General features: G+C 39.5%; 9 protein-coding genes across 15 annotated transcripts; 3 read left to right on the forward strand and 6 right to left on the reverse strand.

Moving 5' to 3' along the window:
- Positions 1-9,444: 9,444 nt before the first annotated feature.
- LOC119557844 (septin-1) lies at positions 9,445-16,491 on the reverse strand. Of its 3 annotated transcripts, none has more exons than XM_037870823.1 (5): positions 16,318-16,491; positions 11,332-11,524; positions 11,007-11,265; positions 10,146-10,511; positions 9,445-10,084 (listed from the first exon to the last, which is right to left on the reverse strand). In XM_037870823.1, the coding sequence occupies exons 2-5, from the start codon at positions 11,426-11,428 to the stop codon at positions 9,829-9,831; spliced, it is 978 nt and encodes a 325-aa protein (XP_037726751.1). In that variant the 5' UTR covers positions 11,429-11,524; positions 16,318-16,491; the 3' UTR covers positions 9,445-9,828. The 3 variants fall into 3 exon arrangements, with proteins under 3 accessions (XP_037726751.1, XP_037726750.1, XP_037726749.1); XM_037870822.1 differs by lacking the exon at positions 16,318-16,491 and adding an exon at positions 12,892-13,036; XM_037870821.1 differs by lacking the exon at positions 16,318-16,491 and adding an exon at positions 11,689-11,742.
- Positions 16,492-24,304: 7,813 nt separating this feature from the next.
- On the reverse strand, positions 24,305-41,981 carry LOC119558183 (zinc finger SWIM domain-containing protein 8). Of its 2 annotated transcripts, none has more exons than XM_037871450.1 (8): positions 40,379-41,981; positions 30,639-30,878; positions 30,424-30,584; positions 30,032-30,342; positions 25,233-29,960; positions 24,824-25,162; positions 24,602-24,751; positions 24,305-24,516 (listed from the first exon to the last, which is right to left on the reverse strand). In XM_037871450.1, exons 1-8 carry the CDS (start codon positions 40,632-40,634, stop codon positions 24,450-24,452), a joined length of 6,252 nt encoding a protein of 2,083 aa, XP_037727378.1. In that variant the 5' UTR covers positions 40,635-41,981; the 3' UTR covers positions 24,305-24,449. The 2 variants fall into 2 exon arrangements, with proteins under 2 accessions (XP_037727378.1, XP_037727377.1); XM_037871449.1 differs by having other exon boundaries at positions 30,639-30,881.
- A 510-nt stretch (positions 41,982-42,491) lies between these two features.
- On the forward strand, positions 42,492-45,168 carry LOC119556261. The gene is made up of 2 exons (XM_037868307.1): positions 42,492-42,578; positions 43,152-45,168. The coding sequence occupies exon 2, from the start codon at positions 43,536-43,538 to the stop codon at positions 44,991-44,993; it is 1,458 nt and encodes a 485-aa protein (XP_037724235.1). The 5' UTR covers positions 42,492-42,578; positions 43,152-43,535; the 3' UTR covers positions 44,994-45,168.
- A 161-nt stretch (positions 45,169-45,329) lies between these two features.
- Positions 45,330-46,941, reverse strand: LOC119556262. The gene is made up of 3 exons (XM_037868308.1): positions 46,748-46,941; positions 46,265-46,696; positions 45,330-46,205 (listed from the first exon to the last, which is right to left on the reverse strand). Exons 1-2 carry the CDS (start codon positions 46,898-46,900, stop codon positions 46,295-46,297), a joined length of 555 nt encoding a protein of 184 aa, XP_037724236.1. The 5' UTR covers positions 46,901-46,941; the 3' UTR covers positions 45,330-46,205; positions 46,265-46,294.
- A 218-nt stretch (positions 46,942-47,159) lies between these two features.
- Positions 47,160-49,044, reverse strand: LOC119556260 (U4/U6.U5 tri-snRNP-associated protein 2). 2 transcript variants are annotated; one of them, XM_037868304.1, is made up of 4 exons: positions 48,914-49,044; positions 48,801-48,854; positions 47,585-48,737; positions 47,160-47,527 (listed from the first exon to the last, which is right to left on the reverse strand). In XM_037868304.1, exons 1-4 carry the CDS (start codon positions 48,933-48,935, stop codon positions 47,272-47,274), a joined length of 1,485 nt encoding a protein of 494 aa, XP_037724232.1. In that variant the 5' UTR covers positions 48,936-49,044; the 3' UTR covers positions 47,160-47,271. The 2 variants fall into 2 exon arrangements, with proteins under 2 accessions (XP_037724232.1, XP_037724234.1); XM_037868306.1 differs by having other exon boundaries at positions 48,801-48,851; positions 48,914-49,008.
- A 2,185-nt stretch (positions 49,045-51,229) lies between these two features.
- On the forward strand, positions 51,230-52,910 carry LOC119557832 (L-xylulose reductase). The gene is made up of 2 exons (XM_037870794.1): positions 51,230-51,624; positions 52,439-52,910. The coding sequence occupies exons 1-2, from the start codon at positions 51,317-51,319 to the stop codon at positions 52,857-52,859; spliced, it is 729 nt and encodes a 242-aa protein (XP_037726722.1). The 5' UTR covers positions 51,230-51,316; the 3' UTR covers positions 52,860-52,910.
- A 311-nt stretch (positions 52,911-53,221) lies between these two features.
- Positions 53,222-66,523, reverse strand: LOC119557830 (platelet binding protein GspB). Of its 2 annotated transcripts, XM_037870790.1 has the most exons (7): positions 66,138-66,523; positions 65,417-65,471; positions 64,697-65,302; positions 63,384-64,635; positions 54,420-59,567; positions 53,768-53,989; positions 53,222-53,706 (listed from the first exon to the last, which is right to left on the reverse strand). In XM_037870790.1, the coding sequence occupies exons 2-7, from the start codon at positions 65,420-65,422 to the stop codon at positions 53,516-53,518; spliced, it is 7,425 nt and encodes a 2,474-aa protein (XP_037726718.1). In that variant the 5' UTR covers positions 65,423-65,471; positions 66,138-66,523; the 3' UTR covers positions 53,222-53,515. The 2 variants fall into 2 exon arrangements, with proteins under 2 accessions (XP_037726718.1, XP_037726717.1); XM_037870789.1 differs by lacking the exon at positions 65,417-65,471.
- LOC119557831 (sulfite oxidase, mitochondrial) lies at positions 61,130-63,332 on the forward strand. 2 transcript variants are annotated; one of them, XM_037870792.1, is made up of 3 exons: positions 61,130-61,201; positions 61,256-62,340; positions 62,401-63,332. In XM_037870792.1, the coding sequence occupies exons 2-3, from the start codon at positions 61,446-61,448 to the stop codon at positions 63,213-63,215; spliced, it is 1,710 nt and encodes a 569-aa protein (XP_037726720.1). In that variant the 5' UTR covers positions 61,130-61,201; positions 61,256-61,445; the 3' UTR covers positions 63,216-63,332. The 2 variants fall into 2 exon arrangements, with proteins under 2 accessions (XP_037726720.1, XP_037726719.1); XM_037870791.1 differs by having other exon boundaries at positions 61,173-62,340.
- Positions 66,524-83,286: 16,763 nt separating the features above from the next.
- LOC119558335 lies at positions 83,287-83,708 on the reverse strand. The gene is made up of 2 exons (XM_037871788.1): positions 83,648-83,708; positions 83,287-83,595 (listed from the first exon to the last, which is right to left on the reverse strand). Exons 1-2 carry the CDS (start codon positions 83,666-83,668, stop codon positions 83,287-83,289), a joined length of 330 nt encoding a protein of 109 aa, XP_037727716.1. The 5' UTR covers positions 83,669-83,708.
- Positions 83,709-144,179: the final 60,471 nt, after the last annotated feature.

Genomic DNA, 144,179 nt, shown 5'->3' on the forward strand with positions numbered 1-144,179 from the left:
TCGTCCGATTTTGATAAAATTAAATTCGAAATTCAGAACTAATTAAAAAATCTTATTTCCAAGCGTAGGAGGTTATATGTTGAAAAACACCGAAGCTATAATTTGTTTCATATTATTTTCCTACCAATTTTCCGATCGTTCCTATGGCAGCTATATGATATAGTCGTCCGATTTCGATAAAATTTAATTCAAAACTCAAAATTATTTAAAAATTGTTATTTTCAAGCTTAGGAGTTTATATGCTAAAAAACACCAAAGATATAATTTTTTTTCATTTTTTTGTCCGATTATTCCTATGGGAGCTATAAGATATAGTTGTCCGATCCGGCTGGTTCCGACTTATATACTACCTGCAAAAGATATAAGACTTTTGGGAAAGTTTCAGCCCGATAGCTTTAAAACTGAGAGACTAGTTTGCGTAGAAACGGACGGACAGACGGACAGACGGACATGGCTAGATCGACTCGTCTAGTCATGCTGATCAAGAATATATATACTTTATGTGGTCGGAAACGTCTCCTTCACTGCGTTGCAAACTTCTGACTGAAATCAATATACCCTCTGCAAGGGTATAAAAAGCATACTATTTGTGCTATTTATATGCCCATGGCTGTATGTATGCCCCAAACTACGCTTGACCCTCCGCATTGTTATACCCTTGCAGAGGGTATATTGATTTCAGTCAGAAGTTTGCAACGCAGTGAAGGAGACGTTTCCGACCCCATAAAGTATATATATTCTTGATCAGCATGACTAGACGAGTCGATCTAGCCATGTCCGTCTGTCCGTCCGTTTCTACGCAAACTAGTCTCTCAGTTTTAAAGCTATCGGGCTGAAACTTTCCCAAAAGTCTTATATCTTTTGCAGGTAGTATATAAGTCGGAACCAGCCGGATCGGACAACTATATCTTATAGCTCCCATAGGAATAATCGGACAAACAAATTTAAAAAAATTATATCTTTGGTGTTTTTTAGCATATAACCTCCTAAGCTTGGAAATAACATTTTTTAATTAGTTTTGAATTTTGAATTAAATTTTATCGAAATCGGACGACTATACCATATAGCTGCCATAGGAACGATCGGAAAATTTTTGGAAAAATAATATGAAACAAATTATAGCTTCAATGTTTTTCAACATATAACCTCCAACGCTTGGAAATAACATTTTTTAATTAGTTCTGAATTTCGAATTTAATTTTATCAAAATCGGACGACTATATCATATAGCTGCCATAGGAACGATCGGAAAATTGGTAGGAAAATAATATGAAACAAATTATAGCTTCGGTGTTTTTCAACATATAACCTCCTACGCTTGGAAATAAGATTTTTTAATTAGTTCTGAATTTCGAATTTAATTTTATCAAAATCGGACGACTATATCATATAGCTGTCATAGGAACGATCGGAAAATTGGTAGGAAAATAATATGAAACAAATTATAGCTTCGGTGTTTTTTGACATATTATCTTATACTATTGGGAATATCATTTTTTGTGTTTTTAAATTTAATAATTATAGCTGCAAGGGTATATAAGCTTCGGCTTGCCGAAGCTAACTTCCTTTCTTGTTTTTTGAATTACTTTTGAACGGGACATCGGATTTTAACAAGTGAGGTGTCATTCAACGCGTATTCTCAGTAAGAATAAAACTAGCTAAACAGCCGGGGGCTTTTATCCCCACCGTATCCAGCAGCTCCAGTTTTCAAAATGTTTACTTTTACACTTTTACCGCGTTTTCTCCCAAACAAATCTATACTTCGAAAGTCTTGGTATGCAATCTTCTTAGTTTTTACGATACCTTTCGATTGGTGTATCACTCGTTACGATCGGACCATAATAGCAGATTCAATTCTGCGGCTATACAAGGGTGGTCAAAAGTATTTTCACAAAAAAAAAGTTAAATATACTCATAATTTGAACTTACATCTTGTTAGCTTTGGCATCAATGGAAAGGTAATTCAAATGCCGTTTGTATGATACAATACATTTCTTAACCCATTCAGTACTTATTGAAAAGGACGAATTTGTGTGAAAATGTCCTTTTTGAACTTTTTTCCTCGACTTGAAAACTTAAATTTTTTGATGCAAAAAGTTTCTTCAAACAATAATAATAGTAACTGCAAAAAGAATTTTTCAAAAATCATTTTGCTTATATTTTTTAAGATTTTTTGAAAATGCTTAGAAACATGCATTTTAGCCATATTTTTCTCTTTTTCATACAAATTTTTTCCGACATTGACACCTTTAAAAAATCATAAAAAATATAAGCAAAATGATTTTTGAAAAATTCTTTTTGCAGTTACTATTATTTTTGTTTAAAGAAACTTTTTGCATCAAAAAATTTAAGTTTTCAAGTCGAGGAAAAAAGTTCAAAAAGGACATTTTCACACAAATTCGTCCTTTTCAATAAGTACTGAATGGGTTAAGAAATGTATTGTATCATTCAAACGGCATTTAAATTACCTTTCCATTGATGCCAAAGTTAACAAGATGTAAGTTCAAATTATGAGTATATTTAACTTTTTTTTTGTGAAAATACTTTTGACCACCCTTGTATATAGTAGTTGTCTTCGCACGCTCTCTTGAGCGCTTCGCCACTACGTGTACTGCCGTCCACAATGATATTTATTCTTGATCAGGATCACTAGCCGAAACGGTCTAGTCATGTCCGTCTGTCCGTCCGTGCGTATGGAACGCTGAGACCTCGGATTCTTGAGCTTCTTGCGCAGCGCAAGTTGGTTTTTTAATAAAAATATTTTAATTTGTTTTAAATATTTTTGAATATTTAAATGAGATTTTCTTTTGATTTTCACTGTTCAACTACATTCCAAAAACGATCCAATTCGGGCCATTCATTTAAAAGTTATAAGCAAATAAATTGTGCAATCTTGGAAACAGACGCTTTGCTACTTGTATATCTCTATGTCCCTCGCACTCCCTGAGTGCTTAGAGTACACTTAGCTGAGTTACGGGTATCTGATAGTCGATGGCATGGACTATAGCGTTCTGTCTTTTTTTTTGTCGACCCGTTTCAGCCAAATATTCTTACTCTACCATCGCGGGCATATTTTATTGAAGCGTAGCAAATGAGAAAATTTTAAAAGATCATAATCATTTTTCGTTACAAAAGTTGATATCAGAACCTCTGTATGTTAAACGTGAGTTCGTCACTTGCTTTTTACCATGCTAAGATATGTTTTTGTTTGATATCTGTTTTTAATTTTTAATTTTGCTGTTATCACATTTTCCACTTAGTGCAAAGGCGATTTCTATAGCCGCAGAATTGAAAGTCTGCTGTGATAATGGTCCGATCGTAACCAGGAATACACCGAAAAGTATCGTAAGTATTGGTATTTTTGGGGAAATACGCGTTGAATCCGGTTAGAAACCATTATTCCGTTAAAAAAATGTTTAACAAACATGATTATAGGGTTCCTAGCTATACACCTTCATATTCCTAAAGGTTTGGAAATTATTGAGCGATAAAATCTGCAGTCTGTTTTAGTTCAGTATAATTGGTACAAAATCCAAGAAAAAATGTTGTGAATTCCAGGGAATTATACTAGCCAAATAGAAGGTACTTTTTATACAGCTGTAAACTTCATATTTTATTAAATTTTATGTTACAGTGTGCCGTTTATAGAATTTCTCAAAGTTTTTCTGGAATTGTAAGATATGCCAAAATTAGAGTAGCCTTGAGGCCTAAATTGTCGTAAATCAGAAAATATATTTGGGTCATTGGGAAGATTTGAGTAAACCGCCTAAGGGTGTTCAAAAAAACTATTTTGTCACTTCTGAGATTTAGAGTTTATAATAAACTGTGTAAAAAAAAAATGTGAGCAACAAAATAACTGAATAAGAGAGCAATTGAACAAGTGAGCAACTGAACAAGGGATTGAGCAAAATGAATGAGTTTATTCACTCACTTAAAAGTGAGCAACACTAATAAGAATATTCTCACTATTAAATCAATTATCTTACTGGTTGTATTACTTTAGTCTAATGTTAATGAACTCTAAAAAAGGGGCGTCCCACGACCAAGACCAATTTCCCGAACACATAAATATAAGACGGAATTATTCTATATTCAGCCAAGAGTCAAACAATGATAAGACTTATCGCACAAACCGCGGAAACTGAGGAGAAAAATGGGGGCGGGTGAAAAGACCACAACGATAAGCGACAGCCAGCCCACGAGATATTTTTTTAGGCGATACTCTATAAGTATCTAAACACCATAAGTATGGTTATACGCAAATATTATTGTGGACGTACACGTAGTGACGAAGCGTACAAGAGTTTGCGAAGGCGACTACTATCGTAGTACATACATACAGTAGTATGACAAAGAGAAAAATATGTCTTAAAAGCAAATTTCTAAACATTTTCAAAAAATCATACAAAATATAAGCAAAACAATTTTTGAAAAATTCTTTTTGCTGTTACTTTAGTTTTGTTTAAAAATTAAAAAATGTTTCTTTTCAAGTCTAGGAAAAAAGTTACATTCGGCACGCTGCAATTCAATTTGCCTGTGCTTAGCTGTACGATTTTGACAAAGCGTGTCGATGGAAAAAATTTAGAATGTGTATGTATTTACTAGATCGTATAATACATTTCCGTCACAAAAGTTGTTATCAGAACTTTTGTTTGTTGAAGGTGCGATCGTCACTTGATTTGTACCTCGTTAAGAGGTTAATTTGATTGATTTTATATAGCAGCAAAATTTAAAATTTGCTACAGTAGTAGGATTAAAAAGTGATACGCCGATCGAAAGGTATTATTAAGGTATAGAGTCACAGACAGATAGTCATGGCTACATCGGCTCGGCTCGTGATCCTGATCAAGAATTTAAATACTTTGTTGAATCAAAAAATCTGCCTTATACATATTTCATACCTTCCGACGAATCGAATATACCCGTTTACTGTACGAGCAACGAGTTTAAAAAAAAAAACTATAGGCGAGTCTCCTGACTATCTGATACCCGTTACTCAGCTAAAGGGAATGTGAGGGGAATTGGTTTTATGCAAACGGCAAAGCGACTGTTTCCGATTTCGTGAACTGGCTCCAACTAGCGCTGAAAACTGTAATTGCTCATTTGGCATGAAGAAAACTATTGACAGTCGAAACAAAATCCCATCCACACCTTAACCAAATATTTAAAAATGTGGGCGCAAGAAAGAGTTTAACGTTATGGGCGTTATACTAAGCGTGGCACTCGGCTAAAACAAACTTGCATTGCTTAGAATCTGTATGCTTAATCCCCATTTTCTAGCTTTTATAGATTCGGAGATCTTAGCGTTCATACAGGGAGACGGACATGGGTGGATCGACTCTGCTAGTGATCCTGATAAATAATATATGTGTATACTGTATAGGATCGAAAACTCTGTTACATACTTTCCAACGAGTATAATATACCCTTATACTCTAGGCGTAAGGGTATACAATTGTAAAATATCTTTTTTTTTAATAAATTGTAAATTCATCTATTACAAATATCTAATTTTTAAAATAATTAAATATTTGTTTATTTTTAATAGAATTTGTATGAATTGAGTTTTACAAAACACTCAGTTCAAACTAATTGCTTGGTTATCAAAAAAAAATTTGTTATTTTTTTTTAATTAAAACAATCACTTACCTAAATTGATTCCAAACAGGTTAGAGATGGGATATTCTGGTCGGGATTGATCCTACCGCTTGAGCACATTGATGAAGGTTTCGTGCGGCACGCGTATGTTGGCGAACATGCGCATCTTTTTCTTGCCCTCGGCCTGCTGTTTGAGTAACTTCATCCGCCGGGTAACATCCCCTCCGTAGAGCTTTGCAGTTACATCCTTCCGATAGGCCTTAATGGTTTCCCGGGCGAGAACCTTGCTGCCCACACAAGCCTGGATTGCGATCTGAACCATCTGCTTTGGTATAAGTTCGCGCAGCTTAAGCACCATCTGCCGGGCCACGGCCGTGGCCTTGGACACATGTACGATGCGGCACAACTCCTCCACGGGCTTGCCGTTTAGGTGAATGTCCAAACGCACCAAATTTGACGGATGATATCCGTGATCCTCGTAGCTGAAACTAGCATAACCGGAACTCAACGACTTTAGCCGATCGTGAAAGTCCAGTATAATCTCGCTTAGCGGCAAGACGTACTTCATTAAAACACGCGTCTCGTCGATGTTCACCGAGCTCTGCTGCAATCCCCGTCGCTCAACACACAGCCCGATCACTTGGCCCACATAGTCCGTGGGCGTGATTATCGTACCCAAAACTAGGGGTTCGTAGTACTCCTTAATGCTGTGTGGTTCCGGAAAAAGAGCTGCATTGGAAATGTCCATAGTGTCGCGTCCCTGCTGCCGAATCATCTTTGGGTTGCTCAACACCAAACGGTATGTGACAGAGGGCGCTGTGATTATAGGCTCGGCACCATGCTCCTGTTCCAGACGTTGACAAAAGACCTCCATGTGCAGAAGTCCGAGGAAGCCCAAACGCCAGCCTTGACCCAAAGCCGGACTGGAGTCAACTTTTACAGTGACCGCCGAGTCATTAAGAATCATCTTATCGATGGCGCTTCGCAGAGCCACATGTTTGGACTGATCTGCGGGGAAAACTCCAGCAAAAACAAGCGGCTGTTGCGGACGATAGCTTCCCGCGGCGCTGGTCGCATGGTTTTTCAGGTGAAGGGTATCGCCAACAATGGACTCCTTACTGTTCCGCATATTGCAGGCAATCAAACCCACTTGACCAGCAGATAGTTCCGGAACTGGACATTCTGCTGGCCTCAAAACGGAAATGCTTTTTACGGGATACACCTTCTTAGTGGTCAGCGATTGGATATCTTGGTTCTGCTCTAGCTTGCCGTTGAGCACATAAATAAGGTTAAGAGCTCCGCGGTATTTGTCGAACCAGCTGTCAAAGATTAAGGCCCGAAAATGGCTATCCCGCTGAACTTGTGGTGGCGGTACGGTTTCTATAACCCGTTCTAACACCTCTGAAACGCCAGTGCCCAGCTTGGCGGACACACGCAGCACCTGGGTGGGATCTATGCCAAACAGCAGCTTTAGGTCCTGGCAAACTTGATCGGGACTAGCATGCTTGATGTCGATCTTATTAAGCACAGGTACTACGGCCAGTTGACGCTGCTTGGCCAGGTGATAATTGGCTACAGTCTGGGCCTGGACACCGTGACAGGCGTCCACCAGGAGGACCACTCCATCACAGGCGGCTAGCGAGCGGGAGACCTTGGAGAAGGACACTAAGGATTAGCATGAATGTGGGCTTGTGGCATGGAACATACCTCATTGGAGAAATCCACGTGACCCGGAGTATCTATGAGGTTAAGTAAATACAGCTGCCCCTTGTGGCGGTGGAAGATCGAAGCGGTCTGGGCCTTGACCGTTATCCCACGCTCCCGCTCCACTTGAAGGCTATCTAATACCTGGGACTGTCCCCCATTGCGGGCAATGGCGCCAGTGAGCTCCAGCAGCCGGTCAGCCAGCGTGCTTTTGCCATGATCGACGTGTGCAATGATGCTGAAGTTCCGGATGCGCTGCACCGGCATACGAGCGAATTCCCGCAGAAGCTCCGCCTGTGAGGGTTCTTCCACTTTGGCCAAGTGCTCCTTAGATTCGGCCTTGACCTGATTCGTGGTGCTCAGGCTGCGGGCGGTGCCATCCCTGGACCTGGTCACTAGCCAGGCGGAGTGCGAGTTGGCCCCCAATCGTTGCACCAGCCAGCGGATGGAAATCTTTCGAAACATAGCGAAATTACATATTTTACCGGCCCGGCTAAAAAATGTTACGCCATGTGCGCCGTGTGACCGTACGATAGGAAAATACCAATACCCAAATATACATACCAAACGAGGAAAACCATGGAGTTTCAGGAGCGCACTCAGGGGGTTTTTGGGTCCAGAATAACAGAATTTGATTGAGTCCTCATATATGTAAACATTTTTACCATTCTTGATCAGCATTACTAGACGAGTCGATAATATAATTTGCGTCCGCCCGTCGGTCCGGTTTGTCTTAGCGAACTAGTTCTCAGTTTTACAACTACCGGTAACTATTAAACAAATTTCGATCGAAAATTATTAGGAACTAAACGACAGAATTTTCTTTGTAATATATTAAAATTTCATGCACCTGCAACAGAAACAAGAAAGGAAGTTAACTTCGGCAAGCCGAAGTTTGTATACCCTTTCAGTTATAATTATTAAATTTAATTCGAAATTCTTAAAAATACAAACAATGATATTCCCAATTGTATAAGATAATATGTCAAAAAACACCGAAGCTATAATTTGTTTCATATTATTTCCCCACCAATTTTCCGATCGTTCCTATGGCAGCTATATGATATAGTCGTCCGATACTGATAAAATTAAATTCGAAATTCAGAACTAATAAAAAAATGTTATTTCCAAGCGTAGGAGGTTATATGTTAAAAAACACCAAAGATATCATTTTTTTTCCGATTATTCCTGTGGGAGCTATAAGATATAGTTGCCCAATCCGACTGGTTCCTTATATTTACTTATATACTACCTGCAAAAAATATAAGACTTTTGGGAAAGTTTCAGCCCGATAGCTTAAAAACTGAGAGACTAGTTTGCGTAGAAACGGACGGATAGACGCACATGGCTAGATCGACTCGTCTAGGGATGCTGATCAAGAATATATATACTTTATGGGGTCGGAAACGACTCCTTCACTGCATTGCAAACTTCTGACTGAAATCATTATACCCTCTGCAAGGGTATGAAAATACATTCGGGTATGTTTCATCCCGAAAGCTTTAAATCTAAGAGACTAGTTTGCGAAGAAATGTACAGACGGACATGGCTATTTCGAGTCGTCTAGTAACGCTGATCAGCGTTGTATATAATTTATACAACAAAATGGTTAAAAAATGTCGAGATTAAATGATTTAAATATTATCAGGCTATATCAGCTTGACTTAACTCGCAAGCCCGCTGCTATACCAAAAAATAAAAGGCATGGTTTAAAAATTGTATAAAAAGCATATATATATGTATATATATATATTTATATATTCATAGGGGATTATATTGGGTTGAAAAAGTTCTCATATACATAATAAAAGAGATTTCACATTTTGGTTTTTAACGAACAGCCTGCAAAACCGAGTTTCCTACAAACCACCATGGGATCCTGGGACCGCCTAGGAAAGGATCACTGCTTGTTTAATCAAATCGTGCTTAGGAATCGGGCGGAGCTGGAGGATAACGACACATGGCCTTCGAGTAAAATCGGAAGAGAAGGCTGATACGCACATATAGTATAATCTAAATAAATCGCTCGTTTTGAGACTACACAGAAGATAAACAGACAAAAATGAATTAACATACAATATAAATCGGATTGGATTCGCTTAGACTAAATGCAGAGTACAATAATAATCCATTGTTTATCGCGTCTAAATACATAGTAGGAATACATTTGTTTTTGTGTGTTTCGCTTGATAGGACTGATATGAAGTGAGTTCGCTGATGGTTGGGTTTTTTGATGGAGCAATTGCATTGCAGACGTTTTGCATACGTGACAGGAGTATGTTGGTTGTGTATATAAATGTAAATGGTGTGTATACCTAAATACTACGAATATATGGAGAATGCGAAATTAATACAGAATATTTAGCGCCCGTCGTTTCACAATTGAGAGTAGAATTAAAGCGCGATCGCAACCAAAATCAGCGTACAAAATATGTGTTGTGTATATGTATGTATACGACTTGTGTGTATAACTATGTATAGATTGCCGCCTCCGCTTAGCGCGTATATATAAAATATACCCGCTGCTCATTGCTGGGCCTGCATACGCGCCTGCATTTGGGCAAGCATCTCCTGCATGCGCCGCAGCTCGGCCTCCTTCTCCTGCAGTATGCGGTCCTTTTCGCCGAGCACGCTGTTGGCCACCACCTGCGAGGTGCTATCCCGATCCCGCTCAGACTTCACGCCGTTCTCCTTTCCCTTGATGCCCTTGGCCAATCGGTCGGAGCGGTAGTTCTCGTAGTGCACCTCCTGCGTCACCTCCTGCAGGTCCTGCATGTGGGTACTGTTGGAAATATGGATAAACTAAACGATGCATATGTAAGTTAAACATTTACTACACTTACATCAGCATCGTGCGCAGCTTGATAAAGTCGCAGTGGTCCGGATTCTCCACCTCGACCACACCCCATGGATATAGGCGACCACGCACCTTCTTTCCCTTGACCTCGAGCAGAGTGTTGGCGCCGCAGACGGCGAAAGGCACAGCTTCCTTCAGTTGCTTCACCTGCTCCTTGTAGTCCTCATCCTCGTCGGAATCACAGTCTGGCAGTGGGTAGATCTTTATGCCGTGGCTCTCGATCTCCTGCATAATGCGGCACTTTAGGCGCAGGATCTCCTTTTTTGTCAGGCAATCGGCCTTGGCGATAACGGGCACAATGTTAACCTTTGAGTGCAGCTTTTTCATAAACTCTACGTCAAGGGGTTTTAGTCTGCAATATACAAAGAGAAAGCATGCATATAATATAATTAATAAGATAAATATAATAGCAGAGATAAAAAGGAAGAATGAAATGAATTCTACTTGGTCAACTTTGTAAGTAAAACTAGTTTACAAAATATTATTGTGAAAATGCCCCAAGTAGAACGATGGTAGTTCCCGCTAAAGTTGGACCCCTCGATCACAAAAACGAAGAACGATTTTGTAATGAATACGTTTTTTTAAAAAGATTTTTTAAGAACATTTTTTTATTCTAACAAATAAGTATTCAAGATATTTTGCATAAGCTATTTAACGTAAACTAATTAAATTTTTAGTTGTACTGACAACATCATTTTCTTAAGGTGAGTCAAGATAAGCCTTTTTGGCGTTCAAAACACAATGCAGGCACAATTGAAATAGCCACAATATATATTGAAAAACTTCATATTTTTAATTTTTATAATAATTATGTACATTTTTAAAACATTTTTAAAGGGGTACTCACCCATGCCCAAAGGGCGATATAAAGTAGAAACAGCAATGAATGCGATTATCCACAATATTGCGTCTGTTGAGGCCACTTTCGTCGCGAAGGAAGCGCTCGTATTGCTCATCGATGTACTCAAGTATTGCACCAAAGCTATTGGAGTTGTCAATGGCATCCCCGAATCCGGGTGTGTCCACCACCGTCAGTCGCAGCTTGACCCCGCGTTCCTCGATCTCCACCGTAGATGCTTCCAGCTTAACCGTCTGCTTTTGTTTCTCTGTGAAATGGGAATTGTCGGTCGTGTTAGTATACAAAACAGAGGCTGAACAAAGGTCATGCCCACCTATAGCATCCGGAATGATGCGCTCGGGGTAGAGATCCGTGAGGAAGAGACTGTTGACCAGTGTGGACTTGCCCAGCCCTGATTCGCCAACCACCATCAGTGTAAACTCGAAGCCCTTTTTCACGGACTTGCGATGAACCTGGTTGGGCAAGTTGGCGAAGCCGACATAGCCGGGGGTCTCGATGCTGGAAAACTTTTGTATAATAAGGAAATCATTAACTTTCTTTTAAAAGTCTAAGACAACAGATGGCTACTTTTAAAAACGCTTATGTGCATTAAGATAAGAAATATGATTCAGGATTTTAATGCAGGATAACAAATATTTAAGTGCAGTGTTTGTATATAGAAAAAAACTACCTGATCGAAGGTTAAATACCCTTTCGGCTTAAACCACATCAGGCGATTAAAATCGTTAAAATACGTTAATTACAGAAGACTTGCATTCGGAAGATTTTTATGTATATATACATATATCCGATTTTTTCCTTTAAAAAATTAAGTCTAAAATCCTAAAGATTGATATACCCCAAAGTAAAATAGAATATGACGAAAGACAACAAAGCTATAATAAGCCGTATTCCAACGATGTGAGCAATAGCAAAGATATTAGAATATTATATAGAGATTATGTTGGTCTTTGGCTATGGGATATATTATATTGTATTGCAACAGAAATACAGATAATAAGAATTTTGCAATTTTACTTTTTTACACCAAATCATCTCGGATTTACATACATTGCAAAAATGAAAGTATAAAGAATGGTTAAAAAAGCTGTATCTGGAACAGCCGATGCTGACTTATTAAATTATTTTTATTGGGGATTGAATATTTATCATTAGTTAATTCCATGGTGACATTAACTATGAACATTGTTTATAGAAATATACATAACAGTTCAGCTAAGTTCTGCATAGTTAGATCGGAATAATTGTATTTTTTTGAACGGAGATAGATTTCTGGTGATGGAAATTCCATAAAGTATAAGCAGTTTCTTACAAGTTTTTAAGAATGTGCACTTAATACTAATTCAAGCCTTAATAATATATAAAATTTAGCAAGGTTTCGTGAAGCAACATTAACATTTTTGGTTTGCTGTGATATGTTTAATGCTAGTCTGGTAGTTAATGTTTTTGGGTCTTAGAAAGCGAATGCTTGGGCTTATTTGCATGCCTATCACGCGCGGTGGAAATTTCTCTTAGGCCCCCATTTCACCGGAGTAAATGGCGATATTATGTGGGTCACAGGCGACCAAGACGGAGAGGAAGAGATCCCGAGCACAAAGGAAGAATGCCGACGCCACCGGCATGTTGTGAATCACTTGACTCCCATTTTTATTTCCAGCCGAGTGGACGAACGGCGTGAGAGGAGGAGCGGCCGATAATCGGACGGGGGAGGAGTGGCAAGCACATCAACAGTGGCGGCGGAATCGGCTTCGTCTGCATCCAAGGCAAATTTGAACCAGAGTGCAGTCTATATACATTGTATCTACACTGGTGGCACACCCACTCTCCGCCGGATTACAATCGTCACTTGAACAAATAAACAGCGGCTACTCACGCCCTTTGTATCGGCCATTTTAACAAAAAAAACACGAAACGAACGAAGAAATCAACGTAATGACAAAATAGCAGCGGAATCAGTGTGACCGCAGTACGCAACTGGAATAACCTGCCGTTAGGGGGACCAGCTTGGCGTTGAACAAAAATACCAGCGATCCAACTAACTTAATATCTTACTTAATTGTATTTCAAACGGGATATTCCCTATACTTTTGAGACGCTAAGCTGCTGCATTTTTGAAAAATAAACAAAAAAACGTAAGCAATAGGAAACAGCTATGATTAGTTGATAAAGTGTTGTTAATGTTAATTTTGTCAATTATTTGTTTGAAAATTAAGGCATGATTCATCAACATCAAAGTTTTTTGATTAAATTTTGTAATTTGCACGATGCAGCTTATCGTTATGTGTGTGCCGACTGCTGTTCTACAATTTGGTGCAAGCTGTTCATATATGCGCAAAAGGCGTGAATGCTTGGACGAAGAACAAAAAAAAAGTTTCTTCTAAAAACCAAACTATTAATTTCTTCAAAGTACTTCCGTCTAGAGCTGGCAAAGCATCGATAGTGACCTATCGATGTTTTCGAGTTGTTTTTTTTTGGAAACCATCGATACTATCGCGATAGTATCGAACTAAACAAATTTTGTAATATATAGGATATTCCATTATGAAAAAGCTAAAACAATACGGGTATTCTTTATAAATTCGATTAAAATGTTAATAAGTTTAAATTTTTAGTTCTTTATGTGTTATTTATATTTCCATTTAATTCTTCATTTGTCAAACTTTATAATACTTAAAGCGAAATAAAAAATTAACGAACTAAATTAAAAGGATAAAGCCTTGTCCGAGCTTTATCCTGCAAGAACAGGAAAGCCTGCTGCTCATCCACCGTCTTAGGCCTGCCAAACTGATCATGTAGGCCCTCAACCAGGCCATTCTTCAGAGGAACAATTAAGGAGCTAGTAACCTTTGAGCTAGACGAGTACTGCGTTGTGACGTAGTCGAATGGTGCCAGAATGGTTTGATTATCTTCCAACGGTTCAATGTCGTCTGCGGTCAGTGGATCAGGTGCTCTTCACAGGCTGAGAACGACGGGCGAAATGAACTCATTTGTGGCTTAAATTCTTTCCAACATTTTAAAAGCACTATTCCATCTGGTGCTTACTTCTTGGATCAGACTGTATGCTTTATCAACCTGAGCTTGCTTGAATTTTTCGAAGGCTACAGTGCTACATTAAAAAATTTTTACAATTCTCTTGCATTTGGTCAAAACATGCTTTATCGACCCTTCGTCCAAGCAATCTTGCACCATTAAGTTGAGGCAGTGAGCAAAGCATGGAAGGTGACGCTTATGTAAAATTTCGCCCGACTTAATCATTGCGCTGGCATTGTCTATGGCGTTTACTTTCGCCTCTAGGTTCCATTTGAAGAGCACAACTCGAACAGATGCTGCTATATTGTCAGCATTGTGATTAAAGGGGTCCATCAGTTTTTCTGTTGACAGAACAGCGGCATTCAGCTCGAAGGAGTCATTAATAAAGTGCACTGTGATTGTGAGGTAGCCATCGTTGGCCCTCGACGTCCAACCACCCATCGTAATGGCACAATGGTCAACTTTGCTTTATTCTGATATTCTTCATGTGGAGGACGAGGATCTAGCAGATTGACAAATAGTTTGCCAGCTCTACTTCCGTCTGTTCCAAACTTTGCTATAAGATTTTTGTTCCGTAATAACTACATATACTTCTAACTAAGCTGTCGAGCCAAACGTGTGCGGTTGAGTCATGTCGATTTTATAATCCACCGGATTGGTATAAGGACTTCCATTAGAATTAAAAGTATAAACAAAAAATGAATCCACCGGCCAACTACTAATCTAACTACTGATTTTCGAATTATATTAGCATAATTTTCATTGTCAAACAAAACGTAAGACAGGGCCCGGAATAAGCAAGCTTCATCACCTGTTATAAGAACAACAGAATGGGGAACCAAATCACCATCCATATTTAAATGCTCTACTTTCATTGTAAGCAGTTGATTTAAAAAATTAATGTTTTAAAATGAGTTATCTATTTAACTTTTTTTTATAAATATATAAGCTTTCAGTTCCTAGACTGTACTTCTGTACTTTTTTTATAAATATATTAAAAAATTACAATTTACACTTCACAACAAAGTGTTAGTCAAGGTTATAAGATACATGAGTATCAAATGTTAATAAAATAAATGATATGCAATCTAAATTTAATATTATTTGGAAATGTTAAGATATTTCAAATATTAAAGTATTCTGCCGATTACAGAACAGGTTGATTTAAGCATAAGTTTTGAAAATTATATTTTTCAAAATGTATAACGCTTAGTTTCACAACGTAACAAACATAAATTTGTATATTTGATCTTTATATCTATTGATAAAGCTTAAGAGTTATTTTCCAAATTCAAGGCCTAATCGGTTTAACGTAACTTATTGTATAGCTTTAATAAACGGTTTACGAGAAGTTACCGTTACAGACGGACCCTGTCTGCGTTTATTATTTCCTTTTGAAGTTTGATATTTAACTAAAGAGGACAGAGCAAGGGCAAATAGGCGGCTTACGCTTTTCGTCGGGTCTGTTTTTAGCGCGGTTTTCAGATAAGCTAAGGAAATACCAGCTGTGGTCAGTGAAGTCCGCGACGCAAATAATTAAAAAATTTAAACTTTCGATGTGTTCGTGCATAAGCGGTGTTAAAACAAAAATTAAAAATGAAAGGAAAACCTCAAAACGCCTGTAGGAGGTCAGTGCATATGACAAAAGACGTCTGATCCAAGCTGTTATAATGGGACTTAACCCACAGAAAGCAATACCATATCAGGACAATCCCGCTGAGTAGTGGAAGTGCTGGAGATAATTCAATTGAGAAGCCCATTGAGAAGGAACTTAAGTTCTAGTCTAAAGAATTTGGTTACGTTGCACTAATATACAAAGGTTTTTTTTCGCAGAACGACTAGTAATACGATCTCTGACGAGCTCTCCGTCAGGATATCGCTGGACTTCACCACCACCATCTACTCAGCAGCTAATGCGGAGCTGGAGATCTCGTTGGATTCTATGGGGAAGTGGAAAATAGGATGCATGAGTTTTTTTTTTTTGTATTTCCTTAGCTCATCTGATTGGGGTTTATCAGCTGGGGCTTAAAATATTTTCCCAAAGGCACATAAAAATAACTGAACTCTATTTGTTGAAAACTGTGGAAGTAACTCGAATTTTAAATTTGCGATCTTAAAGAGGTCCTGGAAGTCCTTTGGAGCCGAATTTCACAAAATCCTTTCTTAGTGCACCTCTGCTCTATAGCACGATTCAAACTCAATTTTGTCCATAATTTGGGGGATCATGACGAAAATCGACTGAAGTTATTCTAAAGTAGTTAGGACTTACATTTACTCCTGTGCCACCATTTTAGAACAAAGTCATATACACACTATGTATGTATTTCTCGTTATTACTCGGAAAAATTTTTAGTCGCCATCTTCTTTTTATACCCTTGCAGAGGGTATATTGATTTAAGTCAGAAGTTTGCAACGCAGTGAAGGAGACGTTTCCGACCCCATAAAGTATATATTTACATGAGTCGTTCTTCGCCCGAATAAAAAATCAGGAGATTTTTTATATTGGTTGGTTATTCTTTATTAGAACGTTGGAAAAAGACTAATTGTATGTTACAGAATTGGTTAGAATGAAACCTCGGTTTGCGTCTTAGAATTTACTGTTAGTGCATTAGGTGACGCAATCGCAAGTGGATGATGCGATCGCCACTTCTTTGTTTATGTTTACATAATTCGGTCTTATTAGATTTTGCGATCTTATTGGATTTTTACGTTTATGGAATTACGTCATTGTTGACATTCGGACTTAATCAATTTTCTTTGTTTGTTTGCATTGCGGGATCTCGAGCTTCCGTATCGTTTTTAATCAAAGCCGAAATTGGCGATTCTGTTTATTTGTGAACGGTTTCGTTCTTTAAACTGGTGGCCGTTGAGAAATCGCATTGCAGACACGTCACTATATATATTCTTGATGAGCATGACTAGATGAGTCGATCTAGCCATGTCCGTCTGTCCGTCCGTTTCTACGCAAACTAGTCTCTCAGTTTTAATGCTATCCGGCTGAAAATTTCCCAAGAGTCTTATATCTTTTGCAGGTAGTATATAAGTCAGAACCAGCCGGATCGGACAACTATATCTTATAGCTCCCATAGGAATAATCGGAAAAAAATTAAAAAAAATTATATCTTTGGTGTTTTTTAGCTTATAACATTTTTTAATTAGTTTTGAGTTTCGAATTAAATTTTATCGAATTCGGACGACTTTATCATATAGCTGCCATAGGAACGATCGGAAAATTGGTGGAAAAATAATATGAAACAAATTATAGCTTCGGTGTTTTTCAACATATAACCTCCCACGCTTGGAAATAACATTTTTTAATTAGTATTGAATTTCGAATTAAATTTTATCAAAATGGGACGACTATATCATATAGATGCCATAGGAACGATCGGAAAATTGGTGGGAAAATAATATGAAACAAATTATAGCTTCGGTGTTTTTTAACACATAACCTCCTTAGCTTGGAAATAACATTTTTTAATTAGGTCTGAATTTCGAATTTAATGTTATCGAAATCGGACGACTATATCATATAGCTGCCATAGGAACGATCGGAAAATTGATGGAAAAATAATATGAAACAAATTATAGCTTCGGTGTTTTTTGACATATTATCTTATACTATTGGGAATATCATTTTTTGTATTTATAAATTTAATAATTATAGCTGCAACGGTATACAAACTTCGGCTTGCCGACGTTAACTTCCTTTCTTGCTTGCTCTCTTTTTCGATTTCGGAGTGTTCGATATTGCTTTCTCGTTCTTACCTTGAGTAATTTTAGGCGCTACTTTCTCTTTTTCAATTTGGGAGAATTTTCAAAGATCGAAAGCCGAAAAAATAAAATTTTTCGTATCAATATTACATTATACCATGGTAAAATGATACGTGAATAAAAACACAAATTTGCAATGCGCACATCAAATTGATCAAACGTATCTTCGTTTGGTGTGGGTGGTGCACAATGTTAATAAGTAGGTGGTGGGCTGATACCACCCCCTACTTACTAACATTGTACATTTGGTTGTTGAAGGGATTACCTTAAGACTTCGCGTGCATTGCGCTAAAGTGGATAGCCTGCTACTTCTGTCCGCTGGTCTCTGATGCAAATAGATACACAGAAACACCTGATTTTTTAATGGCGGTTCTTGGAGTGATTGCTGGAAAAGCGATAATGTGATACCCCTGATTTATTTAGGCAAATTAATAAAACTAAATGTGTTTATGTTTTTTTCTTCTGTTTTGTTTTTTTTTATTTGAGTGTTTTTTTTATTTTTTTCCATTTTATTTTCATTTTTTTTAAAATGTGTTCATTTTACTTTCTCCTTTGCTGTGTATATTTTAATTTTCCTCATTCATTTTTTGTTATTTTCTTTTAATATAGTAGATATATTGCATATTAAATTATTTAATAATAATACGCTGCTCTAACCTTTTTTCCTCTCGCTCCGTCACTAACTCTGTGTGCTGTTCTCGGACCATTTGAAAATTATTGAAATTCGAAAAAAAAACTTCATCAATTTCTTTACATGGTTAAAAATCATTAATATACACTAAATTTTGGTTTATGTTCTGTTCATATATAATTTAGTTCATTAATGGTCATTTTGTTTATTTTATTGTTGTATGTTTGAATATATAAAATAAGCTTTTTTAATTTCCATTCATATTATTCGTTCTGCTCGTCTTTTCGTAATTTAATTATTTATGTATAATTAGTAATTTTTATTTTGTTTTCTGTTTTACAATTTGTTGCTATACTTTAGAGAAGATTTTGTTTTTACTTTCGCTTTTCATTAATTTTTTATTAGCTTGATTTTGGCAGAGTTTCTGTTTTGTGTGTATGTTTGTAAAAAGTTTTTATTTTTACTTAAGAGAACTGTATTTATTTAATTTTGTGTATGTGTTCGAGTTTGATTAAAGCACTTTAGCGTTGCAGTGTGGTGTTGTGTTGTTGGTGTCGAGTGTGTGGCAATGAATTAAAGCTTTGCATTGTTGTGGTGTTGGTTTTCGGCTAGTGTTGGGTAACACGTTTAGATGTTCAATTGATTGCTTATTAAGTTGTTCGATTGTTCACTTATTTTATTTTCCTGCTCACACTGGCTCATTTTCTTATTCGAGTATTGTTCCTTGATCTGTTGTTAAATCAGGTTGCCCTTTCAATATATATTTTTGTAAAGATAGAAGCTAACTAAATGACAAAAAATTTAATCGATTAATGACCTAGAGAGAATAAATTTTTGATCTCATAAGGGGAAGCAACTGAACAAAGCGAACGACATGTGAGCAACTGAACAAACAATAACAACAGTTTTGAATATGCTCATTTGACTTATTGAGGTTAACCACACTGGTTCTTCACTCACTTATGAGCTACCCAACACTAGTTTCCGGGGACGTGGCTGGAGGCTGCGACCGAATATTGGAGTTTGAAATGAAGAAACTAAACAAAATCCGCCAGAGAAGTGTGTTACGTTTTTGCTTGATATTTACAGCGATTGGTAAAGAAAGTCTTTTTCTTTTATAAAATTAGTTGATCAATTAAAAATTTCTCGTCCTCATAATGGGTTTTATTCAAGCTGCATCTCTGTGTATAAATATTTTCTGTTGCTTACATTAATTTCCTATTTTCCGCCTTTCGTATTTATTTTTATTTACTTTCTTGTTAAAAAGAACACTTTTGTAGCGTTTCTACGATTGTTTTTTTGGTTTAATTTTTTATTTCCGATGTCGAATAAAACGCTAAAATACGCAATGTAAATAAGTATTGTATATATATATTTATATGTATGTATATATATATTTTTGTATATATTATTTTTTGCATGTTTCTGTAGGCGTATATATAAATAACGTCGCTTCATTGTATATATATATGTCTATATATATATGCGTGTGTATGTATGTATATATTATATGTTAAACTTTGCGCGTTCTCCATTCGTTTGTTTAAACTTTTTAGCAAGCAATTTATATTGGTATATATTTATTATTTTAGTTTTTACAGTGCAAAAATGTACAAAGAGTCACGAGCACAGAAAAGAGCCAATAAACTAGGACAGAAACTGTGGGATTCTTCTGGATGAAAGCCAGGACATTTCTACCGAGAATCCTATCTTCCTGCCCCCCATTTTACTCCACTTTTGCTCATTTCCCTCTCTCACAACAAGAAAATCATATCTAGTTTTTGTTTCATAAATGATAGAATTTCATAAAGCCTAAGATTGCTACAAAAAAATGCCCTATATTTATGGTGTATATTGTATATAATCTATATATTTTCGAGTGTTCTACATGTAACTGTCTTCATAAGTTTTTAAAGTATGAGGTAATGTTTTATTTCCGACTTAAGATTAAATATTAATTTATGTCCGCGTCAATTTTAATATGTATCTGTAAATATATAAGAGGTGTCTATATATGTAGTGCAGATTCAAACGGGTAGCTGATTTGCAGGTTGATAAAGCCGCACCAAAGGCTGAACAGGTGCTATACAAGGGTATACAGTCCTTATATTATCTTTGGCCGCACCATCCCAATCCTGGTTCAGCTCCTGAATTCATTTCGTGTCCTTGTGGATGTTATTGTGTAGGCTATATACACGCCTGTGTGCGAAGATATTTTTTTTGCATTTGTGTGTGGTATTTTAAATCCTACGACCATATATGTATGTTCAAACGAAAACGAAAAAACTAAATCAAACACGATTTACTTAGCTTAACTTTGCTGAAATGCCGTGAAAGAATAGACAAAATACAATCGAAAGGAAGGACGTGGTGGAATACTATTTTAATTATAGGAATTCTCAAAACTATAATATAATTGTAATAAAAAAGGGAATAAAGTTATCAATTTATTTCATTTATCCTAAAAGTTATTAAAAAAAAAAAAAAATTTTAAGTTGTTGAGTTGATGAAATGATGGTGTAGGTGGTGATTTCTGGATCCGTGTATTTTGGATTTATGGAGTTTTTAAGTTTAGTTTGGAAATATGTTCACTACGCTTGTGTAAAATATGCGCTATATGTGATCTAAAGGCTAATCGGCTACGTTAACATTATGTTCGCATTTATTATTATTTTAAATCGTTTGTTCGTTTTACTTTTCAGTTATTGTTAATGGTCTTCATCTGTCTATCAGTTGCATGCCTATATTTGTAATTTTCACATTTCGTTCTTCGATCGGATTTCTTACTGGGAGTATTGATATTTTACAAATATTAATGGTGAACAAAGCGAGAAGTCTTACGCCTTTACTTCTAAATTTCTTTTCTTTTTTCACGAAAAGTCAACTATAATGTAATTTAAAAACATGTTAAATTTAATTTACAGATTGCATTTGTTTACTATATAAATAGATTAAGTTATGTTCTTTGCTATTTCCTTTGTATAAAATACTGCCTACTAAAAGTTTACAAATTATGCGATTGCTTTCAGAACTCGAATCCGAATCGATCTGGACTCAATGTAATTTCATATACGCATCGGAATCGGTTGTCGGTTTCTATACTCGTAATAATACAAAAACACAAAGAAGTTACAATACTTATATAAGAAATCATCCATATTTACAACCTTTAAGCGGGGACTGAGGCGTTCCAATCCACGGATCCTAAGTCCCAAGAAGCTCAGACCGTCTGCACTCAAGGAATTTGCAGGTGCTTGCAATCGTGTATACCTATTTATCTATTTATAATATTTATGTAACATTACTGAATCCTCAAGAAAGTGGCAGTTGTCATTTATGGTAGAATTCAGTATAGAGTGCGGACGCGTTGGATTGGAATCATTGGGTTGGGTTGCATAGCCGCAAAGAATAATGAAAACACGGAAAATATTAAGAAAAGAAGAGTCAAAATATGTAAATAAAATAAAGTTTAAAACTAAAAGGCTCACTTCGGTAAATAGTTGATCTGAAAAAGAAACCAACAAAAATAAAACCAACAGATTATTTAGTGTGTTTTTGTTCCGTTTTTTTTTTCTCTTTTCGCTGCGTTTTGAAATAAATCCAAAAAACCATATTTATTCAAAACAGCATTAATTGTATATAATAAAAAAAATTATTGTTCATCTTTTTTTTTCGTTTTGTTTTTTTTTTACTTTTGTGTATAAATATAAAGAATTTAATGGTTTAAAATATATGTATGTTTTATATACGTCGATATACAAAGCATAAAAAAAAAGTTAAAAGGTTTTAAAGTAAAAACAAAATTTGTAAAGCAAAAAATATAATTTTTTATGTTTTTTTTTAATTGTAAAAATAGAAACTCCTCTGATACTAAAATTGTCTGCTTCACCAACAAAAACCATTTCTTTAATATTGTTTAATATAAAAAGAGTGTGTGAACATAATGATTTGCGATACCTAAAAATCTGTTCGATTTGTTGTCTTTGCTCTGTTGTTATCATGGGGTAAGACGTAGACAGACAAGTGTATTTTCACGTCAGTCGAAACTGAAGAAATTCTGGCAGTTTGTCTTAAATATTTTCTATCTATAGTTCAGCTGTATAGACCTAGATGTATATTCCTCATATGCAGCTGTATGTGGGTGGTTGTCGTAAACCTTAGTATGACTAAGTAAAACCGTTTTAAAACCTAGATGTTAGTCATTTTTAAATCGATTTTTAAGCCATTCCATTTACACTTTGCCCACGTTTTTTAAACGAGTTTTTTTCATCAGCAATTTATACACAATTAAAAATTAGTACTTCTTTTGAGATCTTTTGCTAGGTAAATATAAAAAACAAACTGCTCGCTGAGAACTTCTACTGCGTCGATTATTCCCGTGTGTGTTGGATATTGTTCGTCAAATAAATTTGAAAATCCTAAAAAATTGCTTAACCACAGGTATTAAATATATATAGGGGTGTACATAGGTATAGAAATCGTTCATCCTTTTTTACTTAAGACTATAAAATATATATATAAACAATGAATAAAATGTCGTAAGCCTAAACTAGAGAAGGTTGGTGTTTTTACGTTTTGCGAAGCTGGTGTTATATGAAAGGAGGTCGAATTACTTTAAATTATATATAGAGATATGGTTTAGGGTTGTAAGCATATATGTATAAGTCCGAGTTTATATAACTGTAGGTGTAAAAGACTATTTGATAGATCGTCTATAAATACGTTAGTTTAACTGAACACATTTCTGAAAAATCAAACAGAGTTTTTCCATCTCCTATGGTTATTGGTTTTGGTATGCGTGGGTGTGTGCGCGTGTGTGGGCGTCGGTTGTTGTTGTTGTTGGCAGATATCTCAGTCTAAAAGTACACACTCACATTCGCACACACCACGCATGAGAAGTGGCCCTTTAATGTATATATATACCTTGATTTATTACGAAAAAAAAAACCCTAAAGAAAACTCAAGTTTAAAAATAAAAACTATGTTTAACATGAACTAAGTGCGGTGGTTCTCGGGATGGGAATGGCTGTGCATATGATTAGAGGAGCATCAGCAGCAACAGCGGTACTACCGTGATCAGCAGCAGCACCAGCAGCCAAAGCCAAACCCAATGGGAATTCTCGTCGGCAGTCGCAACAGGCTGCTGCTGCAGCTGATCCTCCTCCACTTTTTTCGACGCCGCTGCCGCCTTTTTCTTGCGGCCACCAAAGCGACCACCCTGCATCAGGAGCAGCAGGCGCACCAGCTGCTGAAGACCCGTGCCCGTGGGCAGTGCCAGCGACACGTTGTTAAAGTTGTTGATGGTAGTGGCTTAGCGATTGCAGCTGGTACTGATGAGGATGTGGATGCGGATGGGGATGCGGTTGGGGTTGCTGGTGCGGATGCGGCTGCCCTTGTGGTGGTGGGTGCGCATGACCCCGGGCATGGCTATGCATGTGCAACTGCCGCGTGCTGGAATAGTAGTTCGGCATCAGCGAGTGATAAGCGATCGCTGCTGCCGATCGGCCGTTAGTGTTGCTGATGTTGAGCGGCGGTGGGGCACCCAGTAGTGGTGGCCTTCGCTCCATGCGCTCCGATCGTTCGTAGCCGGGTGTCGGTGCTGCTGTAGCTGAAGTTACTAATGCTGTTGCTGATGTGTTGTCGCCAGATGTTGCGGCCACTGTGATTGGTGCTCCTGTTCCTGCTGCTACTGCTGTTAGTCCCGCAGAGCTGATGGCCGGCGTTTCAAGCAAATGATGATGCCTGTGGTGATGGTGGTGATGATGATGGTTGTGCCCGTCATTAATGCCAATGTTGATGTTGCCGACGTTGCCGTTGTTGGCGCCGCTGCTGGTGTTGTTGATGTTATTGTGATTACCAGCGCTGTTGTTGGCGCTGCTAACGCCAGCCGGCGTTGTTGCCTTGCATTCTGCTGTGACCGTTGTCGTTGCAGCCGCCGCCGTCGCCAATGTTGCTGTTGCCACTGCCGTCATCAGATTGCAAGAGTCAAGTCTTTGTCATTTGGAGTTGCTTTGTAGAGCCGCATTGATCTGGGTCCACAGCTCTTTCTTGCACGATTTTGATCTGGGAGAAAACAATTAGTCAGTTTCAAAACGTCCGCGAATGCCTGGAATCCATGCTTTGCAATATATATAGCGTTCTTGCTTACCGCTTGATAGACTGCAGCCAGTCCTTGAATTGGGCGCTACCCTCGGGTGTGATTTGGAAGGCGGCGCGGGCTGCAACAACGATGCTGGCAAACTCCTCATAGTCGCCTTGAGTCAGATGGTAAAGCTTCTGATGGATGCATTGAATATACCTGAAGCAATGGAAACACCCCACCCACATTACATGAAGATCATCATTTTTGAAGATCACCTTGAATACTCACATCTGCTGGCACTTCTGGACGAGCGGTGTGAGCGCAGAGCGCAGGTGCTGCATCACCAGTTGGTGGTTGTTTCTGCCCAGATAATGGGCGGATTCGATGGCCACGTCGTGCAACACGAACGGACTTACGATCGAGTTGACCGCGCAGATGCAGAACTGGTGCAGATACTGGGTGCCTAGCTTCTTGCTGATGCGCAGCAGCCATTTTACATCCTCGCCGTACGGCGGGTTTCGGGCGTACTTTGCTTGCGGCCGGTCATCGTGAACACGTCTCGCTAGCGTTTCCATAGCCAGCATGCCCACGTTGTAGGCGGCCAGCAGATACCGCAGCTGGGTGGATCTACATAATAGGAGACATTGATTAAATAAACACTTTAAGTAGTCATCAAGCGAGAAATATTTGTACTCACGTAAATTGATGAGGCTGTCGCTGTCGCACAGGTGGCTGTGAGGGCGGCGGTTGTTGCTGTTGTTGCGGTTGCGGCGGCGCCTGCTGCATGAAGGGGTACACGGGATGCTGGTGCTGATGCTGGCGCATTGGCATTACGCTCACGCCCACCCCGGGCGGTCCGTTTGGAGGCGGAGGCGGCGGTGGTCCATAATAGCCCTGTGGCGGTCCCATCGGCGGGCCCGGAGGAGCCTGCATCGCCTGGTAGGCCTGCGGTGGCAGCGCCTGAAATGCTCCCGGCAGCGGTGGTTGCTGGAAGCCAGAAGGCGGCTGGCCCGGATGACCCTGCTGACCGGGATGGCCCGGTGGAGCCTGACCCGCCATCTGAACCTGTTGCTGCTGCTGTTGCACCACCTGCTGCTGCTGTTGCACTTGTTGTTGCACAACCTGCTGTTGTTGCTGCGGATTTGGCGGCGGCTGGGGCGGCGCCTGTTGGTAACCACCATAGGCCTGCGGAGGCGGCGGAGGTCCCGCCGAGATATACATTTGCATCTGTCCGGGCGGATAGCTTAGGTTGTGGTGATGAGCGTATAAGCCCTGACAAAAACTGTACGGTGGATACGGCGCTAGTCCGAGGGGAGCCAGCGAGGCGACGCCTACGGGCTGGAACTGGGCCTGCGGATTCTGCACAGAGCCAACTACGGGCGGGGGCACGGCGACAGGGAGACCAGGTCCAGGACCCACTCCTCCTGGCACCCCGGAATTGGCCATACCGAGCTGCTGTTGCTGCTGTACCACCTGCTGTTGTTGCTGCACTGCCTGCTGTTGCTGCTGCACCGCCTGTTGCTGTTGCACTGCCTGCTGCTGCTGCTGGAGCTCATGCTGCTGCTGGGACTCGATCAGGGCGCTCAGACTTACGGCCGAATGGTCCATGGTGTCGTCGTGCGGCTCGTGCTCGCTGTTATTCGGCGTGTTTCGCATGTACAATTCGTACCAATAGCGAGCCACCTGGAACAGCACCTCCGGATAGACACCACCGCCTTTAGCAGCTGTCTCCACGGTAAGACAAGCCCGCTCCAGCATTAGATCGCTCTGCTCCTTGCACTGCAGGATCGCCCGCTGGATCTCGTTCGGATTAAGTGCAGCTGCATGAGGCAGAACAGATAGGGCCAGCTCCGCCGCCGGGTAAACCATATTGCTGTCCCATCCACGAGATGCGCGATCCGCCATACCAGCCGCTTCGGGAGGCGTGAGGTGCGCCTCCCAAGTGTCAATCAGAAAACTAATTGCCGGCGCTCCGATCTCCATCGCTTGCCCCAGGATCCACGAGACGTGCGACGAGTAGGTCCTGGACAACCAATTGGGACTGACGCAGTTGTGCAGACCCAGAGCATACAAGCCCAACTGGAAAGCGCACATGTGAAGAGCACGATGAGGTCCATGGTGATTTTGGCTGGTGCTTGCCTGAGTGAACAGCGATGTGGAACTATTGCCGCCGGCCTTCGTCAGCACATTTTTGGCCAGCTCGAACATGAAGTGGGCACTGGCCTCCGATGGCTGGTTTGGTATCGAAGGGTATGCCCTCTTTCCCTTGTAGCGGCTTTCCTTGCTTCGGCTGCTGCTGGAGCTTCCACCACCACCGCCACCTCCACCACCGTTGCCACCGCCACCGTTTCCTCCTCCACTACCACCACTGGGATTTCCGTTGGGATTTTGACTTCCACTGGCCGTAGTGCTGCTGGAACTAGGTGTCCCCGTGGTTCCTGCGGCATTCGGGGTGGGAACTATACCTTGGCCTCCACCCGACTGGCTGCCACTGCTGGCCATGCTCAAAGCGCACATACTCAGCTCCAGTTCGGCGCTCGTGGAGCTGTGTGGTCGACTGTTTCCTCCTACACTGCCGTAATCCGTTGGAAGAAGCTCACACAGATTGGCTACCGGATTGCAGTTGGAGGAGGCGCATCCAGAGCCACCTCCATAATCGTGCTCCTCCCGGCGCGTTGGCTGATTACTTGGCGTCCTCACTGGTGGATTACTCGAATAGTATGCGGGCAGGAGCGGCGCATTTAGAAGAGTGTGTATGTCCCTGTCCAGCAACTTATCCATTATCTTGGCTATTTTGCGGGGGTCATCCTTGTAATGAGAAAGCAATGTGAGAGCGAGATCCCCACGTTGTCGGCGGGTTCCTTCACACAGCAACGGATGCTCTGCTTCCGAGACATTGGCTTTTAATCCCAGAGCTGCCACTGCAGCATCGAATCCAAGACTCTCATCGCTGTTATGCTTGTACAGCAGTAAACGGGGGCCCGTGCTGACAATGGATTTACCTGCCGCACTAGCTCCACCGCTTGAAGAAGCCACCCCAGGGCCAATCGCAGAGCCACCTGCAGGGCTGAGGGTAACCAGAGCATCGAATATAAAAGTGGCCAGGTTAATCGGCAGCAAAGCCTCCCCTCGTGTCTTAAAGGTTCCACTGCGGAGCTGCTCCGCTCGCTCTCGGATTACCTGAAGCTCCGCCGATCCCAGCGGCAGACGCTTGAGGAGAGCCAGTATGTCCGCCTCCTGGTTGGCCAACTTCACCTCAAGGGGTTTGGTGCTGGCGGGCGGTCGTGGCATCTCCAATGCGAACAGACATATTCGAAAACCAATGTGGTAGTGTTCCGAGTTCTCCGAGAGCACTGTGCATAGGAAAGCGCACTTGGACAGTGTAGCGGAGGCCACGACTGTCAGCTGATGTGAAATGGGATTTACGTTCTGCTTCTTGCCTTTTCTCTTAGGTGCGGGTGGCAGTTCCAGGAGAAGATTGGGAGGATTGGCCAGCATCTGCTCTGCCAGACGTACTGCCAGGATGCAAGCTTCACCGCCGTGACCGTGAGCATGCAGTCCCTCAGCTCTGGCCAACAGTATATCCCAAGCGTCTTCTGTGGGTCGGACATTGGAGAAGACATGCGGTTTGTCGCTGGAGGCCGCTACTGCTGCTGCCAGAGTTCGGGATGTGTGCGCGGATGAGGTGGATGGCTGGTCCACTGAAGCACCCAGTCCCAGAGCTCCCATCCCTCCTGCAGCGCTGGTTACAAGATGAGGTGCAGTGGGCATCACAGGCACCGTTGAGCTGGCGGCCAAAGCGGCTCTAGCTGCTGCTGAAGTGCTGGGCACTGGCGTGAGATCTCCACCAGCTGTTGCTCCCTCTCCTTCCTGTACTGGTTCCCCTAGAGCTGATCCGTTTCCAGCGGCTCCACCCACTCCACTTGCTGATCCACCCACTGTTCCTTGGTTAAACTCGTCGCTACTGCTGCTAAAGGATTCATCCTTGCTCAATCGACGAGGTGTCTGCTGCACTCCGCCTCCAGCTCCAACAGTAGCCTCCTGACCAGCCATCAGCATAGAGGAAGTGGAACTGTTTGAGCTCCCCGAAGCTGTCGAGGCCGATGAAGATGCCGAGGAAGCAGACGAAGTGTCCGATGTGGAGAGGACTTGTTCTACGCCCACTGTGACACCCACTCCTCCTACTGGCACCTCATCCTTGCTCTGCTGCGACACTGCATCAAAGCTGCTCTGCGAGTCCGACTCCGTGAGGGCTGACTTTTGGCCAGGCACAACCGCTTGTCCAGGTGGGCAGTAATTGTGACTGCTACTAGTGTCGCCGCCGAAATCATCGTTTTCACAGAATCCCTCGCTGCTGGCACTCGAACGATTACCATCAGCTGCTACCACTACCTTGACATTTGCCACAGAGGCGCTGACTCCTGCGGAGCCACTTGGGAGCTGCTGCTGTACGGGATTTACTTCGGCGGTCGCTGCTCCAATAGAGTTATTTACTCCTCCACTTATTTGACCAACACCTGCGACACCTCCACCCACATTAACAGAACCCAATCCCGTGGAAAATCTGCCAGATCCTCCGCCAGGCAATGCAGCTGAGCCCTCCAGATCGGTCGGATTTGTATAGAATCGTGACTCCCGAAAGGGTCTGTCCAATCTCTGCTTAAAGGCTCCCGCGTGCATGCCGTGATCGCTGGAGGCACTAAAGTAATTATAGTGCTTGTTGTTCGTCATCAGCGCTTGGGTAGCATTCAGCTGGCCGGGATTGTTGGTCTCGCCCTTCAGGTCTGTATGCTTGAAGCAGGTGAAGGGCGAGTAATAGATGGGATTCGTGTCGTGGGTGTGCGTCACTCCGGGAATCGGGTAACCCTCCCAGTCCAAGTAACATGCCTCGATGGCCGGTTTAAAGCCGATGAAAAGTTCAGTCTCGGACCGCGAGTTCTGCTGGTGCTTGTTAGTGTACGACGACGGCATCATCCGGCTCTTGACCACCCGATCGAGTATCTTCAAGTGCCAGGCCGTGAACTGCGCGTGCAGCATATCCCGCTCATCCGGCGCCAGGCCGGGATTGAGCGCTGCCAACCGCCACAAGGCCACTATCTCGTCGCACAGCGAACTGCAAGCATGCTGCAGGGCCGTGGAATTTGAGTGTGTGTTCGAGTGCTTACCGCCCGAATGGCCGTGTGAGCCCATCATGAGCGCCAACTTCGTCTGGAACCACCAGATCAGTATTTGGTCGCAATACAAGCACTCCTCCGTAATGATCTCCAGCAGACGCACTGCGTTCCGGTCGCAGCGCCTGTACATCTCACGTACGATCGAGAGCAGATTCCACATGCCCTCCGGCTCACGACCGCGCAGCGGTCTTAGCAAAGAACTCCACTCGGCCGCTGCCGGGGGAGCCGAGTTTGTCAGATAGTTCACATCGCTTCGGATGAAATTTACAAAAAATATACATTAGTCATCAAAAGGCGGGAGAAGAAATCAACTAACTCTCACCTAAACACAATCGGGGCGGGCAAACAGAACTTGATGAGGATCCGTTTAATGTTATTATGCAGCGTCTTTTCGTCCAGATACCAGCTGGTCTGGTCGTTGATTGAGGCCCCAGCCGTGGGATCGGGTGCACCGCACACGGTGTTGATCGCCGTGGGTTGGGCGCTGAGCAGCTCGTCTAGGAGCCGCTGGGCTGTCGGAAGGATCTGCTGAGGCAGCTCGCTTATCAGATACTGGGCGAACTTTTGCAGCTGGTCGCGTTGCAGGCGGGTCAGCGACTCGGAAACTGGAGCCCGCAAACAGACTTCCTGTGGCTGCAAGGCGACAGGGAAATTATAAAATTGATTATTTGAACAAGGTTTCTTAGATCCCTATAATTTGTTGGCCATACTTACGCAATGTATGCGATGCAGACAAACGGCGACTACGTGGGAGCACCAGTAGGCCGACGAGGTGCAGGTGCAATTGCAGGAGGAGATGCGTCGACGGTCAAAGGTGACGGCCACATTGAAGTACGCACGCGGCGTCTGACTGACGCTGGCCGACAAATGAAAGCCTGCAATCGGATTAGTTAGCATTATTATTTCCGATAAGAGGCATACAAACTCACCTATTTGCAGCGGATCCTTGACGGCACGCACCCGAAACAACGAGTCACCGCGATTAAACTCGTCCGCAGAGCTGTTGGCCAGGCAAGAATACAACCGGATGTCCTCCTCGTTGTCCGGAAAGCTCCAGAACGCAATGCGCAGCTGCAGCTGCTCTGGCACCGGCGGATACACATGCTCCACGAGCTCAAACGGTATGTAGGAGGCCACACAGCGGGCTGCCAGCTCGGCCAATGTGGAAACTTCTGGAAGAAGGTAAACCAAATATATAGAACATCTGAACTACGTGAAATGCATAGGTATTACTGGGTGGAATTCTTTTAAGGGAGCATCAGCTCTAAAAACGTTAATTTCTAACCCATTTTTTATAGTAAGCATGTTTTTAGTTTTAATCCAGTCCAATCAACTCTTGATTTCAGCGACTTCTGATGAAATATATATGATCTGATATGATATGATCTCCAACAAGATCACTATGAAGTAGATTTGGATTGGCTCAAATTTGCGAACAGGTATTTTTTTAAATTTAGTTTAAAACTTTTTCGCTAGAAACATTTTTTCTTTCCGTTTTGGTAAGTATTTTATTTTGCCCTGAGACCCAAATTGATGGTTGTTTTTCTTCTACGTAAATAGCTTAACATGTAAATGCGGCATTAAGCATACAAATTCGTCACATATTATCTTTCCTATTGAATAAAATATCAACAGATTTGCTGTATGTGGTGTGCAATCTCGATGCAATTGCAAAACATTGATTTAGGTGATTTTTGGAATTTACATGGGTATTGGTAAGGGCAAAATCTCATTTACATTTTTTTAAAAAATGTCATCATTTCAAAATGTGGCACCCTGCTGAAACCAACTTGCGCTGCGCAGGAAGCCCAAGAATCTGCATGCCTATTTCCAACATTCTAGCACTTTTAGTTTCCGAGATCTCAGCGTTCATACGGACAGACCAAAGTCTATAATATACCGTCATTTTTGCAAACAAGGCTCACACGTATAGGAATCTATTTTTAGGGTGTCGTTACTTTGCTTCTCTCTCTCTTTCTCTGTCACTTGCCCGGAATCGCTTCCTTTTACCTGTTACATACTTTCCGACAAATCTAGTATTCCCTATTTACCCTACGAGTAAAGGGTAATGCGATCTAACTTTTACATTTCTCACGCACTGTGTATGAAATACGCGATGATGAAATTGCTACTTAGCATAGGTATATTATTACACAAAGAAAATTTCAGCTTCATTTAATAACTTCAAAATGTTGCTTTTTAACTTCTGTCAGCTGTTTAATATAATCTTTACATTCAAAATTTAAGGTTAGAAATTAGTCCTTTAACTTCAACAAAGGGAATGTCAATGTCAATATTTATTAATTATAGAAGATGCCAACGACTTATTCCATATTTCTACTACCATATTTAAAGACAAACAAAGCGAGGAAAAGCCGCATGCACGCACACAGACACAAAATACGCATGCCATGCATTTCATTAATTAAACAACTTTTTCTAAAGCGGGACGGACAACGACCAACGAAAGAGAGGTCAGCATCGGGGTTTTTGTAAGGGTCATAAATAGACCAATTAGCAAAACCACACCACAATTTTTACGCTTTACACTTTACATTTTCATTAATGTTCATCCATGTTCTTGCTATATAGGAGCATAGGGTCATGACTTGGTAACTAGTAAGGCGGTTGGAACAACGAAATAAAATAAGAATTACTCCAAAACAAAATCTTCGAGTACGTGGACCCCACAAAGGTGTGCGGTTTGTAGGCGTTAATGTGGGCGGGGCAATGTGTTGAAATAAACCTGCGCTACACAAAATTCTCTAGAGTCTACATGGCTAATCCCAAATTTAATTCCTTTAGTTTCCGAAATATCATCGTTGATACGGATGAACAAAAGGACTGAAGAACGAGCATGGCTAGATCGACTCAACTGGAGATCATGATCAATAATATATGTACTTTATAGGGTCGGAAACGAGTCCATGTACCTCTTACATACTTTCCGTTCATAAAAGGGTCATCCCTTTAAATATCCCCAATAATAGGAAAACTCGACGAGATGTGAATATGGCGAGTTAGTCACTAATCCTACAAATGCAAAATAGCGTTTATACTGCGTTAACGGCACGGTCCGTCGTCTTAGTTTTAACAGGATCTTCATCTTCAAATCTTATAGCCTCATCTCAATTTAAATAAATAAATTATGACGGTGTTTGGTTCTCTCTCTTCTTGTCGTGAGAAAAATATATGAGTCTTAGCCACGCAATTTTTCCCTGCGTAAACCAATGTCATTATCTTTGCAACGCAGTTGAGTTGTGAATAAACAGTAATCCACTGAATTGGCATGCAAATAAACAAATGGCAATGGAAAAGGGGACCTGCATTTTAAAGGTCTTATTCCCATTGCCTTTAACGGCCAGAACACAAAAGACAAACAAAAAAAAACCCAAAGCATTTCAAAGAATATCGAGCTTTGTTATTGTATGGTATTTATAATGTTGCTGATGATGCAGCCAAGGTTCAAGTTCGCCCACACAAATTAAACATTCGAGCAGGAGCATAGCCAGATCTAACATATTTCACTTTCAATTCTAATCGTTCAACCTGGACATGATGACTCACATATTTCCCTTTCAATTATAATCGACCAACCAAATCAAACGAATTCGGTTTTTGGTCTTACAGTACAAAATTCCAACTTGTATTACAAGTTAAAAACAATATCTTTAAATAACGGTGTTATAGCCAAGCTCCAGGAGAGCTGGTTGTCCAACATTAAAAATGTAAAAAGGTTGAATTATTTTACTATCTAGTCCCTGAACGAAGGAATTTTTATGTGTAGTGTGTTTTTATGTGCAAAAAAAATAAAAGCTCAAGTTTTTAATAAACTGAAAAATGTAAATTTATTGTGTTAGTATTCTTAGTATACTAAAAAAAATCAATTATTGGCAGTTACAAGTGAATATAATAATTGTCGAGCGAGTAGCTATAATAAAGCCATAATATCAGCACTGGACGACAGAACACTCATTGTTTTGTTTGTTTGCTTGTTTTCTTTCTCTCGTTCGTCGGTTCGTTTGCCCGCTCCCATTCTTCGTGCAACCCCCCTCACCCACTCCCCCGTCTTGCTCAGTCATCGCTTAATTTTCAGACACTTTGGCACCATTTTATTCAGAGTCATTTTCCGCAAGCGTTAACCTATTGCTCATGCCAGCTATTTTTTAGTACACACAGCGCTAGAGGCGGTTTATTGAAACTACATAGATGTAATGTTAAATTTTTAGTAAGTAATTATGTTTTGCAAACATGATTTTTTACCGTGTTGATCTTAAGTCTCTCAAGACCTATCTCAGTAAAACTTGTGTGCATAAAACAGTTGTATTTTGATTTTCAAACTTTCTTTATCCATAACTCCCAGTCTTTTTAATTTTAAATATTTACCCATATCCTTTTGACTGACGGGGACGAGGAAGGCAGATAAAAACAAGAAAGGAAGTTAACTTCGGCAAGCCGAAGTTTGTATACCCTTGCAGTTATAATTATTAAATTTAAAAATAAGATAAGATAAGATAATATGTCAAAAAAACACCGAAGCTATAATTTGTTTCATATTATTTTCCCACCAATTTTTCGATCGTTTCTATGGCAGCTATATGATATAGTCGTCCGATTTTGATCAAATTTAATTCGAAATTCAGAACTAACTTAAAAATGTTATTTCCAAGCGTAGGAGGTTATATGTTAAAAAACACCGAAGCTATAATTTGTTTCATATTATTTTCCCACCATTTTTCCGATCGTTCCTATAGCAGCTATATGATATAGTCGTCCGATTTTGATCAAATTTAATTCGAAATTCAAAACTAATTAAAAAATGTTATTTCCAAGAGTAGGTGATTATATGTTAAAAAACACCAACCATATAATTTTTTTTCGTTTTTTTCCGATTGTTCCTATGGGAGCTATAAGATCTAGTGGTTCGATCCGGCTGGTTCTGACTTATATGTTACCTGCATAAGAAATAAGACTTTTGGAAGAGTTTCAGCCCGATAGCTTTAAAACTGAGAGACTAGTTTGCGTAGAAACGGACGGACAGACGGACATGGCTAGATCGACTCGTCTAGTCATGCTGATCAATAATATATACAAATACTTTATGGGGTCGGAAACGTCTCCTTCACTGCGTTGCAAACTTCTGACTGAAATCATTATACCCTCTGCAAGGGTATAAAATAAAATGCATTCGTCAGATAAAAACTCGGATAAGTCTTCAGGTAAGGGGCTTAGCTGATTCAGAATGACCCCATGAGTCAGATTGATTTGATTGAGGAAGTTTTAATATCTGATCCGTGTATTCGTGTATATGTGGCCAACTTCTGTTTTAGCTGATTCAAGGCTCCTGCTTCCCCAAACTGGTTTCCTCTGTGCTTGAACCGTGCTTGCTCTTGCATTCCCTTTTGCATTTCTTTAACTTTAATTTGTTTTCCATTCCCATATGGGGCACTAGCAAAAATGAAACAATGAAAAGGAGAATATAACACACAAAGCAACATGCTCCAGTTATTTGGGTTGTTGCTGAACGACTCGTCAAAGTTGAGCAAGAGGTGCTGAAGTGCCGAGCTACAGCAAATGCATTCGGCACACCGGTTACTACTACGTACTACCCCAAAACTGCGATTGGAGTTTTCCATATGGCCAAACGTGTCCCAATTTTATGAAAACAATATTTTTAGCTAACTTTATCTAGTGTTGCTCACAAAACAAAGGCTAATTGTTTTATTAAAGCCCCATAGTTTTCTTTGTTCACCTTACAGCTCAAATGTGTTTATGGTTCCTAAATAATATACACACACATTCTATAATATAATAGAATAATGTAAAAAATAGTTTCCAAATTAATTGGATGGACTAATCATAAGTCTATTTTATAAATCAAAACATGATCATATCGAAAAGAAACATGATATGACATTCTTGCTGTGCCCTCATATTTTTGGCATTGGCCGCTGTGTTTTAAACAACTTTAGATTCTTCGACACAAAAAGCTTGCTGAAAACGAATTAAACTGACGCAAAAGAGGGGTCAAAGCATTTCTGCACGTGTGTGCTGCATTTGTAAATGCAGTTGATTTGGCTGCGGAAGTGCATGAAACTGATATATGTATATTGCGAAGAGTGAAAAACGAAATTCAGAGCCCGGGGCTTTTGGCTCAGCTGGTCGCTGTTTTAGTTTCCGTTGGAAATTGACACCGAGGGAGCCTCGACCCACTAATTAGATGATGACATGTGGCAACGCCGACCACTCGAGGCACGCACACATGGCCGCACACCTCTCACGGACACGGAGTTGCATTGTCAGCACTGCAGCGTGACCATTCCACGGTTTCGGCTTAATTGGGGTCATTGCATCGCATCGACGACGTTCTACGTTCATGCGGGGCCCACTCTGCAAATCCACTTGATCTGGGATGTTACTGCCTTCGCATAAGATCCTAATACTAGAGTTGCATTAAGAAATGCTAGAGGTGCACAATCTTTTTCGATAAAAAAAATATTTTTGTTTTGACAGCTAAGCATTATGGATTTTAGTTTATTATAAAAGGTTAGGGGCCACTATCCCCTTTGTTCAGCACATCATATCATTGAAGAATACAGTGGGATCGTGGAATGTTTTAATATTTGACAAGATAGTTAGTATTCAGGGTGTTTATTTTCCAAAGAAAATATTTCCTATACCTCAGAAACTCAAAGTTCTTGAAAAGTCTTTAAGTCTCGAATTACCTGCACCAAAGTATACAACTGTAAATCAAATCAGTGGATTTTCGGCCAAATATAAGAACAAATACTATATCTAGGGATCCGAGGAGCTGCATGGTGTAAGGGAACTAGGGACTCTCGTCCGTGTCGTCTTCTTTATTTTTATTACATCCCCTCGGGCAGGTTGTGATGGTATCCTTGAAAAGGTTCTTTGACACAACAAAGCAAGACTCTAGACGCCTCAGATCGACGTCGATGTCGGCGTCGGCAGCGGCAGCGGTATCGTTTTGTGGCTATATTGTTTTTATTGCGGTTATTATGTCTTTCGAGCATGAAAATGCAGCTGGCTTTGCCTTTACATACACACCCAGCCGCAGGGCTACCACTTTAGCTATTTTCCGGCCAAAAGGTCCGAGAACTAAACTAGCTAAACACTACATGAGTATATTTTACATTATAACATCCTGAATCGTTACCACAGTATATCTAGATGTTTTACTACCAGGTTGCATAAATAAATTGATAAAATTCCCAATGTTAGTTAAAATTATTGAAAGACCAACCTGGGTAGATAGATATAAAGGAACTGCAAAAAGGACAACTAGATGGATATGTATTTTTGTGTAGTCCTTTTTCTCACTGAAAAAATGCTAGACCAAACGAAATCAAACGAATGTAGTGGAATGCGCAAGTGACGAAGGAGAATGAGCGACGAGGACGAACTGCGCAGGCGCTGCCAGATATATCCATTTATTACATAATATGCTGCGACTGCGCACAGGATACCGAAAACAAGTAAAAAAACAACTATTTTTCAGCAGGCCCAAAAACAATGTCCGTCCTACGTACACAAACGTAATATGCCACAAAAAGACAAAGGAGGTGCAAAAACAATGTAAAAGGAACAACGAATGAAAATGAAACGTTGCCAGCTAAAGTCGTGATTTTGACTTTAGCGATAAGAAGAGGACTTCGAGGAAAGGTGAGGATACGAAGTATAGAATTGCAGACATACCAACCACAATTACAGCGTGCTTGTTGTTGCGCTTAAGCGAATTTTACAGAATTTACCAACAGCAAAACGGTCACGCGTATAATTGCAGAATAAACCGTGTGGCAAGGTCTTCTTTTGCTTACTTAATTTAAATAGAGTCATTTGTAGGCGTTTGACGTGGCAACTTTACGTTGGGCTTTAGAACTTCTTTTAAAATTTCAGTTCTAACCAGAATTTTGCGATTTGTGGATGTTAGAGTGGTCGTGGCAAACTTATTTTATGTAACTCAATAGTGATTGACCAAATTAAGGCATTCAAATTATTTTCAGATCTAGCATAAAACTGTGAGTTTCGCGAGTTGTCTCTCGGCTGAAACAAACTTACGTTGGGCATTATACAAGGATCTGCATCGGAGATCCCAGCGCTCAAACGGCCGGACAGACGACCAGACAGACGGAAATATAAATACAATATCTAATTTCAAGTATCCGAGGCTATGGGCGTTGGAAAGTTGCCTATTTATTTAGCTGTTTTCCCGTTTAACTAGCGGCAGTATAGAAAAGTCGAAGAACTATACTATCTTATTAGCCCGTAATAACTGGACTATTACAGCAGATTTTCATTTTGTCTTGTATATATATGAATCGCCTTAGCACCTAGATCTCCTGGATTTATCTATACAAAAGTTGACAACCAAAAGTGTAGGTCCTAATTAGTACTAATCAGGGGACTGTTGGTTTTAAATAGTTCTACCCAAGACTGTAGGTGCCACGGAACTTTGTCCGAATTGATTTTTTACAAAAATAAGGAACGACATAAAAAAGAATCAAAATTCTATCAGCCCTAATCATTGCAATAGAAAATTTATAAAGGAAAATGAAGAGCATTTGATCCCTTTTCTCAGACAGGTGAAACGTAAGAACATGTATGGACTTAATTTTGCCTCTGAAACTGGTACAATTACCGACTGGATAAGCAATCTTTTATGATGGTCTTTATTTAATCGAAGAGCAAATTCAGATATCTTTAATTTTGCCACTTTTCTGCAGTTTCTGGCAGTTGTGTCATTTCAAAGAGTTGAGTTCACGCCGTGCTGCTACCTTTCTACTAGGGCGGCATGTTTTTATTAATTTTTCAATAACTAAATGTTATTTACTTGAAATGTTTGCTACAAATATCTGCATACCGTAACACAAAATTTAGATAACTTTGCCGATTTATGATTTTTTCTAACTGTTAGCTAGTTGGTTTTGTGGATGGGTTTTTACGAGAAGGTTTATAAAATGCTTAGTTTCAAAAATAACCCGAAGTAAATGTACAAATTGTAGTATGTATATATATATATTTTCATTAGTGCTGTCTTTAATCATGTTTTATTGTTGGTAGCATTAGTAAGTGAGTTTATTTTATCAAAACCCCTGTCACAAGTCTCCTCTCACAACGAGAGTTGCTTTTAGGTGTCATATGGGCAAAACTTACATATATTATATACTTTAATTTCGACGACTATTACAGAACCACATTTCAAGTTACTTACTTTATTAAGCTGACAAATGTCTTTATACGATTTATACAATTTTCCGCCCTGGCAGAACCAACGGTACTACGTAAATTTTAATGATTCAGCTTTTAGCTATTTTATTTAAGACAACCGAAAACAAAATGTATAAAGAAAATTGCTAAAAAATTGATTTCTGTTCTTAAGAAAGGTGTACGGTACCCAAATTTGTTTCAGAATACATTCTTCAATACTTTGATAGCCCCTCACGATTATCAATGGCGCCCTAAGAACCTCCCAAAACTGATTGCTTAGCTCCTCAAAAACATAGTCTGGGTATTCCCTAAACTGTTGAATTGCTAGATTGTTGAAAATTCAACAGAAAATATTAGCATTTGGGGTAACGACCCTAAACGGCTTATGGTGAATTTTAAAATAGCTGTGACCAGTTTTCAAATTCTTTTGAAGTAAAAACATGTAATATTTTGTTTTTCATTATAAGATAATGCCCAAAATTAAAAACAAAGAATGAAGAACCGAAAAAATTTTTTTTTATTGATTTTAATAAAATAAGGCGACAACTCTGGTTTTCAGCAATTCAGCAGCTTCGTGGTTGTGGAAGTGTTGAAATTTGAATACCCGTTACTCGTAGAGTAAAACGGTATACTAGATTCGTCAAAAAGTATGTAACAGGTAGAAGGAAGCGTTTCCGACCCTATAAACTATATATATTCTTGATCAGGATCACTAGCCAAGTCGATCTAGCCATGCCTGTCTGTCTGTCCGTCCGTATGAACGCTGTGATCTCGGAAACTAAAAAGCTAAAAATTTGGGACTTTAAAAGATCGTACATATGAACGCGGATATCTCGAAAACTGTCAAAGAAGGAGACTTGGGATCTAAGATTTAGATTCCGTAGCAGCGCAAGTTTGTTACGCGAATATGCCACGCCCACCTAACGCCCACAACCGCCCAAACCTGTGTAGCCCACAATTTTCATACCTATCGATTGACCCAAAAAAAGTTTGCCACGCCTACTCTAACGCCCATAACGCTTAAATCTGTCTGCCGCCCACATAACAATGTATTGAGATCGCAGGTAGGTGGCGCATTACAATCTCGCTTTGCTGATTGCATATCTCCATCCCCCTTTGGTCCCTTTAGCTGAGTAAAGGGTATCTGATAGTCGAGGCACTTAACTATAGCGTTCTTCCTTGTTAAAAATTGAGTTTGTATGGACCAGCTGATAAACAGCTGAACAATTTTAAACAATTAAACAGTTTTAGGGAATACCCTAAATAACAAAATGTGGATGCAAACATAATACCTTAAACAGATCTTGGATATTGCATGTTGCTAGTACTAGACATTAAAAACCTTTAAGGAATACAACGTGTTTTGAACGTGTAATGCCCTGTAGCCTGATTCTACGAACTAAAGCGCGAGCCTAGAAGGTCTTTAAGGGAGGGTACTCACCATAATATCTGCCGCAGGTGGATGTGTTGGCCATGGCCGCTCCACTGCCGCCCGGCGTGCATGAACTGGAGGCACCTGCTCCGAACGCCATCGCCATGCTACCCATACCGCTCAGACCGCTACTGCCTGCACCGCTGCCCGCAGCGGGCTTCTTCCAACCGCGCCAGTTGTTGCACAGCGATTCCGGTTCGGAGCTCCAGCTGCACAGCGAGTCCTCCTCGAAGCGGATGGAGTCGTCGGAGCTGAAGCGGTCCATTTCCTCCGGATTCCATTCATTGGCCGCTGCTCCCGCTCCGTCTCGGCCCGCTCCTCCGCCTCCTGCTCCTTCGGCGCCAGCGCCGACTGCAGCCGCTCCTCCGCCTCCTCCATTGTTGTTGTTACCGCCACCGTTGTTGTTGTTGTTGCGGGCAGCGGCAGCCACAGCTGCCCCGCCTCCAGCGTCACCGCCTCCTCCTCTGTTGTTGTTGCTGCCGTTGCGATTCGCCAGCGTGAGGCTGAGATTGTGTGTGTTTACAGTTGCTCCTTTTTCAGCTGCTCCTGCTCCCCGATTATTTGTTTTTGCTCCGCTTTGTTCGTCTCTCTCGCTTTTCCTCCTCTCTTTTGGATGGATGTATAATGGATCTCTGCCAAACCGAACGCTCAATTTAAAATCGTGTAAAAGGCGAATTTCTTTGAGCGTTCTCCTCTCTCTCTTTGTCTCTCCGCTTCTCACCTCTTTCTGCGTCGCTCTCTATATGCTGGATTTGCTTGCTGTTTAATTAACTTATTTACTGTAGATTTATGCTTAGGGCTTTAGTTTTAACTTTAGATTTGGGAGTTTAAAAACAATTTTTATTTATATGTACAAAATACGTTCAGTGCCGCGGTCTCTGTCGCTGCCTCTGCCCGCGTCGACTGGGACTGCTATTGTTTGTTGTCGTTGTTGTTGCATGTGAACTTTTTCGTATCCCCCACCGAAAGAGAGAGCGAGATGGGGCTGTACGACTGCCAAAATGAGAGGACCAATTTGTAGTTGTGTTGTAGGGGTCTTCTAGTCGTTGTTATTGTTGTTGATGCTCCTCTTGTATTCGCTCCGCTCTTTCCACTCTCTTCGCCGTTAATTATTTTTCACTGCTTTGCTTTGTGGCTCATCTTCGCTTTATCCTTCGCGCTCCCTCCCTCTCCCACACTGCTGCCACTCACTCACTCTCACTCACACAGCACTAGCAGTAACAACAACGGTGCACACAACATCAATATATTGGATATATATCAACACTTTTTCGCCTGCGTATTCGTCTGTGTGTGCATGCGTGCGCTTGTCGATTTTCACTGCCTTCTTTTCTTTGTGTGTATATGCGCTGCGCGATGTGTTTGTCTGCGACTGTGCGTGTGTGTGTATGAGGGAACGAATTGCGTTTAAGGCGAACGTTTATTTAAAATCCTTAATGCTTTGCTGGATTCTGCGACCACCGACAATTAAAACAACCATGCACGCGTCCTCCAAAACGACCGCTCTCGAGTTTGCTGGCCGAGTTACGATTTGTTTCAAGCTACGCACGGTTTTCGGACACTTTTACACGGGCTTTGTTTTTAGCCATCGCGATTATGATTCCCTAAAACCCGATAGCGTTATCGATACACACGTCATGGTCTATCGGCCAGTGTGACCGCGGAACTATCGATAAGTTATACCCTATTAATTTTTTCGAATATATCAAAAAGTCAATCGCTATGTACGCAAAACTAGCGGCACACACATATCGATGATTTTTAGTATTCTAGTACTCAAACCGAAACGCACGATACACCGATCGAAAGGAATTATTATTCTCCTCAAATTGTGATACTACATAAGTCTTTTCAGAAGTCGGTTGATTTGGGAGAAATTAAAGTAAAAGTAACAGAAAGAAAATTTGGAAAATTAGAGCTGGCTTTGATTGTCGTGTCATATTTTTTAATACAGGTTTGTCTCGCTTTAAGCAGTTTGAAGCCTATTACTTAGATCGGCTAAGAGTATCACTAGACGAAAAATTGTTTTTTTTGTAGTGTGACCGAAGTTTTCAAAATTTACCCGCAATCCATGTAGCATGGTCTTACTGTTAAGCAGCTGGGTATGTTTTGTTTACAAGTGAAAAAATGGAACAATTTGCAAAATACAAATCTATTGGTGCACAAAAAACATAAACAAATGAAATGTTCAAAGGATGTTTTAATTGATGTTAGTTAGTAGTTTAAAACTTCCTTCTCGTGTCGCTGATGCTTTGCCATCATCTCCGCGCCACATGCAGTCCAGTTCCGATTCGCAATATGCCAACATGGGCCTTGAGGGAGTGGGAGATGATGGGAACGGCGTTATTCCGCTGGTGCTGCAGGAAGTCGCCCAGCATCCTGGCAATGGTCGGTAATGGCTCCTCCAGCTGTCCCTTAGCGGGCTGCCTCTTTTCTCCTTACCATAGAAGCCGACGTGTCCTCCAGCTCCGCATTAGCTGCCATGTAGCTGGTGGAGGTGGAGTCCGGCGATTGCCCAATGGAGAGCTCGTCGGAGATTGTATTACTGGTGTTTCTACTAAAAAGATACTTATGTTAGTACATCCTAACTAAATTATTTTGGCCAAAACGTACTTTCTTTGCGAGGACACGTCCGGCAAGAAGTCGATGAAGGGATCGAAGTCCCACTTGTCATGATCCTTCCCATCGGCGACACGAGAAGGAAGCTTTAAACTATTAATAAACATTAATAAAAACATCCTTTGAACATTCCATGTATATTTATATTTTTGTGCACCAGCAGATTCGTCTTTTTTAAATCGTCAACAAAACAAATCCAGCTGCTTGTCAGTAGGAAACTTCGGTCACACTTCAAGTGAAACTCTTAGCCGATCTGAGCACTAATGGAGATCAAAGCAATTCTTAGGTAATGGTAATTGAAAACACAATTTAACTTTTTTTTGAGATATGCTGTGTGTGCCACGGCTAAGCGAAGACACCGTCCTGGCTTGACCGTTATCGGAATACTATATTATCGACTTTCTGAAAGCACCGATGACATCGACGTGAGCATCTATGCTTCCCTACTCCCATCTCTAGTCGCTCAGTGTTGGCGCTTTGCAAGATTTACACAATTTGTTTCCTGGCCTTACTGATCTGCTAGAGATTTATTTTGGGCCAGGACAAGATGCCCATTAAGGCGCTGTGCATCGAGCTTCGACCCAACTTGCGCAGCGGAGTGGCCTTCCTGCAATTCGATCAACTGATCTCGCGGAGCCACGAGACGCGCGTCATCATTCGCGATTACAATGTTTACATCAGCGAGAAGACGGAGAAACGGGAGAATGAAAAGGACTCCAGCTCTGATAGCGACTGCGAGGACTCCGCATTGCTGCTTATACAGCACGACCAATTCGGCATGAACATAAACTGCTTGTCCACTTTCCTGGTCAGTGGCAGCCACATAAGTTTTCGCTTTAACTACAACCATATTGATTTGGTCGCCGTGGATGGTGGCGCCGTGGAGGTGCCGCTGGCCCCGCTGCTCCTCTCCTGCCAGGAGAACGAGGCCATTACCATCAACTGTCGTGACTGCCGGGCGGAACTAGTGCCGGGCAAGGGCCATCGCAGGTTGCGAGAGTTTCCCAGCTGCGTGGTGGATCCCAGTGAGTTCTTCTGCCACAACCATGGGACAGAAGGCAAGTCCCAAGCAATAAGTTTGGTGCCCGCCGAAGCAGATCTCTTCTATGGCCTCAACTATGTGGTCATAAGCTTCAGCGAGGAAAATCCAAACATCCTCAATCGCGAGGATCACTTGTACTGCAAGCGTTGTATGCGCTTCTTGGGCCAGACCATGTTCAATGGAGCCGCCGCTCGTCTCTGGGCGGATGCAGTGTGTTGGCTGCCGGCAGGAGCACCAGCTGCTGCTCCAGAGCGCCACTTATTCCAGAGCTCCACGCTGACGCAGCTGGTCAAGCGCTTACTGCATTCGCTGTGGCCACAGCCGCTGCCCCAGCTCTGTTTGAGCACCAGTCGCGCGGTGCTGGTCACCTCGCTGCCCAGCCGAAAGCGACAATACATGTTCCTGCACGTCGTGGAGTCGCAGCTTCGGGTTCTGCGTCGCATCCGCCCAGAATCGAACCGTCTGCGCTGCTACCGCGCCTGCAAGCTGTACTACGGCGTTTTCGGGGGCGATCCGCCGCTGCTGGAGAAGTGGCAGACCCAGCAGTCGCTGCCCCAGATGGATATCTCGCCGGACATGTTTCTGGCACTTCAGCAGCGACTCGACTTCAACGGCAATTTGATTCCACATGCCTGGCGCATCAACTGCGCGGAGGAGCAGCTTCGGCTTTCGTACTTCTTCTATGAGAATGAGGAGCAGCCCGACGGCGTGGCCGCCACCATGAATGTCTTTCTCGAACAGTTAAGCCAGCTGGACAACAAGCAACAGGAGGATCAGTACGAGACGGATGCGGGACATGCCAGCGAGAGCGACGACGAGTACTCGGATACGGACACCGCTTCGGAGGAGGCGGCTGTCCACTCGCTTGGAAAGCGGACGCTCCTGAAACGCTGCCCCACGCCGCCGCGCCCTTGCGACAACATGTCCACCTCGTCATCGTCCGCCTCATGGGAGGATAAGTAGTGTCCCATCCCTTCTCATAATTCCCAGCTTAGCTCGTAAGTCAACCAATCCCTCATTTATTGCTTTCGCTGTTGGATGTACATAAGCGACAGGAACAACCTTACCTAACTTGGAACAAACTTGGTCATCAAGGTTATTCCATTCCATCCAACTTTTGAGGCACAATATGAGTTCAATTTATCCAAAATCCTCTGCTAATGTGTAAACCAAGTTTCCGATCCTTTGCTGTAGTTGTTTGTTGTGCATAGGCGGTAGAATCAATGGTTAACCTGTCTCTAGCAATATTAAGTAATCGGTGAAGGTTGACCCATAAATCCATTTCTTTTAAGTCGGGCATTTTTGTTTTGGGGAGAAACATTTTATTTAATTACTTGACTCGATCGTTTCATACATTTTTGATATAGTTTAACAAATGTTTTGCAACAAGTATTAGCTTGAAAAACAACTTTAAAGTGGTGGACTATGCTTTATAAAGTTGGCACAAAGACAACGATTCTCATGACTGCAAGGCTGAGAAGTAAAAGGCCCGTCTTACAGCTGCGAAACGCCCTGCATGAAAAACTTGTTATTGCCTTTGCTTACACTTTGACTTTCCGAGTAATTTACATTTAAAAAATTCGTAAAGAAAAGAATGCAAGAAGAGTAAAATATTCAATGGGAAATGGAAATATACAATTTTTAAATTTTCAAAGAACTGAAAAATAGGTTTTCCAAAATGTGACTTAGCAAATGAAAACAAATACTACAAAAAAGTGTGAAGAATATATTTGATGTTTTGTATAATTCGAAAAAAGTTTTGACTATGATTAAACTACGCAAATATTTTAAGAACGCTATTATTGTCAAACATTTGTAATTCAGTTTTTAACTACATAGGACAACGAATAGTCGAAAATAGTCTGTGTTTTTGAAGCTCTGATGTAAACTATAAAATATCTAATTATATATGTATAAAGTCAACGGAATGAAAGCAAGGAAGAACAGTACGCGTCGGGACTGTAAGACAGTACTTCAAACCGTCACGACACGCACTGTCTGCACACTCGATAAATGTGATTGAAGACGCTTTGGGTAATCTCAACTTGTGTTTAGTTTTAAGCGAAACTCATGTGTTCATCCAAACAAAGAAGAGGACAGAAGGCTGGCCAGAATCAGGCGACGAAGATCACCTGAAGAGTGAGGGTAAATAAAGTTGGAATCATATATTCATTTCTTGAAGAAAACGATTGTTTTGGTTTCATCTCGGGCTTAGAAATGCAATAGATCGTCACCTGAAACCTGCTCCTCCTGAATGGGGCACTTCACTTGGCTAGGCGGCGCATCTGCTGCGTCTGCTCACTCATGGCTATCTCGGCATTGTCAGCCTGGTTGATCAATGCATCCAACTTGTCCAGCTGCGAGTCCATACGCTTCTGCTTGGCCGCCTTGGCGGCGCTTACCTCGGCGGCCGTGGGCGGTGGCTTGGCAAGCGGCTGATCTTGGACAGGGGGACGCTCTTCCTGGCTGGACATCGCTCCCGATCCCCCCATGCCCGCTGAAAGATCCACCGAGCCCGAGCCGGCTCTAGAAAATATGTTGGTTAAACTGCCACAGGCCGTTTGCTTAAAGCGATTAAGCTTCTGCTGCGTGCTGGACAGGATGCTATTAAGCTCGCCCAGCTTGCCACCAACATTGCCCAGGCCTTCGCCTTGTTGCTCCAGTAGCTGAAGAGTGAGATTCAGTGGAGATTCGCATGGCTAAATGGCCGTACATACCACCGCCTCGGCGGCCTCTTGTTCGGCCAACTCGTGCTCCAATCTCGCCTGGCGCTTCCGCTCGAATTCCTCGGGATCCGGTGGCTGGATACCTAGCAGTTCCGCCCGCTGGCACTCCTGCTCGTAGCTGTTGTTCTCAGGCTGCTCTGACATGCTTCCGACCACTCTGTCACCCAACGACTGACGATGCCATCGATTTTTTGTTGGTCGTGGCCCAAATCGGCCCACTTGGTCATGGAGTGGGCACAACGCATGCGCATGTATGGCTATTATGGGGCACAGCTGACGCTGGGGCTTGCAGATTAAACTTATCCAAGTCTTAAGCTTAAATAAATATTTGATAGGCAATACCTCTGACTTTAAATTAATTTACCAGTACTTGAATTAATCCACTAAAACAAATACACATCTCTCCTTTTTAGGGGCATCTCATAGTCGCTTAACTCGACTAAAGCATATATTACTTTTGGATCATTCAGTTTGTTGATTGAAATACAGCTAGAAGTAACTACCACTCAGGGGGATCACGAGGAGTCTGCACAGCGCTCGTAGATTTGAATGTAGGACTCGGTGAGCGTGATCATCTGGGGCAGGATCTCGGTGACATGCAGATCCTGCATCTCGTACCACTGGCCGTTGGCCTTGTGCAAAATGTGGGCGCGATAGGTGCCCTTCTTGGGATCACCGTCGTGCACAATATTGGCCACCAGATTGTACTTCGTGTCCTTAACATCCTTGTCGCGCTGTCGCATGCCCAGAATGTCGCCAAAGTCTACGTTCCTAAAAATAACGAGAGGTGTAATGCATGACGATGGTACTTGGCTCTGAAACACTCACTTGATCGGGAAATTCACTATGGTGGGGTTCTTCTCCAGGAAGAACGTGTTCTTCGTGAAGCGCTTGATATACAAAATAATGAATTGTGGCAGGCGGGTGATCTCGAATCGCTTCATAAAGTTGTCCTTGTAGGTCTTGTACTCCTTCTCGGCGCTGCCATTAAACTTGCCCAATAGCTGGTAGAGATTCACCTGCGGTATGATATTCTCGCGGAATTCGTCGGTGAACAACGGCGGCGGCGGCAGATCGCAAGTGAGGTAGATGAAATTGGTGTGCTCCACCTGGTCTTTGTACTCCTCGGTAGCCAGCAGTTGCGCCTTCGCCGTATCGTCTAGCTCTACTGGCGGTATTTTGCGCGTATAGATCTGCATCTCTCCCAGAAAGATCTTGTAGAGTATGGAGGAATTGGGCTGTTTGTTGCCTTTGAGTGCGCGGTGCAGGGTATTCAGGAACCAGGACAGGAAGTCGATGGGATCGCCCTGCTCGGTGATCTGAAACCGTTTGCTGGACCACAGCACTACGGCTTGAAGCATCTCGTGTGGCGACACATGTGCCTTAAAGTTGCGCGGATTCCACATCTTGCGCATTAGCTCCCCGAATCGCTGGACTAGCGTGAACATGGAATCCCCAGGTGGCCGCTTGACATGCGCATAGCTCTGCTCCCGCAGAAAGTAATCCCTGAGTGGACCAACGTGGGAGAGGGCATGTAGCACCACGTTGCAGTAGTCGTTGGCCTTGATGTTGTTCAGACCTACAACTCCGGGTAGGTATAGAACTCCGTCAACGGTTCGTGAATGCTTCGGCTGAAGTTGATCCAGTTTACTGATCTCTTGGCGAGTGAACGTTGGATTCAGCACATACTTGATGTCGTCCAGCGAGGAGTCGATAATCTCGTAGTTGTCCGGCAGGCAGTAGAATCGCAGCGTGTGCAGGTTGAGAAACACATGATGTGCCTCTCCCACGGAGTGCGTGTAGGCGTGGGTATTGGTACCACGCCCCTGAAAGTACTTCCCGCACACCAGACACGCATAAACATTGATCCTTGTCAGCGAGATGGAGCACAGCTTCTCGAAATCGAAGTCCAGCAAGTTGCGGTTGATAGTGTCCAAATAGGGGCACACCCTGTACTTCGGATTGAACACGGATGGCGTTTCTATCGATGGGGAACCGTTAGAACCATATTCACATTTTAATAAGCATTTGTCCCCATTCTTACCATCCTCCTCCACGGGGTTTGCCGGCTTCTTCTCCAGCTTCATGCGCTTGGCTGCTAAAATGTCATTTCAGACCTAAAGTTAATCTGTGTACATGTGATAAGTCATGACCTACCTGGGACTTGCGTTTGCGCCATTTATTTTTGCCAAAATACTCAGTAATTCATTTAATTCAAAGGTAAAATTACATTTGTTTTGTGGACTGGTTGTTTGGCTGTGCGCAGTTATCGATAACTAGACAAGTCGATAGGTCGCTTCATTGCAGCGTTGCCAGATGAAAATTTCGCTATGCCATAAAGGATTTGAAAAAAAAATCTTTTCCACATCCTATAATAAAAAGTCAAATATCTGACCTTCTCTGTCTTATAACCATTTCAATATGATCGCAGAATACTGGCTGTGTTTGTCACGGCCGTGTTTGCCATCATTTTCAGATGAAAATATTTTTAAGATATTTTAAGTGCCAAAGTTAAATTTATATATAAAAATAAATAATAATAATATAAATAGTACAATATTGCTCACATTTTTTAAATTTGTTCAAGACAATACGTGATGTTTTGGCATCTACACGCAAAAAAATTTGGTTGGTAAAATTTAACAAAGCAGATAGTTTAGCAACTATTAAAAATTTTACTTTACTATTTAAAATTACTATTTATTACACGAAAGTATGCAACAATAACTTTACAAATTGTGTTTCTTATAATTCCCAACTAGGTCTAGCGTCTCGTACACCTAGAGTCCCAAGCCAAGCTCTAAAAGTTAAGACATTATTTAAAACATATGGGCCGTTCTTTTACAAACCGAACGGATTTGGCAAAAAAAAAATTTCACATTTTTGATTTGCCTGAAACTTTTTCTACGTATACTTTTCGGAAAATAAGTAAACACGTGTATCAGGATTTGGCCGAAAAAGTTACAATAAGTTAGTTACAATTTTTTATTCATGTATTCATTTCATGTATTTTGCATGACAATGCACTCATCTGTTGTTAGATCTTCCTTTTTTTTGGTCATAAACTCATCCCAAAAATTAGCTATAGCTAAGCACTATTCATTACAAGAAAAATCGACTTGTGTTAAAATAATTACATAATAAATGTAGTAAATATATTAAGAAAAAACCTATAAAAACAAATAAAATAAACTTAAATTAAAAATTTAGAATTGGTAAAATAAATACTTATTTGATCTTAATTTAATATAATTCCTTTTTATTTAAAAATTATCAATAGATTGTTAAATAACTCATAAGTACAAACGCCATAAGGTTCTAATGAGAGCGAGCGAGATGGCTGCTGAAAATATCAGAGGGCTTATTACATTAAATTCGATATCTTGAAAACAAAAAATGGCTCCAACCTATAAAAAAACCGATTGTAGGTGACAAATGGGGGCATATTTAAAAATTTAAAAAAAAATTTTTTGTGGGGGCAATAGTTAAACAATTTTTAAAAAATAAAATTTGTTTTTATTTTAAAGAAATTAAAAATTTTGTGTGTTTAAAAAAATGTACTTAAAAAGTAGAGGTTTCAGAGGCTTTTTTGCAAAAAAAAAGAAATGAATCGGATAACTACAGATGGAGATATAGACTTGCAAACAGAGGGTACTTTTTGAAAACTAGCTTTTTTTACAAACTTTAAAAAATTGTAACTAAAAAAATAATTTTTTTTCGGCCAAATCCTGATTCACGTGCTTACTTATTTTCCGAAAAGTATACGTAAAAAAAGTTTCAGGCAAATCAAAAATGACAACTTAAAAAAGGTGTTCGGTTTGTAAAAGAACGGCCCATATATTCTCTAAAGTCTTCAGAATGTTTCCACACTAGCTGTAAGTTACTTTTATAAAGGGCAATTTAAAAATTCCCTTGTTTTATTTTGCCCATAAATTACTAGTGACGTACATGTCAATTATACCAATAGATTTTTTTGTGTGTAAACCTGTTTTAAACAATACCCAAGCTATTAAATATATACTATTTTTTGTTTCATGTTGTTTTTTTTTAGCTTATGTGTTCATTTTATTTTTTTAATAGGGTCTACGCATTAAAGTTTAGAAAATGCATTGGATTGCAAAAGCGTTCCCTTTTAATTCTCCAATCCAATCGTGATAAGGGGCGTTTCAAGATAAATTTTATGCGGAATATCATAAAAACAATCATGAAATCTTATCAATTGTTTTATCAGTGTAAAGTCCGTCATCTTAAGCTTATCGGTGGCTCTATTTATAGCCGGTTTTATATCAGTTCAGGGGACCTCTAAGCCGCGGACCACCCCACTGCCAACCCCTGGGGGAGATCTGTAGCAAATCTGCGATCAAGAAACGACCTTAAACGCCCTAGCCCAGAGAGCCAAAGCTTTCTGGTTTCGGATTCTCCGAAGAAAGCTCTGGCCGGCGATTAATGCCTCCGATAAGGTGTAAACACAATTTTCAGTTTAGTTCTGCCAGCTATCCTCTTACACTCGGGACGGAACTTTCCACGACGCAAAAATATTGACATAAAATAGCAATCAGCATGTGGGCAGATCTCGCGGGCAAGGTAATCTTGGTGACCGGGGCTGGAGCCGGAATTGGCCAGGCCTTGGTCAAACAGCTGGCCTCCGCAGGAGCCACCGTTGTCGCAGTGGCCAGGAAGGCGGAGCAGCTCGAGGAGCTGGTTGCCTTCGATCCGGTACACATCCAGCCCCTCCAGTTGGACCTCAGCGGGTGGCAGGTAGTGCGCGATGGCTTGGCGAATGTGCGTCTGCTGGACGGACTGGTCAACAACGCCGGTGTGGCAGTCATTAAGCCATTCGAGGAGCTCACGGAACAAGATTTCGATATGTAAGTGGGTTGCATCTCGAGATCCCCGCTCGGTCGACATAGAGGAAGCTAAAAGTAGATTTTCACTGTGACATTCCATAAGTTCTCTCAATTGGAAATCTGCTATTAACTTATGTACGTTGGTTAGGACTAGTCTGATCACTCTTCAGAGGTATTTCATTAAAGGTAGAAATATAAAATATAACTCTTATTTTTAAAACGATTATATTTTACTAGAATACTAAATGATCTGTTGAGAAGTAAAATATAGCATAAACAATCCAGAAAAAGAACAATTATCATTTTGAATTTATATTGATATATTTGTATATATACTGTATGCTTATAAAAACCGAAATTTTTGAGGTTTGATATATACGAATGTACAAAAATTGTAATTATATAAAGTAAGTCGTTCAAAACCCAACAGCTATGTTTTTTGTGGATCATTAATCGGATTTAGCTCTCCCTTAGCAAAGAAAAGTTCTTGAAAGATCATGATCACCCAATTAATGTATTATGATAACGAATATAAGGACCAGATAAAGAGAAAGGGTCACTGGAAACTTACTTTTTTTAACCTTTAAAAAAGAAACTCGCCGTATATTTACACTTTACCTAGCTTCCATTATAAATACTTTAGCAAACCTTTAAGTTCTCTTTTGAGATCATATGTAGAAGCTTGATAGAGGTACCTCGGGAACGGCACAACGAACTTTTCTTGGGGCAGAACCAAATATAGAAATGTTAGAAAATTCATACCCTGCTTGGAGTAGGTTTATGTTTTTCGTATTTATGTTTGTGTTTTAAGTTAATTAAGTTAATTATTTTTCAGCCACTTCGATGTGAACATTAAGGCTGTGTTCAATGTCACGCAGTCTCTGCTGCCCCGCCTTAAAGACGGAGCGTCCATCGTCAACGTGTCCTCGATAGCGTCGTCCCGATCCTTTGGCGGGCACACTGCCTACAGTGCCACGAAGGCGGCCCTAGACTCGCTTACAAAATCGCTTGCCTTGGAGTTGGGTCCGCGAAAGATCCGCGTCAACTCCGTCAATCCCACCGTGGTGCTGACCAAAATGGGCGCAGACAACTGGTCGGATCCCGCCAAGAGTGGACCGCTGTTGGCCCACATTCCGCTGAATCGGTTTTGCGAGGTCCAGGAGGTTGTGGACGCCACCGGCTATCTGCTGAGCAGCAAGTCCAGCTTCGTTAACGGCCACCACATCCTCCTCGAGGGAGGATACGCAGTTTCTTAAGATTCTTAGATTTCTGGAACTCGATGAAAATAAATACAACACATACTATAACTGTTCGAGATTCCTTTGCAGATGGTTGACTCAGACTAATGGGACCAAAACGTAACCTTTAACTTATTGAACCGGATTCCGGTTAGTTTTGTTTTAGAGTTGAGTTTGAGAATGAGATTTTCAATCTAAAAAATTTAAGTGGTCGTAAATTGTTATAAGATAAAATGAACATATACATTTGGTCAGATTGATTTGGCAATATAATGATTTTACAATTCCGAATCATTCTTTTTTTTTTAATGAGTCATCAAAAATTGTTGAGCTGATTTACAAGAGCAGTTCTACTGAAGATGGGTTCAAAGGGCTTTTCGAGTATACTTCTTCTAGATTGTATTTATCCAATGTTTTCCTAAAGTAGAATACAAAAATTCGGGGTTGTTATTTACTAGTACATACATCTTATGAAATGTATTTATACACACAAACTTTGCTTAAATCTAAAGATTTGCGCTTAAACCTAGAAACGGAAAAAATATAGATAGATAGATTTACAATTTCTACTCTTTATAATCATCCATTTTCAACGATATTCATTCGTTTTTCCAGGAGCTTTAGTCATTTGTATCCTCGATGTTCGATGGAGATGGATGTGGCTTCCATTCGAGCTAGGCACAGATCTTGCCCTGCTGCTGGCTCTGCAGTTGCTGCTGCTTCTTCTCGCGCTCCCTGCGACGCAGCTTCTTGCGTCGGCGATCGATGACCGTTAGTTCGCCCTTAATGGTGTTGTAGGCCTTGCGCAGATCCTGGATCTGTTTGCGCAGGATCGAGATGCACTCGTCCGAACTAAGCGCAGGATCTGGAGATGAAAGGGGGATGTTAGAAGCACATTAGGACGAAGAACTACGCGATGTACTCACCCAGCTCTACAAGGAAGTTGTATGGACATGGACGAACTCCCGGCGTATTGCCCGCTTGGATTCCCTGCTGCAGGGACGCCTGCTGCTGTTGCAGGAGTTGCTGTTGCTGCTGTGGCTGAGCGTTGCCCTGAGGAAGCATTTGCTGGCGGGCGCTCTGTCGTTGCTGCTGTTGTCCTGCGGTTGGCGCTATGTTATCCGAGTTGTCATCGGTATCGGATCCCGCTGAAAGAGTCAATGGGGCATTTGAACACCGATTAATTAGGTTTAGGCGTACAATATTCAGTTTATTCATTAATTAATATATTGTTAGCTTTTACTATTTTTATACCCGTTACATATAGAGTAAAAGGGTACACTAGATTCGTCGGAAAGTATGTAACAGGTAGTAGAAAGCATTTCGGACCCCATAAAGTGCATATATTCTTGATCAGGATCACTAGCCGAGTCGATCGCTGAGATCTCAGAAACTATAAGAGCTAGAATATTGGGAGTTGGCTTGCAGATTCTTAAGCTTCCTGCGCAGCGCAAGTTTGTTTCAGCAGGGTGCCACGCCCACTCTAACGCCCACAAACAACTATAACACTATAGCCCGTCTTATAAATACTTGCCAACGAATAAAATATACCCATACCCAGGCCGAGGTATTTCTTACCTGTGGTGGTGGTGGCTTTCTGGCTGCGCATCCCAGACACCTGGCGTCGCCTCTTGCCCAGGGATTGGAGTTGAGCCGCCACGGCAGCCGTCGTCTGGGCGCTCATCGGCAGCGGTTTTCGTGTTCGCTTGCGCTTGTTGAGTGTCTCTAAACCGCCTGAGTCCTCGTGTCCGTGCTCTGCACTCTTTTTGGTCTCCTCGCCGCTCTCATCCTGACTAGCCGAGTCCGGCGAACTGTTGGGTGCTGAGGGAATTACCTCTACCGTCTTTGCCAACTGTTGCTGCTGTCCGGCTTGTACTTGTTGCTGCAGCTGTTGCTGGATGGCACCAACAGCTCCGGCTGGCGGTGTATCGGGGGGAAGGGGCGTTATGCCCATAATAGCCAACGCCGAACCCACAGCGGCTGGTAGCTGCTCAGTGCCACCGTAATTGGGGGCCGGACTGCCCGGTATGGTTTCCTCGCAGAGCAAATTTATGGATTCGTTGTGGGGATCGCTGATCAGAGGCGAACTGGCAGCCGGTGCCACAACATTAAACAGTTCCTTACCCACCGCGTGCATTACAAAAGGTCGCGCCACCACTGTGGCACTGCTATTGGGGGCTTCAGCCATCTCCGCATCTAATATGTAGCTGGCGGGGATCTCCGGCGCAGCTTGAAGGACGCTAGCCGGTTGCTGATGCTGCTGGGGGAAATTCGAAATAACAGTGGGTGTTCCGCCGCCGGCTGCTGCTATTACGCTTCCGGCCGAAGGTAATCCTCCTGGCGTCACTGCTCCGCCCGCTGCTGTATAGGCCTTTAGCAGCAAGCCCCCTGTTTCTTTTGGAGCGCTGAGGAACGGGGATATTAGAACAGGAACTGGCGAGCTCGATGTGGAGCCTGGACTGTGGTGGATGGCGGAGGCCACCATGAGGGTCGGAGTGGCTACCACCACAGAGGCGGGGATCTCGGGCAGCACAATGGGAATGCCGAAAGAGGTTATGTTTTTTGCCTGACCCACCTCTTCCTGCTGTTGGAGCTTGGCTAGTGGCGGAGGCCGAGTCACCGCAGCAAGTTTCCCAGCAAAGGAGCTGGCCTCCGTAGGCTTCAGGGGAATGGGAGCCTGTATTCCGGGCAGGGCCTTGGCACTCACTTCCAATTTAACGGGAGCAGAAACCGGGGGCGTAGGCGTGCTGCTGCTGGTGCCCTCCGTTTCGACGGTAATCGCTGTCACCATAGTGGTCGTGGTATTCTGACCCTCGTCTTGCCCAGATCCCGGGCTCTTTTGCTCGCCAGTCGTTGTGGTGGTGGTGTGCTCTTCCGCAATTACATCCTCGATGACCAGACGCTGCTCGGAGTCGGTGCTGTCCATGGACTCGTCCGAGAAACCGGCTCCTGCGGTGGCCGTGGAGTTCGGCGTGTGGGCGGCAGGCGGGGTTCCTGCTGTAGAGCTGGCCAGGGACAGGGCTCCACCCACAGGCGTCTTCCGCTGTTGAATGGCACACTCCAGTTTCTGGATTGTCTCGCTCAACTCGCTGTTCTTCGCCGGAAGCGAGGATTCAAGAATGGACTTGGTTTCCGGACTGCTGGTCGCAGGTCCGGGTCTATAAAGTTCACCCAGTAGTGGACCCGTTTGTATTTTGAGTGGTTCGCTCAGCAACTTAAGAGTATCCAGCTTAATGGCACTGCTGCATAGTTCAAGTTTGGCTGGCGGGGGGTGCACCACTTCCTCACTCCCCGAAATCTTGGCAGCGGCAATGGGTTCTACTTGGGGCTTGCTCTTGTTGTTCTCTACCTCCTCCTTTTTCTGGCTGATAGCCTTCAGCACCTTGTCCGCTATGGAGCTGGGCTTCTGCTCATAGCTTCCGGCATCCAAATCAAAGGGTCCTGCTGCTCCGGCCAGCAAGATTTTTACGTTCTCCAGTTTCTCCAGCTTGTTATCCTTGGACTCACCAGAGCTGTAGCCACTGCCCTCGTTGGATGTGCTTAGCTCGAACACGTTTCTGGTTTCGATGAAGGGACTGCCGACGATATGAGGAGCAGGTGGCTTGTTGGCATTGGTGGCCTGTGGTGGAGTACTCAACTTGGGCGATGCAAGCACTGCATTAGCTCCTATGGGTGGTGTGCTAGGACAGCTCAAAACTGATGTGGGCGTTGGAGTTATTACTGGCGTGACTGGTGCTGGTATCGACCCACTTGATGGCATGGGCGGTGGCCCAGGTGTTGTCGGAGGCTGCAGCGCATCCGTTAGCGCTCGAGTGGTTTCCTGGACAGTCTGTGCCAATTCCTCATTTAGGGCGGTGATGTTAAGATTGAAACTGGGCGACTTCCTCAAGGCATCAAAGGGTGTGGCATGATGAGGATTAAGTTGGCTAGGTGTAGAAGAGGTAGACAGTAGGGCTTGGCCACTCGATGAGGTTGGCGTACTCAAAGAGGATCCTGACACCGTTAGGGCTGCTGTTCCTGACGGCGTGTGTATCTTCACTGGATTGCTAGCCGAAGGAGACACTTGTCCTACAGGCTGTAGCACTTTTAAAGTGGGTGGCGTTAGCTGCTGCGCCTTTTGTTCCACCGGTTGCTGGACTTGGTCTTTGTCTTGCTTGTACATTTTCGGTTTTTCCAGGCCCAATGCTGGCTCTTTCAGTGGCGAACCTCTCTTCTTTAGCTTGGGTGCTGTTAGTCCGGTTAATGCTGTCGTCATTGCATTGTAATTACGCTCGTGTCCAGCGGGAGGCAACTGGTGCTGCTCCAAGCTCTGCAGCATTGCGCTGGTTTTAAGTGCTTGCTTCCTGGCCGCCGAGCTGACCACCACTGCGGCTGAAGTGGAGGCACTTGGTGTTCCGCCAGATCCGGAGACTCCTGTTGTCGGCATCACTGACGTAATTACCGAGGCTCCTGCACCCACCACTGCTCCGACTCCCGTGGCTCCGGCAGCCACAGTTCCGCCCACAGAGGCCATCGGGGAGATGCGCTTCTCGAACTCGAAGGGCTCCGTGTCCTTGAACTCATACACATCCGAGGACAGTAATTTTCGTATGCTGAGTCCCAATCCTGCAGCAGTTCCTCCACTGCTGCTGTATTTTGACTCCTTGGCAGCACCTGATGAGCTGGGTGGCGCGGCCTGGCCTGATTGTGATGCCGTTGGTGTCGCCGTCGGCCCCGGTGTGGTACCACTACTAATCTCCAGCTTGCTCATATCCGGCAGGGAACGAGTGGCAGAACTGGAACTCGCCGCAGATCCGCTGGAACACAAGGAACTGGACGAAGAGGAGGACGACGATGGCGAACATGCTGCTGGCAGTTCCACTTTTAAGCTTGCCACTGGTTCAGCAAACTTCTTTAAGTCCTGACCTGAAAGAGAAGAACTAGAGGCAGTTGCAGCTGCTCCACCAGATTGTTTCTTGACCTGATCTAGCTTTTTGGGCACATGTTGTTCCGAGGACTTCTTGCCACCAATTGTTAAGTGCTTCTCTACAATCACCGATGTGTACTTGGCCGTTGAAGATCCCAGTACGGATGAGCTCGCAGCTTGGGGAGCTGATGCGTTCCCGAATCTAGCTGGTGCTATAAGAGCCGTAGGTTTGATGTCCGCACCCGATAAAAAGGGCTTGCTTTTGGTTTCCTCCTCCTTGGGCTCCATTTTAGGTTCGATTTTGAGGGGTTCTTCTTTGACAGCCACCTCTCTTTTGGACACTGGTTCGTGATGTGACTTTGAGGTAGTGGACATTGACTCTTTCTTGCCTGCTCCTGCTCCCTTTGGTTGTTTGCGGTAGTCGGAGGACTGCGAGTCCTCGTCCACATAGGACTCGGTTTCGGAGGAGAGCTCCGTTGAGCTGCTCTTGGCCGAGGACTCCTGCTTGGGCTCCTTCTTGATGTCTTGCAGGGCTGGTTCAGCAGAAGACTCTTGCTTTGCGATATCCTTTCGGTCTTCGTTGGTCGCAGGGTTCGTTAGCAATTTCGGCTGAAATCCCTTCAGCTCCGATCGAATCTCGCTGAGATCATAGTCGCGTCCCTTGGCGGAAGCGGCGCCACTGCTCATGGCACGATTGCCTCCAGCCCGGGATCCCCGCACAGAGGCAGCCTGTGGTTGCTGCTGCTTGGAGGGAGCGGCTCTTGCCGCCGCCGGCTCCTCTTCATCATCATCCTCTTCCGAGTCATCGCTGGGATGGGGAGCTGGGGCCGTGGAGGAAGCCCTGCTAGCCACCCTCCCTTTTCCGGGCTGCTGTGCCTTTCCCGTTTGGGGTTTCTCTTTGGCACTCTGTCTCTTTGGACGTCGCACTGGCTCATCGGAGTCCGAATCCGATTGGGAAGCCATCGAGGCATCTGAAACGCGACGTGGAGTGGTGGTACCAGGTACAACTCTAGTCGGGCGCTTCTTCATCTGTGGCTGCAGTTGCGTCTGGGAGGCAGCTGGCGACTTAGTGCGAGCGGAATGGGCCACCACCACTGACGAGGGTGTGGTGGAGCGCGGTGGCATGGAGTCGCTGCGTCCCCGTCCCCGCTTCGCTCCTCCCGTCGTCGGGGTCTTGACTGCAGTGGACAGCAGCGAAGGAGTGGAGCTGGCTCCTCCCAGAGATCCTGACTGCGATGGAACTCCAGGTCCAGAGGAATTTCCCGCTGATGGTGGCATTTTGGAGAGCCCATCCTTGCCGGTTTGCAGCTTATCGGCTACTCCCGGCGGCAGAGAGCCTTGCACCGAAAGAGAGCCACCTCCTCCTCCTCCACTGCCACTGTTCGCACTGCTGGTGCTTATGGTTCGAGTTTTTTGCTTGGACCCCTTGGTCAGGTTCTCGGCTATCCTTTCTCTCGGCACCCACTCATCGTAGCGATTGTTCCAGCCCGTGTAGTGGACTAGGTACATCGGCACTCCGCGTTGGACACTGATTTCGATAACCTTGGCCTCGTAAGTGCTGCCATGCGAGCTGGGCGACTTCTTCTCATGGTAGTTAACCTTCAGCTTGTCTCCGATCCCCACCACAAAGTCGCCGGTGTCAATCTTCTCCACGCTAATCTTCTCCTTCTTGCGCTTGCCGCTACCCGGTTGCTTTTCCTCCTTGTCCTTTTCCTTGTCCGCCTGCTTGCTCCGCTGGTGCTTCTCCTTCTTGGTGGACGCCGGTTGGGAGGTGGCAGATGGAGCGGGCGTGCCTGCGCCGGCAGGAGCCGGTGCAGCGACTGGAAAAGAAGAGAGAAATTTATTATTTATCATAAGCTTTGTATATTTTTGATTGACAATTTACATATATTTCAGTTCTTTGTATATTATATATTTTTGGTGAGTTATAGGCTTTTTATATAAAGGTAAATCTCTCGTAATTTAAATGCCAAAATGATCTAGGTAACATGACCTACCGATTGTGAAGCGGTGTATCTCTAAGACAATGAGGTTTAATTATTTATTATTCTGCATTGAACATATTTTTTTTGGTTTTTTGAAAGTTACTAGTTAATTGACTGAGAAACAATGTTATAGTCAGTTTTATAGCTGGGCTGAATTTAATTTATGAGTTTTAATAGCTATATGTATGTATACACTTATTTATTTATGGAACTTAAAATTTGAAATATACAACTCAACCCTCTTAAGTATTTTATCCTCGAACCAATCAATGGTAATTTATTTAATTGTGAGTATTAACATTTTTTAAACATCTTTGTTTAAACAGAAAAGAAAATCCCAAGGAAGTATGCCTTAAAAGACAATACATACATATCTAAACAACATGAAAGCATTATCGTGCGAATATTACTATATCCATATGTAGTAATAGATATTTTAAAATTGAAAAGTATGTATTTTATATAAGCTCCCCCAGTTAGAAAGATATCGCTTCCCTATCCAGTATCAGTTCCGTCTATCGAAGACCAAAGAAGTAAACGAATAACATACATGTGGGTGCAAAGTAAAAAGTATTATTTCTATAATATCTAGACAAATACCAAACATCTTTTCTTCTCTATAAACATTATATCTCGAATTAGAAAGAGAAAGAAGATAGTTTTTTCTCTTATCAAATATCGTATACACATCAATGAACAACAAAGCAACAAGTGCTTTGTTCGAACAGACTTGGGTATTTTAGCGAACCTGGTTCCCTTACTAACTTAAATTTTTAGTTAATTACTCTTCGCCCACTGCTTTTATTGATATCGATACTTGTATCGATACTTTCATGTTTTAATGCAGTGTCGAAGTACTTCGTGCGTGATAAATAAAAAAAAACACGAGATCAAGTCGTAGTTTATATACTCTTACTACTCTACTTTATATCTAGTTATACATATTTTAAAACCTTGTATAATTTTTTGTTTTCGAATCAGTATCTTAGTGTTTGTAACGTTTTTTCGAATGTATAAAATTTTGGATAAGATCAAGTCAAAATCTGAAGATTTTAAAATCTCTTAATTTCAAGCAATTTTGGCCACGTAAGATTTAAGTAAATATATAAAGAAGTGGTACAGAAAGAACCGAATTCCATTTACCCAACTTAATAGTACAGTTAGACGATTTTATCGCCTGGAAAATATTTTACGACTATAATTTTTTAGGTGTTTTTTAACATTTGTTAAAATGTTTACGAATAGTTGCTTCAAAATCGGCTTGGTTTGGTTTGAAAATTTCTTCTCTTGAATGTGTTAATTACAAGTGTTAAATCATACAAAAGTAATTTATTAACTACTAGATATGTGGACTCTCGCCAAAATGATGGTACCTCCCCGCAAGGGTATAAAAACCAACCGAACCAGGGTTGGCTAATGTGCATAATATCGTATGGAGTGTAGTGTGTTCCGTTGTCAACAAGCGTTTGGTAAACACCCGAATTAGCGCTATTCAAGATTGCTTATCAAATAAACCCTCACAGATTTGGGGGCAGAGGCTGCCGGGGCCAATGACGCCACTGGACAAATACGCGACATATCACCAGGAGGCCACATAAATCAATAATAAAACAGATTTACCCCAGCAGCAAGAAGCAGATCGGAGAAGCTTGAGATTGGATTGGACTTATTTCAAACACACAAAGTGTTTTCCCGGTTCTTGGTTACATAATCATGCGCTGGCTGAGGCGCAGCTGGGCGGGATTGCTCTACCAGAGACACCAGCAGCATCACCGGCGGTTCCTGTTGACCACCAATCGGGAGAGCGATGGAGAAAGGGAACAGCAGCAGCACTACAAGTGGAGTTCCCCGGGCAGTAGAGCAGAGCAAGTGCTCTATGCCGGCTTTTGGGCAGGTGGCTTGACCCTGGGCTTCTACTGGTTGACCAACAGGAACCACAATGTGCTGCTCGAGGAGCAGGTTTCAGACGAAGAAGAACAGGAGGCACTGGCTCGACTCTGGCACATGACCCTCAGAGAAGAGCTGCCCACCTACAAGAACGACGTAGTGGAGCAGCACAACTGTCCTGAGAAAGGTATTTGGGTGACCTACGGCCTGGGCGTTTATGATGTCACAGACTTTGTCGAGAATCATCCGGGTGGCGATAAAATCTTGATGGCTGCCGGCAGCGCCATAGATCCCTTTTGGGCCATCTACCAACAGCACAATACGCTGGAGGTCTTAGAGCTTCTAGAAGGCTTTCGCATTGGCAACCTGGAGGGTGAACTGGTGCCCAGTGTTGACGATGAGTTGGGCTCGCCCTGGTCGCAGGAACCGCAGCGCCATGCCCTGCTCAAGCCAGCCTCCAAGAGACCCTTCAACGCAGAACCACCCATTGGCCTGCTGGCCGAGCAGTTTTACACACCCAACGATCTATTCTATGTGCGCAACCACCTACCAGTGCCCGTAATCAGTCCGGAGGACTACGAGTTAGAGATCGAGGGTGGCGAAAAGAAAAAGACCTTGAGTTTGGAGGGGATCAAGGACCTTCCTAAGTATTCGGTGACTGCGGCCATTATGTGCGGTGGCAATCGACGCTCCGAGATGACAAAAGTCAAAGCGGTGAAGGGTGAGTGGTCTGGATAAAATTGTTAACTATTTACTTAAACTCTATTTATTCCTACCCCAGGTCTTTCATGGGGAGCCGGTGCAGTGGGTAATGCCAAATGGTCCGGAGCTCGACTGTGCGACGTTCTGAAGCAGCTGGGTGTGCAGCCGGACGAGACCAAGCACGTGATTTTCGAGGGTGCCGACCTGGATCCCACTTCCCACCCGTACGGAGCATCGATTCCACTGGCCAAGGCTCTGGATCCGCGGGGAGATGTCATCCTGGCCTACGAGATGAACGATGAACCACTGAGCCGAGATCATGGCTACCCCATCCGAGTAATTGTTCCCGGCACAGTGGGCGCCCGCAATGTCAAGTGGCTGACGCGGATTGTGGTGGCAGATCGGGAATCGGACTCACACTGGCAGCAAAACGACTATAAGGGCTTCAGTCCCAGCACGGATTGGGACACGGTAGACTTTAGCAAGTCGGACGCCATCCAGGCCATGCCGGTGACCTCGGCCATCTGTACACCGCAGCCAGGATCCAGGGTCAAAATAGATGACGACGAGGGACATATCGCGGTGAGGGGATACGCGTGGAGCGGAGGCGGTAGGAAGATAGTGCGGGTGGACCTGAGCAACGATGAAGGTTTGAGCTGGCATGTGGCCGAACTGGAGCAGGAGGATATACCCGATGGCAGACACTACGGTTGGTCACTGTGGACCGCTCGTCTGCCCGTTTCTGAGGCCCAAAGGAAGGCTGGGGACGTTGAGATCTGGGCCAAGGCCGTTGACTCAGCTTACAATGTGCAGCCGGAAAAGTTCGAGCACATATGGAATCTGCGTGGCGTTTTGGCCAATGCCTACCACAAGGTCAAAGTGAAGATAGTCTAAGAGGAAGTTTTCTTAAAACTAATGAAATATGGGTAACATAAATGTTTCTGTTCAGAAACATAGGAACTGAAGATTGTCCACATAAAAAATAAAGAATTGAAGAATTCTTAAAACATATTTTGGATACAATTCCATTAAGCCTGGTCCATTTTCTTAGCCTTCACTTACCCGATGGTGAGGCATCACGGCTGCGCTGCAACTCCGCAGAATTGGCCTTGCTGGAGGCGGAGGCACTACTGCCCGAGCTAGTGTTGGTCTCCTTTTCCATGCTGTGTCTAGTGGAAGCGGCAGCCGCAGCCGCTGCCTTTATCTTGGCCAGCGGCAGATCTGATTCGGCGTCTTTGTTGCCAACAGCACTCGGAACGGCTGACGAACCTCCTGAAGTGGCAGATGATGCATTAGCTGGCGTGGAGGGTGCACCCGATGTGGCTGGTGTGACTGTGGATGACCCGGTGGCACCCGTTCCAGCGACTGAGGCAGCCGAAGAGTTTTGGGCTGCTGTGGATTTTTCCTCGTACTTTTCCACCAAGCTCTTGACCTTCCCCTGTTGACTGCTAGCTGCTGAGCCCTTCCTTTGTTTCTTTGGTGGCTCCACCACCACGCTAGACTCGCTGGTGTTGCCGGACTCCTCGGCTGCGGATTGCGATGCGGTGGATACGGCTCTGGCCGGTGTAGAAGATGCTGCCGCGGCTGCTGCACTGCTCGAAGTCGAAGCCACGACGTTTGTCTGATTGGGCTGAGCCAGTTTGCTGATGGTTTCCGTCTTTGTGGTCTCCATGGGCTTCGGGGACGCCACAGAGTTGGCCCTAACCAGGCTCCTGCCCTTGCTGCGGTTGGAGTTGCGCGAGGTCATCAGCATGGAGCAGCCCAGCTTGCGGTGGAAGTCGCCGTACGGCTGCAGGAACTTTTTGTATGCCTGCTTTACCAGATTCATCACACTCACTGTGCAGGGCGTAAAGCCCAGGCGCATGGCAATGAGCTTCCACTGATTTTGCGAGGTGACGCGGTTGTAGCCTCCTCGCTTTTGCACCGCCCGAAAGAGACGATACAGATCCACGTCCCGGCTTTGAATGGAGGGCACCTTGTTCAACGGTGTTCCCCTGTCATCCATGTACTTGTACAACTGGGCCACAAAGCGATCCTTCTCCTCGTGCGGCTCGTCGTCAGAGGAGTCCGAGTCAATCTCGCCCTCGTCATCGCTAGAGATGTTTGAAAGGCCGAACAACGAGTCCCTGTCCCAGTGGGCAGGAAGTATGCTGCTATCCAGGAACTCGAGGGCCGCCTGCACAGCAGGCACATCTTGTTTACTGGCCACTTCGCGGGTGAACTCGGTAGCCTCCTTTTTGGGTACCGTGTAGTAGCGGCCGTCCTTGAACGAGCGCACCAGGTACTCGTCCTTTACTCGAATGCGGACAGTGGCCTGGTAGGGATTCATATATAAACAATCCTTGGTGATAACTCTTAATACCGACTCGACTTACCTGTGCTGTGGGCGCCACCACCAAAGCGGGGAACCACTTCTCTTTGTCTTTCTTCTTGGACTCGGTCTCTACACACACCACCTTTCCGATGTTCTCCTCCTTTTCGTTGACGACCTCCTTGGCATCGCTTTCTTCGTCGTCTTCTGAGCTGTCTTCGTTCAGGTGGCCGCGCCGTCTACCCCTTCGTCCACCCACCACGGGATTGCCAAAGTGCTCTGGATGGGTCAGAGGCAGTTGATCCAGCGTCTCGCTCTCGTTAAAGTGCCGACCACTCTTTAGGCACAGAGCCGTTCGCCTCAGTGTGGTGATGTCTCCATCGTCGAAGACCACCGTGTACTGCGAGCAATCCTGGATCTTGGTGATGGTTGCCTCGACGATTTCCTTGCGATCCGGGTGACGCACCTCCACTACGGCGCTCACGCGCAGTTGTCCCGTCGGGGCCTTAATGGCATCATCGGAGACGATGCCAGAGCCCAGTCCCTGCTTGTAGGCCACCTTTACCTTGATGTTGCGCACCACCTTGCTGACCTTTGCCTCGCAGAAGGCGCCCTTGTACTTGGCACTCACCTCCGTGCCCACGGGCAGCGATGGCGGATCGTCCATTTGCTAAACGACAGAGGAAGGTAGAGATGTATGTTAATTATTCCAGTTTTAGAAGAGGAAGGCACATTTTTGTTAATGTGCTAGAAAGGATGGTAATTTATCCAGTTCATAAATTACCTTCATCTTGTTTCTCTGGTTTCGAAGATATGTTAGCGTAGTGATACGTGAATTGCTTTGGTACATTTTTAATTTTAAGAAAGGAGATGTAAGAAATTAGAAATGTAAAATTTCACAAATTCACAATTGTCAGATAATAGCAGAGGAATTTTAAGAATAGATCCAAAAAATCTGACATTTCTTGTAAGACTGCTTGGATTAGACCAAAGACATTATAAGAAAAGTATCCTAGATTAATAAAAATAAAATAGGCTTCTTGCTTTAAAAGATTGTGACAGAAATATCTACGCGCTAAACAAAAAACCCTATTTCTACAGATTTTTTGTAATTTAAAAAAGGTATATTTACACTTAAAGTTTTTGCTATATTCCTAGTCTCGTTATCTCACTCGTAAATAATAAAATTAAATCAATAATCCACAATAATATCCTATTTTAAATAATAAGTTGGAGGGATCCTATAGTTCGGTGATCATCGTATGGACTACAGTAAAATGAAGGGTTTCAAATAATATATGCAATTATGAACCCAATTTAGATGAGAGTTTCTACGGGAATCTTATACGTGTGTTACTTATAATTCAATGTTTTTCAATATTACTATTTTCTCTATCATAAATGAAAAAGTAGGCTAGAATCTCATATAATTATAACATAATTTGCTATATTTACCAATAATAAATGGAACAATTGACTGTTTTGTTTAGGTTTTGCCTTCTCACCTGCATCTTATTTTCAAAATATCGCTGTTGCAGGGCCAAATGGAAATGTCACTTTCACTTTCTCTTGGTTGACATCCTGTTTAGTTGACGACTAAATCCTTTTAGACCGGGTTTTTGTCCTTTTGTTTATCCACTAAACTGCAGCGATGCTGCTCTTCTTCTTCCTCCGCTTCTGTACCACCCACAAGGTGCAAGTTCCTTTTTCCACGCTGCCTCAGCGCAGGACGCACTACAGATGTTCCCGAAATCTGGTGTCCCCGGTCTCAGTTCCTCGTTGCGCAATGCATTGGCCAGCTGGGTGTCCTGGATATCGCTATATTTCCAATGTAACTCCTTTAGTTTACGTTTTTGGCGCATGAAATTTTCGCTAGAGACGGGTGACTGTCGATTACACTTATCGATGGGAGAGATGGAACAATAAGCCAAGATTTTAAGAAGTATATCGATACACAGGTGAAGTGAGAAAGGCGCCAATTGTAATTGTATTAAGCACTTTAAAGGAATACTCATAGATGGCGCTTTTTAAATTACTGAGCAAAATGCGTTAGATGGCGGCACTTACTTTTGAAATTGCGAAATATGCGTTAGGTGGCGCTACTGAAAAATACATGCATAACTTAGCCAGCTGTAGGAAATTGCGAGAGGTAAAGAAGAATAAGAATAAGAATATTTTCAAAATGTCGCTTATGTTAAATAAGATTCCTGTTAATTTTTTGTTTACATGATTAAATGACGAAATGTTAAATAGGTTTCTTGTTCGTTTTTTGTTCACATGATTAACATGCAACTTTTTTATCAAAAACGATTTTTTCAAAATATTCTTATTCGGCCAGATGCACCCATTTCGGCATTTAAGCCTAGTACTCACATCGACAAAAACCGCGAGCTAACCATAGGAGTGAGCAAGAGGCAAATACGCGGCTAACGCTTTTCGTCGGGTCTGTTTTTCAGCGCGGTACTCAGATGAGCTAAGAAAATACCAGAAAAAATACCAGATTTTCCAAGTGAATTTCGATAAACGCCGTTAGCCGCGGCCCAAAGAATACGAAATTTGATCTTTGGCGGTGTGGAAACTGAAAATTAAAAATGGAAGGAAAACCTTAAAATCGACTGCAGAAGGTCAGTGCAGATGAAATAGGACGTCTAATCCAAGCTGTTGCCCTTTATTGTGGGATTTCACCGACAGAAAGCAATACCACAATAGGGGCAAATACGCAGAATAGTTGAAGTGCTGGTGGAGATCCACTAGAGAATCCCAGTGCGAAGGAACATGCCGAGTGGGATTTCGCTCTCTACATGGACGTCCTCCCGGGCGTGACCTCGTAAATAAAGTAAGACCTGGCCAAAAGAATTTGGTTACGTTGTACTAATAAAAGTATCTTTTTAGCAGAATCATCAGTAATACGATATCCGACGAGCTCTTCATTAGGACTCCGGACACCACCACCACCAGCTACTTGGCCAGCTTAAGAGGAGCTTGAGGACCCGCTGGGTTCTATAGGATGGAAGGAAAATAGGGCGCCCGCTAAGGAACAGTTGGAGTTCCTGCAGCATCAGCGGATCAACCCGTTCCCAATCCGGCTCCCACTTCCTCAAGGTCCAATATGCCTTTTGGGACTCGGAGCTGGACTGCGGTGGGGCGGGAAAGATGGCGAAGCGTCCGTGGGTCGAGAAGAATGCTTTAAACTAATAATTTACATAAATAACAACATTCGTTGAACATTCCATTTATTTTTATTTTAATTTCTTTCTTTTACGTCAAAGCTTTTTTTTAACGCGGTACTCGGAGTGAATTTGGATAAGTGATACAAGAAACTTAAACTTTCGCTGTGTTCGGGGAGAAGCGGAGTGGAAACAAAAATATAAAGACGGAAGGAAAATTCCAAAAACCACACAAAATGTGCCTGCAGGAGCATAGAGTATAAATCTAAATAGGGCGCCATTATCTCTGCCGCTCTCTTTGAAGACCTTGCCAATGATGCCATCCAGGCGAAAACCGAAAATTTCACTACAGTTCGATTGGCATTCCCAAATGTGATCAAATACGTTTCGAGTATTAAGCCTAGTACTCACATCGACGAAAACCGCGAGGTAACCATAGATGTGAGTGAGAGGTAAATACGCGGCTAACGCCTTTCGTCGAGTCTGTTTTTCAGCGCGGTACTCGGATGAGCTAAGGATATACTAGAAAAAATACCAGATTTAGCGAGTGAATTTCTTTTTTTTCTTTGAAGCCTAGTACTCAGATCGGCTAAGAGTTTCACTAGTCGAAAAATCTTATTCTTTGTAGCGTGACCGAAGTATTCAAAGTTCACCCGCAATGCACGTAGCATGGTCTTACTGTCAAGCGGCTGGGTTTGTTGCCAAACGGAAAACAAATCAATTGGAGAAATTTAAAAAGGATGAGTCTGCTGGTAGACAAAGAAAGTAAAATAAAAATAAATGGAATGTTCAACGAATGTTTTTATTTATGTAAATTTTGTAGTTTAAAGCTTCCATAACGTCCCACGAATGCTTCGCAATCTTTCCCGCGCCACCGCAGTCCAGCTCCGAGTCCCAATGAGCATATTGGACCTTGAGGAAGTGTCAGCCGGATTGGGAACGGGGTTGATCTGCTGATGCTGCAGGAAGTCGCACAGCATCCTGGCCATGGCTTCTCCAACTGTTCATTAGCGGGCGCCCTATTTTCCTCCTCCCTATAGAAGCCACCGCGTCCTCCAGCTCCGTTTAAGCTGCCAAGTAGCTGGTGGTGGTGGTGTACGGAGTCCTAATGGAGAGGACTTCGGAGATCATATTACTGGTGGTTCTGCTAAAAAGATCCTTCTATTAGTACAAGGCAACCAAATTACTTTGGCCAGATCTTACTTTCTTTGCGAGGACTCGCTCGGCAGGATGTCCATGTAGAGAGCGAAGTCCCACTCGGCATGTTCCTTTTTTTGGGGCTTTTCTTCCATTAACAATTTTTAAATTCCCCACCGCTTCTGCACGAACACCGCCAAAGATTAAATTTCTTATTCTTTGGGCCGCGGCTAACGGCGTTCATCGAAAATTCACTCTCGAAATCTGGTATTTTTTCTGGTATTTCCTTAGCTCATCTGAGTACCGCGCTGAAAAACAGACCCGACGAAAAGCTTTAGCCGCCTGTTTGCCTCTCGCTCACTCCTATGGTTAGCTCGAAGTTTTCGTCGATGTGAGTACTAGGCTTGAGTATTAAGTTACTTCCAGACCAACCAAAATTTAAGGAAGATTTATTTGGCCGTACAGTACAAAATAAAACGGGTAAGCGCCAACGCCAATGTGTGAAATGAATTTTCAAGACACTGGTTAAAAATTGTTCATAACAAATATAAATGTGAGATGTCGTGTTGTGTGTTTATGAAGATGTATGTGAATTATGATGTGATGTATTAATAAAATGTGATAATATGTTAATCATATGTCAATTTTAGCTGAGCGTATGAACTGTGTTATAGATTTGTAATTTAACCAAAGAACCAATATATATCGTTGTATTTAAGTAAAAGCGGGAAATTTCTTCGGATAGATCCATATTTAGAGCATTTTAGTAATATGTGAGATATGTCTTCAATGGAATTGGAATTGCAGTCGCAAAAGGGATTGTCAAAGACTATTAATTTGTGTAACGTGTATTTCTCGAAAGCATGGCCGTCTAAAATTCTGTTTAGTTGTTTAACTTCGAGACGATTTAAATTCCAGTTTTTGTCTTTGAACCATGGATTTTTATCAACATATGGAAATATTAAGCAATATCCTCTGTTTCTGTCAAGGCAGAAAGCGTTATATTCTTTTTCCCAATCAATCATGATGCGATTATACAAATGTGTGATGGCATAGTTTAGAGTGTATCTCAAGGATACATATAAGCCGTTGATTCTGGCATTTTTGGCTGCGGAAAGGATACTTTGACTGTTTTCTATTTTTTATGGATATCCAACGCAATGCAATTGGATACACAGCTTTCTTCAGTGGTTGCAGCGCACCCAAACTGTCAGTCTGGATGGCTACTTTGATACAATTTTCTGAATTTGCAAAGTCGATGGCTTTCTCCAGGGCTGTTAGCTCGGCAGTTAGCGAAGAACGTTTAGAACTTGCATAAAAACTTTTACTGGACAAACTTCAGTTTGCCAATAATGTCTTAAATTAACTATTGCTAATATTGAGGAATAATAATATTTATGTACCCAAAGGCTCTAGAACTCTAAAGAAGACACCAAAAGAAATTATAGGCCGAAATGTGGGCGACGACTTTTATACTCATTACGGCTTGTCTGACTCGCTTTTCTTTTAAGAAATAATAATGTAAATGTTGATGGCTTGCCTTTATGTAAAAGTTCGTCTAAAAATGTTTGGCCGATATTGTGTAATGTTCCTGGTTATCCAGACATGATGTTGATATGTGTTTACGAGGGATATTCACGGTTAAAATCGCCGACTAATACATAAGTGATTTTATAAATAAAGTAAAGGAACTTGCCGAAACTGTGTTCCAATACAAAAGCAATATATACAGATGCTTCATTATGAATGCTCCAGCCCCATCATTTGATTTAGGAATAAAAGGTCATTGTGGTCATTTTTATTGCACAAACTGCCTTCAAAATGTAGAAATGGTAAGAAATCAAATGTTTTTTAAAAATGTAGATGGACCCTTTTCGTGATAACAACATATGTAGAAGCAGATGTAAACCTGAACACCATAACAGGAAACATTTAACTGTTTTATATAATATGTTTTATATAAATTATAACTACTTTCCATACATATTGTTAAACAAGTTGGATTGGACTATGTGCATGTTCTTCGCCTTGGAGTAGTAAGGACTCTCCTTAAGTCTTGGGTATGAAAAAGAGATGCAGAAGGGGAATACTTTTCTGTAATTCACAAGTCATATCTAGATTCAAGTCGACTCAAAACCTCCTCGTGGTGTTCCTCGGTAATGTTAAACAGCTTGCTTTACTGTTTAACAGCCAATTTGAGCGGCAAATATATTTCCCATAGGGCTGGTTACCCTATGGGAAATTAACATATTGGAACTACAGATTATAATATAAATAGGCCTCGGATACTAGTGGAAAATTCGTTGACGACTCGACCCCCTGTGGATCTCTTTCCAGGGGATGCCCAATATGAACCAAGTGCAGAGGCTACCCCAGTCGGAGTACCATGTACAGTATGTGACCGGTCCTTTACAAGCAAAAGAGGACTTGGTGTACACATGAGATCTCAACACCCAGACGAACTTGATATTCGTCGACGTGTTGATGTCAAGGCAAGATGGTGTGATGAAGAGAAGATGATGATGGCGAGAAAGGAGGTAAAGCTCACGGCACCCTCGGAATAGGAGAAAAAACAAGAAGGCAGCAGTACGCTGTCGGCCAGCGAAACTGGGATAAACATAAAAGAAGGTGCATTAAGTCATTGCTTGAGGAAACTGATGAGTAGGTAATGCCAAACCGAGAATACATGGAACATGGAATTGGAGAGAGATAATGACTCAGTCTAGCCTAAGCTCTTGCGAAAATATAGTGACAACTCCAGTTCACTCGCTTGAGAGGGTATGGTCCGCTATTACACAGCGTGAACTTAGGGCATCAAGAGTCGCATTATCTAGCTTCCGGGGCCTGACGGAATAACTCCAAAATCTGCTAAGGAGGTGCCGTCAGGCATTATGCTTCGCATAATGAACCTAACTCTATGGTGCGGTAAATTACCTCGCTTTATTCGACTGGGTGGAACCATCTTCATCCCGAAGACGGGGACGGCAATGCGACCGCAAGACTTTCGTCCAATATCGGTGCCATCTGTCTTGGTTATACAGCTAAATGCAATATTAGCAACCCGGTTGACCTCATCAGTTTATTTTTCTATTTTCCGCCGATAGTCGACTTAGTCCTGAGGAGTAGCCATAAAAGCTTTAGATCTTGCTACATAGCCAATCTGGATGTAAGCAAGGCATTTGACTCTTTGTCTCATGCATCTATTTATAACACTCTTAAAGCATATGGTGCACCAAAAGACTTCGTCGACTACGTACAAAGTTCGTACGAGGTTGGTGGTACTAGTCTCTGCGGAGAAGGTTGGTGCTCGGAGGAATTCATCCCTGCGAGAGGAGTGAAGCAGGGTGACCCTTTGTCTCCTATTCTATTTAATCTGGTCATTGACCGTTTACTTAGAGCCTTTCCCAACGAAATTGGTACCAAGGTCGGAAATGCCATGACAAACGCGGCCGCGTTTGCAGACGATTCGGTCCTTTTTGCGGAAACTTGAATAGGGCTTCAATTATTGCTTGACAAGACAGTTACCTATCTAGCTACTGTTGGTCTCATCCTTAATGCCGACAAGTGTTTCACTATCGGTTCGAAGGGTCAGCCGAAACAGAAGTGTACTGTGTTAGATCCACATACCTTCTGCGTAGGCTTGAACGGGTGTCCGGCATTGAAGCGAACTAAAGAGTGGAAGTACTAAGGCATCATTTTCAATGCTAACGGGAGAGTGAAATGCAACCCAGCCGAGGACATTGGTCCAAAGTTACAAAGGTTTTCACAAGCTCCCCTAAAACCACAACAGAAGATATTTGCCCTTCGAACCGTCCCTATCCCACAACTCTATCACAAGCTAACCCTTCGGGGTGCGACGATAGGAGTGTTACGAAAATCTGACAAATTAATACGATTTTATGTGAGTAAATGGCTAGATTTACCACCTTATGTGCCGATAGCGTTCGTTTCTGCACCCCCCCCCAACATGTGGGGGACTCGGGATTCCATCAATAAGATGGATGGCTCCGACGCTTCGCCTAAAGCGATTGAGCAACATAAAATTACCTCACTTCGAACAATCCGAAGTAGCCAGCTCTTTCATCGAAGACGAAGAGCGAAGGGCCCGAGTTAGACTACTAGCTGAACAAAATGAATTGTTATCGCGTCCGGCAATGGAAGAGTATTGGGCGAATAGATTGTACATGTCTGTTGATGGTAACGGTCTCCGTGAAGGTTAGCCAACCCACGCGTTTGCTAACAGAAGAGGAATATATAGACGGAATCAAACTGCGAGTAAATGCCCTACCCACGAAGTCTCGTACTACGAGGGGAAGGCACGAATTGGATCGACAGTGTCGTGCAGAAGAGGTCTCGGTATACACATGAGATCTCAACACCCAGACGAACTTGATGATATTCGTCGACGTGTTGATATCAAGGCAAAATGGTGTGAGGAAGAGAAGATGATGATGGCGAGAAAGGAGGTTGAGCTCACGGCAAATTGAATAAGACACATTAACAAGCAACTAGCGGTATATTTCACGAACGGTAAATTTTCGAAGCAATTAAAAAGCTCAGACAAAGGGGCGATTATAAGGAGAAAATCGAGCAGATCAGGGGACAATCTGCTCTCGTCCCAGAAGATGCAAGTCTAACCATACGGCGCCGCCCTAGTAATAGTGAGCAAAACCCCCAAGTATCAACGTCTGAAACATCTCGAATCACACCATCAGAACAGTCGAACAGTGGAATCTTGTTGGCGCTACGCGGGTATAGCCCCGTAGTTTGTCCTTCCAAATGGAGAGCCCAATGGAGACCCAAACTATCATTGATAGGGCGCAGATCGAGGGGAAGGAAACCACTCTCCAATGATTATCCCCTTATCTCCAGGGAATTTTTCCGACACAGGGTGCACGACGTACGCTGACGAGGCCGACACGGCGGTCTCGGAATAGAAGAGAAAGCAGAAGGCAGCAGTACGCTTTCGTCCAGCGAAACTGGGATAAACATAAAGAAAGGTGCATTAAGTCATTGCTTGAGGAAACTGATGAGTCGGTAATGCCAAACCGAGAACACATGGAACCCTATTGGAGGGAGACAATGACTCAGCCTAGCCCAAGCTCTTGCGAAAATATTGAGCTCCAGTGCAATAAGAAAAATGTTGGATTCAACTAAAATAAAGTTAATTTACATTTGTTTTAAGCGTGCTCTTCAAAATATGTCGCCTTTAATTTTAATATAAAAATAACTTTTTGTTCATTTATTTATGTTTCTTTTTGATTTAATTTAGTTTGTATTTTATTATTTTACACAGTCAATAATATCAAAGCAGGTACATATTTTTAAATTCTTTAAATTTGCGTTTTGCTAATAGTTATATGTGTTTTATCTGTCTCTATTCTTATTTTTCTTTCCTTTATTAAAATGATGGATTTAAGTCGAAGAAGATCTTTAAATTTCATTTAAGTTACAGAAAATTTTACAATTTTAAATCTTAAATTAAATTTTAAATATTATATTTTGTTTTTTTACTAAAATATTTAAATTAATTTTTGTAGTAAAATTTTTAATTAAATTTTTGCATTAAAAAACTAAATTTCCGTTTAAAATTTAAATTTAAAATTTTAATTTAATAAAATAATCTACACCGTTAGGTTAAAAAACATAAAGAAAAGCTTGAATGAACGATTCTCGCAATGAATGCCCAACTGAAATTGTTTCCGATTTGAATAACAATGTATCGAGTTATTCCTTTAATAATAATACGGAATCAAATAATGCTTTTCTAGAAAATGAAAAAAAAACAAGTCTGCGTCAAAAGTTATTAGACTGGTATCATAATAATAATGTTACTAGGGATCAACTTAATACACAGTGAAAAATTGTAGAATCGAAAATCCTAGACGGTCGATTCGGCAATCCGAAGTGTAAGACGGGGTCACTATACTCACGTTGGCATTCGGAATAATTTGGAATTTATTAAAAATAAATTGCCAGATAGTTTTATAATTTGGGACACTTTCAAAATGTTCCCAATAGTGATGTATTTTTGATCGGCTCTTATGTTGGCAGTCGAAGCATGCCAATGTAGATGATTATATGGGCGATTTCGTATCTGAACTGCTAAAACTATCTGACAAAAATATCACTTTAAAATGAAGGTCATATATATGCGATGCCCTGGCAAGGGCTTTTATGTGTGGGACTCCAGGGACCATTCGTTCAGTGGTTGCATGAAATTCAATCAAGTTGCAAAAATCTTAATAAAGTAACGGTTTATAGTGAACGATTAGGCTCGCCAATTACAAACGAGCAATTTCGAAGCAGGTTTCTTGCGTCCCACCGCTTGTCCTATTACCAAAACAAGTCACTGATAATAGAAAAACTTCAAATAAATATAATAAATGCTTTTCCGTTGGACCCAATACACTTAAATGATTAGGGGTTGCTAGAAAAATTATAAATTTAATTGTGGACAGAAAAACTAATAATTTCAAAATAAAAAAAGAAGATATAACAAAAATTTCGGACTTCCTTTTAATTATGAAAGATTATCGGTCAGCAGAATTTGAAAAAAAAGTCGAGATCTCTAGAAGAACTGCCACGCTGAGGGCAGTTGAGCACGAGCAATTGCTTTTATATTTGGAAATGGTTGTATTGAAGGATAAAATTTCGGATGATTGCTATTATCACTTCTTGCTTCTAATGTGTGCTTATGGATCACTAAAAAGTTCAAATTATTATTCAACCCTCGAAACTATCAGCGAATTGATAAGATACTTCTTCCAAGACTACCAATATATATCCTAAAGAAACATTAACATAAAATGTTCATATTATGCTTCATTTAACCGATTGCGTTCGACATCTTGGCCATATTAACTCGTTCACGGCATACAAATTTGAAAATTTTCTGCAGCAAGTAAAGCACTGCGTAAAGAAACCTTATAAGATTTTAGAACAAGTAGAAAAGAAAATGTCTGTGTATAATTGTAATGAAAAAACATTTACTGGGGAAAAACTGACAGATTTGGAAATATAATTAAATACACTTTTAGTAATTTTATCTTAACTTTGTTGTGTACAACAAAATATTCTTTTTAAAATTTGTAAATTTGTAAGAAAAAATAATGAAAAAAATAATAATAATATGTTAGCATTCAATTAAAAAATAAAGTGGTATTGACTCCGTTATTACACACTGTAAATTTATTTTAAAATTTACCTCGTGACCTTCCTTTTATTAGTTTTTCAACTTTCGTTTTCGTTTTCATGTCATGCGCTATACGGTTTGGCGGGAGGTGGTTATCTTTCGCGCGGGACTCGCGCGCGCAAAAAATTTTGCAACACCTGGAAGAGGAAGTTCGCGGGATGGGGAGTGAAGTTCGCAAGATGCGGGCTGATCTAGAGGAGTTGAAAGCAGTGAACTCTGCTATACTAGATTCCATTGCCCAGATGTTGACCGTCTGGAAAAAAATGGGACCAGCCGAGCCAATTTTAAAGGCGAAAAAAGGTCATACAAAATGTAAATAGAATTACAGACTCAAAAACTAATACAAAGGGTTAGCCATAAAGTTTTCGCCAGCACTAACATAATTTAAAGACCTGATCGCTGCTTGATAACCCAGTCAGAAAGCCTCGCGCTGGTAGAGCGCCAGGAGCAAAACATGCTTAATTACGAAGCGTGGATGGCGACCCATTAGAGAATGAGGAAAGAGGTGGACTGGTACGCCACCGCGTACCAGAGCCTGTTCCGGGACCCAGTGTTCCCGGCCTTTCCCGTCACCAGGCGGAGGAGCATCCGCCCATGTCTAGCCTTATTCCCGACTGAGGAGCGGAGACATCAGACGGTCGATAGAGAGGCGAAGGAGCCGCTCTTCCCGGGAGAAGGCGCAGTTCGGCGATTTTTGACTCTACGTTTTGTCTTTTCCTGGTTAATAAGATTACAAAACCTAAAACGGTACGAAATTTGAATCGAAAGTCTAAAGATGTCTGAAATAAACAGCCAAATCAACCACTGTGACTTTCAACTTAATGAAGATTTGTTGACTGAGATACGAATCTTTAAGGAAATTTTAAAAGTTTCCAAGGAGTCGCGACGGGAATTCTGTAGTATCTATTACGATACTACAGAAGAGCTGGACATCCCGAAATGGCTTTTGGTGGATTTGGAGAGCAATAACAACATCGGCTCCCATCTCTTTGATATTGAAAACGTGGAAAATCGATTCACCGAGCTGATGATGGAGATAACAAAGTTTCAACACCAAATTGATCTTCTCGATGCGGAAATCGAAAATAATCCGCTGTCACAACTGCTACTGGAAGTTAAGGAGATCATTTTTCGAATAAGGGACTCAATTTCAGACTTAGAATGTCTTAAATTTAATGGTGAGACAGATCAATGTGAGTTGGTCAGCGGTATGTCTCGCGAGGATGATCCTAGCTTATTATTTAATCTTAAAAATTGATATGACGCAATATCATTTAATATTAATAATTGGGAAACTCTATTGGTAAATCTAAAAAAATGTAAAATATATAATGAAAATTATTTGAATGCGATTAATGAATAATCTTCTGAAATAAATAATTTTGAAAATATGCAAATAAGAATTATGTATTATTCTTGGGATATTATCACAAAACAAAATGATATTATATTTCTCTCTGTTGGCTTAATGATTTTTCCTAATTTAATTATAAGAATAAAATTAACTCAAAAACCAGTTTTTGAAATTTGTTAGCATTGATTAAAATGAAAGAGACGGAAATATATTGTTCTTGGACGTTGATGCACTATGGTCAGTACAAACAAGTGGCCCTACGACACCAAGCAAAGCTTGTTACGCGCGGAGCCCATCACCGTTTTGGGCGAGTAAACATAATCGCGGACAAAGAAAAGGACAATGTAACAATAGACAATTAAAAATACAGGTCAATACACGAATAGACAAAATACATCAAGTAAAACTAATTAGTTAATAGGGAGGATAGTATTATTGATTTAAAGATAGGAAGTGAGTCAGTAGTAGATATTAGATGATATAGTCTATTATAATCATTGCAAAGTACTCTAAAAGGTTCATGCATTGCGTAATTAGAGATACAGTGATTTAATACTAAAGGAATATAGTTTCTAGTGAATCTATTTGGCACATTAAAATGCAGGCGACCCAGTAACTCGGGACTCTCTACATCACCATGAATAAGATTTCTAGTAAACGTAATACCAAGCATAGTTCTACGGTTAGCTAACGATGGTAAGTTAATTAGAAGTAGTCTACTAGAGTAGGATGGTAGTATTAGGCTTGTATCCCAGTTAAGTCTCCGTAAGGCAAATATTAAGAAGTTTTTTTGCACAGACTCAATCCGGTCTATATGCACCCCATATTGGGGACTCCAAACAGGAGCGCAGTACTCAAGAATTGGTCGGACTAATGAAATAAACAAGGTCTTTGTGACATAGGGATCATCGAATTCCTTCGACCATTTTTTGATAAATGCAAGCACGCCCCTGGCTTTATTTACCATAGTAGTAATGTGATCGGAAAATTTAAGTCTAGGATCCATGTAGACTCCAAGGTCGTCAGCATGCGTTATCCTATCTAACGCACAACCACTCAAAGTATACGTTGAGTAGTGGGGGCTGACACGAAAAAAGGTCATTAGTTTACACTTAGAACCATTTAAATTCAATTCATTATCCATGCACCATGTTTGAAATGCATTTAGATCCGATTGTAAAGCTAAACTTTGTGCGGGGTCATTATATTGCAGGCACAACTTAACGTCATCTGCGTACATAAGAACCCGTGACTTCGTTAAGACTAATGGAAGGTCATTTATAAATAATGTAAACAGGAGCGGACCAAGATGACTTCCTTGTGGTACACCGGAAGTAACTCGGATTAGGGATGACAAAGAGTTTTTAAAAATGACCTTTTGAGTCCTATCATTCAAATAACTTAAAATCCACCTAAGAAGATCACCTGGAAACCCTAAAAGGTCCAATTTCCGGACTAAAATCGGGTGATTTACAGAATCAAACGCCTTACTAAAATCAGTGTAGACCACATCAGTCTGACGATTCTTTCTAAAACCTCCTATAACAAATGAAGTAAACTCCAAAAGGTTGGTTGTCGTTGACCTACGTTTTATAAATCCGTGTTGACAAGAGGAAATAAGGGACCTACAACTGTGTTGTAAATGAGGCGTAATAATGTTCTCAAAAAGCTTCGGTATTGCTGATAGCTTTTAAATACCTCTGTAATTACATGCGTTCAATTTACTCCCTTTTTTATGAAGCGGGATAACATGTGCATTACAGATACCTTGAAAGTCAGTTCTATGACGTTGTAAACCAGTTATGAATTTACGAGAAAATGTGTCTGAATGGGATGGAGTTGGCAGCCATCTTGTTAAAAATTGGTATTCACCGTCGGGAATCTGTGAAATCAATAAATCAGAAAATCAAACTTAAAATATTATATGGTTCTCCTGGGAATGCAGATGGGAAATTATATTGTAGGTAAATCTGGTCTTTAAGAGTCTGATATCTTTGATTATATTTTGCTAGCTACATGTTATGAGTTAGTGTCTGGGATTTGGAGTGCTCAATAATCCCATTAAATTAAAAGTATACTTGACTGCTTTAAATTTAACACGCAGGCGAGAAAATGTTTATTTTATTTAAGGTATCTTTTCCATGTCTGCACTTATATAAAAACATGACTTGGTAAAAAGGCAAGGACTAACAATTTATTTACATAAACAGTGGCAAATATTATATATGAAATATTATTTAATATATATTATTGAACAAATCAAATAATTTAAAATGTGCTTTATATCTTTGCAGAAGGGAAGGAAAAAAGCGCACTAAAAAAGGCCAATCCGGAACCAAGAGCCGACCCACAGAGCTATTCCGATCAATATAATATGGTCTAAGAACTAGAAAAATAAAAGAAAAATGAAATTGAAATTCTGCTTTATTTATTGGGAAAGCTAACAGATATTTCCTTTTTTAAGATGTATAGGTGTATTCCTGGGAACAGCTTACAGGGGCATTCTAAATTAATCCTTACAGAATTCATTTATTTGATGCATATAGGTGCATTTCTGGGTACCGATTACAGGCGCATTCTGAATTAATGCGTGCCAGAGTGTGTTGAGTTGGTGCATACAGGCGCATTCCAAATATATGCATCTAGATGCATGCAACAGGTACCTTCTTTTTGTCCTGCTCCTGTGTTAAAGTTTTTCCATCGACTAAAAGTTTATAACTGCATCAGTGACATATTAAAATATAAGTGCGTGTATTAATTGGGCTAAATAGTGCAAATATAAGACAATTTCAATTGCTTACGTCGTTTTGTAATTTCGAGCGCCAATTTTAGTTCCTGCTGGTGCTGTTGCTTATTGACACAGGTTTGAGTTCCAATAGATTATTTCTAGAAAGTTATAATTAGCCCATTTGAATGCCCTTATGGTTATTGCCGAGAATAAAAGAGCACAGATCAGTGGAAACGATTGCAGCCTGCCCCACTGCCAAAAATCTAGGCGCCATTTCCCCAGCCTTAAATTGTTTAGGGTTCCAAAAAAGGATCCAAAAATTTTTATGAAATGGGCGGAAAAGAGCCAATTTTCGGAAGACTTTGTTGCGAGCAGTTCATCACTGTTGTTATGCCTAGATCATTCCTCCCCAGATGATATTGAGGTAAAATATCTGAGGAACAATCCCAGATCGAAACCTAATAAAAGATTACAGTTCACAAAGTCACATAAACATTAAGTCTTTAAAAAAAATATATAACTCAAAAAAAGTTGGCTTATAAAAGACAAATAAGAGAGAGGAGAAGGCTGAGGAGGGTCTGGCAGGTCAGCAGAAGCCGGAGCGAAAGGACTGCATTAAACAGGGAATGCATTTATATCAATAGAATGCTTTTACACTTTAGTAAATCGCTGGAAGCTTACCTGGCGTACCTCGAGCCCTGTAGCCCTGAACACAATCTTTGAATAGCCACCAAATACTTCTCCACGAAGTGGCCGCCGGAGTCCCCCAAGGCAACGTACTTAGCCCAATCTTATACTCTGTGTACACCGCGGACATGCCCATTCCCACGGGTAGCCACAACATGACACGCACATACGCGGACGACACGGCGTTCCTAGTCTCTGCGGACTCCATGACACTGGCAGCGCAAGGCCTGCAACAAGCTCTTTCAAATATCGAACCATGGCTAAAAAGATGGAACGTCATCATCAATGCAGAAAAGTCAACGCATATTACCTTCTCCTTGCGACCAGGAATATCCCCATCGGTTATGCTAAACGGTGCAGCCATCCCACAACAGCTTACGGCTACATACCTGGGCCTAACCCTGGATCCCAGATTAACGTGGAAAGAGCACATAGTGGGTAAAACAAAACTCATGAAATCAAAAAACCGACAAATGTGGTGGCTACTCCAACGAAGAATTGTCCATAAAGAACAAACTACTTCCTTACAAAAGCATAATAAAACCTGCGTGGATATATGGTATCGAGATATGGGGCAACACCACTATTAAGAGAGACCTAAAGCTTCCCACAGTGGTTGAAGAGGTGGCAAGACAGCAAAAGGCACCTGGACAAACTGGAAGCCCACGCAAACCCACTTGCATCCAGAGTGCTGGAAGAGCAACCTCGGCGCTTAAAAAGATGGCACCCCACGGACCTGCCCTTCAGGGTCCCCTGATCTTAATGCATAATTAATGATGTAATTACCAAAACTCACACATACACACATTAACCAACCCCACCTATTTTGTTAACTCACACTGAATTTTTTCAAAACATTTAATTTATTGCCCCCTGGGCAGATGTAAATAAAAACGTATCAAATCAAAAAAAAAAACAAAAAAAAAAGCCAAATACTTCAAACGGCCTGTAAATAGAATATCTCCAGTCAAAACAACGACCTGAGTATGGTGTAGCTCTAGCCAGGAGTTGCAACGCCCTTGCAGAACAGTTCTCAGCCCTTCGACTTTTGGGACCCGAAAGACTTGGAAGAAACGATGCAACTCCTGGATGTACCCTGCGCGATGGATTTGAGCAGAAGGAAATAAAAATCAATTCGGGAGAGGAAATGAAGCCATCCAGCAGTGCCACAAGGTTGTGGCCTATACATTATATTTAAGGAGAATGACTGCCGACAGTCAGGCCACGGTACACAAGACAGATGTTATAGCTTCATGAATAGAAATTAAAACAAGGAAGAACGCTATTGTCGAGTGCCTCGACTATCAGATACCCGTTACTCAGCTAAAGGGACCAAAGGGAAATGGAGATAAGCAAGCAGCAAAGCGAGATTGAAATGCGCCACCTACCGGCGGTAGACAGATTTAAGCGTTATGGGCGTTAGGGTGGGCGTGGCATGAAAATTGTGAGCGCCACAGGTTTGGGCGGTTTGTGGGCGTTAGAGTGGGCGTGGCATATTCGCGTAACAAACTTGCGCTGCGCACAAGGCTACGGAATATAAATCTGAGATCCCAATTCTCTATCATTGATAGTTTCCGAGATATCCACGTTCATATTTACGATTTTTTGAAGATTGTGGGCGGTTTGTGGGCGTAAAAGTGGACGTGGCAAACTTTTTTTTAGGTCAATCGGTAGGTATTGATGAGAACAATACATTTCCGCTAATATTGATGAGAACAATACATTTCAGTTAAAATTTTTATTGTCGCATCAAAACTGTAGGAGTCACAGTTTTTGGCGGTTTGTGGGCGTTAGAGTGGGCGTGGCACTCTACTGAAAGAGCGGTCACATTGAAATGATATCGGTAATATACAAAAGTGCTTCCTGGTTCCGCCTGCCTTCTGGTTTTAAATATGTTCCGTAATAGGTAGCAAGTCCTTTTGTGTTTTTTTCCCTGAATTGCGTCATACAATTTTCTTCAGAACATCTTCGACACCTTGCTAGCCATGAAATTTTGTAGGGTTATATTATTTAACTGTTATTAAAAAATAATTTTTTTGGTCCATGCAATTTATTTTTAAGTAGTTTAACTCTGTATGTGTACCTTTCAAAATTATTTTAACACTAAACTCCTTTTTTGGCGAAGGTCGACCTTTGGTAAATTTAGTTCTTGTAACATTTATAAAGGTTAAGCTTTTCGGGAACTATTCTTTTTTGAGAGCGCCCGTGCCGCTCTGGCAGTAATCTGTTTAACTTTAAAAAGTTGGCCATCGACCTCGGCGCAAGTATAGTATTTTGTGCGAACCGGGAAACTGTTTATTCCAGAAAACCCAAAACAGGAAAGGTGCAGAAACCGAGATGGGCTCGATCTGGTAAACAAGTATAGTATTTTGTGCGAACCGGGAAACTATACTTGTTTACCAGATCGAGCCCATCTCGGTTTCTGCACCTTTCCTGTTTTGGGTTTTCTGGAATTTATCTTCGGCTCGCTTGAGCTTGAGCTGTCTTTAAGCTTCTTACAAGTTGTATTACGATTAGCGATTCTGGCGCTCCTTCGAGGCGCGGATATCGGAGCTTCTGGTTCGGGTAATAAAGGCGAGTCTTCAACCACTTCTATAGCCTCCACAATTTCTTCCGGTGGTGGTGACATTGGTCGATCTACAGTCATATTACCAGAGTTTTCATCATTTTCCTCGGACACCAAAGGCTGAAAATTCTATTTAGAAGCGTTAGAAGTCGTAGCACAATATTATTCCATCTATATCTACCGGAATTTGTTCGTCGCTCATTGTGTTTTATAACTTGTTTTCTTATTTGCTTCAGTATATGTTACTCGGCCAAAAAATAAAAGTGAGTGTGATTTATTCGGTTTGAATCTGGCACCTAATTTTCAATGGCTCCTATGTTTAAAAAATTGAGAACTAGTTGGTGAAACCTGTATTAACTTAATACTATTAAGGCTTGTGTTTGATTTTGCTAACTTTTAGTTTACAACCTTTTTATAATCTGTTGGATAAGATTACACTCTTAGAAAAAATAGCGTGTCAAATTTTTTTTTTGGATCAATCGATAGGTATTGACGAGACCAATACATTTCAGTTACAATTTTTTATCTAGCATGAAAATTGTGGGCGCCACAGGCTTAGGCGGTTTGTGGGCGTTAGAGTGGGCGTGGCATATTCGCGTAACAAACTTGCGCTGCGCTCAAGCCTACGGAATCTAAATCTGAAATCCCATTTCTCTATCTTTGATAGTTTCCGAGATATCCACGTTCATATTTACGATTTTTTGAAGTTTGTGGGCGGTTTGTGGGCGTGGCAATTTTTGGTTCAATCGATAGGTATTGATGAGAATAATACATTTCAGTTAAGATTTTTATTCTCGCATCAAAACTGTAGGAGTCACAGTTTTGGGCGGTTTGTGGGCGTTAGAGTGGGCGTGGCACTCTACTGAAACAAACTTGCGCTGCGTAAGAAGCTCAGGAATCTGCACGCCAAATCTTAATAGCCTAGCTCTTATAGTTTCCGAGATCTCAGCGTTCATCCGGACGGACAGACAGACGGACATGGCTAGATCGACGCGGCTAGTGATCCTGATCAAGAATATATATACTTTATGGGGTCGGAAACGCATCCTTCTTCCTGTTACATACTTTCCGACGAATCTAGTATACCCTTTTACTCTACGAGTAACGGGTATAATTATTACCTTTTGGACATAACGTAGATTATTTATTTATTAGTCTTAAAATAACAATCAGTGATTTAAATGCAAAAAACATTAATTAGATTTCATTTTAGATTCGCTGCCGTTGTTGTGGGCGTGCCGTGAATGTAACCCCTTCAATTGAGAACATGCCACGGAAGAGATCCGATTCCGATTGCGCAGATGTAAGCATGTCGAAAGGAGTGGCCATTCACCAATGAAAATACCGTCGCCTTGCCTATCGAAAAATTCCTAAAATCCCAAATTATAGAACTGTAAAGTGAAACCAGATTTTCATTATTCGGTATTTTGTGTACAATAGTCCGATTTCCATTACTCGATAGTTTTGGTATTTTAAGCATGAACAAGTCGAATTCCACGGCATTGTTCGGCTCATTCATTAGAGCCTTAGAAAGAGACAAATATATTTGACATTTACTGGGATTTGCTTGGTTAAAAAGGCATGGCCAGTTTAGCATTTGAACGTTAACTTCAAACTTTATAACTCAAAAAGCTTAAACTAGCTTTTTTAAATGTTCGAAGCTTTTAAAATTAGCTTCTATAAAAAATAAAATTGTGAGCAATTAAGAGTGTATTTGGGGGGTAAATCAGACACTGAACAAATCTTATAGTAGTAGTCATTTCTTTATGAACCATTCGAGTTTTATTACTGAATGCCTTTATTGGTCGCAACGGACTAATTAAGGCTCTAAAATATTACTTTTGTTGTTTTTATTTGTATCCAGCACAAAATTGGCCGCAAGGAGCTGAAATAATCAAGCAAAAGGCGTAATTTAAATTTTTATTCTGGATTTCATTTGTACTGCAGCTAGTGCTAGAGAAGTTTTCAAAACTACATCCATGAAGCAAGCCCAAGTGATCGATGGAAAATTCTGTTAATTTTGGACCCCGGAGCAGAAAAATGCCACTATCATTTTTTTCGATGCCACATTTTTTTTAAGATTTTTAAAAGTAGAAAATTTGACATTTCTGGCTTTTCGAATTTCATCTTTAATTTCGACTCTTAACCACCCAATCAGGCCAGTTTCTGTTTCATTTCAAAGTTAATAGATCAGGGCTAAACTTTGCTATAGATCAATATGATTGGTTAAATAATGCCAGCCAAAAATGCGATAAAATCCGTTGCATTTTTACTTGAAGTTTACATCCTAGCGAATAAATCAAGCCGTATATGCCCAAAATTCTTGGCAAATTTATTTTTTACTGAACCTTGAAAGTTTTGTTTTTTCAACTGTCCTTGGCCGATAGACTCCAAATTTAGTTGTGTCAAAAATAGGTAAATCAGATATTAACAAGAAAGGAAGTTAACTTCGGCAAGCCGAAGTTTGTATACCCTTGCAGCTATAATTATTAAATTTAAAAATACAAAAAATGATATTCCCAATAGAATAATGTAAAAAAACACCGAAGCTATAATTTGTTTCATATTATTTTCCCAACAATTATATGATCTAGTCATCCAATTTTGATAAAATCAAATTCGAAATCCAGAACTAATTAAAAAATGTTATTTCCAAGCGTAGGAGGTTATATGTTAATTAAGAAAGGAAGTTAACTTCGGCAAGCCGAACTTTGTATACCCTTGCAGCTATAATTATTAAATTTAAAAATAAAAAAAATGATGTTCCCAATGGTATAAGATAATATGTCAAAAAACACCGAAGCTATAATTTGTTTCATATTATTTTCCCAGCAATTTTCCGATCATTCCTATGGCAGCTTTATGATATAGTCGTCCGATTTTGATACAATTAAATTCGAAATTCAGAACTAATTAAAAAATGTTATTTCCAAGCGTAGGAGGTTATATGTTGAAAAACACCGAAGCTATAATTTGTTTCATATTATTTTCCCAGCAATTTTCCGATCGTTCCTATGGCAGCTATATGATATAGTCGTCCGATTTTGATAAAATTTAATTTGAAGTTCAGAACTAACTAAAAAATGTTATTTCCAAGCGTAGGAGGTTATATGTTAAGGAACATCGAAGCTATAATTTGTTCCATATTATTTTCCCACCAATTTTACGATCGTTCCTATGGCAGCTATATGATATAGTCGTCCGATTTCGATAAAATTTAATTCGAAATTTAAAATTAATTTAAAAATGTTATTTCCAAGTTTGGAGGTTATATGCTAAAAAACACCAAAGATATAATTTTTTAAATTTTTTTTTTCCGATTATTCCTATGGGAGCTATAAGATATAGTTGTCCGATCCGGCTGGTTCCTACTTATATACTACCTGCAAAAGATATAAGACTTTCGGGAAAGTTTCAGGCCGATAGTTTTAAAACTGAGAGACTAGTTTGCGTAGAAACGGACAGACAGACGGACAGACGAACATGGCTAGATCGACTCGTCTACTGATGCTGATCAAGAATATAAATACTTTATGGGGTCGGAAACGTCTCCTTCACTGCGTTGCAAACTTCTGACTGAAATCATTATACCCTCTGCAAGGGTATAAAAACACCAAAGATATAATTTTTGTACATTTTTTTCCGATTATTCCTATGGGAGCTATAAGATAAAGTTGTCCGATCCGACTGGTTACGACTTATATACTACCTGCAAGAGATATAAGACATTTGGGAAAGTTTCAGCCCGATAGCTTTAAAACTGAGAGACTAATTTGCGTAGAAACATGGCTAGATCGACTCGTCTAGTGATGCTGATCAAGAATATATATACAGGGTGGCTGATGAATTTTGCTACATTAAGAAACTCAAATAATTTTTTTTTCAGTGTATGGAATTCTTTTTTCTTTTATTCATGTTAAAGCTCATTCAACTTTATTAAATAAAGCTTAATTAGTTTTAAAAATAATGGAATTTAAATGCCCCCCTGCTCGTTGATGCATGTGCGGCATCTTACCAAAAAGTTGTTCATTACTGCTTGGAGAGTTGAGACAGGAATAGCTGCAATTGTTTCTCGAATGGATTGCCTTAGTTCATTCAAATTTGTTGGTTTTGCTTTGTAGACTTCCTGTTTGCAATAACCCCACAAGAAAAAGTCAGGTGCAGCAAGGTCAGGCGACCTGGGTGGCCAACGGAATGTGGAGTTTCTGGATATCAGCTTATTGGAAAATTTTCGTCGCAATTCTGTCATAACAGGTTGGGCACCATCTTGCTGAAACCATACAGAGTTGAAAGAAATTATCATTCGGCGTAATTCTGGATAGAAAAACTCTCTCAACATGCTCAAGTAACGGTCTCCAGTAACCGTATTGTGACTAACTTAATATGACGGTAAACCTGCCGCGGCGATTAGTCCACGCACCCTGTGGCGCGGCATATTCGCGGGCACAAAATACCGAAATAATAAAAAAAATCAATAGTCCGCTGCGGCGACAAGTCCATACAAATGGGTACCTTATTCGCGGGCGTAAAAATTGCAATTTTAAAGAAATAAACACAGATAACCGCTGCGGCAATTAATTTGCGATCGGAAAATTATAAAAAAAATTTGAAAATCAAAAAACTAATACAAAATAAAAAGCAATATATAAAAGTTTTCGTGGGTGTGGAAATTTGCTTCAAAGGCTAACGGATGTGGAATGCATTCAAAAAAGCTGCCCAGTGGATTGTGTGGCAACCGTACCTTAATAGGCAAAACGCCAAAACGGACAAATACGGACCACCGCGCCAATAAACACAAGTACACGAAAATAAACAAGAAAGGAAGTTAGCTTCGGCAAGCCGAAGCTTATATACCCTTGCAGCTATAATTATTAAATTTAAAAACACAAAAAATGATATTCCCAATAGTATAAGATAATATGTCAAAAAACACCGAAGCTATAATTTGTTTCATATTATTTTCGTACCAATTTTCCGATCGTTCCTATGGCAGCTATATGATATAGTCGTCCGATTTTGATAAAATTAAATTCGAAATTCAGAACTAATTAAAAAATGTTATTTCCAAGCGTAGGAGGTTATATGTTAAAAAACACCGAAGCTATAATTTGTTTCATATTATTTTCTTACCAATTTTGCGATCGTTCCTATGGCAGCTATATGACATAGTCGTCCGATTTTGATAAAATTTAATTCGAAATTCAGAACTAATTAAAAAATGTTATTTCCAAGCGTTGGAGGTTATATGTTGAAAAACACCGAAGCTATAATTTTTTTCATATTATTTTTCCACAAATTTTCCGATCGTTCCTATGGCAGCTATATGATATAGTCGTCCGATTTCGATAAAATTTAATTCAAAATTCAAAATTATTTAAAAATTGTTATTTCCAAGCTTAGGAGTTTATATGCTAAAAAACACCAAAGATATAATTTTTTTTCATTTTTTTGTCCGATTATTCCTATGGGAGCTATAAGATATAGTTGTCCGATCCGGCTGGTTCCGACTTATATACTACCTGCAAAAGATATAAGACTTTTGGGAAAGTTTCAGCCCGATAGCTTTAAAACTGAGAGACTAGTTTGCGTAGAAACGGACGGACAGACGGACAGACGGACAGACGGACAGACGGACATGGCTAGATCGACTCGTCTAGTGATGCTGATCAAGAATATATATACTTTATGGGGTCGGAAACGTCTCCTTCACTGCGTTGCAAACTTCTGACTGAAATCATTATACCCTCTGCAAGGGTATAAAAAGAAAACACAAATTTAAGATCGCACAACGCCCCAAACAAAAATATCCATACAATTTTTTTGTTGAACCAAAATGAAACAAATACTAATTCCAATTTAATTTTAGAATAATAATCCTGTATGAAATAAAAACGGATCAGCATTGAAGAAACATAAACATACCCAAGGAGGAAAATACTAGGGGTGAGGGGTGATTCCTTAAATATAAAATAAAGAGAGAATAATTTAGAAATTCCAAAAGAAAACTGTTGCTTATTTCCCCACCTCGACCCAGAATAAACATAAAAACTTAAAATTTCAATAAAATAAACGCTCGAAAATATTGACATTAAAAGTGGAGGAAATGAAGGAGGTATTGAACCGTCTTGACTCTACCATTGCGGCCCTAACCACTCAAATGGTGGGCATGAAAGATGAAGTTAGGAAAATAGGGAATAGGTTGAACATTCTAGAAACCGACTTCGAAAAGCGCAACCCGGTAGAGGACATACCGGTACCACTAACGCGTCCGCGTACGGACGGTACGGTACGAACTAAAATAATCTTCAGCCGTACCGGATTTTGTAAAGGAGCTTTTGACTTTCAAGGGTGATTCCGAAAAATACATCTCTTGGATCTATAGGGCCCAATCCATCATTAACGATTACGAGGTCATTTGGGAGAAACCCCTATATAGGTCAGTCCTTATCCAGATTAGACAGAAAATTAGAGGCAACGCCGACATGGCGCTCAATGCCTACAATGTGCAAGATGACGACTGGACAGAGACCAAACGGGTATTGGCATAACACTTCGCCGATAAATGGGATGTCGGTACGCTTGAGTACGAGCTGACTCAAATGACCCAGGGAAACCAAAAACTAGAAGACTTTTACCTTAGGATCAATTACCACGTCTCACTCATAATGAACAAAATAAGAAGCATGAATTACTCTATGGAGATAACCAATGCATTTCTTGCCGGACAAAGGGACAAGGCTCTTAATACCTTTATTAGGGGACTAATAATCCGTAAGCCTGCGGACGTCCACGAAGCGTACTCTATTTACCAAAAGTCTTATTTCTTTTTCAGGTAGTAACGAGCCGGGTCGGACACCTATATCCTTTAGCTCCCATAGGAATGAAAATAAAATATTTTTTTAAAAATGTTTTTTGACATATTAACTTATACTCTTGATAATATTATTGTTTTAATATTTCAGAATTTCGAATAGAATTTAAAACAAATAGGACGACTTTATCACATAGCTGCCATTGGAACGATCGGAAAATTGGTAGGAAAATAATATGAAACAAATTATAGCTTCGGTGTTTTTTAACATATAACCTCCAACGCTTGGAAATAACATTTTTTAATAAGTTCTGAATTCTGAACAATCGTGTAAATCTATTGCTACATTTAACTGCAAGTTTCTGGCACTTAGCAGAACCTTTAAGGTGCAGAAAATCTCTGAGTCTCTTACCACTGGTTGGGGAAGACAACAGAGAGGTCTAACCAATTTTTCCGCAAGGAATCAAAAAGGCTCGAGTGACCAAAAGGAAAGGGAAATCTAGTCATAAGGAAAAAACAACCTTCACGTTTGAGTTTTGTATAAAAACTGACTTTTATTTTTCTTAGTCTTCGCTGACCCAACTAGCATGAAATTCTTAAAATAAACATAGATTTTACTGCAAATAAAAGAAAAAAAGGGCTGAAAAGTGTATTTTATGTTAAGGTTTTAAGTACTAAGGATTTTATACTAACAGTCAAGGTATTTCCTTACGGACTCCATTTGAATTTCCTTCAGAAACTCTACCAACTGCTCGTCAATTTCACTTTCCATCACATTTCACTTTTAACTTCTTGCAATCTATTTATGCGGCACAAACATAACGAAACGCATATGAAATGTGCCAACCGAATGGTTCAGAAAAAGAAGAGCAAAGAAGAAGGGTCTAACGCGTGCTAAATGTCAACCGAAGGATGCTAACGCGTTCAAAAAATATACAAATAAACATTGCAAGTCAAAATGCAACTCACTTTTTGTTTTTTTTAAGACCTTTCCGTTCTTACCCTAAGAACAAAATGGGATTATTTTTTTGAGAACAAATTGAACTTGATTTAAGAACCACGTGCTAAATGTATAATATTCTGTTCTTGTTTTGAGAACAATTTTTATTTAACTAAATTTTAAGAACCAATTCCACTTAATTCAAGCACAATAAGCCCATTATTAACTCAAAAAATGTCGTTTTGTTTTTAAAAACATTTTCAACTCAGATGAGAACGTCAGATTACTCTCTGTGTATATATATAATAAAAATATATATACTTCATGGGGTCGGACCCGCTTCCTTCTAGCTGTTACTTACTTTCCGACGAATCTAGTATACCCTGCTACTCTACGAGTAACGGGTGTAAACATATAAAAATATACTCTTTTACTCTACGAGCCTCTTGGCTTGGATGAATATGCTCCCAGAATGATGTAAATTATGGCTGCTCTTATACCCAATACTCGTAAAGTAAAAGGGTATACTAGATCCGTCGAAAAGTATGTAACAGGTAAAAGGAAGCGCTTCCGACCCCATAAAGTATATACATATATTCTTGATCAGGATCACTAGCCAAGTCGATTTAGCCATGGCCGTCTGTCCGTATGACCGCTGAGATCTCAGGAACTATAAGAGCTAGAGTGCTGATTCTTGGGCTTCCTGCGCAGAGCATGTTTGTTTCAGCAGTGTTCCACGCCCACTCTAAGGCCCACAATCGACCGTAACTCTAAAACCAGTCCAGCACACACCTTTTTTAAGTAATCTTAAAAATGTAAATGAAAGTTTATCAACGCCCATCTACATGCCAAAAATTATGGAAATCGGACCAATCATTAAAAGGTTGTAGCCAAATAGTAATCAAGTTTTTGCAATTCAATCGATATTGCACACCACATGCAGCAAATAAGCTGTTTTAACTAATACGCCACCAAGTCGCTAGAGGCGCTACAGGCTAGTTAGCGCAGTAGGCTAAATGGCGCTATAGAAGAAGAAGATAAGTGGCGCTATAGGATAGGAGTGTTAGTTAAAAAGCAGAGTTGTTTTAGGCGTATCTCCATCCCTCTCGCACTCCCTTAAGCTGAGTAACGGGTATCTAATAATCGAGGCCATCGACATAGCGTTTTCCCTTATTATTATATTATTATATATAATATTTAAAATAATAATAAGGTAAATATATTTTATAAATTAATATACTTGTATGTTTAAGTATTGAGTTATATTCGACACCTATGATGAAATTTGTGGAGAAAAAAAAAATGGGAATAAAATAATTATTTAAAAAAATAAAATTAAATCAAATACTTCAGTGAACTTAATCTTTTTGGCGAACGACCCCGTTTCACTTAATAAATAGTTATGAGGTCGCGATAAATCGCCGTTATCTCTTTATTTATGAAAACTCTTAGGGTCTCCCTTTTGAACCACGCTATTATTTTCCACCCAAGCGTCATTTCGTTTCTATAAATTTTGTGGGCTAACAAAATATTGCTTTGTTTTTCTAATTGAATTTTATAACATTTAAAATATCTCTGCTAACAAAGGCTGCTAAACTATGTGCTAAGCGTGAAGCTGAATGATTATTTACAGCTATTTACGAGACTGAGGACTAAAAATTTGAAAATAATGTGCTTAGATGTTTGTAAAGAAACAACAAAGTGTAATAATGTAACTGTGATTGTAGAATATGTTAGTATCCCTGACAAAGTAGATATTTATACACCTGACGAAATAGAAACAAAATTTGAATATATTTATAGTACTTCTGTCGAGAATAGTGATTCACTGACTTTTTTTGAGCAGTTAAGGCGATGGGCAATAAAAAACAACATTGCCAATAATGTCTTAAATTAACTATTGCTAATATTGAGGAATAATAATATTTATGTACCCAAAGGCTCTAGAACTCTAAGCAAGACACCAAAATAAATTATGGGCCGAAATGGGGGCGACGACTTTTATACTCATTACGGCTTGTCTGACTCGCTTTTCTTTTAATAAATAATAATGTAAATGTTGATGACTTGCCTTTATGTAAAAGTTCGTCTAAAAATGTTTGGCCGATATTGTGTAATGTACCTGGTTATCCAGACATGATGTTGATATGTGTTTACGAGGGATATTCACGGTTAAAATCGCCGACTAATACATAAGTGATTTTATAAATAAAGTAAAGGAACTTGCCGAAACTGGGTTCCAATACAAAAGCAATATATACAGATGCTCCATTATGGATGCTCCAGCCCCATCATTTGATTTAGGAATAAAAGGTCATTGTGGTCATTTTTATTGCACAAACTGCCTTCAAAATGTAGAAATGGTAAAAAATCAAATGTTTTTTAAAAATGTAGATGGACCCTTTTCGTGATAACAACATATGTAGAAGCAGATGTAAACCTGAACACCATAACAGGAATCATTTAACTGTTTTATATAATATGTTTTATATAAATTATAACTACTTTCCATACATATTGTTAAACAAGTTGGATTGGACTATGTGCATGTTCTTCGCCTTGGAGTAGTAAGGACTCTCCTTAAGTCTTGGGTATGAAAAAGAGATGCAGAAGGGGAATACTTTTCTGTAATTCATAAGTCATATCTAGATTCAAGTCGACTCAAAACCTCCTCGTGGTGTTCCTCGGTAATGTTAAACAGCTTGCTTTACTGTTACTGCCAATTTGAGCGGCGAATATATTTCCCATAGGGACGGTTACCCACGGGAAATTAAACATATTGGAACTACAAATAATAATGATAATTGGCCTCGGATACTAGTGGAAAATTCGTTGACGACTCGACCCCTGTGGATCTCTTTCCAGGGGACGCCCAATATGAACCAAGTGCAGAGGCTACCCCAGTCGGAGTACCATCTACAGTATGTGACCGGTCCTTTACAAGCAAAAGAGGACTTGAGGACAAGCAAAAGAGGACACATGAGATCTCAACACCCAGACGAACTTGATATTCGTCGACGTGTTGATATCAAGGCAAGATGGTGTGAGGAAGAGAAGATGATGATGGCGAGAAGGTTGAGCTTATGGCAAATGGAGTTAAACACATAAACAAGCAACTAGCGGTATATTTCATGAACCGCAGCGTCGAAGCAATTAAAAAGCTGAGATAGAGAGGCGATTATAAGGAGAAAATTAAGCAGATAAGGGGGCAATCTGCTCTCGTCCCAGAAGTTGCCAGTCTAACCATACGGCACCGCCCTAGTAATAGTGAGCAAAGACCCCAACGTCTGAAACATCTCCAATCACACCATCAGAACAGTCGAACAGTGGAATCTTGTTGGCGCTACGCGGGTATAGCCCCGTAGTTTGTCCTTCCAAATGGAGAGCCAAAGAACTGCAAACGATCATTGATAGGGCGCAGATCGAGGGGAAGGAAACCACTCTCCAATGTTTATTCGTTTATCTCCAGGGAATTTTTCCGACACAGGGTGCACGACGTACCCTGACGAGGCCGTCACCTCGGCCTCGGAATAGGAGAGAAAGCTGAAGGGAGCAGTACGCTGTCGGCCAGCGAAACTGGGATAAACATAAAGAAAGGTGCATTAAGTCATTGCTTGAGGAAACTGATGAGCCGGTAATGCCAAGCCGAGAATACATGGAACATGGAATTGGAGAGAGATAATGATTCAGCCTAGCCCAAGCTCTTGCGAAAATATAGTGACAACTCCAGTTCACTCGCTTGAGAGGGTATGGTCCGCTATTACACAGCGCGAACTTAGGGCATCAAGAGTCGCATTATCTAGCTTTCGGGGCCTGACGGAATAACTCCAAAATCTGCTAAGGAGGTGCCGTCAGGCATTATGCTTCGCATAATGAACCTAACTCTATGGAGCGGTAAATTACCTCGCTTTATTCGACTGGGCGGAACCATCTTCATCCCGAAAACGGGGACGGCAATGCGACCGCAAGACTTTCGTCCAATATCGGTGCCATCTGTCTTGGTTATACAGCTAAATGCAATATTAGCAACCCGCTTGACCTCGTCAGTTTATTTTCCTTATTTTCCGCCGATAGTCGACTTAGTCCTGAGGAGTAGCCATAAAAGCTTTAGATCTTGCTACATAGCCAATCTGGATGTAAGCAAGGCATTTGACTCTTTGTCTCATGCATCTATTTATAACACCCTTAAAGCATATGGCGCACCAAAAGACTTCGGCGACTACGTACAAAGTTCGTATGAGGTTGGTGGTACTAGTCTCTGCGGAGAAGGTTGGTGCTTAGGGTGACCCTTTGTCTCCTATTCTATTTAATCTGGTCATTGACCGTTTACTTAGAGCCTTTCCCAACGAAATTGGTACCAAGGTCAGAAATGCCATGACAAACGCGGCCGCGTTTGCAGACGATTCGGTCCTTTTTTCGGAAACTTGAATTGGGCTTCAATTATTGCTTGACAAGACAGTTACCTATCTAGCTACTGTTGGTCTCATCCTTAATGCCGACAAGTGTTTCACTATCGGTACGAAGGGTCAGCCGAAACAGAAGTGTACTGTGTTAGATCCACATACCTTCCGTGTAGGCTTGAACGGGTATCCGGCATTGAAGCGAACTAACGAGTGGAAGTACTTAGGCATCATTTTCAATGCTAACGGGAGAGTGAAATGCAACCCAGCCGAGGACATTGGTCCAAAGTTACAAAGGTTTTCACAAGCTCCCCTAAAACCACAACAGAAGATATTTGCCCTTCGAACCGTCCCTATCCCACAACTCTATCACAAGCTAACCCTTCGGGGTGCGACGATAGGAGTGTTACGAAAATCTGACAAATTAATACGATTTTATGTGAGTAAATGGCCAGATTTACCACCTTAAGTGCCGATAGCGTTCGTTCATAAACCCAGTACGCTGTCGTCCAGCGAAACTGGGATAAACATAAAGAAAGGTGTATTAAGTCATTGCTTGAGGAAACTGATGAGTCGGTAATGCCAAACCGAGAATACATGGAATCCTATTGGAGGGAGACAATGACTCAGCCTAGCCCAAGCTATTGCGAAAATATTGAGCTCCAGTTCAATAAGAAAAATGTTGGATTCTTAAAAGTTGTTCTGCTAACTTGATGCAAATAAAATAAAGTTAATTCACATTTGTTTTAAGCGTGCTCTTCAAAATATGTCGCCTTTTATTTTAATATAAGAATAACTTTATGTTCATTTTTTATGTTTCGTTTTGATTTAATTTAATTTGTATTTAATTATTTTACACAGTCAATAATATCAAAGCAGGTACTTATTTTAAAATTCTTTAATTTTGCGCTTGCCTAATAGTTGTATGTGTTTTCTTTTCTCTCCTTTTTTTCTATTTTTCTTTCCATTCTTTTATTAGGGAAATCTAAGAAGATTTTACATTTTCTTTTTATTTACAGAAAATTAAACCAATTTAAATTCTAAATTTAATATACTACTTTACCATGTTTTTATTCAAATATTTGAATTTAATTTAAAAGTAAAATAACCAATTAAATTTTTTCATTAAAAAATTAAGTATCCGTTAAAAATTTTAATTTTTAAAAACTTTAGAAACGAATAAAAAATGAGGGGAATGTCAAAAAGCAATTTACAACGTTTGATGAAAAAACAATAGGAAGAGCTTTTGCGATTGGCCGCTTTAGCTCTACCTGTCAATATAGAAAATGATTCTGACAATGTATACCCCTGAAATTGCTACCGATTTGAATAACAGTGCACCAAGTTATTCCCTTAATAACAATACAGAATTAAACAATGCATTTTTAGAAAATGAAGAAAAACCAAGTCTACGGCAAAAACTATTAGACTGGTACCATAATAATAATGTTACTAGGGATCAACTTGATGCACTGCTAAAAATTTTAGAATCGGAAAACCTAGATGTTCCTTGGTCGGCTAATAGTAAGACCGGGTTACTATACTCACATTGGCATTCGGAATTATTTGGAATTCATTAAAATTAAATTGCCAGAAATAATATTACATGTCAATGTAGACGGATTACCGCTTTTTAAAAGTTCCAATACCAGCTTGTGGCCAATATCGGAACCCTTTCCAAATATTCTCTTATGTTGGCAGTCGAAAGCCTGCCAACGTTGATGATTATATGAGCGATTTCGTATCTGAACTGGTAAAATTGTCTGAGAGTCCTCTCCAAATTTTCGACAAAAATATCACTTTAAAATTAAGGGCCATTATATGTGATTCCCCGGCAAGGCCTTTTATGTGTGACCAATTCGTTCAGTGGTTGCATGAAATGCAATCAAGTTGGAAAACGTATTAATAACGTAACTGTTTATAGCGAAAACTCAGGCTCGCCAATTACACCCACTTGCCCTGTCACCAAAACAAGTCTCTCCTAATAGAAAGACTTCAAATATATTTAATAAATGCCTTTCCGTTGGACCCAATGCACTTAATTGACTTAGGGGTCGCAAGAAAAATTATAAATTTAATTGTAGACAGAAAAACTAATAATTTCAAAATAAAAAAAGAAGACATAACAAAAATTTCTGAGTTCCTTCTTTGGAAGAAAGCTGAGATCTCTAGAAGAACTGCCACGCTGGAAGGCAGTTCAGCACAGACAATTTCTTTTATACAAGTATTTGGGAATGGTTGTATTGAAAGATAAAGTTTCGGATGATTGCTATTATCACTTCTTGCTTTTAATGTGTGCTTATAGATCACTAAATAGTTCAAATTATTATTCAACCCTCGAAACTATCAGCGAATTGATAAGATACTTCGTACAAAACTTTACCAATATATATCCTAAATAAACATTAACATAAAATGTTCATAATATGCTTCATTTAACCGATTGCGTCCGACATCTTGGCCATATTAACTCGTTCACAGCCTACAAATTTGAAAATTTTCTGCAGCAAGTAAAGCACTGCGTAAAGAAACCTTATACGATTTTAGAACAAGTAGAAAAGAACATGTCTGTGTATAATACTAATGAAAAAACATTTACTGGGGAAAAACTGACAGATTTGGAAATATAATTAAATACACTTTTAGTAATTTTATCTTAACTTCTGAGATGCCTTACAACATTTGTTGTGTACAACAAAATATTCATTTTAAAATATGTACATTTTTAAGAAAAAATAGTGCCTGTTTTATTGTTGGGCATATATTTTCCAATTTTGGCAGTTGTTTTGACTCACCAGTTTTAAGTTCATCTTTGGGCATTTTGCTCACTGATGGTAACTGGAACAGTGAGGAAGAATCATTTTCTACTAGTGAGATATCATTTAAATATGTTAGCATTCAATTTAAAAATAAAGTGGTATTGACTCCGTTATCACACACTGTAAATTTATTTTAAAATTTTCCTCGTGGCCTTCCTTTTATTAGTTTTTCAACTTTTCTTTTCGTTTTCGTGTCGTGCGCTATACGGTTTGGTGGGAGGTGGTTTTCTTTCGCGCGGGACTCGCGCGCTAAAAAAATTAAAGGGTATAAGACAATTTTGTGACGATCTCAGAAAAAATTTTGTGTGAAAAAGAGAAAAAGCATATATAAGCATATTCAAAAAATTATGCAAAGAGATTTTTGAACATTTTTTTTTGCTGTTACTATTAGTTCTTTCTTGAGAAACTTTAAGAGTCAAAATTTTGTCTTCTCATGCTTAGGAAAAAAGGAGGACTTTTACGAAAAATTGTCATTTTGAATGAAATAATTTTCTAACATATTTCTTCCATTCTTTGAGAAAACTAAGTTTCCAATTACACTATTTGCAAAGTGTCCCGATGCCCTTGGAAGAGTGAAGGTCTTCGGGGCTGGAAGGTCGGATCCAACACCTGGAAGAGGAAGTTCGCGGGATGGGGAGTGAAGTTCGCAAGATGCGGGCTGATCTAGCGGAGTTGAAAGCAGTGAACTCTGCTATACTAGATTCCATTGCCCAGATGTTGACCATCTGGAAAAAAATGGGACCAGCCGAGCCAATTTTAAAGGCGGAAAAAAGGTCATACAAAATGGAAATAGAATAACAGACTCCAAAACTAATACAAGGGTTAGTCATAAATCTCTCGCCAGCACTAACATAGTTTAAAGATTATATATAACCCAGTCAGAATGCCAGAAGACACCACAACGGAACGAAGAGCGCTCACGACTTCCCTAGCGACATTCGGGAAATGCGCGCTCGCCTGAGCGAGCAAAGGCGCGAGTGGGCGCGAAAGGACAGTCCTACCCGACCGAAGAAAGGGCACGCCAACCGGCGGAAGCGCTGCAGGATGAAGCAGAGCGACAATATTGGGAGGAACTCCCCCTAATAGACGCGCTGAGGACCACTGCGTTCCAGCTCCGGGGGGCTCTCGCGTATCCTCCGGTAAACCTGGATTGGCTTCTCGCGCTGATAGAGCGCCAGGAGCAAAACATGCTTAATTACGAACCATGGATGGGGACCCACCAGAGAATAAGGGAAGAGGCGGACTGGTATGCCACCGTGTACCAGGGCCTGTTCCGGGACCCAGTGTTCCCGGTCCTTCCCGTCACCAGGAGGAGGAGCATCCGCCCAGGTCTGGCCTTATTTCCGACTGAGGAGCGGAGACAGCAGACGGTCGATAGAGAGGCGAAGAAGCCGCTCTTCCCGGGAGAAGGCGCAGCTCGGCGATATTTGATTCTAGGAAATAAAGTACCTGCCTGATTCTACGTTTTGTCTTTTCCTGGTTGATAAGATTACAAAACCTAAAACAGTACAAATTTTAAATCGAAAGTCTAAAGATGTCTGAAATAATCAGCCAAATCAACCACTGCGACTTCCAAATAAATGAAGATTTGTTGACTGAGATACGAATCTTTAGGGAAATTTTAAAAGTTTCCAAGAAGTCGCGACGGGAATTCTGTAGTATCTATTACGATACTATAGAAGAGCTGGACATCCCGAAAAGGCTCTTGGTGGATTTGGAGAGCGATAACAACATCGGCTCCCATCTCTTTGATATTGAAAACGTGGAAAATCGATTCACCGAGCTGATGATGGAGATAACAAAGTTTCAACACCAAATTGATCTTCTCTATGCGGAAATCGAAAATAATCCGGTGTCACGACTGCTTCTGGGAGTTAAGGGTATAATTTTTCGAATAAGGGACTCAATTGATTATATTCTTCTAGCTACATGTAATGGGTTAGTATCTGGGATTCGGGGTGCTCAATAGTCCCATAAAGTGCTAATAGTTTAATAACCTACTGTTAGGAAAAGATCAGAAATATAACGAAAATAATGTAGAGGATGCCATTAAAAAGGGAGGTCAGAACCAGTGTATTCGACTTAGCAGAAATCCGTTCGTTGCTGATAGCTACTTTGACCTAAATAAATAGTTAGCTGATATCTTGGTCTGCGCACATCTGCATATGATAAACGGGTCATAAACCATATGCATCCAGCAGACGGACGTGTCTTCACACCATTTTGTAGATGTAATTACTTATTTAGGCTATTTTCCTGTAATGTGATAATAAACCATGTTGTCCATTTGTATCTAGACTAGACCTAAGTAAATATCCTTGCAACCCCAAATCATTTATATAAACCCGGATCCATGCTCAATAAAATCAGTACGAAAAGAAATCTTGACGTATTCACTTCTCCGCAGCCCAACTTGTTCTGTACTTATTGCGGCGACTATTGCCACTGGTTCTGTACTTGAGGCCAATTTACATATATGTATCCAACGGTGTGAGTCGAGGCACATCATTACAAAATACCTCTTAATCGGATTATATAAAAAAGGTTAAAATGGCACCGAACAGCATTCATCAGTTGTTGACAGGAGAAAGTACTTTAGAGTTGGGGGGTATTGAAAAGGATAATAAAAAGCCGTTTAATCCAGAAACTGAACTAAATAGCCTAGCCATGACAATCACCCGACGCTAACTTTCTATAACTCTTTACAACTTTCACGGAGGTTTTGCCAACTTGCACGGTATCGCCTTAGAAGGGGCATAATTTTAGCTAATTTCTGAATTAATAACAGGCAATTCAAACCCGCAGTTTTCGAGAAATTCAAGTCTTTTCAATTGTGGCTTTTCCCACGAGGTCACACTGTCCAGTCCAGCGAGAAAGCCAATTCAGCTAAGACATTTACCACAAAAAGGTATTTATCGACATATCGCTATATATATTTATATATTTTTATATCAAACCTTCATTGTGATATGTATGCACCCCCTAATTGGTCCTTATTTCCTGATAATTTAAATGTATAATTCAACATATTTCTATGATAAAATGTGCAAGTATATTTTTTGACTTTATTTATTTATTATATTAACCATAACAATTTCTTCTTCAGACAATCACCAATTTTTATCTGGTGAATTCCCAGAAGGACCCGCAACGTCGGCGCCAGCAGGAGCGCTCCGCCGATGGAGAGGAGCCGGCAAGCCGGCGCCGACTTCGTCCTGGTGACCAGAAGTGGGATGGCGATGGCGAGGAGTCGCAACGTCGGTGCCGACACCGTAATCGGCCTGCCGAGAACCAGGAGGACGACGCCAGCGGCGAGCAACGCGCCAGCAGGAACCCGTAGAGCATCAGAGGCAAGCCGCCTACGGCAAGATCAGGCTTCTGAAGGAAGCCGCCGAAAACCAATAAATACAAATACATATATATTTGTAACAATAAAAAAACATACAAAATTTAAAATTCTGTTTGTTCTAATTATTTATTTATATAAAGCTAGCTTAAAGTTATAACTATACGCCAACTAAATATAGAGCTCTAGCAGCTAAGGCCTTCAGCTCGTCTGAGGTGTAGAAAATAATATGATTCTTTTTTTGATTTTTTTAAGAGTTTATTTACTAGTATTTCAAACATTTTACCAATATAATTTAAGCATGTTTTTAATATTGTGTAGAATTTTGAAAAACCTGAAAATAAATTTTTTTGATGAAAAATGGTGCACGACTGTCACAGCTTAAATCTAGCCTCGGCCTGTCTTTTAATGTTTCCCCAAAAGTTTTGTCACTAAAAAATAATTTTAAAAATATATAAAAGAAATTTCGGGAGTCCCAACTTAAAAATTTCAAAATATTACATGAATATTTTTTTGTTCTTTTCATAAATAAAGTTTTAAATGTGACCAAGGCTATAGAAGCCGCTTTAGAGCTAGGACTAATAGGGACGTCAGGCCGATTGTTAGAAAACGAGTACGAAATAATTTTTACGTGTTTACGTAAAAATGGTTGTGTTGCCAATAGTGGCTATTTTAATCAAAAAATTGCTCCCAAAAAATGGCAGAAACGAATTTTCTGTAATTTGAAAAGAGTTTTAGAAATTTTGAATTTAAGAAAAATGTTTTTATTGGAAAATAAATCCGAGAAATCACAAAATAATTTTTCCAGAAGTTAGTATCCCAAATTCCAGTGGCGATAAAGACGGAGTCGAATTAATTATAGATCTTAATATTACTTTAAGTCCTTCTTCCAATTCCATTCCGTTTAACGAAAGTCATATCGAAGCTAAATTAAAATGTCTTCGAAAAACTTGTCGGCTTGGCAACACTAGTTTAAATGTTGATGTGGAAATTATGAATTTAGACCCAAATCGTGTACAATTTTAATAGCTGAAATGCAAATTCAGAATTTTCTGGAAATAGTGTTGAAATGCAGCACAAAGTTTTAAAAAAAAAAAGCATAGAGCACGTGATAAGATAAAATTTATTCTCTGTTAATAATGCGTGTTCAATTAACTTTAAAAGTTTGCCAATAAATAAGGAATCGTTTTGTGCTTATGCATATTGTCAACATCCCGCTAGCAAATTTAACAATGTTTGGGGATCTTTTAATGGAAATGTAAAAATGTTTTTGGAATAGAATCGGATATAGGCATTCCATAAACTTTAAAAAATCTACTCAGTGCAGGGCCGTAAATAGATTTCTTTTCAAAAAAGAAATTAAAGGCAGCTCTGCATTTGAATTTAGAAATAAATTGATAAATTTGGCCAAAACAAACAGGGCGCTAGTGGGTAATGATCAATAAGCATTTGTCCTATTACCGGAATTTTATATCAGAGGAAAACGCAAAAGAGGATTTTAATATAGATCCCTTTAAGAACGCCTTTGATATGAAATATAAGAACTTTTCGCACTTCATTCAGTTTCTATCGACGAAACTGCAAGTGTATTTGTGGAACAAAGAACATATAAGTCTTTTGGTGAACAATATCAAGAAGGATACATTGCATTTAGATGCAAAGGGATGTGTTGTGCAACGAATGAAATATGTGGAGAAAAGAATTCTCCTGTACTCATTGGTTGCACATATACCAGAATATAATGTGGTATATCCAGTGGCGCATGCCATTTTGTCGAATCACTTTACATCCGACATTGTTCGCTTTTTAAGCGACCTAAATAGGTATTGTAAAGCTTATAAGTTAAAGCTGCCAATATGCAAACGCATAATAACGTCGGTTATTATGTTGTTTATTATTCAAGCCATTTTGAATGAATTTAACGATTTAGATATTGTTGCATACAATACTATGTGCTTCCGCATCTTATATGGCGAAAGTGACATATTTCCTAGTGGATGCGTTCAATTTTGCACCAGTCACTATGCCAAAATAATGTGTGCTGATATCGACAGAACCGTTGGATTGGCTAGTATTGAGTGTTAGAAAATGCTTTAGAAATGCTCTTGGTCTGGCATATAATATTATTACAATTAAGGAGTTAGAAGAGTGGTTTTGCAATGTAATACTCATTCTTTTATCTCCATTTGAAAATAATACTGTTATCGAAGCTATATCTAATTTATCAGGTGATAGCTTTTCCAATTTGGATTTGAGCCAGCATGAAGTGTCTGCTAAGCGAAATCTAAAAAGGCGAGGAGATTCATTGCATGCAATTGCAGGTCAGAGTGAATTTAAGAAGAGATTCACGTCTATTATGCTGAATACCAATGAAAAGATATCAGGGCAACCAAAAATGGACCAAGCCAACATATACCATCATCCTAAAATGACAGATGTTATTTTGGAAAAATATTGTAACCGATAGGTAGATAAGTATTGTAAGGAAAATTTAGAATTTGTTAAGTTATCCGAATGCCGCCAAAAAATGTGCTTCTCATTGTCTTGTGAATTGTAGGAGGGCACACTGCGGTAAGATTAAGTTAGTTTGAAATGTATGAGGCTGATTTGAATGGTTCACTGAATAAAACGACCTACGCGTGTGGGGTAGTCGTTAAAAAGGCAACTCCATATGATGCAAGACAACCCTAATAGTGTTTGCTAACTTTTGGACAAATTTAATGGTCATTTTTATTGATCCTAACAATAAAAGTCCCAGCAATGGTCCAATCGAATCATTTTTTAAGACACTGAAGCACAGTGTCATAGAATCAAAGCAAGGATTACAATTAATAAGGTTCATCCGAGAATTATATTCCCTTTCAAATTCTGTAGTTTGGCAAATTAATCTAGCCAATCCAGAATATTCTTCTCCTCTTACTCATGGCAAGGTTTAAAAGGCAAAGCCAAAAAACCCGACCTTAAAGAGGACAGTTCTTAAAGAAATGTCGAAAAAAAACTGTCAACAGTCAAAGAAAGTTGGCAGAAAAAAGGCATTAAGAAACTTAAGATAGGATTATTTTTTTAAAGTGATTTTTCCGGTCTAAATAAGGTTCGGAAAGAACACTTGAAAACCTGTCGGTTAAACGAGTTGAATGGAAATCGTCGTTTTAAGGTGAAATATAACTTTAAAAAGGTTATTATTGAAGTCTTTAATATGTATAATTTTTCAATCAAAGATGCAAGTTTGTATATGCTATCGTGAAAGACTTTGTTCGAGTCTGTACATGGTTTAAGTAGCTCTAGTTTCATATATAATTTTGTAATAAAAGATATATTAACACTGCAGAACAAAAAGTTTTCAGAAAAATAAGCATAGAGCACGTCACATTAATCATTTTAAAGCTTGATGGATAGAAATTAAAATAAATAACTTTTGGACGTAATAAAGAGTATTAATTTATTAGATTTAATATAAAAATCACTGATCTAAATACAATGAGCATTAATTGGCTTTCATTTCAGTTTCGCCGCCGTTGTTGTGAGCGTGCCTCGGGAGCAACCCCTTCAATTGAGAACATGCCACGGGAGAGATCCGATTCCGATTGCACAGATGGAAGCAGGTCGAATGAAGTGGCCATTCACCAATGAAAATACCTTCGCCTTGCATATGTAAAAACTTCTAAAATACCGAATTGTGGGATTATAGGGTGAAGCCATTTTTTTTTTTCGGTATTCAGTATACACTAGTCCGATTTCCATCATTCGATAGTTTTGGTATTTTTTAATAAGTACTGCGTAGGTATTTTTAACATGAACAAGTACTTATACTAAAGCGGCTATTCCACGGCATTGTTCGACTCATTCATTAGAGCCTTAGAAAGAGACAAATACATATGACATTTACTGGGATTTGCTTGGTTAAGAAGGCTAGGTCATATTAGCATTTTAACGTTAACTTCAAACGTTATAATTCAAATAGCTTGAACAAGCTTTTTTAAATGTTCAAAGCTTTTAAAACTTTCGGATAAACTTCCGTTTAGCTCCGACGCCCGATTTTCTTCAAACCAATAGCGGAATCTTGGAAAATAACGGTAAAAACCGTTAAATTTTTGGTTTACTTGCTATTTTTTCCGAAAATATAAGGAAAATCAAAAAATGTTTCAGACAAAATATTTTAAATTCGAGGTGAACATTTAAAAATATTGCAATATCCCGCCATTAGAATGGCGACAGATAGTTTCGATTAATCGATAACTGCATTTTAGGTGATGGACCTTTTTCGACTTTTTATGTTCTTTTTTCCCAATTAGCGATTAAAATTAGGTGCACACATACATACCGAAGATAGTACTATGGCCCGAGAAAGTAAAGCGCCGCAGACAAAAATTTTTTGCTTGCGACATTAGATATGCTGATTATATAATTTTTGTTAATACATTTTATTTCCGTTTTATAATTTGAATTTTATTTTGTTTTCTTACCTTGAGTTTTTAGCTACGACAACTGAAATGCTCTTTGTTGCTCTTGTTGTACCATCACTAAAACAACGAGTGACATCGATATCGACACGTCGATATAACAACAAGCATTCGTGCGATATATCGGGCAAAATGACGCAAGTGTGCTCCAACGGGTTATTATTTTCAAACCTTGAGAAAATGTAATCTTATTTAGCGTTTTTAACGAAAACTATTAGTTGAACAGAAAAATTTTATAAAACATAAATAACTCATTTTTTTAATAGCTTTCATTTCTCCCTGGCAAACTTTTTGATTAAGTTAATATATTATATTAATATATAATATATATATCTAGATACTTACGAAAAACTGTTTTTACCGTTATTTTCCATGATCCCGTTATTTGCGCCATTTTTAACTATTTTTCCCGTAATCAGCACCCCAAATAACGTGGATATCGAAAGTTTGAACGATTCGGGCGTTGGAGCTAAATGGAAGTTCACCCAAATATACATTTATATACCGCGTATAAGTCACTTCTGGACGATAGGAAGACGTGGTACACATTTTACAAAAACAAAAAGGGTCGGGATCGCATAGAAATAACTTCTGAGACACTGAGACAAAATAAAATTAGTGGGGAAAAACAGGTGATAAAAGGGGGTCGGGGTAATTTTCCGTTACCCCTCTTTATACCCTTGCAGAGGGTATATTGATTTCAGTCGGAAGTTTGCAACGCAGTGAAGGAGACGTTTCCGACCCCATAAAGTTTATATATTCTTGATCAGCATGACTAGACTAGTCGATCTAGCCATGTCCGTCTGTCCGTCTGTCCGTACGTTTCTACGCAAACTATTCTCTCAGGTTTTCGCAGCGGCGGTTTGGACGCTGCCGAGACTGCCGCTGCGATGACCGCCGCTGCGGTCTTATACTCTAGTTTTTCTTATATGTTATACGATTCCTTTTGAGGAGTGTGTCTAGGAAAAATGAGCTGAAGAATCACTTTAATGTTCAAGTTGTATAAGACTTATAGGATCACTTTTCAGGGCTGAGAATATACAAAATTGTTTGTGTCTACGATAAAGTTAGACGGGTGTGTATAGAAAATTAGGTAGTGGGATCACTTTAAGGTTTGTGTTTTAAATTTCTTATTGAGAACACTTTTCAGGGTTTATATCTAGAGGTCACCCAATAATATTTATGTATAGGATAAGAAGTTTAGTTTTAAGAATTTCTTAAAACGAAGCATTCTCCGCTACCGTAATTTCCCACTACTACACTGAAAAAGGCAAAAAACGACGATGACCGTCGATACCGTAATTAGTATACCCCCTCACTAAAAAAAAAAAAATTGGTGTCATTGGAAAGCATTTTTCAAGCCCTTTCCAATGGTATAATTTTCTCTGTTCTAAAATAAAAACTGCACATTTTGAACAAAACTCACAAAATTGAAATTTCACACCTTCGCGCACAAGCAGTCATGAGCAAGGACTCGAGGGTAGGGGGTGAGATTCGGGTTCGTGGGTACACACGTTCACTTTCTCCTGCTCATTCTCAGAAGATAACGAGGGGTCACAATATTTGAAATGCAATAAAACGGGAGGGTTCCGTGGAATACCAAACACACTGATTATGGGATGAGTATACGCTTGCAATTAAAAACAAGAAAGGATGTTAGCTTCGGCAAGCCGAAGCTTATATACCCTTGCAGCTATAATTATTAAATTTAAAAACACAAAAAATGATATTCCCAATAGTATAAGATAATATGTCAAAAAACACCGAAGCTATAATTTGTTTCATATTATTTTCCTACCAATTTTCCGATCGTTCCTATGGCAGCTATATGATATAGTCGTCCGATTTTGATAAAATTAAATTCGAAACTCAGAACTAATTAAAAAATGTTATTTCCAAGCGTAGGAGGTTATATGTTAAAAAACACCGAAGCTATAATTTGTTTCATATTATTTTCCTACCAATTTTGCGATCGTTCCTATGGCAGCTATATGACATAGTCGTCCGATTTTGATAAAATTTAATTCGAAATTCAGAACTAATTAAAAAATGTTATTTCCAAGCGTTGGAGGTTATATGTTGAAAAACACCGAAGCTATAATTTTTTTCATATTATTTTTCCACAAATTTTCCGATCGTTCCTATGGCAGCTATATGATATAGTCGTCCGACTTCGATAAAATTTAATTCAAAATTCAAAATTATTTAAAAACTGTTATTTCCAAGCTTAGGAGTTTATATGCTAAAAAACACCAAAGATATAATTTTTTTTCATTTTTTTGTCCGATTATTCCTATGGGAGCTATAAGATATAGTTGTCCGATCCGGCTGGTTCCGACTTATATACTACCTGCAAAAGATATAAGACTTTTGGGAAAGTTTCAGCCCGAAAGCTTTAAAACTGAGAGACTAGTTTGCGTAGAAACGGACGGACAGACGGACAGACGGACAGACGGACAGACGGACAGACGGACATGGCTAGATCGACTCGTCTAGTCATGCTGATCAAGAATATATATACTTTATGGGGTCGGAAACGTCTCCTTCACTGCGTTGCAAACTTCTGACTGAAATCAATATACCCTCTGCAAGGGTATAACAACTCATACAAAATACATTTAAAACCGCCTAAAAAACCTACGCAACCGCTTTTAATAGCTACTCTTAGTTTAAGGCTTAGGAAATTCGAATGTTTGCATCGCGACATCTTATGCCAATGCTGGCCCGACCTTAACTGACCATTTATTCATATCTTGCTTACACAGAGATTGCCTTTCCTTAACCTATGTCAAAGTTGTACACCTTCGATATTTACCTACATCCTAACCCCTCCTACACCACGTTCACCCCCGGTAACTTTTTATCAATACTTGTGTTCGTTTTCCTTCTAATAACCATTCTACTGGGGTATTGGGCTGCTCCTTATATTCGAGAACCAATCGGATTGGTTCTAGGAGTACAACATGCCTGTATGCACTCCCTGTAGATGTCAACCTGTTAAGTGAACATTCTAGACTATAAAAATGACACCACTCAAATTGCTCAGGATCAGTTCTTCAAATGCCTCAGTACTGCATACCTATGGATCTAACCGTAGAATTTGTCGATTCGGAAAACGAGGTTGAAATAATTGAAAACTCGGATCTGGACCTTGTGCAGGTTTCCGAAGCAGAAGATTCGGTTGATCGCATCCTACAAAGCGTATTTCAACCGGTTGCATCGTCGACCCAAAATAGGGACCCAGGATTGGAGTCTCTGGAGTGGAGCCAGTTTCCATTAGGGACTACTACGCAGGCTTTTTTGGAATCCCTTATCACACACGATGAAGGTGAAGATGTATATCAGTGTGCACAGGAATTTCAATTGGACGACGACCTATCCAGGCCAGAAGATGAGGTTTTTCCTAACGACGACCACATCTTTGAAGAACTTATGGGACCTCAACCGCCACCGACTAACCATTATTTAACTTTGCTGGATGATGGAGATGACAGCGCGTTACTAGATGTTTTATTTGATCTAGATTCTTAACTTTTAATTATAAATACACATTACATATGGAAAATAAAGTAAAAACTATTTTTTAAATTGAGATCTTATAATTGTTTTTTATTTATTGGACAATTTTTCTTTGGTTTAAAAATACTTTTTAGCTCTGCGTTGTGAACCAACAGACGATGCATATTAAAGTCGTATCGCAACCAAATTTTCCGTACTTTAGGACAGAAATAACAATAATAAAAGGAAGATTTAGATTTCTGATAGGCGAAGTTGTGTATCTTTAAGGTATGCGCTTTTAGGCCGCTGCGAGTAGTAAAGGATTTTGTTTCTGAGCACAACTCGCAATGATACTTCACCATTTCGATGTTTTTAAAAATAAACTGACTTTTCTATAAAAAATGTATCTTATATAGCATCTGAGAGACAATTTTTATGTTATATACACTAACTTTATTTTAACGCTATTGAAAGATTTATATAAATATAAAAAGAGATAGACATACTGATATGTATTTCTAACTTTATTCTCAAGTATTACATAGTTTGAATAAGTATTTTGATATGTATAATGAAGACATATTGTTATCTCATTTACTCCACATGAATTGATAGAAATATATAGTTTTTGACGAGTATAAAAGACCATGTAATTTCGGGTTAAAGAATTAGTATACAACAGTTAGGTACTAGTGCACAACGAATCCAATCTTACGAGGATCAAAAATGGTATGCATATAAATTAAAAGTAAATACATTATCAACTAATTCTGTTGAATTTGATAGGATTTCTTAGAGACCTTAAATGATGTGAAGCCTGTGATTGGCTACACAAAAATTGAAAATCTATGTATTGGATTTGAGTATAAGATCACTGGGTGTAAGCTGAAAAAGACACCATATGGAACTAAAATAGCTCTGTATTTAACTGACAAGGACGACAAAGATGTTTGGATATTTCTACCTAAAAGTTATGTGAACAAATTTTCTACAAAGACACCATTTAGGAAATTAAATGAGAATGGAATAACTCATATGGTATATAAAGGAAAAGATCTGAACAGATATAGTTGTGCTCAAATTGCATTTTTATCAGTAAATAAGTAAAGTAAATAAAATTCTTCAATATAAAGAGCTGAGTTTTTAAATCCAACAACAGTCTTAAATAGGTCTGAAAAAGAAATAGTTTTCCTTAAAAATGTACGCTCAACAGATTGAACTATTCTTGATGCAATTTGAAGGCATGCTTTTCGAGCAACACCTACAAAGGATGGAGTTCCTAAAAGCTACTTTGGAGGACTTAGAGGAAAAAGAGTTGATCCATTCGAAGTTTGGATTCCATTATAAGCTTTGTCCCTGGAGCGACGATGATGCCTCATCTGGACCAGACACATGTCAGTGTCATATGCTGCCTGCACTGAAAGAGGAAGCCCTTAGTCTAATGATTAAATATTATAAGTTAAACAAACGTATTGCTCCAAAACCATGAATAAAACGAATTAATTTTACTTAAATATATATGTTTTTTATTTTTTAAAATGGTTCTTAAACATTTTTATTATTAATTTATCATTAAATGAATAGTCGTTTTTCTTATATTTTTTTCGTAAAAAAAAATCTAGTGTTTTCTTTTTACTTTTAAAAAGACCGTACAGCATACAATAATGTCCGCAAGTGTTAGAAAAGTATCCCTGTAGTTGTTGCTTATTAAAAAAAAATTTATGAGCGTTAGATTTTAAAAATTTTAAGAATTCTTTTTTCTGGGGATATTGACCGTACGAATCGAAAAATTCTGCTGACCTATGACTATCAAAATAAAATGCAATCCAATGAGTTCCAGGTTGATCTGAAGTGTCGGTATTCGCAATTATTAGTGCGGGATACTTTAAAATAGTTTTTGGTAACCTATCCGAAGGAAAAACTCCTTTAAAAATAGATTTTGTCTTTGGATGCTTAGAAAGAAAATGTTCAATTTGTAAAGTATTCATTTTAAAAGAGCGTACGAATATTTCTATGCTTATCAATATCAATCATTGAATCGTATTCACAGTATACCAAGCAAGTAACTGCTTCAGCAAGTGGTTCCGAAAATCTTCCTTCGATTCTTATAGTACCTTGAGAGATTAAATTTGAAAATATATTTGAATTTGATTGATCCGCAGTTAAGTCAAAGCCTAATATAAAACTGTTTGAATCAAACATTTCCTTGGTAATTTGTAGTCCACGATCGTAATGTTTAATTCCACATGATCTAAAAAGCATATTATAACCTCTTGAGCTTTGAACCTTTTCAGCGTTCGAGTAATCGAACTCCAGAGCCTGGGAAGGAACTTGAACTCCATTAACCAATAGGTTAAAGCGTTGAATTTTAAAATGTTCAAATTGAAATGGGTCTAAGGCTCGGTTTCCTGAGTATGAGCGGTTTTTAACCATACAAAAGGCCAGAAAATTTGGTATTTGACCAATAACTGCGTTGTCTATCGACAGTGTATTGTTTCCTGGATATATTGTAAATGATTTGACTTCAACCTTGCTGAATGGGTACAGAGCATTTTTTGTTTGTAAAACATGATGATGAGCCAATAAAATGCTTGGGTTAACTGTTATATGGTTCATAAAAAGTTGTGCTTCTAGTATCTTTAAATTTGATTCAGTACCAGTTTCCATTAAATAAAACGCTGTTTTTTCAATATTGAAATTAATTCTTAAATCAACATTGTTAACAAGCATTTTGGTTTGATTAAAAGTATCTCCATGAACTTTTCCGAATAACTCAACCTTGTTACTATTTTGAAACGTATTTTTAAGGGTCTCATTCGAGTCCGGATAAACATATTTTCCTGCTGTTATTCTCCCAAAATTTGGAAAATAACCTTGGGAGACCAAGTGACTTTCAGAGGCGTCACTCCCATAGTTTAAAATTGTTTGCAAATACGCTCTATAGTGATAATTATTATCACTTTGCGATACCAGTATATTATTTAAATAAACTGATGAACTTCTAAATATTGAATGTAGAATATTGTTTACAACACCAACAGCATTTCCTTCAATGCTTATACTTTTATTTCTTTTTCCACTTCCACTTTGAAAACGGGTAATTTTATCAATTGCTTTATTTGAAAGATTTTGTAAAGCAATTTTACTTTGTTCTTAAATTATATTACTTAAAGGCTTTCTCCCAAATTCATTGATTACAGCCTTTCCAGTCTCAGCAGCCTGATTTTTTATAGCAGTTATGCCCGAAAGAAAAAGAGGTTTTATGTAATTAAAAAGACCGCTAAAAAAGTTTCCGATTCCTCGTCCTTGTTGCACTATATGCGGAGATATGTAAAGACTTCCGATCTTGCTTAAGCCCCCACCACACTGATTTACATAATAATCCTAATAAGATTTCACCATGATGACTATTTTAGTTATAAATAAATAATATTTGGGTATGCATTATTTATAGTCCTGACCTTCTCCTTCTTCTAAAGTGAAGAGTAACGAAAATCGGAACAGCTGAAGTTTCAAATGGTACCTTATATCCATTGGAATCAGTAATAAGTATTGAGATTTCATTTGGTGACCATATGTCCAAAGGATAATATTCAATATTATTAAATTGAATATTTTGTTCCTTTCCATTATAATGCAATACACGAAGGCATCGCGGTCTTTTACTACCTACTCACCTTGGTTTTATTATGTCAGTGTAAATAAAAATCAATCCATTTTTAGGTATATTCGTTTGAATGGATACATTTTTATATCTAAATGTTTCAGCATTTACAAGACTAACAAATTCGGTTTCTTCAACGACATTTTTATCTTGGTTAGGTGTATATTTAATGTAATTAATCAAATATATATCTGTAATACCGACTTCCCAATCATCGTTCATGTCTTCTGAAATGCTTACAATGTTTGTAAATGCACACTTTACGTTGTCAGGAAAAACATTCATTGAGTCATTACTTAACAATGTGATAAAAATCTCATTTAAATAACCCATGTTTGATTTTTTATGGAAGTTAATGATATGAAATCCAATTTAATTTATTTTTACCGGTTTGTACTGGGTTGTTTGTTCTAACCGATCGCATTAACCTTTCACGTCCTGTTACATATTTAAAATTTTGATAAGGTAAAGTTTCCGTTTTTAATTTTTGTAGTTTTCCTTTTAATTTACGTTGTCGTTCATTAAGCTTCACTTTGAGCAATGGTTTCTCTAATCCTATTTTCTTTTTAACTGTTTGACTATCTAAAAAAGAGGTATCACTCACTTTTCGTTTATCTGATACTACATTTTCTTTTTTATTTGAACTAAAATCCTCATCATCACTTTCAGGCGGTAAATCGGGGAACTCAAATTTTTCCTGACGTGAGTGTTCGTGCTTTGATGTTGATTTTGATGTGCTGGGTTTTATATCAATCCAATCAGTGATTTGGGATTCACTTGTTCTGGCTGTAATAGGATTCGCTTTTTGTTCATTTTGAAGATTCCATGATTTATTACGTTTTTTATTTTGATAGTAACTTAATTCTTGGCGAATTTTGAGCCATTTATCGAAATCACTTCTTTTGTTATTATTCAAAATTGGTAACAATTTTATATTTATTAATTCATTTCCTCTATCATTGTTTAACAATTTCTGATAGCTGTTAGGATGCATTAAAATTACTTTGCTTAAATTATGTTTATTTTTAATCATTTTTTAAAAGTTTTCCAAAAATTCCAGAAAGCAATGAAGTTATTAGAATCGGTAGAAATCCCCCTTTTTGAATAAGGACTTTTCTCTTAGAGTTTAATGTACGCTTTGGGCACGAAAGATAGCGCAATGCATTTTTATACTTTTTTAGAGCATTAAGATGGGATTTAGTAACTTTATGGTTTCCCTGTAATGTGTTCAATACAATCTCTACTATTGTTTTTACCAGGTCACTATTACTATTGCTTATAATTGCCTTACGTAGTCTATTGTCGGCCTTTTTGAGCACATACAATAAATGTTTGTTCGCTTTCAAGCGATTTAGGCTCTTTTTGTAAACCATTTTCATTTGAATAGCACACAGAATATTCTGAATTAAAAATGTCAGATCTAAATCTTAAGAGATCGTTGATGCCCTGAGTGAGATCAATAAGTAAATATCCGTGAGGTTGTTCCGTTACTTCTTTATATATTCTAAATAGCTCCGTTGGGTTTTCTGGGTATATTTGTCTTGCTAAACATTGAAATTGAAGCTTATCACGAGGATTTTTGAAAGCAACAATGTATTTGGTATTAAGTGAAATATCTCTGGTGTGCGAAGATTTATGAAATATGTTCTGAGTTACCACTATTACTGATAAATTCCTATGGTGTGATCCTTTTGTAAACAGCTCACACACATTTTTATTAAAGGCTCCCATCATCAAGTCATCCAATATTAAAAGAATTGGTTCATTCGTTTCATTTTCAACTGTTTCAGGGACTCCTTTAAAATATTCAATTTTTTCGAAATTGGGCTTGGCACTCTCCTCTGCATAACACCAAATAATTCGATCTATTGAAATATTAAAAAGATCATTCTTTTTGGTGATTAGATTTTCTAAAAAGGTTGTTTTTCCCGATCCTGAGGGTCCACAAATAAGCATTGTAAAAGGATGTATAAATTGTGTAAACATTTTTTTATTAAAAAAATTTATTTTCTTCGGAATGAATTTTAATATATTATATTATTACTAATTGCTTATATAATGTTTTAAAGTTATACTAGGTTTTATTAATACTCTCTTGATCGCGTTTCTTGGAGCAGTTCTTCTCGAAATGAGTACCAGATCCGCAATAATTACAATAAATAAGTTGCGTGTATCCATTTTTACGGGGATCATTTCCAAAAAATCTCTTAAAAGAATCCATAATAAGAGACAACCTGATAGGACCATGAATTTCTTTTTACTAAATTTTAAACACATGTGTCACCATTGCTATATATTTCATAATTGGTGTTTTCTAAGAATACAAACAGCTTAAATAAATTATTTAATGAACATCGAAGTGGAAGTTTTTTCTTATGTATTCTACAATTTGTAAAAAAATTGGTTAGTTGAGTTAAACTTCTTCCAATATCTATATCGATAATGTTTGTTGATAAATACTTGATTAAAAAATTCTTTTCAATTTCACCACGAACAAGAACTGTGTGATACTTATTGAGTGGTGTTAGTATTTCTTCAAGACTTGTGTATGGAATATCTCCAGCTGACCAATCCAATCCGTTTACGTTCTGCTGGTTAAGGTGCTGCTGCTTAAGAGCTCCATTATCCAATTCTTTTATGTTGTTTGGCGGTTTGAAATGGAAAAAATTAGGTATAACAGTTCCAGCAGGCATAAACGCCAGCTCTTTAACGAAAACTTGTTTGTTGTTACCAAGTACATATTGAAAATCTACTATAATGCTTGAATTACGATCGACTGTGTTCATCATTGGTTGAGATTTTATAATCAACTGAGGGTGTGCCTGCTAGGGCTTTCTCCTTTATATACCGGTAAGACTAGAACATATTTACAGTTTATTTAAAGTAGTCTTACCTGATGGACATGTGTGTAACTAAAAGAAATAAAACTTCTCGAAAGGAACAGGATCACGAAGTCATTTTTGGATTCGAGTATTATGTTGTTCATAACTTAAAATTGAAATGTGGTCTGTCAACTACTCGAAAATTTTTGCCAATGGTTTGGATGCAGCAAAGTAAAAATAATTTCATTGGATTTGACAAAGACGAATGGATGCAACTGCTTACGTATAAGGAATTTATTCAGTTGAAACTGGACCAGTATGACTTCTTGATGCCTGATACAATTATTGATCATCCGTGCTTGCATTCCATAAAATGTAACTTTAGATTTAGGAAATCAGATAATCAGTACGTGTTTGTGATTAATCAGTATGGTAACAAAATTGAGTTTGATTCAGAGTCCTGGAGATCATTACTAAGATTAGGCATATTTTTTACTACATTTTTATGTTGGAACTCCATATTACGACAGCAAGTAATATATCTTTACAACAATCATATTAGTCCTAAGTGTGTATCTTTACAAAAATTCGATATTCAACTATCTGATTTAGAAGGTACCTATGATAAAGATGTGCAAATAGATTTAACCCGATTATGTTTTGAAATTTCCAAGAAGATGCGTACAGAAATAAAAAGAGATGTTCTTGTATATAAGCAAGCATTATTGACTAAGCAACCATCGTCATCAAATAAAAAATAACACTAATAAATCAACACCTTAAGATGAGCAAACAACAAGTTGTCGATGAAATTCATAAGGCAGCGCGAAAAAACTTTATACGGCGAAAGTTCGTTCAAAAAGGGATAAATGACACATGGCAAATTGATTTAGTTGAAATGATACCGTTTTGGAAAGAAAATAAGGGTTTTAGATATTTACTGACCGTTATTGACACGTTCTCAAAGTATGCATACGCCGAGGCAGTTAAGACAAAGTCTGCCCTGGATGTAGCAGAGGCAATGAAATCTGTTTTTAAAAAGAGTAAAAGTACACCCAAGAATATTCAGTCAGATCAAGGGAAAGAATTTTTTAATTCCACTTATAGGAAATTAATGGATAAATTTGATATAAATCATTATCATACTTATACGCATCTCAAGGCTTCTATATGTGAACGCTTTAATCGAACATTAAAAAATCGTATGTGGAAAATGTTTAGTATGCAGGGTAAATATAAGTGGATTCATAACATCAATTATCTCGTAAATCAATACAATAATTCTTATCACCGAACAATTAAAATGAAGCCTATAGATGTCTGCACGAAAAATGAAGAGTTTATTTTAAAATCAGTATATAATATACCAAAAATATTTCCAAAACATAAATTTTTAGTAGGTGATTTTGTTAGAATAAGTAAATACAAGGGAGCATTTATGAAAGGGTACGAACGAAATTGGACCACAGAAGTTTTTAAAGTTTTAAAAGTTAAGTCTACATACCCCGTAACATATGAAATACAAGATTACATGGGTACCCCTATTAATGGGTCATTTTATGAAGAGGAACTTCAAAAAGTGAAAGACAAAAATGCTTTCCTAGTAGAGAAAATACTAAAAAGGAAAAATAATCAAGTGCTTGTAAAATGGAGCGGTTTCGATTCCAGCCACAACTCATGGATATCTGTAAATGACCTGCTAAAGTAATAAAACGCAACAATAACAAGTTTAATTTTGTATCTATTTATTTACAAATTTGTATTCTTATAATATAAATATATAAGCATTTATTTAATAATGGGTTTAATTTTGGATACTATTTAATACATGTTCAATAGTATAATGACCATGAGCCAATGTATTACAGTTATCTGGTAAAATATATCTCTTATCATCCTTATAATTAAGACTTATTTTGTTCATAATTTCAGTATAGATGATGTGCGACCTACTTCGAATAACTCGCTGGGATCCATAAAATGTTTTTTTATATTTTATACATTCTATATAATCTTCATGATTCAGTTTTTTAATAACTGATTTCTTAACTCCTTTAATTTTTTTTATACATTCGTTTTCGTTTCCTTCCTTATCAACTAAACAAGAGTATGCCTTAGCCTTAAGTCCAGCAAAAGAAGTCATAACCCTACCTGCATGTTCATCCTTCATTTTTCCAGGTTCCCTATTATTAGCTTGAACTATATTAAATTGTTTATCTAGTTTATAATTTGGGGTATCGAATCGTTCGGGATTTTCTTTTATAGTTTCGTAAAAGTCTTCCTCTGAAGATAAAATAAATGAATCTGTATCCATATAAATTATTTTCGAAGAAGGACTTTTAAGTAATAGAAAATTATAATAAAATTCATACATTAACCATTTAGATAATTCTAAAACAGCAACTCCTATATATATTGGTTTATCATACATAATTTTTGATGGTGTTGATTCAATCGCTGCAAGATCTGTCCCGAATATCTCAACGCTATGGAAATCATGTCTAGCCATGCGTTGCCTGAAGCCTGGCGAATTTTGCCTTGATTTATAATGTTTTACTAATACTATATTTCTTCGCTTGGCGACATTTTCCGTTGTTTTGCCGTATACTGCATTATTCATTAACTTAAACAAATTTTTTTCAAAATCATTTTCGGCTAGTTTTCTTTGATCAGTGTTTAAATCAATATAAGGCTTTAACCAGCATGATTGTGTAAAAGACAAAACCCTATGTATTTTTTTTACAATTAAACCATGCTGTATACAAAGTTGAAGCTGTTTTAAGTGGATAATGTATTCGCTTTTATTCGTTAGATCAGCTATAAGTTTTTTCTGCTTACCTCCTGGAGGAACTTTGTTTTCTGGACAGAAAGGCAAGTAGTTATGTGAGTCATGCCGATCAGTAGGATATTCTAAATCAACTTCTAATATATATCCAACATTTCCCTCAACAGAAATATTTTTAATAATCGAACGATTCTAATTGATCATTACTTAAAAATTTAAATCCTGATAGCGGTAAAGGTTGACTCATTGCCCAACCATATAAATTATTTGCATCAATATAGCTCAGATAGTTATTTGGTTTACTTGAATCAAAGTTAGTTATATATTTATTATTAGCTGTAGAAATTCTTTGGGTACATTGAGTTAACCCACCCCTTATCGCTCTTTTTAAGAAATTGTACATGTCTCCGTCGCTAATAAGTTCTAAATTTACATTAGTATACTTGAGCATAGCATCCCAAGATATTAACGGTGCTGTAACATAGTTAATAGGGTCTAGCTTATAAATTTTCTGACAAATTTTTCTAAAATTTTCGAAAACATCGGTCAAAATTAAAATATCACTTTCTAAATAAAGTTTTATATAATCTTTTATAGTATTACAATTGAATGTTTTCCAAACCTTTTGGGCAAAATTGTAATCATCTATACTACAATTTTCTTCGCTGAGAGAATTGTAAAAACTATCAATGTCAGGAAGCTGGGTATCCTCAAATTTTTCAAAACTATCTAAATAGTCGTAAGGGAAAACACCCTTCCTACGCAATTGCTTAAATTTTTCTCCCTGAAATTTAGTACTTAGAATTTTAAAATCTTTGTCCTCCATGTAGCTCGATAGTTTTTCTAAGCTCGAATTTAAAAATCTAATCGAATCGATGTATCTTATTTTGAATCTATTTGAGGCATTTATTTTAATTGTCTGCGTTAGCGCTATTTAAAGCTCTTTATTACATGGTATGGGTCTTAAGTCTCCTTCTAATTCAGTAATGAATAAATGTATGTCATATTTAGATAAGTTATGAAATACTACAGGAAAGAAGGGATCACTTAATTTGTACTTTGGCTTACAATTTTTATGAATGGGACCCATGTATTTTCCAGAAAATTGATCAAAATATTTGTCCAAGTCGTCAGCGTTGATTTCCTTTTCACAGGCACAGCAGTTGCCTACCTGTTCATGGATTGTGCTGGCAATCGGGTTTTTGGGGGTTGACCAGTACATGTAAAACAAGCTCGTAGTTTTTTCCTTTAGTGATTTGCAGAATTTTTGTATGCAGTCAGCGCCTATAAAATTATACAAAATTTGAATTAGTTTTTAAAATAGTAATATATTAATTTTTTGATGTTTTTTACATACCTTCATATGTCCACAATTCGTTAAGATCAGGATTCTATTTATGTGCTATATAAAATGATACGGCACATGCAGTATGCTTCTGCACTTTTGTTGTTGACGACGTTGAAGACGAATTTAGGCATGTTCTATAGTTTTCAAGAACAGCCTCAATATCGGCATATATCACCACCGGAGGAGATAATTTTTTGTGAAAGCCCTTGAATGAAGTTGTAGTATTTTCTTCAGGGTAAAACGAGGCCACTTTTCCGCATTCAAATTTGTTGTGGGTAGTATTATTAACCGTGAAAAACTGTAGACAGTTATCACAAAAATATCCTCCTGATTTAGCCTTGGAATGCTGTGAGTAGCATAATCTTTTTACACTTGTAATATAAGCGTAATGCATACTTTCTTGGTTAACGTTATTTATTCCCAATACATTTATGTGGTTACTTCGAATACATTTTGTTCTAAACGTTGGACCGATAATTTTGTCACCATCAGCATCGATCTCATAAATATTTATGCTAAAATCTTTATTATTTTTCTCGAAATGAATAATTCCTTTATTGGTGATTGGAAACTCGATTCCTGAAAAATCCAATCTTATACCGTCATATACAATTATTTCGTTATTAATAATAATGTGGTAAGTTGTGGGCTTTGTCATTTTCTCTCGTGAATACTTTTTTTGCTTTGCTGTTGTAAAGGTAGCACTCTCATGAGTTTTATTAGCTATGAATGCCAGTATGCACCATTTGAAACAAAATACGTCAGTATTCTGTACGTTTATGAGTGCATTTCGGGCTCTTATATTCTTCGGGGCCTGTATGTATCCGCTAGCAGGAATGTTTTCTAGCTTGATTATAGTAATTTCAAAATAGTTGAAATTTTTTATTGCCCAACCAGAGTCTTATTCTTGAAACTCACTGCTCGATGCTAATAAGCTATCTACTGCCATATTTAGTTCATCGATAATGTCTTCATTTTGGTATACAGATTTATATGCAGTCCCAAAATGTTTTATTGTTTCAACAGTAACTCCTTCGTCTGTTTGTTTAATATAGGTACCATAAACTCTTAGGTTGAATTTAATGGCTCTATATTCTATCATGCAATGCTTTATAATTTCAATTATATTTTTTTGGCAATGCTGATAAAAATCTTTTAAATCAATAGTGTTTTGGACTGTACTATTGATTCGATATGATTTTACAGGAAAAACAGTTTGTGAGTTAAGAAGAATTATATTTTCATTATTTTTTACTTCTCTGGCTGATGCATTTTTATGCTTATCGGTCAATATGTGTTGGCGTTCCCTTGATGCAAGATATTTGTCACCACAAGTAGGGCATAAAAGTTCTAATTTTAAATCCTTTTTATTTTCGCTAATCTTAGCTTTTTTTTCTTGATTGCTTACTTCCTTACCCTCATCCATTCTCATCCGTTTGAGAGCATTTGATGATGTTGTAGGATGATCGTCCAGATGATTTTGCCTTTTGTTTTGGGGTTGCCGTTTTTCAACATTCATTAAAATATTAAATGCATTTTTTGGTCCATTACAATTTTGATAGTGCTCGTCAAATTCATAATTATGAACTAAGGTAGAGCATAAGTCACACCTTATTTTCGATTGACACATTAAAACCTCGAAGGCATTCCGAGGCTTTGAGCACTGAGCATAATGAGCTTCAAACTCACTCATCTCCACATTTTTGGTGCACAAATCACAAGCAATGAATGACTCCATTTTTAGGGTTTTAGTTTTAATTTTTTTTATTCAAAAAATATATTGTTATATGTTGTTATGTTGTTAACAATATTCAAAAAATATATTGTTATATGTTGTTATGTTGTTAACAATTTTCACCCACTCGTTAAAAAGGTAAAAAGCACGATTTGAATTGTTAGGCGCGATTACAAGGACCGATGTGGATCTAATTATTTTATTAGAATACAGTACTGAGGCATTTGAAGAACTGATCCTGAGCAATTTGAGTGGTGTCATTTTTATAGTCTAGAATGTTCACTTAACAGGTTGACATCTACAGGGAGTGCATACAGGCATGTTGTACTCCTAGAACCAATCCGATTGGTTCTCGAATATAAGGAGCAGCCCAATACCCCAGTAGAATGGTTATTAGAAGGAAAACGAACACAAGTATTGATAACAAGTTACCGGGGGTGAACGTGGTGTAGGAGGGGTTAGGATGTAGGTAAATATCGAAGGTGTACAACTTTGACATAGGTTAAGGAAAGGCAATCTCTGTGTAAGCAAGATATGAATAAATGGTCAGTTAAGGTCGGGCCAGCATTGGCATAAGATGTCGCGATGCAAACATTCGAATTTCCTAAGCCTTAAGCTAAGAGTAGCTATTAAAAGCGGTTGCGGAGGTTTTTTAGGCGGTTTTAAATGTATTTTGTATGAGTTGTTTTTAATTGCAACGTATACTCATCCCATAATCAGTGTGTTTGGTATTCCACGGAACCCTCCCGTTTTATTGCATTTCAAATATTGTGACCCCTCGTTATCTTCTGAGAATGAGCAGGAGAAAGTGAACGTGTGTACCCACGAACCCGAATCTCACCCCCTACCCTCGAGTCCTTGCTCTTGATTGCTTGTGCGCGAAGGTGTGAAATTTCAATTTTGTGAGTTTTGTCCAAAATGTGCAGTATTTATTTTAGAACAGAGAAAATTATACCATTGGAAAGGGCTTGAAAAATGCTTTCCAATGATACCAAATTTCTTCTTTTTTTTTTTTAGTGAGGGGGTATACTTATTACGGTATCGGCGGTCATCGTCGTTTTTTGCCTTTTTCAGTCGAGTAGTGGGAATATACGGGAGGAGGCAGAATTTGAAATTCGTTACAATTTTCCGCTTCAGTGCTTCGTTTTAAGAAATTCTTAAAACTAAACTTCTTATCCTATACATAAATATTATTGGGTGGCCTCTAGATATAAACCCTGAAAAGTGTTCCCAATAATAAATTTAAAACATAAACCTTTAAGTGATCCCACTACCTAATTTTTCTATACACAGCCGTCTAACTTTATCGTAGACACAAACAATTTTGTATATCAGCCCTGAAAAGTGATCCTATAAGTCTTATACAACTTGAACATTAAAGTGATTCTTCAGCCCATTTTTCCTAGACATCCGTCTAACTTTATCGTAGACACAAACAATTTTGTATATCCTCAGCCCTGAAAAGTGATCCTATAAGTCTTATACAACTTGAACATTAAAGTGATTCTTCAGCTCATTTTTCCTAGACACACTCCTCAAAAGGAATCGTATAACATATAAGAACAAGAAAGGAAGTAAGCTTCGGCAAGCCGAAGCTTATATACCCTTGCAGCTATAATTATTATATTTAAAAACACAAAAAATGATATTCCCAATAGTATAAGATAATATGTCAAAAAACACCGAAGCTATAATTTGTTTCATATTATTTTCCTACCAATTTTCCGATCGTTCCTATGGCAGCTATATGATATAGTCGTCCGATTTTGATAAAATTAAATTCGAAACTCAGAACTAATTAAAAAATGTTATTTCCAAGCGTAGGAGGTTATATGTTAAAAAACACCGAAGCTATAATTTGTTTCATATTATTTTCCTACCAATTTTGCGATCGTTCCTATGGCAGCTATATGACATAGTCGTCCGATTTTGATAAAATTTAATTCGAAATTCAGAACTAATTAAAAAATGTTATTTCCAAGCGTTGGAGGTTATATGTTGAAAAACACCGAAGCTATAATTTTTTTCATATTATATTTCCACAAATTTTCCGATCGTTCCTATGGCAGCTATATGATATAGTCGTCCGATTTCGATAAAATTTAATTCAAAATTCAAAATTATTTAAAAATTGTTATTTCCAAGCTTAGGAGTTTATATGCTAAAAAACACCAAAGATATAATTTTTTTTAATTTTTTTGTCCGATTATTCCTATGGGAGCTATAAGATATAGTTGTCCGATCCGGCTGGTTCCGACTTATATACTACCTGCAAAAGATATAAGACTTTTGGGAAAGTTTCAGCCCGATAGCTTTAAAACTGAGAGACTAGTTTGCGTAGAAACGGACGGACAGACGGACAGACGGACATGGCTAGATCGACTCGTCTAGTCATGCTGATCAAGAATATATATACTTTATGGGGTCGGAAACGTCTCCTTCACTGCGTTGCAAACTTCTGACTGAAATCAATATACCCTCTGCAAGGGTATAAAAACTAGAGTATAAGACCGCAGCGGCGGTCATCGCAGCGGCAGTCTCGGCAGCGTCCAAACCGCCGCTGCGAAAACCGCCGCTCCCGTATATTCCCACTACTCGACTGAAAAAGGCAAAAAACGACGATGACCGCCGATACCGTAATTAGTATACCCCCTCACTAAGAAAAAAAAAAAAAAATTTGGTATCATTGGAAATCATTTTTCAAGCCCTTTCCTATGGTATAATTTTCTCTGTTCTAAAATAAAAACTGCACATTTTGAACAAAACTCACAAAATTGAAATTTCACACCTTCGCGCACAAGCAATCATGAGCAAGGACTCGAGGGTAGGGGGTGAGATTCGGGTTCGTGAGTACACACGTTCACTTTCTCCTGCTCATTCTCAGAAGATATCGAGGGGTCACAATATTTGAAATGCAATAAAACGGGAGGGTTCCGTGGAATACCAAACACACTGATTATGGGATGAGTAACGTTGCAATTAAAAACAACTCATACAAAATACATTTAAAACCGCCTAAAAAACCTCCGCAACCGCTTTTAATAGCTACTTGTACTAAAATTTATTCACTCGATCCAGCGCATTTTTTCACTACACCAGGATTATCATGGGAAGCTATGTTAAAATGTACTAAAATAGAATTAGATTTATTAATTGATATAGATCAGTATAAATTTATTTAAAGTGGTATTCGTGGTGGCTTAGTACAATGTACATGTAGATATGCTAAAGCAAATAACAAATATGTTGAGAATTTTGATAGTACTCAAAAATCATCATATTTGATTTATTTGGATGCAAATAATATGTTTGGTTGGGCTATGTCACAATCTTTACCATATGGAGGTTTTGAATGGATTTCAAGGGGAGATCTTGATAGTATAAACATTACAGAGATTGCAGATGATAGTGAATATGGATACATTTTTGAGGTAGACTTAAAATATCCTTTTAAATTGCACAATAAACACAATGATGTTCCATTTTGTTGTAATAATCAGTTACCAACAAAGTCAGATAAAATAAAAAAATTAATTGCTGATTTAAGGGATAAAGAAAAATATATAATTCATTATAAAAATCTTCAACAGTGTTGAAGCCAAAGAGCTAGTGGGATGGCTCTGAGGGCGCCGAGCTGAAGGCTACCGAACGGGTCGCAGGTTGCGGATAGCGAGCGCCCTGGTTCTCCAGGGTAGCTACGAATAAGCGTGGAAGTTAGACACGGCCCGGCTACCGCCAAGCCCCCAACACGAAGCGCAAATAAGTAGCCCCGGACAGTCAGCGGGTATCTGCGCCGTAGCAGTACCGACGTCGCGCTTGTGCTGCCGCCTCCGACAAATAGCTCACACACACCCCTTCCCACACTCTTTGAACCTACCTCTTCCCTACCCACACAACTCATCTCACCCCGGGCTGGACTAAGGTGTCACTCGTACCGTGCCGAGAGTCAATCTGGCTGGGAGCCCGAGTCATCAAATAACTCAGTCTCAAACGGTGAGCTCAGGCAAGTGGCGACCGCCTGTTCTAAGTCAGCCTTACCCGGGTACGGCGGATCTCTGCCCGGGTGGACCTGTCCTTTCTCCGCAGCTCGTGGGATTTAACATGGAGAACTTAACTAATACTAAACAAAAAGACTGCACAAAACGAGAGCCCGACACTCATATAAAGTCGGAAGTCGTAACCAACGACGAAAGAAAGAGCAAGATCACGGCTCTGACTACCCCAGTCCACGTGACGTCTACCCCTGCCAAGGCCAGCGAACAACGCAGCCGGCTAAGCCCAACTCGCCATAGCGACAAGCCCAAGCCTCCCACCAGCGTAGGTGTGGCTAACCAGCCACTCCAACCTGAGGGGAGCGCCAAAGCCGGTCTCGTGGTGAGTACCAGGGCAAAGGAGTTTAAGAGGGTTCCACCTAACCAGGCAGGACCTCTTGAAAGAAAGAAGGCTTCTAGGATCCTCAAACGGCTGGCCACCAATCCGATACGTGAGGATCAGACTTCGAAATTGGATTACCAGAAAATCCAAGAGGACATAGCCTGGGCGAAGGCAGTTATCCCAGATTTCGACATCGCTATGACTACCAGCAACAAGCGTGAGAGGTCGATGGAGTCAGCTCAACCAGCGAGCAAGAAGGCCAAAGTAACCAACCGCGGCACATGGTCGAGATCCTTTGCGGAAGTGGTAAAGGATCGGAAGATCATTGGAGTCATCGACCAGAGCGATGAAGGCGGAAGGATCCCAAGAAACCATTGGGGTCTGGTTAGACGGGCCCTTGCGACAGTGGCCTTGAAAGTGCTGGACGAAAACCCAGGACCGCCACCCGATTGCACAGATGAAGGGTGGTACCAGGGCAACGTAAAGTTGATCGCCTGCGAAGACGAGAGATCGGCAGCACTCTACAAGGCTGCAATTGACAAAGTCGGCGAGGTCTACCCCGGGGCCAAGCTGGCAGTTTGTGAGGCTGCAGACATCCCGTCTCGACCGAGAGCGAGGGTGTGGCTGCCGTCGGAACCATCGGAACCAGAGGCTATACTCAGCCTGCTGACCAGGTTCAACCCAAAACTTCCAACAGACGGTTGGAAGGTGGTCAAGGTGGAGAAGACCGAGCGAGTCACCATGAGCGTGGTCATCCTCCTAAACCAGGCATGCTTGGAACCCCTCGCAGCCCAACAGCACAGAGTGAACTACGGGTTCGATAAGGTGCAGCTTCGTATTTATGACACAGATAAGATAGCGGCAGACAACCTGCATTCTTACAAAAACACACTTTAACACATTTCTTATTCCACAGTTTAGCGAAGGCGACCTTACCACGGTCAGACTGGAGCTAAGCGAACACACCCATCACACCATAGCATCATTCTATCTGGCTCACGACCACGAAGGGCCACTACCAAACACCACCACACAACAACTCATACGCACTCACTCATCTAAGGAACTCATCCTGGGTGGGGACGCTAACTCTCACCACACACAATGGGGAAGTACAAACACCAACGAAAGGGGTGAGTTACTCTACGATTATCTCCTTCAATCAAATCTATTCATCTGCAACAAAGGTAATGACCCAACTTTCATCACTAGAAATAGGAGGGAAGTACTAGACATTACTCTAATATCTGATCCCCTACTTAACCAACTAGAAACGTGGAAGGTGGGGATCGAACACTCATTCTCAGACCACCGGTACATAGAATTTACAATAAGTCTAGACCATCCTCCAGCCGAGAACATCACTAATCTAAGATTAACCAACTGGGGATACTACAAAAATCTCCTCAGCAGGAACCTACTCGCTCCCCCGACACGCATACACAACCGTCAAGAATTAGATAACCTAGTTAACACTTTTACCGATATCTGCGGGGAGGCCTTAAAAAGGGCTTGCCCAAGTAGAACAGTCAAAACAAAGCACAAACCCCCATGGTGGAACCCAACCCTGGCGAACCTTAAAAGAGAGTGTAGAACTTACTTCAACAAAGCTAAATATAACAATAGCGAATCCTCCTGGAATTCATATCATTCAAAACTAAGCCTATACAAAAAGGAAGTAAGAATATCAAAACGAAGAGCCTGGGCTAACTTCTGCAGTAGCATAGAATCTACTGCGGAGGCATCCAGACTCAGAAGAATTCTAGCTAAAGCTCCAGCTACCATTGGCTATCTTAAAACCAATGATGATGGCTGGACGGAAAACAGTCAGGAAACCCTTGAACTGCTGTTAGACACACACTTCCCTAACAATACCCAGGTAGTGGAGGACCTCCACATAGAGGTGAATCTAGACGACCAGAGTATTGCCAACATTTCAAACCCTGACCGCATTCAGTGGGCTGTTAACTCTTTTAAGCCCTTCAAATCACCTGGCCCAGATGGGTTCTTCCCGGCCCAGCTACAACGGACATTAGATATGTCCCTTCCCTGGCTGACAGCCATCTTCCACGGCTGCCTTGCTCTAAACCATATTCCAACAAGGTGGCTGGACGTTAAGGTAATTTTTATACCGAAAGCCGGCAAGCCCTCCCACACCAACCCAAAGGACTTCCGCCCGATCAGTCTCTCTTCCTTCTTGTTGAAGACCCTGGAAAGGCTAATTGACACCCATATCAGACTAACCATCGACCATAGCCTACTCTCTGACGCACAGCATGCGTACCGTAAGGGTAGATCAACCGATACCGCCCTCCACTCTCTAGTGTACAGTATAGAACGAGGCTTCCACAATAAGGAATACTCTCTTGCAGCGTTTCTAGACATAGAAGGCGCCTTCAACAACGTCACCCCAACGGCGATCACTGGTGCTCTGACTGAACTGGGCATTGAGCAGCCCATAGTGGGACTCATACACACCATGCTAACCAGCAGGGTAGTGCACTCCACTATGAGATCGGCCCTCTCGACCAGGAATGTCAGTAGAGGAACCCCACAAGGGGGAGTACTCTCACCTCTTCTATGGGTTTTGGTGGTCAACAAACTGCTATCACTTCTAGAAGAGGCGGGCACAAAAGTGGTAGCCTACGCGGATGACGTGGTTATCCTACTGCAGGGCAAATTCCCGCAAACCCTTTGTAATCTAATGGAGACAGCCCTATCCACCCTTTCCCGGTGGACGGCTGGCTGTGGACTGGGAGTTAACCCGGAAAAGACCGAACTAGTTATCTTTACAAGGAAGTGCAAGGTACCAATTCTAGTTCCCCCAAAACTACACCAAACGCGCCTAACCTTCAGCAACCAAGCAAAGTACCTAGGTGTCATCCTTGACAAAAAGCTCCTCTGGACTGACAACATCCTAGATCGCACACGCAAAGCGGCCATAGCCCTCTTCGCTTGTAAAAAAGCCATAGGGAGGAAGTGGGGTTTCTCCCCCATGATAGTTCACTGGCTATATACTGCAATAGTCAGGCCCATTCTCCTCTACGGAAACATCGTTTGGTGGCCTTCTCTAGATAAGAACTGCAACCTCCGGATCCTTCACAAGATCCAAAGGAGCGCAGAGCTCTGCATCAGTGGGGCGCTGCGCACTACCGCCACTGAGGCTCTAAACACAATTCTCGATCTCCAACCCCTGGACCTACTTGCCAAAAGCTGGGCATCTGCAACAGCGCTGAGGCTCCGTGAAGCAGCGGCATGGACAACGGGCTCCACGGGTCACTCCATTATCCTATCAAAACATTCACCCCTACCACGTTATACAGACTACGTCCCACCCATAGTCAACTTCGAAAGAAGATACAAAATTCATATACCCACCCGTTCAGACTGGGACAACCTCCCACATCAATTCGTAAACGCCGTCAACATATACACGGACGGCTCCAAGTTTAACTCCCAAACAGGTGGGGGAGTCTTCTCCCCCGAATTAGACATAAAAGTCTCATTCCGCCTACCAGACCACTGTAGTGTTTTCCAAGCGGAAGTGATGGCAATTCAGGAAGCCACTACCCACCTGAACACGTCTGTACATAAAGACAGTGATATCTTCATATTCTCGGATAGTCAAGCTGCCCTCAGGGCCATCGACTCCTACACAACGAGCTCAAAAACAATCTCTGAATGCCGCAAATCTCTTAACGAGATGGCCACTCATCTGAGAATCAACCTCATCTGGGTGCCTGGGCACCGCAACATTGAGGGCAACTGCATAGCAGACGAGCTGGCAAGACAGGGGACAACCGCCGATATCCTTCGTGATAAGGACACGGTAGGGATGCCCATGGCTACCTGCAAGCTCCATCTCAGGCAGAGATTGTATACTCTTTCCAACAACCGTTGGAACTCAATCTCAACATGCCACAATTCTAGACTCACATGGCCAAACTATAACACGAAAAGAACAAAAACTCTCCTACAATGTAGCAGGGAGGACATCTCCACTCTCCTAAATGCCCTCACGGGCCACTGTCTTATAGGGACTCATGCGATAAGGCTGGGTCTAAGTAACCACGACTTCTGCCGCAGCTGCAAGGAGATAGACGAAGAGGAGAGCATCGAACACCTCCTATGCTTCTGCCCAGCGCATAACCTAAAGCGCTTTCAAACCCTAGGTAGTTACACACTTCCGAACCTTGCGGCCATTCAGGACGTAAGCATTCAAAAACTACTATGCTTCTTAAGAAGAACAGAATACTTCGAGAAGGCAGAAAACCCATGAGCTAGGGAAACGGATCTTTCAGAGATCATGTGGTATCACAAGGGGCCCATTGTGGCCTAAGTGAGGGGACTAATATTTAGTCTCCAACCACTCCTACCTAACCTAACCTAGTGTATAGAAAGTGGATTAATTCTAGCAAAAACAAAAAAAGTATACATTACTTTGATAGTTGGGGAAATTTACAACCCCACAAGAAATTGTGAAATACTTGGGGAATAACATTAACTACAACTATGAGAGAAAACAAGCCTTTAATAGTACCAACTGTGGACACCTGTCATTCCAATTCTTAATCTCTATCCCACCCTAACTTTTTCTTTATGATCAAATAATTTCTCTATGAGAGATAATACCCACCTCGATTTATGAACATAGTTTTTGCGTTTAGAAGGTATTTTTTTTGTTATATGTCTATACACATCTAGTCTCAACTTTAAGATGGATTATAAAAAATTATTTTATTGTTTTGGAGATACTTTTAAAAAATTTCAAAATGATGTATGCAAATTAAGTTTCTCACTCGTGATTTAATTAAAAAAATTTATTTATATTTTTTAATCACTTAATCACTATTACAATTTTTCAATAGGTCGAACTTAGTTTATTCACTGCTCGTTTACTTTTTACTCGATTAGTACTACTGCTCGATTCGGATCTCAAAAACGGACTGCCTGATCTCTAGTTCAATGATCAATAATCAAACCTCGGTTTAAGAGAATTTATCCCCAAAAATTGATGAAGAGAATGACTCAAGAGAGTCGGAAAATAGGATGATGCAGTTTGCCAATTAAATTTGAAGTCCAATCTTGGACGGAAATTGGTGTTTACATTAGCGGAGTTTAGGGACCGCTTTGGGGATCTTTTGTTTACGTTAGCGGACTGGATGTTTACAGGATCCGTTTGATTTGGGCTGCGTGAAATTGATCTGGGTGGGAATGATTCGGAGGCCTGGTTGACAGAAATAGCTGACCACGGATTTATCTCGGGTCTGTCAGAGTTATTTGGAAATTAGCTCTCGGCTCAAAGTTGTTTATAAATTGGGTAAGAGCCCCTAAATAATGTGTCATATAACTCCCCCCATTCTAAATTGAATCGTCCCGATTCATTGGAACTGATGGGTATATTGAATGTAATTGATGGGTTAATTCGACAATGATATTTTCTTCTAGGGTATTTTCATTGTCGGGTATATTATTTATTTCATTATCGGAAATATTGTTTTCTGGTTCAATTTCTATATGAATTTGCCATGGTTTGAATATTAAAAGTTTTCTGAATTTGATTATAATCATAATAATTAAATGTATAAATGTGAATATGATTAATATAAACGTAACTGGTATTTGAGTTTGATTAATTTGAATAAATGGATTTAGTATGTTAATATTATCGAATGTGAGTTCCGAATCATTAGATATAATATATTCGGATACTAAAAAATCTGTATATTTTCGAGCTGTGATGTATTCCAGTATCTTATTGTCTACATTGGTGTAGGAAATATTATTAATTATACCCTTGCAGAGGGTATATTGATTTCAGTCAGAAGTTTGCAACGCAGTGAAGGAGACGTTTCCGACCCCATAAAGTATATATATTCTTGATCAGCATGACTAGTCGAGTCGATCTAGCCATGTCCGTCTGTCCGTCTGTCCGTCTGTCCGTCTGTCCGTCTGTCCGTCTGTCCGTCCGTTTCTACGCAAACTAGTCTCTCAGTTTTAAAGCTATCGGGCTGAAACTTTCCCAAAAGTCTTATATCTTTTGCAGGTAGTATATAAGTCGGAACCAGCCGGATCGGACAACTATATCTTATAGCTCCCATAGGAATAATCGGACAAAAAAATGAAAAAAAATTATATCTTTGGTGTTTTTTAGCATATAAACTCCTAAGCTTGGAAATAACAATTTTTAAATAATTTTGAATTTTGAATTAAATTTTATCGAAATCGGACGACTATATCATATAGCTGCCATAGGAACGATCGGAAAATTTGTGGAAAAATAATATGAAAAAAATTATAGCTTCGGTGTTTTTCAACATATAACCTCCAACGCTTGGAAATAACATTTTTTAATTAGTTCTGAATTTTGAATTAAATTTTATCAAAATCGGACGACTATGTCATATAGCTGCCATAGGAACGATCGCAAAATTGGTAGGAAAATAATATGAAACAAATTATAGCTTCGGTGTTTTTTGACATATTATCTTATACTATTGGGAATATCATTTTTTGTGTTTTTAAATTTAATAATTATAGCTGCAAGGGTATATAAGCTTCGGCTTGCCGAAGCTAACTTCCTTTCTTGTTTTTTTTTAACATAAAACCTCTTAAGCTTGGAAATGACATTTTTATACCCTTGCAGAGGGTATAATGATTTCAGTCAGAAGTTTGCAACGCAGTGAAGGAGACGTTTCCGACCCCATAAAGTATATATATTCTTGATCAGCATCACTAGACGAGTCGATATAGCCATGTCCGTCTGTCCGTCCGTTTCTACGCAAACTAGTCTCTCAGTTTTAAAGCTATCGGGCTGAAACTTTCCCAAGAGTCTTATATCTTTTGCAGGTAGTATATAAGTCGGAATCAGCCGGATCGGACAACTATATCTTATAGCTCCCATAGGAATAATCGGACAAAAAAAATTAAAAAAATTATATCTTTGGTGTTTTTTAGCATATAACCTCCTAAGCTTGGAAATAACATTTTTTAATTAGTTTTGAATTTTGAATTAAATTTTATCGAAATCGGACGACTTTATTATATAGCTGCCAAAGGAACGATCGGAAAATTTGTGGAAAAATAATATGAAACAAATTATAGCTTCGGTGTTTTTCAACATATAACCTCCAACGCTTGGAAATAACAGTTTTTATTTAGTTCTGAATTTCGAATTTATTTTTATCAAAATCAGACGACTATATCATATAGCTGCCATAGGAACGATCGGAAAAATGGTAGGAAAATAATATGAAACAAATTATAGCTTCGGTGTTTTTTAACATATAACCTCCTACGCTTGGAAATAACATTTCTTAATTAGTTCTGAATTTCGAATTTAATTTTATCAAAATCGGACGACCATATCATATAGCTGCCATAGGAACGATCGGAAAATTGGTAGGAAAATAATATGAAACAAATTATAGCTTCGGTGTTTTTTGACATATTATCTTATACTATTGGGAATATCATTTTTTGTGTTTTTAAATTTAATAATTATAGCTGCAAGGGTAATTAAGCTTCGGCTTGCCGAAGCTAGCTTCTTTTCTTGATTTATTGGTGCCATTAAAAGTTATTAAATATGACCCATTTAAATGAGTGTCATTAACTGTATTTTCTCCATTTACAAAAATGGCTCCATCTTGGATTACATCTACATTTTTATTTTTTTCTCGGATTTTGTTACAAAAGGATTTTTCTCCATTTAGTAATCTAGTGAAACAAGAGCCTTCTGGGTTAAGTGTGCAATAATTATTAAATATTTCCGTCTTAAAATTAGACATTACATAGTACTTATTTCTACATTTTGCGACGTGATTATCAATTAATAATTTTCCATCATTATGTGAAATGGATCTTGAATTGTAAACGTCACAACGATCGGTAATAATAGGGTATTTTATGTAAATTATAATAAGATCTTGATGCAAAGCGATTTTAAATTCAGATATATCTAAAAGGTCTGTTATAACTACAGGGCTATCTTCGTGCTTATAAATTTCTTGTATATCATCATTGTTTAGAATTTTAGTATTAAATACATAAATTTTGGCGAGTGTAATTGTGTCCATTAAATTCATAAGATCGTAAGTAAGCAAGCGCAGACGATATTTTCTAAGTGGAATTTCTTGATCTTTAAAGGCTGTTTTGAATTGTTCAGATAAAGATTTTATTTCTTTAAATATTTTAGAATTAATAACGAATTGATCGTTATTATTTTGTATTAAATCATCGATTTTATTTTGGACTGTTATGAAATCATCATGATCTGGTGTTCCCGCTATCCATTTCCAAATGGTGCCTATTTCATTAATGCCTCTTTTTGATCTACTGGGTATAATTTGAGAGATAAGTATTTTGATAATTTTTAAATCGTGGGATATTTCCCAAAGAAAATTCTTATTGTCGTGACCCTTTAGAAATTCTGTTTCAAGATTAATTATTTCTCTATAAAGACTTAAATTAGTTATATGAAATAAATCTGCGTATGATTCATAAATAAGAACATCTTTGGTATCCTTGTAAAGAAGGAAATCATCGTTCGTGTAATCCATAATTTCGGATTTGGTTGTAGCTACCAGCAATAATAAGTACATTATTGAAATAATTATCTGTAATTTGAAACAAATTATTTAATATTATCTTTATGAATCGTACGGTTTCTGTTATTTATAATAACTTTGTTGGGGAGATTTTCCTTAACTACTTGTTTTTTATATCTAGAATTAAGCTTGTTTCTTTCCCCGTGTTTCTTTTCGTAAATTACCTCTCCTACGTGATAATTCTTATTTTGTCTATCTTTATTGTGAAAATGCAACATTTTCTCTTGGGCTTGCTGCAATAATTTAGGAATATCATCGTGTTTGATTTTATTAAATAATATATCAAAAGGTCGATGATTGGTTATTGAATGAATTGTTAAATTGTATTTTTGTGCTGCTCTAATTATTATTTCGGAATAATCAATTAAATTAAGCTCATCTTTAATGCAGCGAGCAATTTCTGTTAAGGTAGAGTGTGCCCTTTCTATTTTTCCGTTAGACGTACTATGTCGAGGATCTGCAAAGAATAAAGATATCCCATTTCTTTGTGCAAAAGATTTAAATTGGTATGAAGAAAAACTTGGTTCATTATCTATCATCAAAGATTTAGCTAATGGAAATTGTTGTAAGATTTCTGAAACTTTATTTTCTATATTAAGTTTATTAGGGATTTCTTTTACGACTAAGTATTTCGAATACGAATCTATACAGGTAATGAATATAAGATTTTGGGCGTAATATATGTCAAGATGCAAATTTTCACCTTCTCTTTCTGGAATAGGTGCTTGACCGATAGGAATCTGTACTGGGTGTCTGTTGTATTTGTTTTGATTGCAGATTGTGCAATTCTTTATAAACTCCTTAAGCTTTTTGAATAAATTGGGCCAATAATAAAGTCTAGTTATTTGTTTATAATTTTCATCAAGCCCTCTATGAGCTCTACAATGAGTTTCTGTGATAATAAGAGATCTGTCTTCAGCGTTCTCGACATCCTGGACAAATGTGGTAGTGTATAAAAATGTATTTATAAAATTGTCCTTAAGTGGTTTTTGAATTCTGTAAAAATCTTCTAGAGTACAGTTATTGTTATATTGGGTGGAATATATTCTTTTAAGATTGATACTAAATTTTCTAGAGTGTCATACTCTATTATATGTCTAGTATTTCCGAATACATTAATCGACTCATGTATTGTATACCTCCCCGTTGCTATTAGCAATTGTTGCTTAAACTGGTTTAAGGGTTTTCGGGTTTCTTGTATTACATTCTCAAAACTACTCTCTGCTGAATGCTGAGTATTTTGATCTGAGACCGATTCATTACTTTCCGTTAAGTTATTTATTTGAATCCTTGATAAAGCGTCCGCAACAACATTTGTTGCTCCTGGCTTGTAAATAATTTTGGGTGAATAGCTTTCAATAAAGGAATACCATCTTTTCATTTCTATATTTGGATTTTTTTGAGAAATGGAAAATGAAAGAGGTTGATGATCGGTATAGATCTCGATGTTGTTAACCCCATATAAGTAATTTCGAAGATTTTTAAAAGCCCATACAATGGCTAAAAGTTCCTTTTTATTTGTTGCGTATAATTGTTCGGTTTTTGTCAGAGTTTTTGAAATAAATGTAATTGGATTTCCTTCCTGGGAAAGAACAGCACCAATTGCTAAGTCAGATGCGTCAGTTGTTAGGGTAAATTTTTTATTATAGTCCGGTTGTACTAGTTCTACTTGTGCAATTAAGTTTTCTTTGAGCTCGTTAAAAGCTCTTACGGCTGAATCATCAAACTGTATTAAAGTTTTACGTGATGCCTTTTTTGATACTTTGCCGTTTTGGCCTTCTAAATATTTTGTTAAAGGTTTAGCTATCTTTGCGTAATTTTGCACAAATTTTCTGTAATATCCTGTAAGGCCTAGGAAGCTTCTAAGCTCTCGAATATTTTTAGGTATCGGATATTTTACAATTGTAGAGATTTTTTCGGGATCGGTTTTGATCACATTGTGAGAAACAACGTAACCGAGAAAATTGGTTTCTAATTTAAAGAACTTTGATTTTTCAATTGAAATTTTCATGTTTGCGTTCAGCAAAATTTTAATAATGAGAATTAAATCTTTGTAATGTTGTTCAATTGTTTTTGAAAATATAATTATGTCATCCATATAAACATAACATTTTTTACCCACTTGTTCTCTCAAAATATCATCCATCGCTCGTTGGAATATTCTTGGAGCGTTGGTCAAACCGAAAGGCATTCTTAGGAATTCGTATTTCCCGTTGTTTATTGAAAATGAGGTTTTCTGAATGTCTGGTTCATTCATGAGAATCTGATGAAATCCAGATTCCAAGTCAATTGTTGAAAAGTATTTGGCTTTTCCAAGATTTGACAAAATCACTGAAGGGTCCTGCATTGGATATCTATCTGGTATTGTATTTTCATTAAGTTTTTTATAATCAATTACAAGTCTGAGTTTTGGAGTTCCGTCTTCATTGAAACCCTTTTTTGGTACTACTAGTACTGGTGAATTATAAGGGCTTCTACTTGGCCTCATAATTTCTTCTTTTAACATTCGACTTATTTCAGAATTTACAAAATCTGAAGCTGATAGAGCATAAGGGTATTGTTTGCTGTAAATGGCCCTATCATTTACGGTGTTTATTTCACCGCGGATATCTGTCCTAAATGGAATCTGCATATTTTTTTTTGAATGCTCTTCATTGATAATATTTAATATTTCGTTCTCCAGATCTTTTCTTTGATCTGAAGACGATATTTTTATGTTGTTTATTCTTTGATTGTCGGGTAGTTCAACGACGGCGTGTTCAGAATTTTTAAATTCCAAACTTTTATTTTTGTCGGATTTTTCAACGACGGCGTGTTCAGGATTTGTATATCCCAAACTAGATTCGCTTTGATTACCCATTTTAGATTCGGATCTGATTTGAGCTTTTTCATCAAAGTATTTTTTTAATATAAATTCTTTTAATGGAAGAATGGTGTTTTCTTCTGTTAAAGAATGTTGGTTTAATATGTTTCCGTTATCATAATTTAATTTTTCTTCTATTCCATTATATTTAATTACTCCCTTTGCTGTATCAATTTCCGCTCCTATTTTTTTTAATAGGTTATAGCCGACCAGTAAATCTGAGTCTAGCCCATCTATTTCATAAAAAGTATATCGCGTATCAAAAATAGTTATCATATGATAAAATTTAATTATTGAATATCCATTCATTGTGGATACTGTTCTTATATAACACGAGGTTGCCCCAGTGTCAATTAATATTTTTAATTTTTTATTTATTTTTGGATCATTTCTAATTAAGTAGGGTAAGCCTACTCCTGACTTTTGTCTAAAAAATGGTTCTCCTCAATGTTATTTAGTCTCATCGTCTTGTTAGCCGGTTGGTTAACAGTTCCAGTTGGTACCCTTTTATTTTGGGCTTGGCCTTGCTGAGTGTTCTGGGTCTCAAATTTTTTTGTTTGATCCCACTTGTTCTGACTATAATTATTATTTTGATATTTATTATAGCCTTGATTATAGCCGTTGTTAGCCTTATTCTGAGCGTGGATAGACTCGTCTATCTCCATTGGTTCCGGCTTATTTTGTGGCTGCCTATAGGTGTTCCACTGATTTTGTTGGTTATTATTAAATCTACCCTGGTTCCAAGAATTATTTTTATTCTGATTATAATAACCATAAGTATTTTTGTTCTGGTTGTTGTCATGATTAAACCTTAAATTATTATTGTTTCGCTGGTTACTGTAACTATTGTTTTGCTGTCTTGTCTTGTGGTTGAAATGTGTTTGTCCATTTCCACTAGAGTTTGGCTCGCTATGTTTTCTCTGAGTAGTAGAGAAACTATTTGCGAAATGAGCCCTCATGTTGTTGCTTTCCTATTCCTGAACTATGACCATTGCATTTGGTAGGTCAGGTGGATTCATTGAGAAAATAGTATCTGAAATTTGGCCGTTGAGGCCGGTAATGAAAACTCTAAGAGCTGTCTTCCTATGTTTCTCATTCATTTCCGCTGTTATAGGTTTGTTTCTACCGTAGGTCATAATAGTTTTATTAATTAGCAGAGTTAATTTTCTATTAACTGTACCATAATAATCCATTATGGATAATTTTCCCTGACTCAATACACTTAATTCCTGTTCAATAATGTGAATTGGTCGTTTGTCGCTAAAGACGAAGTCAAGTCTGGCCATTATGGCATCGAAATTTAATACAGTACCGTTATGGGTTAAGGCATCGTTTGCCATTCCTGTTATTTTGTTTCGTAATATAGATAAGGCAGAAAAAAATCTTTCACTCCCTCTGGCATATTGCCCCATGGCTACTTCTGCCGATTCTCTCCAGCTTACATATTTATCCACTTCACCTTTATATTCCCTAACAGATTTGATGATCTCATAAGATGTGTCGCATTTTATATTTGGATCTACAATCTCTATCTGATAATCCTCAACCGTTTTAATTTTGTGAGAAAGCTGCGATCTTAAGTTAACGATCTCCCCCTTTAATGGATTTAATTCAAAATTTACAATTTGTTTAATTAAATCTCCTACATTTAACATGGTATTGTTTGTTATTGCCTGATGGCTTGTATTTTCTTGTGGCGGATTCATGTGGAGTCTTTTATTTGCTCCAGTCTGGCTTGTTGAAGGTTCTGACATTTTGAGAACTTTTTCGAAATTTGAAATTAACTCTTCCACTTTGTATATTTATATTTCCTTTCTTACAAATTTTTATACCCGTTACTCGTAGAGTAAAAGGGTATACTAGATTCGTCGGAAAGTATGTAACAGGCAGAAGGAAGCGTTTCCGACCCCATAAAGTATATATATTCTTGATCAGGATCACTAGCCGAGTCGATCTAGCCATGTCCGTCTGTCCGTCTGTCCGTCTGTCCGTCTGTCCGGATGAACGCTGAGATCTTGGAAACTATGAGAGCTAGGCTATTGAGATTTGGCGAGCAGATTCCTGAGCTTCTTACGCAGCGCAAGTTTGTTTCAGTAGAGTGCCACGCCCACTCTAACGCCCACAAACCGCCCAAAACTGTGGCTTCTACAGTTTTGATGCTAGAGTAAAAATTTAAACTGAAATGAATTGTTCATAGCAATACCTATCGATTGACCCAAAAAAAAGTTTGCCACGCCCACTTGGACGCCCACAAACCGCCCACAAACTTCAAAAAATCGTAAATATGAACGTGGATATCTCGGAAAATATCAAAGATAGAGAAACGGGATTTCAGATTTAGATTCCGTAGGCTTGAGCGCAGCGCAAGTTTATTACGCGAATATGCCACGCCCACTCCAACGCCCACAAACCGCCCAAGTCTGTGGCGCCCACAATTTTCATGATAGATACAAAATTTTAAATGAAATGTATTGGTCTCGTCAATACCTATCGATTGATTAAAAAAAAACTTTGCCACGCCCACTCTAACGCCCACAACGCTTAAATCTGTCTACCGCCGGTAGGTGGCGCATTTGCTGCTTGCATATCTCCATTTTCCTTTGGTCCCTTTATCTGAGTAACGGGTATCTGATAGTCGAGGTACTCGACTATAGCGTTCTTCCTTGTTTTTTATTATTATTATTATATAAAACAAGGAAGAACGCTATAGTCGAGTACCTCGACTATCAGATACCCGTTACTCAGCTAAAGGGACCAAAGGTAAATGGAGATATGCAAGCAGCAAAGCGAGATTTAAATGCGCCACCTACCGGCGGAATACAGATTTAAGCATTGTGGGCGTTAGGGTAGGCGTGGCAAATTTTTTTGGATCAATCGATAGGTATTGACGAGACCAATACATTTCAGTTAAAATTTTTTATCTAGCATAAAAATTTTGAGCGCCACAGGCTTGGGCGGCTTGTGGGCGGTAGAGTGGGCGTGGCATATTCGCATAACAAACCTGCGCTGCGTACAAAGCTACGGAATCTAAATCTGAAATCCCAATACTCTATCTTTGATAGTTTCCGAGATATCCGCGTTCATATTTACGGTTTTTTGAAGTTTGTGGGCGGTTTGTGGGCGTTAAAGTGGGCGTGGCAAACTTTTTTTTGGGTCAATCGATAGGTATTGATGAGAACAATTAATTTCAGTTTAAATTTTTACTCTAGCATCAAAACTGTAGAAGCCACAGTTTTGGGCGGTTTGTGGGCGTTAGAGTGGGCGTGGCACTCTACTGAAACAAACTTGCGCTGCGTAAGAAGCTCAGGAATCTGCTCGCCAAATCTCAATAGCCTAGCTCTCATAGTTTCCAAGATCTCAGCGTTCATCCGGACAGACAGACGGACAGACGGACAGACGGACAGACGGACATGGCTAGATCGACTCGGCTAGTGATCCTGATCAAGAATATATATACTTTATGGGGTCGGAAACGCTTCCTTCTGCCTGTTACATACTTTCCGACGAATCTAGTATACCCTTTTACTCTACGAGTAACGGGTATAAAGATAGTATCGCTCACGAATCGTCCTTAATTTTTTCTTCTCGTTGTTTTTTTTGCCTGTTGGGGTCGTCCTAATCCTGAATGTTGATCCTGATTGGGGTCGTCCTTCTTTTTTTGTTTTTAGAATTGTCTTGGGGTCTTCCTTCTTTAATTTTGTTTTTAAATTGGGGTCTTCCTTCTTTTCCAATATTTGGCGAGGGATTGCCCTTCAGCCCGTTTTCTTAAAATGTCTTTTGTTGATGATTTTGAAGATTTTTTTATTTTTTGATTTTAAACATTTGTTTAATTAAATTGTTTTTCACAATGCTTATTTTTTTGATGAAATTTTTTGTCACTATTTGATTTTTATATTGTCCGAGCAGTGAATTTATGTTACGATCACTATTTTGTAATTTGAGATTTTAACGGGATTATTTCATTAATTATTTTCCACCTTAATTTTTTGATCAACACAAACTTTTTATTTTTTTGCCGGTTGTATAGAGTTTAAGGGGATTATTGCATTTATTGATTTCCACCTTATTTTTATCAACACAGGCTTTATTTATTCGTCGGTTGTATCGGGATTTTTTGGCCGCGCTAAATTCCTTTTTTCACTTTAAAACTTTTTTGTGTTTATTTTAAAGCTTTGCTTTTTTAGAATTTTTTAATCGCACGGCCCCACGTTGGGCGCCAATTAAGTTTCTAACTCGTGATTTAATTAAAAAAATTTATTTATATTTTTTAATCACTTAATCACTATTACAATTTTTCAATAGGTCGAACTTAGTTTATTCACTGCTCGTTTACTTTTTACTCGATTAGTACTACTGCTCGATTCGGATCTCAAAAACGGACTGCCTGATCTCTAGTTCAATGATCAATAATCAAACCTCGGCTTAAGAGAATTTATCCCCAAAAATTGATGAAGAGAATGACTCAAGAGAGTCGGAAAATAGGATGATGCAGTTTGCCAATTAAATTTGAAGTCCAATCTTGGACGGAAATTGGTGTTTACATTAGCGGAGTTTAGGGACCGCTTTGGGGATCTTTTGTTTACGTTAGCGGACTGGATGTTTACAGCATCCGTTTGATTTGGGCTGCGTGAAATTGATCTGGGTGGGAATGATTCGGAAGCCTGGTTGACAGAAATAGCTGACCACGGATTTATCTCGGGTCTGTCAGAGTTATTTGGAAATTAGCTCACGGCTCAAAGTTGTTTATAAATTGGGTAAGAGCCCCTAAATAATGTGTCATATAACTTGCATTGTTAAGAACACAAACCCCGCCCTGAAGATGTGTTTCGCAATATGAAAACCGGTTTCCCTTAAACCTGTTTAATGACGGGCAGCCCATTTCCTCGATATTAATGAGCTGACGACTCCCAAAAAAGTCTGTAGAAATCAGTGGTAGGATAATACGGGTCATGGCTGACTAGGTAATAAATCTTGTCAAAAAAGGGGATGGGGGTGACCCTAATTGGTGGTGGTTCCCAACAGAATATACACAAAAACAAATGAGATCGTTTATTTAGTCAAATACGTTTTTATTAAATCATATTTGAACATTTTTTCTCACGCGCTTATAGAAAGAGAAAACGGTTAGTTTCTAAGTTTTCAAAAAAATTATGTGTTAAGGAGAAATGTGGAAAGTAGTTCAGTTTAAGAAAACTATTCGAGTTGAGCGAACCATCTAAAATCGTCGTGCGAACCCTCCAGTAGTTCCAAGTTAAAGTAAAGTCGTGTTAATTTGCGTTCCATCCGAATTCGATTTGTGTAAACTTATCAAATTGATAAAAATTAAAATACTTTACTAACTGTAAAGTAAAGTTGTGTAAACTTGTGAACTACCCAGATTTGAGTTGTGTGAACTTATCAAATTGATAAAAAATAAAATACTTTACTAACTGTAAAGTAAAGTTGTGTGAACTTGTGAACTACCCAGATTTGAGTTGTGAGTTATCAAATTGATAAAAAGTAAAATACTTTACAGTTAAAGTAAAGTATAATAAAGTAAAAAGTACAAATAACATTAAAATACAATATTCCCCAAAACAAAAAAAAAAAAAAAACAAAAATGAATAAGTATTGTGTGAAGGGTAGCTTTTCGAGTGGTGTAGGTTTATTTTAGGATAGTTGTGTTGGATATAAGGTTACATATAGAAACTATAACTATAAGTGTTCTGCGCACGTTCTGCTCTTGAGTACGACTCTGTCTCGACTACTTTACATTTTCAGACTCTGGTAACATTATTCAAAAGGGACTTATTCTACACTAATATTTGAAGGTTTGGTATATACTAGATTAGGCGCTGTTCACAGTCGGCCTTTCCTGACAAATCTCTGCGTCCTCGCAGGATTCAGGTGGTGGATCATCTTCCAAATCGTCATCTTCATCGGGCTCCTCCGGTGGCAGCTCACACCAGCGTTTCATCTTGTCGGACGAATACACTGACTTGTAGTGTCTCTGCTTTCGTTGTGCGTGAGGGATATCTTCTACAAGATATCTGTCATTTGGCAGGACCTTGTTGATTATAAAAGGACCTTTGTAGCGAGGCTCCAATTTGCGTGATGTGCCCGTGCTGAATGGCTCATTCTCGACCAGCACAAGGTCTCCAAGGCTGTAAACAGTTGGCTTCGCATGTTTGGCATCGTAGCGCTTCTTGGCAGCAGCTCGGTGATCGTTGACAGTTGTCGCAGCATCTGCTCTAAGTTGATCC

Source organism: Drosophila subpulchrella, chromosome X, assembly GCF_014743375.2.
Source record: "Drosophila subpulchrella strain 33 F10 #4 breed RU33 chromosome X, RU_Dsub_v1.1 Primary Assembly, whole genome shotgun sequence".
Taxonomy (NCBI): Eukaryota; Metazoa; Arthropoda; class Insecta; order Diptera; family Drosophilidae; genus Drosophila; species Drosophila subpulchrella.

Excerpts from the sequence above, each read along its gene's own strand:
- LOC119557844 (XM_037870821.1), bottom strand. The coding sequence starts at position 11,727 with ATGTGGTTTAAGCCGAAAGGGTATTTAACCTTCGATCAG. Across the intron at positions 10,512-11,006 it reads ATATCGCCCTTTGGGCATGG|ACTAAAACCCCTTGACGTAG; the intron begins GTGAGTACCCCT and ends TGTATATTGCAG. Across the intron at positions 10,085-10,145 it reads AAGCTGCGCACGATGCTGAT|TACCCACATGCAGGACCTGC; the intron begins GTAAGTGTAGTA and ends TATTTCCAACAG.
- LOC119558183 (XM_037871449.1), bottom strand. The coding sequence starts at position 40,634 with ATGGACCGCTTCAGCTCCGACGACTCCATCCGCTTCGAGGAGGACTCG. Across the intron at positions 24,752-24,823 it reads GTCCAGAAGTGCCAGCAGAT|GTATATTCAATGCATCCATC; the intron begins GTGAGTATTCAA and ends CCATTGCTTCAG. Across the intron at positions 24,517-24,601 it reads TGGCTGCAGTCTATCAAGCG|ATCAAAATCGTGCAAGAAAG; the intron begins GTAAGCAAGAAC and ends GTTTTCTCCCAG.
- LOC119556261 (XM_037868307.1), top strand. The coding sequence starts at position 43,536 with ATGCCCATTAAGGCGCTGTGCATCGAGCTTCGACCCAACTTGCGCAGC.
- LOC119556262 (XM_037868308.1), bottom strand. The coding sequence starts at position 46,900 with ATGTCAGAGCAGCCTGAGAACAACAGCTACGAGCAGGAGTGCCAGCGG. Across the intron at positions 46,697-46,747 it reads AAGAGGCCGCCGAGGCGGTG|CTACTGGAGCAACAAGGCGA; the intron begins GTATGTACGGCC and ends CTCACTCTTCAG.
- LOC119556260 (XM_037868304.1), bottom strand. The coding sequence starts at position 48,935 with ATGGCGCAAACGCAAGTCCCAG. Across the intron at positions 48,855-48,913 it reads GGCGCAAACGCAAGTCCCAG|CAGCCAAGCGCATGAAGCTG; the intron begins GTAGGTCATGAC and ends ATGACATTTTAG. Across the intron at positions 48,738-48,800 it reads AAACCCCGTGGAGGAGGATG|AAACGCCATCCGTGTTCAAT; the intron begins GTAAGAATGGGG and ends CCCCATCGATAG.
- LOC119557832 (XM_037870794.1), top strand. The coding sequence starts at position 51,317 with ATGTGGGCAGATCTCGCGGGCAAGGTAATCTTGGTGACCGGGGCTGGA. Across the intron at positions 51,625-52,438 it reads ACGGAACAAGATTTCGATAT|CCACTTCGATGTGAACATTA; the intron begins GTAAGTGGGTTG and ends ATTATTTTTCAG.
- LOC119557831 (XM_037870792.1), top strand. The coding sequence starts at position 61,446 with ATGCGCTGGCTGAGGCGCAGCTGGGCGGGATTGCTCTACCAGAGACAC. Across the intron at positions 62,341-62,400 it reads AAAAGTCAAAGCGGTGAAGG|GTCTTTCATGGGGAGCCGGT; the intron begins GTGAGTGGTCTG and ends TTCCTACCCCAG.
- LOC119557830 (XM_037870789.1), bottom strand. Across the intron at positions 59,568-63,383 it reads CCGTGATGCCTCACCATCGG|TCGCTGCACCGGCTCCTGCC; the intron begins GTAAGTGAAGGC and ends CTTCTTTTCCAG. Across the intron at positions 53,707-53,767 it reads CAACTTCCTTGTAGAGCTGG|ATCCTGCGCTTAGTTCGGAC; the intron begins GTGAGTACATCG and ends TTTCATCTCCAG.
- LOC119558335 (XM_037871788.1), bottom strand. The coding sequence starts at position 83,668 with ATGAGCGACGAACAAATTCCG. Across the intron at positions 83,596-83,647 it reads TGAGCGACGAACAAATTCCG|AATTTTCAGCCTTTGGTGTC; the intron begins GTAGATATAGAT and ends GCTTCTAAATAG.